General features: G+C 44.6%; 8 protein-coding genes across 11 annotated transcripts; 5 read left to right on the top strand and 3 right to left on the bottom strand.

Annotated features, from left to right (window-relative positions):
- The first annotated feature begins 4346 nt into the window (after window positions 1-4346).
- Cd79b (CD79b molecule) lies at window positions 4347-7836 on the top strand. 2 transcript variants are annotated; one of them, XM_051179373.1, is made up of 6 exons: window positions 4347-4526; window positions 5171-5221; window positions 6235-6543; window positions 6735-6853; window positions 7130-7171; window positions 7275-7836. In XM_051179373.1, exons 1-6 carry the CDS (start codon window positions 4460-4462, stop codon window positions 7371-7373), a joined length of 687 nt encoding a protein of 228 aa, XP_051035330.1. In that variant the 5' UTR covers window positions 4347-4459; the 3' UTR covers window positions 7374-7836. The 2 variants fall into 2 exon arrangements, with proteins under 2 accessions (XP_051035330.1, XP_051035325.1); XM_051179368.1 differs by having other exon boundaries at window positions 6226-6543.
- Window positions 7837-17967: 10131 nt separating this feature from the next.
- Gh1 (growth hormone 1) lies at window positions 17968-19210 on the top strand. Its single transcript, XM_051179396.1, has 4 exons — window positions 17968-18124; window positions 18335-18451; window positions 18590-18751; window positions 18972-19210. The coding sequence occupies exons 1-4, from the start codon at window positions 18041-18043 to the stop codon at window positions 19170-19172; spliced, it is 564 nt and encodes a 187-aa protein (XP_051035353.1). The 5' UTR covers window positions 17968-18040; the 3' UTR covers window positions 19173-19210.
- A 5568-nt stretch (window positions 19211-24778) lies between these two features.
- Window positions 24779-30858, bottom strand: LOC127218410 (intercellular adhesion molecule 5). Its single transcript, XM_051179423.1, has 7 exons — window positions 30761-30858; window positions 28402-28668; window positions 27362-27682; window positions 26877-27155; window positions 26063-26332; window positions 25208-25450; window positions 24779-25005 (listed from the first exon to the last, which is right to left on the bottom strand). Exons 1-7 carry the CDS (start codon window positions 30807-30809, stop codon window positions 24794-24796), a joined length of 1641 nt encoding a protein of 546 aa, XP_051035380.1. The 5' UTR covers window positions 30810-30858; the 3' UTR covers window positions 24779-24793.
- A 10971-nt stretch (window positions 30859-41829) lies between these two features.
- On the top strand, window positions 41830-51705 carry Smarcd2 (SWI/SNF related, matrix associated, actin dependent regulator of chromatin, subfamily d, member 2). Of its 2 annotated transcripts, none has more exons than XM_051179309.1 (13): window positions 41830-42324; window positions 46805-47088; window positions 47238-47280; window positions 47412-47534; window positions 48386-48541; window positions 48942-49037; window positions 49163-49264; window positions 49540-49701; window positions 49865-49962; window positions 50097-50232; window positions 50367-50489; window positions 50624-50725; window positions 50796-51705. In XM_051179309.1, exons 1-13 carry the CDS (start codon window positions 42109-42111, stop codon window positions 50847-50849), a joined length of 1695 nt encoding a protein of 564 aa, XP_051035266.1. In that variant the 5' UTR covers window positions 41830-42108; the 3' UTR covers window positions 50850-51705. The 2 variants fall into 2 exon arrangements, with proteins under 2 accessions (XP_051035266.1, XP_051035276.1); XM_051179319.1 differs by having other exon boundaries at window positions 41832-42324; window positions 46904-47088.
- A 67-nt stretch (window positions 51706-51772) lies between these two features.
- Psmc5 (proteasome 26S subunit, ATPase 5) lies at window positions 51773-57900 on the bottom strand. The gene is made up of 12 exons (XM_051179346.1): window positions 57748-57900; window positions 57079-57150; window positions 54132-54201; window positions 53711-53808; window positions 53507-53563; window positions 53205-53435; window positions 52828-52954; window positions 52548-52738; window positions 52363-52461; window positions 52169-52279; window positions 51977-52063; window positions 51773-51874 (listed from the first exon to the last, which is right to left on the bottom strand). Exons 1-12 carry the CDS (start codon window positions 57799-57801, stop codon window positions 51821-51823), a joined length of 1251 nt encoding a protein of 416 aa, XP_051035303.1. The 5' UTR covers window positions 57802-57900; the 3' UTR covers window positions 51773-51820.
- Window positions 57901-58048: 148 nt separating this feature from the next.
- On the top strand, window positions 58049-64834 carry Ftsj3 (FtsJ RNA 2'-O-methyltransferase 3). Its single transcript, XM_051179223.1, has 21 exons — window positions 58049-58205; window positions 58289-58385; window positions 58537-58642; window positions 59118-59164; window positions 59267-59346; window positions 59896-59995; window positions 60076-60270; window positions 60348-60463; window positions 60557-60661; window positions 60742-60842; window positions 60969-61049; window positions 61134-61271; window positions 61363-61498; window positions 62382-62560; window positions 62702-62816; window positions 62887-63140; window positions 63270-63355; window positions 63444-63543; window positions 63642-63825; window positions 63898-63992; window positions 64072-64834. The coding sequence occupies exons 2-21, from the start codon at window positions 58319-58321 to the stop codon at window positions 64262-64264; spliced, it is 2478 nt and encodes an 825-aa protein (XP_051035180.1). The 5' UTR covers window positions 58049-58205; window positions 58289-58318; the 3' UTR covers window positions 64265-64834.
- Ddx42 (DEAD-box helicase 42) lies at window positions 64518-102256 on the bottom strand. Of its 2 annotated transcripts, XM_051179238.1 has the most exons (18): window positions 102035-102256; window positions 89703-89934; window positions 88635-88785; window positions 84649-84710; window positions 83434-83470; window positions 82544-82693; window positions 80817-80921; window positions 78835-78954; window positions 77673-77849; window positions 76345-76473; window positions 75554-75653; window positions 74982-75029; window positions 74174-74271; window positions 72134-72410; window positions 70980-71206; window positions 68045-68155; window positions 66956-67057; window positions 64518-66214 (listed from the first exon to the last, which is right to left on the bottom strand). In XM_051179238.1, the coding sequence occupies exons 2-18, from the start codon at window positions 89921-89923 to the stop codon at window positions 65540-65542; spliced, it is 2790 nt and encodes a 929-aa protein (XP_051035195.1). In that variant the 5' UTR covers window positions 89924-89934; window positions 102035-102256; the 3' UTR covers window positions 64518-65539. The 2 variants fall into 2 exon arrangements, with proteins under 2 accessions (XP_051035195.1, XP_051035191.1); XM_051179234.1 differs by lacking the exons at window positions 83434-83470; window positions 88635-88785; window positions 89703-89934; window positions 102035-102256 and having other exon boundaries at window positions 84649-84724.
- Window positions 102257-102904: 648 nt separating this feature from the next.
- Ccdc47 (coiled-coil domain containing 47) lies at window positions 102905-121567 on the top strand. Its single transcript, XM_051179326.1, has 13 exons — window positions 102905-103112; window positions 106210-106490; window positions 107509-107613; window positions 108328-108502; window positions 110266-110387; window positions 110604-110669; window positions 113595-113696; window positions 113922-114032; window positions 115462-115547; window positions 117241-117299; window positions 117531-117640; window positions 117832-117999; window positions 121045-121567. The coding sequence occupies exons 2-13, from the start codon at window positions 106227-106229 to the stop codon at window positions 121123-121125; spliced, it is 1449 nt and encodes a 482-aa protein (XP_051035283.1). The 5' UTR covers window positions 102905-103112; window positions 106210-106226; the 3' UTR covers window positions 121126-121567.
- Window positions 121568-123410: the final 1843 nt, after the last annotated feature.

Here is a 123410-nt window from a genome sequence, read left to right as displayed (position 1 = left end):
TAGCCCTGGCTGTCCTGGAACTCACTCTGTAGACCAGGCTGACCTCAAACTCACAGAAATCCACCTGCCTCTGCCTTCCGAGCGCTGGGATTAAAGGTGTGCACCACCACTGTCCAGTGGAAAGCCACTTTCTTTGGCTCTACTCACCAGGACCCGGCTCTGCCAGCTCTCAGAAACCAGAGACCAGGCTTGGAGGAGGAGGGAGCGAGGGTCCTGCTCAGGGCTCTCTGGATTCAGTCACCTGTGTGTGTACTGTACATCTGTGTGGCCGTGCACCTGCTTGTGAGCCTGAGTCCATGTGTTTGTACGCGATGTATGTATGTGAACCACTGTGTCTGTAGATATACAGGTGAATGTTTGTGTCCATGTGTGACAGAGAGGGAAAGAATGGATGTGGTGTCTTCTCTGCAGGTTTGTTCATCTCTGTAACCCTAAATGGCAGAGAGTGAGTTTTGCTGTGAGGGAGTAGATGAGGATGAGTCCCCTTGTGGCCTAAATTCCTTTTCTTTTTTCTTCTAGTTTCTAATAAACAGTTTGGGTAGAACTCAGGACGCAGCAAAACTTTCAAGAAAAAAAAAAAAAAGGCATGTGAGAACACACCTGTGTGTTCACATGCGCACACCTCGGCCCGTCTCCTCACTTGCCCTGCAGCCCTACACGCCTCACCCGAATGTCCCGAATGTCCCTCTGGCTCCCTCCTCTAAGCTTTGCCTCCCCCCCTCCGTTTCCTGTCCTCACACCCATGGTCTCATCCCCACTCCGTGTCCCCTTCCCGTGTGTCTGTCCTGTAGAGGGAGTTGAGGTCGCCTTCCTATGGTGACTGCTTGTCCCTTTAGAAGGCTCCCCCAGTGGGAGGCAGTAGTCCTCTGCTGAGAACCCGCCTACCATGCCTTTCCCACATGGGCCCAGCCTGGGTTGGCCCCCCAGAGCCTCGGGGACCTGTTAGGTCTGATGTTCTCCACCCACTTGAGAGTTGCTGTGGAGGAAGAGCCACCAACAGTCTGCACTGCTGCCCGCGGACCTCTCTGCCAAGTGAGCCCCGTTCCCACCTTGTCTAGGTGGGAACCAGCCCAAAGCCAGGCTGCCGGATAAGCGTCTTTGTACAGTTCTTACAATAAACCCCCGCCTGGTGCCTCTGGGATGTGGTCCCCCTCCTTCACTTCCATGCAGGCGGGGGCCGTGGGGGGGGGCAAGAAGAAGGGCAAGCCAGCAACGATGCCAAGCTGGGGTGATGCATGAGGCTCTGGGGGCCAGGACAGGGAGGGGAGCCCAGCCTCGCCCTCATGCTCCCTTCTCTTTTAATGGGTAGCCCCCTCCCCCGAGAAATAATAGGTATTGGGGCCCTGCGGCCCAAGCGGCTGTCCCTAGAGGCCCCTTTCACCTCTCTGTCCCCTCATCCAGGCCTCAAGGCACTTGGGGTGGTTGTGGTAGTCCCTCCTGCTCCGAGGGCTGTCTTCTGAGGACTGTCCCTGTTCCCCACTAGAACCCAGGGCCACATGGACTGTTTCTCACAAAGCAAGCTCAGCCATTGTGCCCAGGGGGTGGGGTGTCATTTTACACAGAAGGGTATTTTCTATAGCAATCCCTGGCCCTGAGCTCGGCTGTACCCTACTCCTCAGGGTTTCTGTGTCCCTTTCCAGTGCCTCCTCCCTGGGGAAGAGGTCTCTTCTCATTCATTTCTTCAGAACTTGTTTGGGTATCCCCAGCCCCAAGGACAGAAGGACTGCAGGGCGCCCCAGCCCATCTTTCATGGGTCTCTGGGCAGAAGAAGAAAAGGACACATCCCGGGTGGGGAGTGTACATAGCAGGGGCTTATGTCTCAAAATCGTCCCTTGCATCCCACCACTGGTGAAGTGCTTGCACAGAGCCAAGGATGCAGGCTAGCTTCGGTTGGGCGCGGCCACCTTGTGGAGAACAGGCTATTGGGATTGCTTCTATTCCATGCATCTGAGAAGCCTTGCTTTCCCAGAGGTTAGGGCTGGGTACTGTCTCTTTGGGTGCTGTTGGTAGATCAGGCTGGGAAACTACTTCATGAGCCGTGATCCATTTTATCTAGAGCCTTTGTGGTCCAGGGGCACCCACAGTGGCTGTCACAGTTGCCCAGGCACATTTCTAAGTGCTCCCAGGTGAGGGACTTTGATTAGCATGCCTGGGGGTGAACCTGAGTTCTCCTTCACCAGCCCGTCCTCCTGGTAACTGAGATCTACAGACTGGGGATACTGAGGCAAGAGTGGGAGAGGTTTGAGCTCTTCCTTCTTCGACACACTTCCTTCCTAGCCTCTCCAGTCCTGGAGTCCCTGATGGCTCATGTGTCTGAGCATCATGTTCCTCTCCATGTCTTGTTTTGACGCTGTCTTCCTGGAAGGGGGAGGAGAGAGGTTGCCAGATGTTGGGATGTGTAGCTAGGACAGTCCAGGCGGGGGTGGGTTACAAGGCCTCCTGTTCTGGGAAAGAATGGGCGTCACAAGCTTAATGATGTGGTCACTAGCAAGGGAACAACATGGCCCCAACTGTGACAAATAACCCTGCAGCGAAGGGGCCCCACTGCCTCCCTGCCTGGCATGAATGGGAATGAGGCCCAAAGGGCTCATCTGCATTCCTCCCACAGGGGATGCTGATGTCAAACACCCCTTGGAACCCTTTGCAGCATCAGAACCACCTCCCCAGCAATCACTGTCCCCTGCACAGCCCAGACCACATGTGTGACCCCTGAAACTGCACTTAACTTCTCAACTTGGAGGTTCACTAGCCCCAAAGCCAACCAAGGCTTCCAGCACTAGAGCCTCAGGGTCGAGTCTACTGACAGGAGGAATTCTGGACTTTGACCCAATGCCAGGGGAGGGCCCATGGTCCCCGTGCTGACCTTAGGTGACATTATTTTTCTAGTGCTGTGTCTTCTGTGTACTGAACATCTGACACCTTTGCAGAGAATTCTTTTTTTCTACTGGGAACATCTGGAAAGAATAAAAAACATGTGGGGCTGCCTAGAATGAGTTGTTTCTCAGATAAAAATTAAACCCTCTTACCCCCAATTTTCATAACCCAGAACCCAGGCCTACTATGCTGACCCTCACATTGTCAAGTGAGGTACAGGCTCAGGACAGAGGTAGGGATGCCCAGACACCCCCACCACACTTCCAACCCTGCTGTGGGAAGAAGCAGGTAGCTATTCTCCAAATGGGGGCCATAGCCAGCCACACAGGCTGCTTGCGGGCTGTGTGGACAGTGAGATATAAAGATTAGCATCCATCTGTCTTTCCTGAGATCAGGAGACAGAGAACAAAGATGGCTAGGAGGAGATACAGGACTCAAAGGGGGCGGGGCTGCTAAGCGTTGCAGAGACCCTGAGGAAGGACACAAAGCTAAGCTCAGATGAACCCCTGAATGCTGTGGTCCCTATGGTCATGCTAGTGGTCGAGGAATAGCCAAAGAGCCTACAGAAACAGAGGGCTCCACCATCTCAGCCTCATTCCCTGCTCAGGACCTCCAGAGCTACATCCAACATTCCAGTGACCTCAACATCCCACAGAATTCCCTGGAAAAGCCCCTTCAACTGAGATGATTAAGTGGTGGGTTTTCCCTAAGTGGTTTCTGCTTAAGTCCAGCCCCTTTGGCAACCCACAGCAAACTCCTATACAAGGAGAGGGGGGTCCTGTTGAGGTCCGAGGCTTTCTCGATCAGTCGGCATACTTTTGCACAGGGCCCTCTGTGGCTCTCTTTCCACAGTCAACTTTTGGCACGACTTCCTGTACTCCACGTTCTACTCTGGCTGGGCCTCTCCAGGAGCCTGGTGTGAGTCTGTCCCCCGCACTGTCCTTCCCCCTTGTACCTCTTCCTACAGGTTGTCCAAGGCAGAGGACCCTCAAGGTCAGATCCATTTAAGCAGCAGTTCTCAACCTGTGGGTCACAACCACTGGAAAATGCATTTCCAATACTACTGCTCAGTAGCAAAATTACAGTTATGCAGAAGCAACACAAAAAAATGTACGTTGGCGGTTCCTAAGGCCATCAGAAATATGTGTTTCTGATGGTCACAACCCACAGGTTGAGAACCACTGATATACAGAGGATTGCTATGTGTTTATTTAATTGCACCAAGTGCTGCCCTTCCAGAGCATGGCAACCTCAGCAGAGGCCAGCTGGCCCAGGGGATGACCCTCGAGTAGGGCAGAGAGAGAAAGAAACACTTTCCACTGTTTCTCAAAACCCCAGGCTGTGTTGTCCAGGCAGAGCCACCTTCAAGTCCCAGCAGGCCAGCTGATGAGGCCTCCCTCCCTGTGGGTCCCTAGAGGAATGGTGCCTCCCCTGGGTCTCAATTTGCATGGCAGGAAGGGGCCTGATGGGGAAGAGGCGGAGAGCAGACAGGCTGCAGCCCAGGCTGACATACAGTTGGTTACATGTTTCTCCCAAAAACCTCCTAAGTGGTGACGGGCCTGGACTCAGAGAAGGAGCAGTGACCATGGCCACCCTGGTGCCATCTTCCATGCCCTGCCGCTGGCTCTTGTTCCTGCTGCTGCTTTTCTCAGGTACGGTGCCTGCCAGCTGTGAGAATGGCCTATCGACTCATTCCGCCTCTCAGCTCAGTCTCCTGCTTGCTCAACCGCCTGCTTTTGCTCTCTGCTTCTTGTCTTTCTTCCTCTGACTGTCCTATGCCCAGCTTGTGGGTCTTAAAGGAAGGCTCAGGGCCTGAGGTCCCAGATGCTCTCCAGCCTGGAGAGTTTCAGGTCAAGCTGGATGCAAGGGGCTAATCTTGTTGGCAGCTATGACCTGGAAGAGCCAGGCCCGGGAGGAAGAGGGGACAGCGTGTGGCTCCCAGCTAGCTAAGCCCTGAGAGCTCGGCTGGCTGGTCCCCGTAAGATAGCATGTTCCAGGAATGGTCCTCTCTTTGAAAGCCTGGGCTAGCCCTCCCAGCTGTGGCTTTCTTCTCCTTATCTGCAGAAGCTCTGGGCCAACCTGAGGGTCGAAGGCAGAAGAGAGCTGGGAGCGAGGCTTCTAGCACCCACTTTACTTCTGCCTCTGTGGTCCAGGGACAGGGAGAGCTAGAGGGGCTTGAAGCTGTAGTCCTGGAAGGAGGAAGTGGCTCTGGGAATGTGGAGGGGGTAAGGGTGGGGCGATCAATTGAGGGTAGAGAGGCCTGACCTAGCCCTGCCCACTTCCTCCCACCCTCCAGGTGAGCCTGTACCAGCACTGGCAACCAGTGACCTGTCACAGAATTTCCAAGGTTAGTTGCCTCGCCCATCAGCTCATGGGTAAATGTATCTGTTCAACGCTAGCCACTGTGGTCCTGGATCTTTGCCTGGAGCTCCCCATCTGGAGCCCCATGTCTACACCTAAGGCCTCTCACCGAGGCTCCTTTATGGATAGCTGTCACCCCTCATCAAGGCTAGTATGCTCCAGTCCTGGCCACTGAGGGCCGGACCTGAGCCAGGGTTGGGGATCAGAGCGTGACAACTAGATGCGATCTCATAAGAACTCAGGCCTGGGTCTGTGTAGCTGAGACCCAACAAACCTCTCAGGCCTGAATGTGGAGAGGAGTGGGTCCCTAAGAAATGTGGAGGGTAAGGGAGGGGGGCCTCAGGTGACACCCTGGGGACAGTGGGAAGCCCTTGAGAATTTGGGGTTGGTGTAGGAAAGCCCAGAAGAAAGAGCTGAAGTAACCAAGAAGGCCAAGAGAGCTGTCCTACAGATGAGGTCTGGATCTAGCAGTTATAGTGGACATGGAAACAACGGGAAGCTTCCAGAAGACTTCTTAAGAAAAGACAAGTGAGAGCCAGGTAGTGGTGGCACACGCCTTTAAGCCCAGCATGCAGAAAGCAGGGGCAGGCGGATCTCTGGGAGTTCAAGACCAGCCTGGTCTACAAAACCTAGTTCCAAAACAGCCTCCAAAGCCACAGGGAAACCCTGCCGAGAGAGAGAGAGAGAGAGAGAGAGAGAGAGAGAGAGAGAGAGAGAGAGAGAGAAGGAAGGAAGGAAGGAAGGAAGGAAGGAAGGAAGGAAGGAAGGAAGAAAAAAGGAAAGACAAGTGGACAGAGGTTTGATCAGGAAGTCATGTGGAATAGTGGCTTAGTATGTGGCCTCTCACGTGGTCTATTTCCCCACACCTCCGTCTTCAGTCTATCTCATAAATATGACTCATGAGGCAGGCTAAACTGTGTTAGTGTCTTCCATAGTGGGCTAAGTTGGCAAACAGGAAGACACTAAGCCAGATTTTAAACCTTGCCTTAGTATCCACAGGAAGCTCTTGTTCCATGATCAATCAATACCCAAGGTACGTATCCAAAAAGCGGAACTCAGTGGTGAAGCTTCATTGCTACTCAGAATACCCTGGCATCGTGACCTGGTTCCGAAAGCAAGGGAACCAAGAGCTCCAGGAGCTGTTAGAAGAAGATGGACGTATCTCGAAGACCTCGAATGACTCTCTCTACACCCTCACCATCCAAAGCATCCAGTATGAGGACAATGGTATCTACTTCTGCAAGCAACAATGCAACACTGCCAACTTGGATACTGTCTTGAGCTGTGGCTCAGAACTTAAAGTCTTAGGTGTGTGCAAGATAGACTTGTGTCCATGTAGCCATCCACACCCGCGCCCCAGCCCAGCCTGCCTACAAGGGGAGGTGGCTATGGCCCTAGAATTCTGAGGGGAGCTGCTGGGCAGTAGGTCCTGAGGGTCCATAGGGTCACACTACACTTAATCTTCAGCTCCAGCCTTATGCTCTGTCTCCCTGCCCCAGGATTCAGCACCTTGGACCAACTGAAGCGGCGGAACACACTGAAGGATGGCATCATCATGATCCAGACCCTTTTAATCATTGTCTTCATCATTGTGCCCATCTTCTTGCTACTAGACAAGGTGCCCACAGGAGCTGGGGGGTCCCTGGGGATGCTAGGAGGTGGGCACGGGGCAGACAAGACATGGACAGGGTCTCCAGCTTCTCAGACTCTGCAGCTTTCTCTCTTGAGCAGGCCCCACCCCCTGTCCACTGGCTTACTGTTTATTTATTAGTTTGTTCTTGAAGACTCCTCCTTCCTCTCCCTCACCCAGACTCACACCCTTGGCCCATCAGGGGACAGGGATGGGGAACCCTAACACTATAAACTGAACCCCTCTCCCCTGTCCCTCCTGCAGGACGACGGCAAGGCAGGGATGGAGGAAGATCACACCTACGAGGTAAGGGACCATGTATCTTAGCAGCTCTGAGCTGCAGTGGACACACCCTCTTTTGGCATGGCCACAATGTGGTCCAGACCTGAGCTCCAATTCATCTTTCTAGGGCTTGAACATTGACCAGACAGCCACCTATGAAGACATAGTGACTCTTCGGACAGGGGAGGTAAAGTGGTCTGTCGGAGAACACCCAGGCCAGGAGTGAGGGCCGCCCTCATCCTGCCCAACTCCTGGGCCTCACTGCTTCCAAACTTCCTGGCTCACAGCCCAACCCTTCCTTCCTGGATCCCCAGTCAGCATCTGAAGCTGGACCACCAATGCCACATCTCTCTCCAGCCCTGCCTGGTCCCCAGCTCTTGCTGAAAGGCCTGGGGTAGAAGGACAATAAGGCAGTGACATGGAGTGGGGGGCTCTCTGGGGATAGACTAGACCCAAGGCTTCTAGAAGCACCATGCAGGATCTGTCCTCATGTCTGCGACAGGAAACAGAGACTTGTGGGGACCTGCAAATGGACTCAGAGCAGACTAGCTTCCTGGAGAGCCCAGGAAGGACCACGGTTCCTACTAGCACCAGAAGGGCCTGCGAGAAAGTCATTTCTCTCTCCCATCCCAGGGATCACCTAGCCCACAGCCCATCCTCCTGTGGAATAAACAATGTGTCTGACATGAGGCGTTCATGACATCCATCTCTAGAACTGGGTGGGTGGCGCAGTTCTGTGGCATCTGAGTGTGGTACCTATGGCCTTATAAAGCTGTGGGGGAAATGATTGTCCTGGCCTCACACTCTTCTCTCTGAAGGCCCAGCTGGGGCCCACAACCACACCCCTACCCTTGGAACAGTTGCTGGAGAAAGAGGATTCAACCCGCCCTTCTGCTGAACAGGGATAGCTTCATGCTAGTCTCCACTAAACCAGAGAGAGAGAGAGAGAGAGAGAGAGAGAGAGAGAGAGAGAGAGAGAGAGAGAGAATGAGACTTTAATCCCAGGATTCGGGAGGCAGAGGCAGGTGGATCTCTGTGAGTTCAAGGCCAGCCTGGTCTATAGAGTGCCAGGACAGCCAGGGCTACACAGAGAAACTCTGTCTTAAGAGAAAGATTGATTCCTAAATGGGATTTGAATAGTGAATGTTAGGGCTTTTGGTCAGGGTGATCCCAGTATCACAGAAAAAGAAAGCACCCTTACCTGTGTCCCATTGGGCTTTAAGGCCTTACAAATCAGGCCCTAACCTACGTAGCTGCTGTGAGTAATGGGGAGCTCTTAAATATCTGGGAAGCCTCGGGCAGAGAAGCTGTAAAAGCCAAGCCTCCCTGCCAGTCTCCACTATGGCGCTCAACTCTTGATGGACCCTTGGTGGATCCCATAACACATCCCTGCCAACTCTGCTGTGGGTTCAGGCAGGCAAATCTCTACCCTGGACAGCTGCCAGCATGTGGGAAAGACCAAAACAACAGCTCCCACAAGGACTCTGGGTGGGACAGATGGGTATGGCACTTGTGCCTGGGGTGGGGGGTGGGGGCGTTTCAGATCAGAGTCCCTGGCACAGAGTGACCCTGAACTCTGGGCCAGGCTGGTTGAGATGGGCCTTGTTGATCCTGCTGGGTCTGGGCTGCCAGAGGGAACCAACTTGTTTTGCTATCTGCCATCACTGAGCTGGAGCCCTTGCTTTCCTGCTGTTTTGCATACTAGGGCTAATTCTGTCCCCTACCTCCACCAGGGACCAGGCAGCTAGCCAGGGTAAGGAAGTCTTAACTACGCCTCTAAGAAGGATATCCCCCTGCTTGGGGCTTCCCTGGTTCAGGGAAGGCCTTGACTTTACTGAAAGACTACCCTATTTCAGAAGCAGGGGCTCCCTGGACCTTGAAATGTTTGTTGACAAAAACATCATTTGGGCAGGGGGGTACCCCCTTCAGCAGACAACCTCACAGGACAGTAACTTCCTTGGCTTTGATGGATGAGTCCTCCTTGGGGTGTTTTTCCGTTTCAGGAGCTCCCATGGTGTCAGTCTGTCTGTCTGGTGGGTCCCTGGATCCCTAGAGTTGAGACAGGTAGTGGAAAACTAGCTAGGTCATAATAGTGTGAGGACCATCTAAGACTTCAGTTGCTTTATCTGTAACCTGGGATTCACAAATCCCATCCAGCTCAAGCCATGATGACTCACACCTACCTGCGCTGAGGAAGGATGTTGGGATTACAAGCAAACCCTGTCATGTCAAGGTTTTGTACCTGAGTTCTTGGAATTGAACAAAAGTCTTCATGTTTATAAGGCCAGCACTTACCAAACAAGACATCTCCTCAGCCATTTTTTTTTTTTTTTTTTGAGACAAGATTTCATTATGTATTCTTGTCTGTCCTGGAACTCACTCCGTAGAACCAAACTGGCCTTGAACTCACAAGAGATCCGCCTGCCTCTGAGTCCTGAGTGCTAGAATTAAAGGTGTGTGCTACCAGTAGTTTTAATGTCACGTAAAATAATTTTGTTTACTTTTCTATTTATAAACGTGGGAACTTTGTATCGTTCTATATGAATTCTAAGACATGTTGAGTTTGTATAAGCCAGGAAACAGAACAGAATAGCCAAAAGCTATTCCAAAGCACAACAGATAAATATTAAACACCTTCTTGAGAATTCCCAAATTTGTGTGGAGGGCCCCTTCATCCAAATGGCTTAAGTCCTTTTTGAGAGGTGGTATTAGATTCCCTGGAACTGGAGTTACAGATGGTTGTGAGTCACCATATGGTTGTTGGGAATTGAACTCAGGACCTTTAGAGCGGCCAGTGCTCTTAACCACTGAGCCATCTCTCCAGTCCCTGTGTGGTTGAGGGGTAGGTAAATCTTAGTCCCATTACTCAAAGGGTCAGCAAAAGTGACCAAGGATCAGGACCAGGACTTGTGATCCAAAGATCCGTTCTGCCCACTGTTTCGCCACCGCCTCATTCATGGAGCAGGGGCAGCTATAAAACTGAAGGTAAGGAAGAAGGGCTAGGGGACAGAGCCCCAGACACCATCAGCTGTTTAAGGAGCTGTATAAAGTTTCACTCACCATTAGCTGGCTTTTTTTTTTTTTTTTTTTTTTTTTTTTTTTTTTGGTTTTGTTTTTTTGGTTTTGTTTTGTTTTGTTTTTTCTTCAAGACAAGGCTTCTCTGTATAGCCCTGGCTGTCCTGGCACTTGCTCTGTAGAGCCTCTGGCCTCAAACTCACAGTGATCCACCTGCCTCTGCCTCTCAAGTGCTGGGATTAAAGGCACAGGCCACCACAGCCCTGCTTGCACCACCACCCCACCCGCTGCCATTAGCTGTTTTGAAGACCTTTATAAAGCTAATTTATCACAAGGTCCGAAGCACTCCCTTCTTAACGTGGCCTGGACCAGATTCCGTATTGCAGACTGCGGCCGTGGTGGGTGGCCCTTGGTGGGCACATGCCCCATCGCCCACTGGGGGAATCCAGCCAGGCCCCTCGGGGCCCTTTTTAAACACAGAATGGTTCCTCCTCCGCTCTGCTTGACTTCCGGCCCTCTCAATGCAGGTGCTGCCTGGGCTGGGGCCATGTCACCCATGGCTCTGGGTGTTTTTCCAGCAAAATCAGACATGAGAGAAAAACAAGGTACAAGAAGCCACCCCCTGCTCGGGTAGGAACAGCAGGTAGTTCTCACCCTCTAGCTGCCACCTCTGTGTGGACAGGGCCTCAAAAGCCAGCCGGGGAACACTGGGATTCCCAGATTCTGTCTTCTCTTTTTAGTCCACTTCAGACTGGGGGCATTTCTGGATGTTTGCGGAGCCTTGGAGCTGCCCCACCCCCACTATGACCCCGCCGACATCTCCCAGTACTGTGTCATTACTGAAACATCGACCTTGAGCTGAAGGTGCCTTCCACAACCCAGAAGCCTTTCCTTGGAAACACAGCTGACTGGGAGGACAAAGATTAACAGGCATTAAGTTCTGAGCTGGATCAGAAAGCAGTTTGTTTAAAAAACATTTTGACTGATCCTAGTACGGTTGTTTTTTAAAAACAGCTTACCCCGGTGTGGTGCCCTACATCTGTAAGCCCCCGCCCCCTGCACTTGGAAAGCTGGGACAGGAGGACCAGCTTTCCAAGTGTGTGATTCTGAAGCCAACCAACCTGAGCTACAGAGTGAGTGAAACGCTGTCAAAACAAATAAACAAAAAAGCAAATTAAAATAAAAATACATTTTTAAAAAATGTCATCTTTCCATCTAACCCAGCTCTGTCTACACGGCAGGACGGAAAGCCAGACACCACTAGGGTCCAGATTCAGCAAGTGTGGGTCTGCTCATGGAGACTTCTTATCCGCACATGCACGTAGCCCTATCTACTTTTTCAGTTAAGGTTTTCATGTATATGTTGCTGTACAGTCATTTTAAAATAACGTAAAGTTGGGCACAGCGGCTCACAGCTGGACTCCCAACACTTGGGAGGCTGAGGCAAGAGTATCGCTGAAAGATCAAGGACAGTTGGACTATATCGTGAGACCCTGTCTCAAAAAAGCAACAACAAAAATCAAAAAAACCAAAACAACCCAGCAAAAAACAACAACAACAATAGAAAAGCGAAAGGGGTGTTTTAGTTTTAGTAAGGGGACGTCTAGACCTGACATGTCTACTTGCTATTTGTAGCTGGTTGGTCCTTTGAACCCCGGCTGGTTTCCTGACCATCCCCCCTTGGTTTTGTTTGCCCAAGCCTTTATTCCTATGAACAGGTAGGTCTGGGTGCTTGGTCAGTACTATACCAGTTTGCCCAATCCCTCCATGGCGTGGCTGGTTCTCCACCCAGTGAAGAGAAGAGATGGTGTTTTTTGTTCATAGAGGTATGCCCAGCTGGGACTGCCCGCACTTGCTGAATGCAGGCACCTACCTGCAATCCTAGCACTCAGGGACTGAGGCAGGAGGATAGAGAGTTTGGCCCAAGCTGGGCTACAGAGGAAGACCCTTGTCTCAGCAAGACAAGTATGGCAGGATGGGGAATGAATAAAAGAAAGGCAGGAATCCCACCTCAAAGATACAGTGAGGCAATGGTATAAGATAATCACAAATAGCCATAGGACAAGATGACAGGAGCGAGCAAGTTACTGAGGGCACTCAGGGAAAGCACCCAGACTTCTCTACTCTTCTGTGACTGTGTTTATGTATGTATTGTGCATGTGGGTGTGGGTGTGGGTACACAGGTATGTGTAAGTATACACGTACATATTTGTGTGTATGGTGTACCGAGAACAACTTTGGATAGTGTTATTCCTCAGACATCATCCACTTTCTTTTTTTTTTTTTTTTTTTATTTTCCAACAGGATCTCTGACTGGCCCGGAACTGGCTGAGTCAGCAAAGATGGCCGGCTCGCTGTCCCCATGTTCCCATGTACCCAAGAGTCTCTGTCTCCCCAGAACTAGGATTTCAAGGGTAATCCACTCACCTGACTTGTATTTTTTCAACACAGGTGTTGAGGACTCTAACCGAGGTCCTTGTGCTCGCAAGGCAAACACTTTACTGACTGAGGTTATCTCTCTACTCCAGTCTTTTCCAGTAAGTCTCTGTCTGGGTTCCTTAGGACGCCCAGTTATAGATATTCATGGATTATCCCCAGGCATCAACAATATGCCACTGACACACAGAGGTACCTGCACAGCCATCCCCCAGCCCTCTAAGCCCCTCCCTCTACTCAGAGCCTTCTGTTGCATCGTGGGGAAAACTCTAGGGTCCAAGAAGATACAGGAAGTGAAACCGCGAAGCACACTGAAACGTGCAATACAAATATGCAGGATGATATGATTTGGTTCAATAAGTCAGGCCACATCGGGTTGTTTTCTTGCTACGACTTTTCTTAGCCTCTGTGGATGCCCCCATTCAATTCCTTTGCATTCAATTCCTCCCACCCTCACTGAACATCTGTGTGGGGGCTTGCTATGTAATGAGGAAGGTCCTGTGCCATGTCATCCCTTAGGAACTGCAAGACGCAGGCAGTCTGTCTCTCAGTGTCCTTAGCTCTCAAATGAGACACACATGTCCTATGGTCTAGTACAATTCCTGGCACATGGTGGATCTTCAGAAACACACCTCCCCTGGAAAGGCCCTTGGGAATCCCCAAATAATATGCTCTCAGCTTTAGAGTCTAAACATTGTGACTCTATAATAGAGTTAGTGATCAGTAGTGCTAAGACCCATGTACTAGCTGGATTAGGGGAAGTTGTACACTTGGAAGCTCGGCACTCAGGAGGCTGAGACAGGAAGGCCATGAGTTCGAGGCCAGCCTGGGCTACACAGTGAGTTCCAGGGGAGCCTGAACAAGAATATATATGCATTCTTATGTACTATATGAATATATATTTATGTCATGTATATGTTTAAACCGGATATAAACAATTCAGAAGCCACATCAAATGTAGTAACCAACTCTGACCTCCAGAGGAGGGCAGAGCAAGAAGGGGGAAGGGTGTGCTTCAGATTGCCAGTGAGGAGTGTGCAGGCATACCCCTAATCCTGCTGAGGTCATCTACAACCAGGATGAGAACAGTGAGACCATTACCACCATAGACTTGAACCCTGGGAGCATAGGAGAGGCCACTTTAGGCTCAGGAGAAGATCAGTGGCTTTCTGTGGTACATACAGGAAAGCCCAGAGGCAGTCAAGTCTGGACGCACATAGGGCGTCCAAACAAAGACATCCATGGACTCCAAACTATAAGGGCTGTCCTTGGTGTATGTCTGTATCAGTTCATATCTGTGTATGAGTGTGTGCACCTGTGTGCAAATGTGTGCAGAAGCCAGAAGTCAACAGATGGTTTCTCAAGCAACTGTCTGCCCTGTTTTGTGTTGTGTGTGTGTGTGTGTGTGTGTGTGTGTGTGTGTGTGTGTGTACACATAGTTTGTGTGAACGTGGGGACCATATGAGGGTATTGGGTCCCCTGAAACTATAGTTACAAGCTCTTGTGAGCTGACCTATGTGGGTGCATGCTCTGAACTGCTGAGGAGTTCACCTTGTTTTTAGTAAAGGGAACCTTGGCCAGGCAGTGATGGCTCACATCTTTAATCCCAGCACTTGGCTGGCAGAGCTCCATGAGTTCAAGGCCACCCACGCCTACAGAGTGAGTTCCAGGAGATGCTCCAAAGCTACACAGAGAAACCCTGTCTCAAAAAACTAAAAACAAAAAGGAAAAAGAAAGAAAGAAGGTAAAGAAACCTTCTCTGAACCTCAGAGATCCAGCTAGAACAGCCCCAGGAAGCCTGCTCCTCTAGCACCCGGGTTATAGGTGTGCACCGCCATGCCCTGCCTTATAAAGGCCGGCTGCTGGGGATCTGGGCTCAGGTCCTCACACTTGTGAATGCTTTACTGACCAAACCATCTCTCTGGTGCTAACACAGGTATTTCTTTTGTTTGTTTGTTTGTTTGTTTGTTTTGAGGCAGGTGTCTCTGTGTGGTTTTGGCTGTCCTATAGACCAGGCTGTCCTTGAACTCATAGAGATTAAAATGGATATTTCTTAGAGATGTCATCTTGAACTTCTGGAGGTTGGAATCAGAGATTCTGGTCACAGTCTCTCCCCCATGAGCCCTGCAGAGGCCATTGTTTGGCAGTCTCTGACCCTGAAGGATTCTGTGGTCTCAGTGGTAAGACTGGGCAACTTTCCAGAAGAATTGAACAAACACTGTGTTAGGGCGAAGCTTAGCTTCAGAAGCAGTGAATTCTTGTGTTGGTCTCTGTCACCAAAGGTCCTAAAGTGGTCCAGACTAGAGAAAAGATCACCAACCCCTATGACCTCAGATTTGTCTTCAGCTTATCCTCCTGGGCCTAGAGCTTACCATACTAACGTTCTATAAAGATGTATATCCCCAGGAGTTCCCAAAGTCCCCTGGGCAACTCAAGTTCTGAGGTGGCAAGAGAAGATGTCAATTACCCCTCTTCCAGGAGATACTGGGGGAGGATAGCAGTGGAGACAGAAGGCTTGAGGACCATCCTCCACTATTCATCTAGCTCCTCCTCTTTGGGAGAGTTGGAAGGAGGAGAGAAAATTGTGTTCTTCCTTTCTCTGTGGTACCTTCTTTCTTAGAGCCTGTATCTGCAGTCATCCCCTGCAGCCTTCCCTCCCCAGACCTGCCTGGAACAGTCCCTAAGGTCCTAGCAGCAGCCCCCTCCCCTGCCAGAGTGATGAATCAGGGAGATGTTAAGGGACTGTATCTTATGGTCCTCAAGGAGGAGAAGTGTAGAGGCCCCAGCATTCACACTGTAGACCTCAGGGACATGATTTTCCTTTTTTTTTTTTTTTTTTTTTTTCCTTTCTTTCTTTTCTTTTTCTTTTTTCAAGACAGGGTCTCTCTGTGCAGCCTTAGCTGGCCTGGAACTCTGTAGACCAGGCTGGTTTCAAACTTACAGAGATCCACCTATCTCTGCCCCCGAGTGCTGAGATTAAAGGTGTGTGCCACCGCCTGGTTCCTAGGGACTCAGTTTTTTAATGATATCACAAGCAACTACTTCTAGAGGTTTGCTTGCTTATGTGTTTTCCTGCTGGATCAAACGTTAAACATCCTGAGATCCAAAGGTAGGAGATTTAGGCACTGGAGTGCTGGGAACTCGATCCTGATGAGGTCCACATGCTGACACAGTCCAGCCCTCTTCAGCCCTGGCTTTGTCCTGGTGTAAGCTTCCCCATATGCACCCCACGCTTCTGGGAAATTTTCACCCGGGGAATTGACAGGGAAAACAAAGGCAGCCTTGCGTTTAGGGGTGAGACCCAGCACTCAGAAGGATTCAGAAGCTAAAATACCTGGGTGATCTCACACAGGTGCTAGGAATAAAGGAGCTTGGAACGTGGGAACTGCAAGGCCGAGGAACTGCTGTGTCCATCCTCAGAACCAACCGGCTCTTGAAGTGGGTCTTTCAGACCCTCAAACTCAGTCCCTCCCTCTGAAATGAAAAAATGGGTTTGATGGTTACACCACATTCCCAAGACTTTGGCGGGACCAAATGGGAGAAAGTCCTTTGCCTCCTGATAAGCTCTTGACAGAGCTAAGGAGCGGGTTGCTACAGTGAATGGGTTGGTTTCTTTCAGAGTGCAGACCCAGACTGCCAGCGCTGCCAGAAGGCTCAAAACCAGCAAGGGCTTTCTGAACTTTGAGGTGCCCCGAGGCTTCAGGGCTGCAAGGGAAGAACTTGAAGTCCACGTCTGTTTGCAAGAGCTTTGCTTCTTGGCTTACAGCTCCATGGCAGGTCCAAGGAGCAGGGGCAAGACCTCAAGTTTGGGTCCTTTGCATCACAGACCTAAGGGGCACCTTAGAGTTGGTGGGAGGGCAATGTGCTGTGTGCGGTCGGTACCCTCTAGTGGTCAGTGTTAGCACTATACCCAACTGCCGCCCTCCACCAGCCTGTGTCTGATCCGGGAAGAGGTCCCCACCTTTCCCAACACACACATTCTCTCTCCGTCCCTCCCTCCCTGCCTCTCTCTCTCTCCCTCTTTCTCATTTGTTGTTGTTTTTGAGACAGGTTTTCTCTGTGTAGCCCTGGCTGCCCTAGAATTGCTCTGTAGACCAGGCTGGAACTCAGAGATGTGCCTTCATCTGCCTCCAGAGTGCTGGGATTAAAGGCATGTGCCACTGCCTCTCTTTTTGTTTTGAAAGGTTATTTTTACTTTTATTGGTGTGCATATGTGTGAGTCTATGCCACACGTATGTGAGTGCTCATGGAGGCCGGAAGATGGCGCCAGATTCCCTGGAGCTGGAGTTGCAGGTGGTTATGGCACACCTGACTTGGGTGCTGGGAACCAAATGCAGGTCCTCTGGTAGAACATCAAGCCCTCTTAACATACAAACCATCTCTATAAATCCAGCACATGTGTTTTTTTTGTTGTGGATTTAGGGAACCATGCACTCAAGAAGAAAAGAACACAGCACTCGGGAGGCAGAGGCAGGTGGATCTCTGTGAGTTCAAGGCCAGCCTGGTCTACAAGAGCCAGTTCCAGGACAGGCTCCAAGACTGCCCCCCCAAAAAAAGGCCCAGGAGGTAAAGACACCTGCAGCCAAGCCTCCTGAGTACCAGAGTTCAATCCCTGGGACCCACATGATGGAAAGACAGAATCAATTTCAGTTATCTTCTGATACCTACACACACACACGCACGCACACACACACACACACACACACACACACACACACACGAACGCAATTTAAAAAGAAACATCGATGGGGACAATGCTTCCTTGGAAGGGCTCTGTTACCCTGCATCCCAGTGAACAACACACCAGCGCCCTGCCAGAGTACCCTGGCCCTGGACTCCACATATTTTCCACAAGACGCATTGGGTGGTCTCTGTAGCTGAGATCTTGCATAACCAATGCTCACAAACCCGGCAAAGGCGGCAATGGGAAGATAAGACCGGGGACATGACCGCAGGAGAGGAGTGGGAACACGGTGAGCGGGAGGGACCGCTAAATTATCCATCAGAACAAGCTGTGAGGTGGCCCCTGACCCATGAATAAATGTATAGGAAAAAGGCAGGGGCTTTGGAGTTGGGGAAAACAGGTAGGGTATAAAAAGGCCATGCACTGGACTGAGATCAGGATCCTAGAGACCAGATCCTAAACTGCTCAGGGTCTTGTGGACAGATCCCTTCATGGCAATGGCTGCAGGTAAGCATCCTTGAATTCTGCTGGGTGTGGTGTGGACCAAAGGGCCCTGAAGATGGATTTGAGGCTTCTAAAGTGAGTGCTCCCAACTTCTGCCCATGTTGGGAGCACTCTGGGTCTCTGAGGGGAGTGGGAGAGACTGGCCATCGCTCTCAGTCTTTCTGCCCTCCTGCCTAGCCTCTCGGACCTCCTGGCTCCTGACCTGCACCCTGCTCTGCCTGCTCTGGCCTCGGGAGGCTGCTGCTTTCCCTGCCATGCCCTTGTCCAGTCTGTTTGCCAATGCTGTGCTCCGAGCCCAACATCTGCACCAGCTGGCTGCTGACACCTACAAAGAGTTTGTAAGTTCCTCAGAGATGGGCACCTACCTGATTATGGAAGCAGAGAGGGGCAAACCCCTGCTCCCAGACAGTGGGGAGTCATAGGAGGAAGCTGGAGGGTCAGGGTCCTCAGCCAATGCTGACAAGATGAACCATAACGGAGTGGGTCCTCTGTAAGGTAGTGATGACGGCGAGCTACAAGCTCAACCTCAGTGACTGCTCTTCCTCCAGGAGCGTGCCTACATCCCTGAGGGACAGCGCTACTCCATCCAGAATGCCCAGGCTGCTTTCTGCTTCTCAGAGACCATCCCAGCCCCCACAGGCAAGGAGGAGGCCCAACAGAGAACCGTGAGTGGTTTTGTCTGCACAGATCCCCTCTTCCCCACGAATAACCCTAACTGCACCCCCGGCCAGGGATCCCCTTCTCCCGTGGAGTCCCAGGAAGAGGTCACTGGGCAATGCGCTTCCCCTACCCTTTCTTCTCAGGACATGGAATTACTTCACTTCTCGCTGCTGCTCATCCAGTCGTGGCTGGGACCCGTGCAGTTCCTCAGTAGGATCTTCACCAACAGCCTGATGTTCGGAACCTCAGACCGTGTCTATGAGAAGCTGAAGGACCTGGAAGAGGGCATCCAGGCTCTTATGCAGGTGAGGATGGCCTGGGGTGGGCCGCACTGTCCTTTGCCTCTGCCTGGAACCTAGCTGGGGGCTCACTGCTGTACTCAGTTTACCCACCAGGCCTTGACCCTTGAGAAGACATCTTACTCATTTCCCCTTATGAAGTTTCTAGGTCTTTCTCTAGGTCCTGGAGTTGGGAAGGGCACAGCTCCCAAGACTCCTCTGCCTCTCTTCTTCCTTCCCACTGCAGGAGCTGGAAGATGGCAGCCCTCGTGTTGGGCAGATCCTCAAGCAAACCTATGACAAGTTTGACACCAACATGCGCAGTGATGACGCTCTGCTCAAAAACTACGGGTTGCTCTCCTGCTTTAAGAAGGACCTGCACAAGGCTGAGACCTACCTGAGGGTCATGAAGTGCCGTCGCTTTGTGGAAAGCAGCTGTGCCTTCTAGCAGCATACTACAGCGTCTCTGCTGTACTCTCCAAGTGCCTGCCTTTACCCTGGCGACTGCCCATCCCTATGCTTCATCCTAATAAAATTAAGATGCATCATATTGCTTGGCTACATGTACTTCTATTGTGGGAGGGAGGGATGGTGTCAAAGAGTCCTAGAAGCCAACCTGCCCGTGGGCTGCTGGAAGAGCAGTCCTGACTGTCCCTAGGCCGAATAGAGTCAATACATCACTTTCCCTATTACGTGGTGAGCCTGCTCCCACTCCACAGTCAAAATCCCAGCTCTCTGGATGGGCACAAGCCGACAAGGTCGTTGGTCACCCCCATGAAGTACTCAGAAGTATTCCCCTTTCCTCTGGCCAGAATCAGGAATTCCGAACAGCCCCTAAGATTAGGAGGGAATGGAAATGAGACAGAGGTACACAAGGAAAGCATCTGCAAGAGAGAAAACTTGAGTGAAGTCACAGAACAACTGTCAATCTGAATCAATCTGAAGACAGGTTTTCATTTGCATCTACTACCCATGCAAAATGGAGGCGATTCAAAAACGAGTTTACGCACTGGGCACGTGGCACCCAACTGTAATCCGGACATTTAAGAGGCTGAGGTAGTAGGTTTGCTGTGAGTCTGAAGCCAGTCTGGTCTACACATCGAGATACAGACTAGCTCAGTCCATATAGCAAGGCTTTGTCTTAAACAAAAACAAAAGAAATGGGCTTGGAACAACCGGAACCAGCAGGTCTGAATTCTGAATTGGGTAAGGGGATGAAAGAGAGATTCTAAGAGGAAGGTTGTCTTAGTGATTCCAGTGGGTACCAGGTAGGACTGAGGTAGGGTGGTGTTTGGATTGCAAGCATGAGGACCTGAGTTCAATTTCCAAAATCTACATTAGAAAACAAAAACAACAAACCTGAGTGCATGCGATTATCAACTCCAGTACCCAGGAGGCAGAAACTGTGAATTCCAGGCCAGTGAGAGCCCCTGTCTCAAAAAGCAAGGTCTACGGTGCCTCAGGAATGGCAGCTGAAATTGTCCTCTTGTCTATATAAACTCGCATATACATTTGTACTGTACTCACAAACACACACACACACACACACACACACACACACACACACACACACACACACACAATAGGTCCCAGATAGAAAAACAGATGATGTAAGCTCGCTGAGTGGGTAAGTCACAATAGGCACCAGGCTTCCTCGTGAGGGAGGGCTGCATCATGGGGGAGTAGGACCTGTGCCACATGGAGAACTGAGGGCCTAGCTAAATGTGGGCTCCTCTGACCTTGTCACTATTTGCCATGGGGAAATAGGTCTCTAGAACCCTCTGAGGTAGGGACATCCAGACTATATGTGAAATGGAATTCTCAAACACTGGAAGCGAATACAGATGGAAAACTATCCTGGAACGCGAGTCCGCTGTGACCCTCAGACCCTCCAACCACAGTTCTGTCATTCCAAGCTTTTTTTTTCCCTTCTTCTTCTAACTATGCCACCAATGTCCCTTAGGTAGATAACTGGTCTTGTTGGTGTCAAACTCAGGTGGCAGCTGGATTCAGATTCAGAACAGTGGACAACATTGTACCTTGGCTTCTCTGAGCTGAAAACCCCCAAACAACTTATTCAATCAAACTATTCTGATTGAAGCAGGGATGTGTCAGTTAATGAACACAGAGTAACAATTGCAAAGCATGCAATGCATTTTTGAGAAGGATGGTGAGGAGTTAGTCAAGGACACACAGGGACAGGGGTAGATAAGTGCCTGGACTTTCATCCATAAGCTGTTACCCACTAAGAGTAGCGTGTGTGTCTTTCCCCTGGTCTCCTAGCCTTCAGTAACATAAGGTTATGTCTTCTCTAGTCCTCCTACTCTGACCCCTGGGAACAGCCTGGCCAGGTGCACCATAAAAACCAGGAGGTAGATTTGGGGCCAGCCTGGTCTACAGAGCCAATTCCAGGACAGCCAGGGCTACATAGAGAAACCTTGTCTTGAAAAACTGAAAAAAGAAAAACAAAACAAAACAAAAAGCCAGGATGAGCTTTCTGACCAGAAGGACCACAGGCGCTAGAGGTGACCCTGAGTTGAAATGGCTGTCATTCTAGGGTGTAAGATAGTGAGTTTGAGGCCAGCCTGGGCTACATAGGAAGACTTTCTCCAGAAAATACACACATATTTTTAAAAATATGGTAAGATACCGGGTTAAGGAAAGTAATTAAGGCCTTTCGATTTGTACTGGCAGGTGGATTCTCATTCCTAAAGCATGAAGCTGTTTAGCATGGTCATAATCTTTCCATACCTTCCTTGGCTTGTCCTGCAGGGTTAATACAAGTGCTACAATTTCTTTCATTGATCACCATGCAACCACCTCCTCCCCACATGTCCACTTGGCTAAGAGCTCACTCAGGACAAGGCAGGATCGAATACACCTTTAGTCAAGAGTCAGGGGACAGTTTTCAGCCGCTGGGTGTTCTGTCTCCATTCTGTTGCTGTGATAAACCTCTGACAGAAAAGTAGCTCAGGGGAGGAAAGGGATTCTTTGGGCACATAGGTCTCAGTGCATTATTGGGGAAAGTCAGGGCCGGAGCTCAAGCAAAGACCCCATGGCAGAACGCTGCATGCTGGCTTGCTCTCGGGCTTGTGTTTAGCTAGTTTTCTTATGCAGGCTAGAATCACCTACCCGGGGAATGGCACCACCCATGGTGGGCTGGGCCTCCCTGCATTAATAAATAGTCAAATAATATCCCCCACCTCCCAAGACACACCCACAGGCCAACCTAACTGGGAAATCCCTCAGTTGTGACTCTGCTCAGGTGACCTAAAGCTGATTCAAGTTAACGGTTAAATTGTTTTTGTAAAGATTTGTTATATGAAGAGTGTTCTGTCTACATCAGACCTTATTATAGATAGTTGTGAGCCACTATGTAGTTGCTGGGAATTGAACTCAGGACCTCTGGAAGAGCAGGCAATGCTCTTAACCTTTGAGGCATCTCTCCAGCTCCAAGTTAAATTAATTGGGATACTGTACATGTATAGCCTTCCCAGGGATCCCCTGGTCTCAAGCCTGAGGTTTTGTAAAGGACTGGAGTTCTAGCAGGATTTTTTTAACCTTTGTTTTGATGGAATAGTGTCAACATTGGTTGGTGTTTTTTGGTTGTTTGGTTTGTTGGTTTGGTTTGAGGTTTTTTGGGGGGAGGGGAGTTAAAGACAGGGTTTCTCTGTAGCTTTGGAGTGGGGCCTGTACTGGAACTCACTCTGTAGACCAGGCTGCCCTCAAATTCACAGAGATCCGCCTGCCTCTGCCTCCCGAGTGCTGGGATTAAAGGTGTGCGCCACCACTGCCCTGCTTAGTGTCAATATTGTTAACAATTACCTTTTTGGGTTTTCAACGATAGGCTTTTGCACCAGGTGTGATGGCATACCCCTTTAATGCCAGTACTCAGGAGGCAGAGACAGGTACATCTTTGTGTATTCAAGACCAGCCTGGTCTACGTAGCACGTTCCAGGCCAGCCAGGGTTACATGTCTAAGAAACAAAAACAAAAAGCTTAACTCTGAAAGAGAGACAAGGGCACTAACCTATGAGAAATATGACCATGGAAAGCTAGGCATGATCATTTGAGATCTGTGGAAGCTAAGCCACAGGGCCATCTGCTAACAGTGGCACCATGTGGCAGGGAGAAGTCACAGCAGGCGAAACCTCTAGCTCAGCTTGCTGGGACTCTTGGTTTGTGTGCCTTAGGGTTTACTGGGTGGCCTTTACCATGTGACCGGCGCTGATGATGTAGCTGAGACATGAACACAGCTGCGGTCCCTGGATTGGGATGTCCTGTGTCTGTCTTTGACCTGCTTCCTAATGTTCTTCCCCTTTGCTCACCTTGAGAAGATAAAAGTGTATGAGACTCACATGGTAGAGAGTGAGAGCCACCAAACCCAGTGTGGAAACTGGCATTGAGACTTGGGGAATCCTTCACTGGTCCTGAGTTAGACCTCCTCTGGACATACAAAACACCTCTTCTGGTCACAGGAACTAATGTGCCTTCAGTTGGATATGGATCCCCCAAAGGCCCATGTCTTAAGGACCCCCGGACCTTTGGCTGTTGGGAGCCATGCAACAAGATGGGGCCTGGTGAAAGGCTCTGAGGGGATTCTCCCTTTGATTCCACGATGAAGTACCTGCCTCGATACAGGCCAAAGGTCATGAGTCATGTGACCACAGGTGGAACACTTCTATAGTGGGAATCATTCTTTCTTGTAGGTTGGCATACCTGATATCTGTCACGGTGACAGAAAGTGAGCACATCCTTCAGACTGTAAGTTTGTAGAGGGCAGGGACAGCACTTTACCACCGTGCCTCTGTGGCTTTGTGTGGTGAAACCAAAGGGTTATTTTTACAGCAAGTCATCAACCCTAGATTCGGGGTTGTCCAGGAAGGAGGGGAGACACCCTTGGTGTGTGATGCTGCATCATTTTGAGCATGCTTTAGTTGTGCGAGCGGGAAAACCAGGCCGCTGACTAGTGCTAAGACAGTGTTTGCCCTAGACTGGCCACTGGTGTGGAAGCTCTCCTTAAAGTTCTGAAATGCAACCATTTGGCTTAACAAAAACTTTCAATTATGACACAAAGGCAGAATAAACAGATATCACAAAATCCATTTTATTTTATCACAGCTAATACTCGGTAAACGGTTCATGGCAGCTCTGCAGGAGTGGCCTAGCTTGATGCCTCAAGCTCTCACCAAGGTGGGCACACTCCTTCCAAAGGGCAGTGGGGGAAGCTGAACTGCGGAAGCATGTGGTGAACACTGTCACAGAGGACTGGGGGTGTGTGACAGAACTGAGACACATCTGCATGTTAAGCACGCATTCTGCCGTGGAGTTGCGTACCTCTGTCCCACGGGACTTGTTCGCAGAAGATGAAAACAGGCAATTCTTTGTGGAGATGGAGAGCAGATGTGGGACCCACTCAGCCTTTTGCAAGAAGGAATTCAGAGTGGGACACCTTGGCCTATTAGACCAATTTCAAGGAAGTATTCTACCGTCTAGTTTAAAGCCTGCCCCGCAAAAGTTAGGGAGTGACAATATATACTTGTAATCCCAGCACTCAGGAGGCTGAGGCTGGAGGGTCACAAGTCTGAGGCCGTCTTGTGCTGCAGGGTAAGCCCTAGGTGTTTTGTTTTGCTATAAACTAGCTAAGCTACTTCTCTGACTCTTGTCCCTGAACTACACATGCAGTTGGTCATCAGGAGCTCCTGAGCCATGGACTCCAGGGTATCTCTGATGATCGTCCTCATCCGCTGTTTGAGGAGTAGGCAGTGGGAATGAGGGGCAGGGCAAGGCCTTCTGTGTGTTCCATCGAGTGGGCAGCAGTAGGGAGTGAGAGGCTCTATCGCTGGTCAGAACAGTCAGACTGAATTTCTAGAAACTGGAATAAACTCAAAAGAGGAAGGTGAACCCCGGATGAACTAGTTAGTGCAAGTCCTGAAACCCTGTTTGAGGGGACAAAAGACGACAGGCGGATGCAGTCCCACATTCTACACTTCCTCCTTCCTCGGTCTACTCTTTCCTCCTCGTAAAGCGCTGGTAGCTGGTCTCACTCTAGCAAAGAGCCATTTCTGGTCAGCAGCGATGTGAGTTGCACTCTTCTGCTTGTATGTCAGCAAACTGGCTTTCCTCGTCTCTGTGCTGCTCTCTCTGCCTGGGGGCCCGTTTCCTCCTGTTCCTTTTGCAGGGCTGGTAGTTCAGATACAGTGCTATGGTGATCACCGCCATGCCAAGGGTGGAGATGATGATGATGAAGATGGTGGAGGAGGTGATCCCTTCATGCAGTCCTGAGTAGGCACAGAAGACAGAGCTGGGGAGGTGGGCTAAGGTCAAGAAATCATGACACCATGACACCAAACCCACTTCTCAGACACGTCCTCCAGCCCAGGAGCATCTCGTCTCCCTCCACACTTGTGAGAATCCCAAATCTGGGCACACACACGGGGGCGGGGCGCTTCCTGCCCCGAGCCTGGCAGCTGGTGCAGATACCTTGGACAATGACAGCAATGTCTTTGCTGGCAGAGCCTAGCTGGTTAGTGGCTGTGCAGCAGTAGGTTCCAGTGTGGTTCTGGGTGGCCTTCTGCAGAACATCAAGGTCGACGATCATCCCATTCCGCATACACACCAGAGATGGGGCAGGGTTTCCCTCTGGGATGCACACAAGCATCTGATTCATCCCTTCTACCCATATCTGGTTGCCAGGGCAGCTGGATTCCTCAAACCGAGGCTTGTCTGCAAAAGAGTCCCCAAAGTTCTATGCCCTGTTCCCCTTTCACTCCCATTCAGAGTCCTTCCCTTCCTTAGCTCAAATGGTGCTTCCTCAACCCAAGGAAAATACAATCAGCTCCCTGTTGGAACAAAGCCCACCCTCCTCCCTTCCCTGTTCAATGATTATGAGATGCAGCCCAGGACATATTTATGGACTCAAGCTAAGCAATAACACGGTTCCATTGGTGGGGCTCAGGGATTCTCAATGGGCAAGGAGTGAACCCAGAAATAAGAATTTTCGCATTTTCTAAAACTCAAATTGTGATTTGGAATTTCTGGAGCTTCCTCTCCTTAGCATCAGCCTCAGCTGGCTCCTTTTACGTGATGCCTCCCAGGTACTGGCCCTCCTCAGCTAACGGTGTCTGACCACCAGAACCACTTGCCTTTCTGGGCGCATTCCCCATCTTGTTCCCACTCACTTCCTGAGGGCAAATACTGGCTTGGGCATGTTCCTTTTATTTTCCTCTCTGGATTTTTCAAAAAAGAAATGCACTGCCCCTTTACTATCAAAGCTACTAGCCAAGAGGGGAAACTAAGTGCCCTCGCCTTATCAAGGGCTGTCAGGCCTCTACTCACATAACACATGAAGCTGGATCTCAGTAGTTTTGAGCAGCTGCTGGCCTTGCACCTCCAGAGATGCCTCACAGGAGAACTTACGGCCATCATCTTCCTCCCTGGCAGTAAACAGAAGCCAGGCAGGCTCCCCAGGAGCAGAGAGGTTTGGGGATCCCTGAAGCCGAAGAGTAGGGCTAGGTGATGTTAACACATGACCTGAGCAGGTCACATTAACATCTGTCCCTGCCAGAGGGTAAGCATCCTCTACCTCCAGGATTGGTGGAGGGAAACCTACAAAGAAAGGAAAAAGAACAGTGGACACATTTCCAAAACTAGAAATGCCAACAGGTGGCTGCTCCTGTCCTTTTGTTGGAGGTCTCCCTTGGGTAAATGACAATGACAGAGGACAGACTTTGGATAGCATTAACACTTTTGAAAGGCTGAAGAGGGGGAGCAACAAGATGGTTTGAGGACTGAGAGCTCCCTTCCAACAATACAGCATGCCCACATTTGGCTGTCTCTCCTGCAAGGACAGTAAGATGTCTTCTCATCATACAGGGTTCTTACTCAGCTCAAATGCTTATTCTACAATGAAGCATCTGCAAATGCCCAATAAGCAAGATAGGTTAGGAAAGTGAGGACAGAAGCCACATAACGCCAGTCACAATGCAGATCCCTAACCCACCTCTGTCAGAGAAAGATGAAAGCTAACATTCACGTAAGAAGACACCCGGCAAAGGTTAGCAGGATCAATATCTACAGCCAAATCCACGGCACATTACTGTGCAAACTCTCCTTAGCAGAGACCCAAATGAGGGGAGAGGCGGTCACATACTGTAGACATGCACTGGTCTCCTGACTCTCTGCTCCATAGGACCCAGAGATACAAGGCAGGTCAGCTCCTGGTCACCGGTCTCCATGGCCCGAATAGTGGCGCTGGCCCATGCTGCATCTCCCTTCCAGGAGGAGAAGGGGCTCAGCTCCTGGTCTTCCAGGAACATTCGGAAGACAGCATCCTGGGCAGGAAACACCCTAGCCACCTCACAGCTCATGGTCTCTGCCACCCCAACCTCCAGGAGTGAAGACACCCCAATCTGGGGACTCTGAGAGAACTCTGCCAAGTAATTGGGAAAAGCGGAAGAAAGAGGGAAAGCTGTAAGTCATGTGTCACATAGGACACCATGGAAGGGACGGGGGGGGGGGGCTGATGGTGAATTAGAGGTGGGGTTCGGCCACCCTCACCTCCTAAACCTGTGGGAACAGGGTCCCCAAAGGGCAAAACAGGTGCTGGATTCTCCTCATGCCTGGACTCTGACTCACCAAAGATCCGGAGTTCCTTGGTGACTGAGTTGCCCTGAAACAGCCCCCCACCTTGTGGGCTCAGGTCCAGTTCCGCATGGCAGGAGAAATTGCACCTGTCATTTTCCCGTTGGGCTCTGACATTGACAGCGACCTCAGCTCTTTGGGATGCCACAGATAAACTCGTGAAGTCCTTTCTGTGTAGTTCTTGGTTACCCTGGAGAAGGGTAAGGGTGAGGCTCTCCAGGGGTGCCACACTAGGCACGTGACACTTCACTGTGAAAGCTTCATCCATGGCCACCCACTCGGGCTGTAAGTCCAGGATCACCTGCTCTGGTGGCTCTTGAAGACAAAAAACAAGCCTCGGTGAGGGCCGCTCACCTTCAGAAAGAAATGACAATCCGGAAGGCGACCGCTACACTTATGGTTTCATTCGACAGGCCAGCCTGACGTTCTCTGTCCACTGAAGGTGACCATGGCCAGGAATTGTGACAGCTAAGAGGAAGTCCCTCGCATTGAATTTTCTTCCCATTTTATCTCTTATCAGTGATGTTTTAGAAGCATGAGAAGCTTGGCAGGGTGTGTGTGTGTGTGTGTGTGTGTGTGTGCGCGTGCCTTCCACTCACTCCTATCTTTGCAATGCAAGATGGCTCCCGGTAGGGCCTGGTTTACTAGTCCCAACACCCCACAAGGTGTTGGGAATGGCCTGCACCACAGGCTTCTCTAACTACCCAGCTTAAAAGACTGGTTATCCTGAGAGCTGGCAACTAGTATGCTGGCATTAAGTTTACACTTGCCTGGTCACTCGGAAACTGGCATTTTTAGCGTCTGTTGCCCACATTTTCTGTGTATTCTCAGGTATACCACATGGGTAATGGTGGAAACTTAGAAGCCAACCTCTTCAAAGGAAGAGAATCCTGACAGTATGCCTGACTCTCCACTTAGGGGTCAGGGTAGGGGGTGCAGTTCTCTCCCCTAAGTAAAATCCCTGTCTAATTCTTCCCTAAATAGGATGCCTTCTGTTTCCTACTCCTCTCTTCTGGGCCCTCCACCCTACTCACGGTACATGGTGATATAGAGCGCCGTGTCCTTCTGGACCCCTGAGCAAGAGAAGAAGCACTGTAGGACCGAATTCTCTGTGACGTCCTCCAGGAGAAACTTCTTCCACTGAGGCCCTCTGTCCAGCTGTGTTTTCTTGAAGAAAGTCTCAATTCCACTGGGCCCAGGGTCTGGGCAGGTGGTGCTGCAGTTGATAGTTAGAGACTGTCCAAACTTCACCAGGGCTGGATTTGGCCAAACAGACACTTCAAATAGCTCTTCTGTGGTCCCTGAAATGAAGCACAAAAGCCAAAAACTGGTGAGTACCAGGAGATCCAACGTGAACTGAATCTGCTCTCCCCATCAGATCTAGGCTGGAGAAGAGGAGACCTGTTCAGGGATCTGAAGGATAAATAAACCCTTTAATCAACAAGTGAGAGCCTTGATCCCAACCACTTCTCCTACTGCTCTGTCCTGGGGTCTAGATTTTACCACAGGATCTAAGGAGGTGCTAAAAGTCAAGCCCCGGCCTTGGCAGTTCTCTGGGCTCAGGCAGTAAACACCTAGTGCGTCTTTGTTCTTCTGCAAAGCAGTATTTCTCTCAAATACTTAAGGGCTGCCTTCACCAGAATCGCCTGGAATGACTGTAAAACTGCAGAGCCTGTGGACTCCAGGTCAAACAGAGAGACTACCCACTAATGAAGGCGGGACCTGGAAATATGCCTGAGAACAAAACAAGCCTCATGGGACCCTTCTATACACTCAACCATGAGCACTCAAGACCTCAGGGAAGCCCCCTTGCTCACTTATCTCCCACAGAATTTTCTACCTCTTTTCAGAGATTACACCAGTTTGCTTTGTGATGGTGTGAAAAGGAATGTTTTCAATATTTGCAAGTTTAGTCTATGTATTATGGTTTGGACCCCCCTCCCCCTCCATACACACACACTGGGCTTCTCTGTGTAGCTTTGGAAGCTGTCATGGAACTTGTTCTGTAGACCAGGCTGGCCTCAAACTCAGAATAATCCACCTACATCTGCCTCCCAAATGATGGGATTAAAGGTGTGTGCCACCACTGCCCAGCTATGGATTGGACCTTTTTTTTTTTTTTTTTTTTAAAGATTTACTATGTATAGTGTTTCTGCCTGCATGTACACCTGCATGCCAGAAGAGGGCACCAAGTCTCATTACAGATGGTTGTAAACCACCATGTGGTTACTGAGAATTGAACTCAGGACCTTTGAAAAAGTAGCCATCTCTGCAGCCCCTATGGATTGGATCTTAAATGTCCCCAGAAGCCCATATGCTAGAAGCTTGTTGTCAGCTGGTGGCACTATGGAAGGCCGTAGGACCTTTAGAAGGTCAGGCCTAGTGGAGATGGTCCTGCATGTATGTCTATGCACCAAGAGCATGTGTGGTGCTTGTGGAGGTCAGGGGAGGATGCCGGGTCCCCTGGAGCAGTCAGAATGGTTGTGAATAGCCACATGGGTCTGGAGGACCAAGTCTAGGGCTCTGCCAGAGCAACCATGCTCTTAACTACTGAGCCATCTCTCCAGCCCCAAGAAAAACATTGTTGTTGTTTCCTGAAAATCTGTCATTTAGGAAAATATTTTTGAGAAGATAAAGGAGGAGCTAAGGATGTAGCTTACCTGGTCCACTGCTTGGCTAACATGCACAAAGCCTTGAATTCGATCCCCAGTATAAAACTGTATAAAACTGGGCTGGAGAGATGGCTCAGGAGTTAAGAGCAAGAGCACTGGCTGTTCTTCCAAAGGTCTTGAGTTCAATACCCAACACCCACATGGTGGCTCACAACCATCTGCAATTCCAGGCCTAGAGACCCGAGGCCCTCCTCTGTGGGCACTGCATGAGCATGGTGCACAGACATACAGGCGGGCAGAACATCCATACACATAAAATCAATATTTAAAAAAACTGTATAAAACTGTCATAATGGCATATGCCTGTAAAGAGGATCAGAAGTTCAAGATCACCCTTGGGCACACGGGGAGTTTGAGGTCAGCCTGAGGTACGGACCTTGTCTCTAAATAAAATTTTCAACTTGAAAAACAAAATGACGGCGGCAATAATATCACGGTGGTCATCACATGCACTGCTCCTCACCTACAGTCGGGCATGAACGTAGGTGCTCAGCTCACTCTCAGGCAGTGTAGAGTGGGACCACCCACAGTGGGTGGCTCTCCTCACTCCAATTAACCTAACCAAGATAATCCCCCACGGGCATGCGCAGAGGCCCATCTCTAGGGCGATCCTAGATCCAACGAGTTGACAAGATTAACCATCACCCCATTGCCCTCTGCATGATCACCCATGTGTGTCCCACCACGCAGGGGCTAAAGACACTTTTCTGGGTAGCCTCACCTGGACAAGCGATCAAGGCCAGCAGGGTCCAGATAGCAAGCAGAAGCATTTTTATTCTTGGGAGAAAGACCAAAAGCTGGGGAAAAGAAAGGAAAGAAGTTGCCAGGCGGTGGTGATGCTCACCTTTAATCCCAGCACTCAGGAGGCAGAGGCAGGTGGGATCTCTGAAAGTTCGAGACCAGCCTGGTCTACTGAGCGAGTTCCAGGACAGGCTCCAAAGCTACAGAAAAGCCCTATTTTGGAAAAAAGAAAAGAAAAGAAAAAAGTTTTTCATTACATTTTCATAAAAAACTTAATGGGTGTGAGTGTTTTTCCTGCCTGTGTGCCTGTGCACCACCTGTATCCCTGGTGCTGGAGGAGGTCAGAGGAGGCATTGGATCCCCTGAAATAGGAGTTGTAGGTGGTTGTGAGCCACCACGTAGGTTCTGGAGTCAAACCCAGGGCTTCTGCAAGAGCAACCAGTGCTCTTAACATTAGAGCCTCTCTCTGGTCTGGAGAATAATTTTATAAATAAAAATGTATAAAAGGAAGCCATTCTCTATAGTGTCTGCTACAGTCAGAACCTGAGGTGGAAGCAGGAGGAGCCAAAGTTCAAGGTTACCCTCCTTGAAGAATCAGACGCCAGCCTGGACTACTTCATCTCAAAAAAGAAAAAGACTGGAGAGGCCAGCCTGGTCTTCAGAACAAGTTCCAGGCCAGCCAGGACCTAGACCCTGTCTCAAAAACCTAAACCAACCAACCAACCAAAACAAAACACATTTAGCTGGGCAGTGGTGATGCACAACTTTAATCCCAGCACTCGGGAGGCAGGGGCAGGTGGATCTCTGTGAGTTTGAGGCCAGCCTGATCTACAAAGCTGTCCTGGAGTGAGACCCTGTCTCGAGAAACAACAACAAAAAGATAAGAGCTTTATTCAAGTTTAGTAGATAAGAACAATACAAAAAGATATCTTTGCTAAGTGGGTCCAAGGGAGTGAGTGCCTCAGTGGCAGAGTGCTTGATTACCATACACAAGGCCCTGGGTTCAAACTCTCACATGGGAGGAGGTAGACATTATAAATGTTTTGTTAACTTTACCTAAGATGTAGAAAATATTGGTTGGGGATATGGAGGACCTAAGTTCAAAACCCTAGCAGCCAAATGAAAAGCTGGACGTGGCTATGAAAGCCTGTAACCCCAGCACTGAAAAAGTTCAAGACAGGATGGCTGGGGCTGGCTGTTCAGCAGCAGGTTCAGTGGGAGGTGCTGTCTCAAAGGAATGGATGCGCCTCAGTCCAACTAGTTGGTTTTTCTTGTAGTTGCTACTAGGTTGCATCTGTGCCTCAAGTCGGCACAAGAAAACAGGGAGAAAGTAAGGGTTGTTTTTGGTCACACACACACACACACACACACACACACACACACACACACACACACATCCCTACACTTGTGTCTCTGTCTGTCTGTCTGTTTTCCTTCCTTCCTTTTTTTCTTTTCCTTTTCCTTTTTGAGACAGGATCTTGCTCTATAGTCCAGGCCAGCCTGGAGCTATTTATCCCAGGCTGGTCTTGAACTCAGTACTCAAACGCTGAATTTGTGCCACTATACCAGGTTCCCAGAGACAGTTTGTTCCATGCTACTTCATGCCCTCCTCTGACTTGCCTGCCACACCCACAGCTCTAATCCTTCTCTGTTGCTACCAGCACACCTTTTAATTCTGTTCAAATGTGTTTATTGTGTAAATTACATGCTAATGAAAAGGGCTTGAGCGGTTTCCTGCCCCCCTTTGGCTTTTTTCCCCCCTTTTGAGACAAAGTCTTATGTAGCCCCAGGCTGACCTTGACCTTGCTAAGTAGCTGTGGATAACTTAGAATTCCTGATTCTCCTGCCTCGCCTCCTTAATGCTGGGATCACAGGAGTGCACACTCTAGGAGACTGGCTGAAGCAGCCGACCTGACACAGATGTGCTATGTGCAGCTTCAGCGACATCGTATGCTTCTGACTGAGGGCCTCACCTCCCACTTATAATCAAGGGTTTCTTGATCAGCCCTCAGCACCCACAAACAGTCTATGATACTGTTTTCCTTTCCTATAGTATGCATTGCTGCTAACGCATTTATGCTGGACAGGCCCTGTAGCCCCTGATTTTATTTGTTCTCAGTTAACTTAAAAAAAAAAATCACTAATTTCAAAGATCACACATCTTAGCAGTGCAGAGTTAGTCTCCTAGTAGCTCTACTATAGATTCCAATTCTGACAGGTGTGTTGGGATCGGTTTCCCAGGTTGGGTTTTTAACATCCTGAAGACTGCTTCTACTGCAAACACTCTTTACTCCAGCCTCAGATAGGGTGACTGGAAAGCATGAAAAGACTCTTCAGACTGCTACTCAGTGTTGCATGCAGGCATGTGGGACCATTTGAAAATATTTTGGTCCAAAATTATAATGCAGGGTTAGTTTGATCTATCCTCCTTTAAAGTCACCTACAGCTTCAGTGACTAGAATGAATCATCAGATCATGAAGCTAGCAAAACAGAGCAGCATGGCCTACCCCCGAGTCTTTACCTCCGAAGACAACCAGCAGCAGCAGCCGCGCCCAACCTCTTTCTCTCCCTTCATCTCTAATCCCTCACTCCTTAGAACCGAGAAGCTGATTTTGTGCAGTTTCCAGCTCTTCCATCTTTGACCACTAAATAAAGATCTCTCTTGACACTGGCTTGGGGGTTGGGATGGGATGGTGGTATGCCAGGAACACTTTTTCCAAGTTTCCTAGCCTGTGTCTCTTTTCCTGGGGCTGTGAGCACAATTGAAGGCAAGGGCCCTTTGTTTTATCCACTGATCGGTCCCAAGAGACCAGGATGATTACAGTAGTCGATTAGCAATTACCAAATGCCGAACCAAAGGAAATATAAACTAATACTAGTGGCCGCAAGCACTTGGGTGGGGGACAAAAGGCTGGTACAGAGGTTGGTTCCCTTTAGCTGGGAAAGGGGCGTGCACACAACTGGGCCTGAAGGCATGTAAAGACAGATATTGTTTAAAACACTTAAAAATATGTGGGAAACAAAAACTTCCAGGTGTGGCCGGCGTTGGTGGTGCATGCCTTTAATCCCCAAGCACTCGGGAGGCCGAGGCAGGAGGCTCTCTAGGAGTTCAAGGCTAGCCTGGTCTACAGAGCTAGTTCCAGGACAGGCTCCAAAGCTACGGAAAAACTCTGTCTCGGAAAAAACAAAAAACCTTCCAGGTGTGTTAGCGGGCTCCCCCACCAGCCGATGCTTTACTGGATTTCACAGGCAGAAACCGACAAGAACCCAAGCAAACCAAATAGAACCCAAATCCTCACTGAGTCGGAGCGGTCCGCTTGTCTCTCTGGCCTCACTGTCCGCTGCTCGATGCTCGGGAACCGCCGCGCTCGAAACCGTCGCGCGCTCCGACCGTTGGGTCCGCGCACCTGGCGGGGGCGCTCTGCGCCAGTGCTGTGCCGAGGATTCCCCTGATCTGCCCGGAAACTCGTGACGCTCACTCAGACTCTCAACCGGGTTGGTTGAGAGGAGAAGCGGGAACAAATACCTTAAAAGAGAATAGGCCCCAGAAACCCGGTTCAAGCACTTGCGATAGATAAATCCTGGCCCCACTGCCAGTGGCTCCACAGACCAAGTCACACCACTGTCACCTACATTCAGAGGGCCTAGTTTGGTCCTGTGCAGGTCCCCCGTTTTCAGTCCACAGACAGTGAGCTCCCACTAGCTCAGGTCAGCGGCTTCTGTGGGTATCCTCAAACCAGCCTTGCTCTTGATTACTCCTCCCTCTCTTCAGCTGGATTCCGGGAGGTCAGCCTAGGGCTTAGCTGTGGATCTGCATCCCTTGGCTACAGGGGAGTTGGAGGCCCTCCTGTGTTATATGAGACCTCACTGATCGAAAGTTAACTGTTTCTAGATAAAAAGAAATGATGGTTGTGAAGAAAAGCTCTTTTAAAATAAATTTATTTTTATTTAGGTGTATAGGTGTGTGCAACCCACGCGTATACAGGTGCCTTTGGAGGCCAGACGAGGGCACCAGATCCCCTGGAGCGGGAGCATGGTTATTTGTAAACCACCTCATGCGAAATGGAGGTCCTATGGAAGAACGTGCACTTTTAATTTTATTTTGGCTTTTCAAGACAGCGTATAGCCCTAGACATCTTGGACCACACTGGCCTGAAACTCAGAGATTTGCCTGTCTCAGCTTCCCAAGTGCTGGGATTGAAGGCTTGGGCCACCACTGGCCGCCAATGTGCATTCTTAACTATGAGCCATTCCTCTAGCCCCAAGACAGGATCTTTAAACAAAACCAAAGACTGTCTTTCTCCTATGGCTTGAAAGCAGAAGGTGGGTAGCTCTGGTCTTGCTTTGAGTGATCTGCCTCCTGAATTCTGTCCTTGTTGTTTACCTCAAAATCCCGAGCTACCCAGCTGCTGCCCGGTCTCCCTCTTCTGGGTGATGTGTGCCAGATAGTAATTCAGTGCGGCTTTGCCAAGATTCAGAAAGTCCCACGGCCCTAGAGAGTGTGCGGTTGTTACTATTTGAAACTGGAATAGCCCAGTCTAACCTCAAACTCCCAATGTTCCCAATGTTTCAGAAACTGACCTTGAAGGAATTCTCTTGCCTCTACCTTCCAAGTGTTGGGATTACAGGCAAACATCACCATGCCTGGCTCCCTCCTCTACCCCATTCCTACATCCTTCCCTCCACTTACAAGATGGCCTGAGTGCTCTGAATGGCATGGAAGACAGATAGAAACAGCCATGATGGCAGCTGGGGGTTGGGGATAAGAAGTCACTGGCTGGAGTGACTGACTTTCTGGGGCCTCTGATACACAGAAGGAAAATTTCAGAGGCAGTGACATTTGAGTTACCCTGAAAGATAAACTGATGCTTGCATGATAGTTAGAAAAGTGCAAGAATGTATTTAATGAATAGAATCGGGTACTAGTTTTGTACTGCATATGGTTCAGGGGGACACAGCAGGTGTAAGGCGAGAGGCTACAATTTCTACTGAATTGAATTACAAAAGGAAACCACGGCTATGAGATGAGGTGTGTTCAGGGAAGGTGAGCCTAGCATGGCCTGAGAGAATACTTGGGCTGTTGGTAGAAAATAAAGCTAGCTACCTGGGAACCATGCCATACCAAGTCATTTAGTCAGGCTCTTCCATAAGGTAGTGACTTTTAGACAATCTGGAGCTGTGGGCCCTTAACAGGAGACCCTGCAGTCATGGAGGGAAAGGTGGGAAGTGCCCCAGTCTATCTCAAACTCACCCCAAAGTTCCTGAGACATTTCTGAGAAACCCAGACAAAGACTTTTTTTTTTTTTTTTTTTTTTTTTTTTTTTTTGAGACAGAGTTTCTTTGGCTGTTCTATAAGTCTGCAGAGAGGTTAGCCTTGAACTCATGGAGCTCCTCCTGCCTCTGCCTCTAAGTGCTGGGATTAAAGGCATGCACCACCATCGCCCAGCTACTTTGAAGTCCCCCGCTGAAGATAAGTGAGGGCACTTGGATTAGTGGAAGTACTCTGATTTGATGTCTTGGGGAAAAACATGCCAGGAAGAATTGGGTATGATGGTCAATGCAGGGAAACCAGTTAGATGGGAAGGGAAACATGCTCAGAATCCAAGAAAGATTTGGTAAAATACAGAGCTCAGGAACTGAGAATGAGAGTGGACGATGAGAGCAAGTGGCAATACTCTTCCTGTGTGCTCAGCTATTTCCTTAGCCATCACTAGCCTGCAGAGCAAAGACATGCCTGGCGACTCACTGTCACCAAGACAGACACAGTTGAGGGGTGGTCAAATATAATGACAGTGAAACCCTGATTTTGAACAAGTGGATTTAAGTGACTTTTTGAACATCTATTGGGAGCTGGAGATAAGGGTCTGAAGCTTTGAGGAGAGCTGGGGGTTGGAGGTAGAGATTTAGGGTCACTGAAAGGGTGGAGGAAAGAGAGCTAAAGATAGAAATCCAGACAGCAAGGACATTTAGGGCCAGAATGGGGTCAAGAGTAAGTCAGAGATGTCACTAGAGGGCCCTCCATTGTTGCTCCCCTGTAGTAACTAACAGTCTGTTTGTTCATTACCCCAGTAGCTGTGGGTGCAGATTTCCCCACCTGTGGAGGATCCCACAAGTGACCAGGAATGAACCTCAATGATGCCCAGTTTGTACCTGGTATGGGAGAATAAGACGCTGACCTCAGAGATTGTGTGCTGTGAACTGGCTGTAGCCATGAAGCTCATCACTTCCTTTTCCCTCTGCTTTTAGGCTTTATTTATTTATTTTTGAACACCTTTAGATGTACAGAAATGAAGAGCAGCGAGTTCCATCTCTCCCAGTTTTCCAGTTATTAGCATCTTCTATTAGTGTTGACTAATTGTTACAATGAATTAAGCAGTATCCATGCATTGTTATTAAGGTTATAGTTTACACTGAAGTTGTCTGTGGATTTAAATTTTATGTGTATGAATGTTTCATCTGCATGTATATAAGTATACCATAGAAGAGTGTCAGAGCTTTTGGGACTGGAGTTATAAATGATTGTGAGCCACCATGTGGATGCCGGGAATCCGCCTTGAGTCCTCCAGAAGAACAGCCAGTGCTTTTAATCACTAAGTCATCTCTCCAGCCATTACTTTTTATGTTTGAATCCTTGGTTCTGAAAATGACTGTTTGAGAAGAAATAGGAGGTGTGACACTGGAGTGGGCTTTGAGGGTTAAAAAGACCAAACCATTCCCAGTATGCCTTTCTACCTCCTCCTTTTAGATCAAATGTGAGCTCTAAGCTGTTCCTGCCACCATGCCTTTTCCCCACCATCATGGACTTAACCTTCTGAAATCATAAGGCAAATTCAATGTTTTCTTTTATAAATTGCATTGGTCATCACATTTTGTCACAGCAATAGAAAAATAATTATTACAAATAGAAAGTGGCCTTAATTTCTGGACTATTTCTCCAGCCCTACCGCAGCATCCTTTTTAATGGCTAGTTAACAGTGTTTAATGTGTATTATCTGATTCTCTATTGCCAAACACTGATGCTGTTACATGATATAAAGACAGCAATAGTATGATATCAGCAATCCTTGGCTCCACACAATAGCAAGTCAACCTTTGCTGACCTGGCAGGAGATTCACTTGCCCATATGCTTATGCTTCGCTTTCCCGCTCTTTGAGCAAAGCAAAGCACCGTCTCCCCCTTTTTAGACAGGATCTTATGTACACTATGTAGCCAATAATAAAATCAAACTTCCACTCCTGCCTTTACCTCCCAAGTGCTGAGATTAAAGCACGAACTGTCACACCCAGTTTTATGTGGTGCTGGGGATGGAACCCAGTGCACCCTAGACAAGTCCTCTGCCAGCTGAGTTATCTCTTCCGCCCAGAGCAAAGAAGCCAAACAGAAATGATGCTGTAGCTTAGAAACCAGAAGAAAACATCTGGCAGTCACTCTGACAGAAGAACCACAGCAAAGCTGTAAACACTGCAAGTCATTTTTTCCTCCCCAAGGAGCCTTTCCAGACTCTGCAAGCCTCTCTTTGCCAGCTCTTTGTCACTGCAGCCCCAGAAGCAAATGAAATCAGTGAAGTTTCTTGTGGGATGTCAGGCCAGGAGGCTGAGCTCCTAGAACTCAAGTCCACGGCTTCGCCTCAGTGTCTGCTCCTTCTGTGGGCAATCTCTTCACTCTGCCTGGTTTGCCTGTTAGACTGTGATCACAGAAGTGCTTTTTCATTTTACACTCCATGATTCTCATCCTGTACTGCTTCATACCCTCTACTCACAAGTCTTTATTAATCTCTTTCATCCATTAAAGATTTCTGTTTCTCTATAGTGTCTTGTGGCTAGTTATTTACTTATCTATCTACCTACCTACCAGGCTGGCCTTGAACTCATAGCAATCCACCTGCTTCTGCTTCCTGAGTGCTGGGATTAAAGGAGGCATAGGCCACCTCTCTTCAGCCATTTTTACATTTTTTTTTTTTTTTTTTTTTTTTTTTTTTGAGACAGGGTTTCTCTGTATTACTTTGGAGCCTGTCCTGGAACTTGCTCTGTAGACCAGGCTGGCCTTGAACTCACAGAGATCTGCCTGCCTCTGCTTCCTGAGTGCTGGGATTAAAGGTGTGCACCACCAACGCCCAGCTTACATTTACATTTTTTAAATTTAAAATTTTGTAAACATGTATTTCTGCACACAAATGCAGTGTCTGAACAAGGCCCAAAGAGGGCCTTAGAATTGAAGTTACTGGAGTTGCAGTTAGTTCTGAGGTACCTCATGTGGTTGGTACAAGCTAGTCTTTCTGCTCCTCTAAATATCAGTGCCCTGGGTCTTCCTCCACCACAGCATCCATGTGGGAGGTGCATGCTGCAGCTGCCTGGATGCTCTGGCTGAAACTGGTTAGAATGGATCCGGCAGTGCCACCATCTCAGGAAATACTTTCCACTATAATCTGACTGTCCATACTGCTTTTTCTGAAATCCTGCTCTATGGGAAATCCCAAAGTGTCAAAGTGTCTTGTTTTTTTTTTTTTTTTTTTTTTTTTTTTTTTTGTGGGGTTCAAGAGGGCACCATTAGGCCCACCAAACAGGTAAGTAAGGACCCACAGGGCCCATGCTGGAACTTGTCCCTTTAAATGTATTGTTATTTTCGGTTTTTCAAGACAGGGATTCTCTGTGTAGTCCTGGAGCTCCTTCCAGGCATAGGCCACCAGTCCTCAGCTACTTTTTTTTTATTTATTTTGGTTTTTTGAGACAGGGTTTCTCTTTTTAACAGTTCTGGCTGTCCTGGAATTTGCTTGGTAGACCAGCCTGGCCTCAAACTCACAGAGGTCCACCTGCTTCTGCCTCCCAAGTGCTGGGACTAAAGGCATTCAACACCACTGCCTGCTGGTACTGCATGTCTTTATCTTTTTTCTTTGGTTGTGAGCCTAGCCTTTAATGGCTGAGCCATCTTTCCAGCCCCTGTTATTTTTAAGCAATGTCTTGCTGTAGAGCTCAGTCTGGCCTGGGACTTATAACTCTAAGCTGCCTCTTTCCCACAGAGATAGTTTTCTACTGAGGGTGCTTCTGGTGGTTTACATTTAAAGACAGTTCTGGAACAAAGGGCAAGTTGGCAGGGACCCTTTGGAATAACTTCCCAGAGGAGCCTGATTCTCCACACACCTCATTCTTCTTGGACAGCTACTGCAATTACAAAAGGGCAGAAATGGACACTAGTTTTCTACCTTGTAGGCATGGGAGGGACCATGATTCACTGATTAATAATTTTAGTCTGTTCCCAGACAGCCAGCCTTTGGGGAGAAAGGAGAGAGTGTCTCAGATGGCCAAGAGGCAGCACTTGGAGATGATCTCTGCCAGTTAAAGAGTCCAGCTTGGTCTACATTGGGAGTTCTGGGTCAGCCAAGGCTATTAAAAAAAAAAAAAAAAAAAGAGGTTCAGAGTAAAACTAACTTACGCTGGGCACTGGTGGCACACGACTTTGATACCAGCACTTGGGAGGCAGAGGCAGGAGGATCTCTGTGAGTTTGAGTACAGCCTGGTCTACAGGGCTAGTTCCTCCAAAGCAATACAGAGAAACCCTGTCTTAAAAGACAAAAACAAAAAACCCCAACTTACTAAAATGACAGAAGACAGCCATGAATAGGAGCTGCTAGTATAAACAAGGCAGCCATCAGTTGGTTGGGAACAAAAACAACCAGGACACCATTAAAAGTGCTGGCTTGCTGCTCCTGCAGATTGGGGTTTGGTTCCCAGCATCCACAAAGTGGCTCACAACCATCTGTAACTCCAGTTGCAGGGGCTCTAAAGTCCTCTACAGGGGCCAGGACAGCAGGTGGCACACATACACCCTGCAAACACTCTCACACATGCAGTAACAATTCTGTAAAAGGACCTTGATAGAGTCTTGGCCCTCATTGAATCACAAATCACATTTTCACAGGAAAGTTCGGATGTTGACGTTTATTTTGACATAGGGTCTCCTGCAACTCTAGTCTCAACTGCTGATGCAGTCGAGGACCCTGAATGGGCCCTCCTGCCTATCCTTCATGTCTAACGGGATTACAAGCAACATGATGCAGTCTGGGGTTCAAGCCCAGGGCTTAGTCCAGGCTTGGCAAGTACTCTAAACCTGAGCTACATTCCCCTATCCAAACCTGAGGACTTTTCAGTGCTCATTAAAGTTACACAGCACTGATTCTGTGCTGTGGGGAGAAGATCCCACATGAGCTGAGGGTAGGAGGTCCACAGCATAGCCGGAGCCAGTGGTTTCCGAAAAGGACAGCAACTTTTCAAAACTAAGTCCTATATGAACTGGGGAAAACTTACTTCACTACCTGGGGTTCTCTCAGCATGTAAAATTCCTTCCCCTAAAGTAATTTTCTGTGACGCACTTGGTAGGCAGAGGCAAGGAGGCTTCTGGGCGTTATCGGCCAGTCTGGTCTACCAAGAGAGTTGGACAGCCAGGGCTGTTACTCAGTCTCGAAAAAACAAAACAAACCAAAACAACAATTCTGCACTGGGCCGCCAAGTCAAACTTTTACCCAGCTGGGTCACGAATGTCCCTGGCAGCGTTGAGCAACCAATACAGGTTCCTTGGGGTGGGTGGGTGTGGGGTGCTGGTGACGGAAGGTGAACGCCCCATCCCATCCGCCTCCATCTCACGCGCTGGGAAGGCTCTTGAAAAGTTAATGGTGGCTGCTCCGCCGCACGTCGCTTGTTTTTTAAGGCTGAAAATGCAGACTTGACAGAGATGTTTTTGGAGGCGCACACCCGGTATCTCGCGGAGGGAGTCGCACTGACGGAGCACGCAGCGGACACCGAACCGTCGTGGACCTACGCGTGTGACCTTTGAACTCTGCCCCCCCTTCTCAGCGCTTCCGCGTGCAGCTTCCGCTCCCGCTCCTCCGGGAAAAGGCGGTCCCAAAGGGCGGGGCTCTGAGGCCGTCAGTTATGGGCGGTGCCTGTTCGAGGCGGGTCTCGCGAGGGGCGGGATTTGAAGACATTCTCGATTGGGCTGCTGGGAGGGGGCGGGGCCTGTCGCAGGCCTTGGGTTGGGCGGGGCTGGGAGTTCGTAACCGCCTCCGGGTAACTGGACGCTGGCGGTCAAATCTCCGGAGGCCGGGAGAGGCCGGCGGGCTTGCGGCACATCCCGGATCTGGACTATCCACGGCAGGAGCGGAGTCAGTGGGGCTCCTAAAGCTGGTCTGTGGAGAACTTGCGAACTTGGAATAGAAAATCCCGGAACCCGGCAATAAAATCGTAAAGTCCCGGATCGCGGAACGTAGCTCGCGGAGCGGACTCAACACAGAGCCCGGAGGCCGGATCGCTGCACCGCGGGACGGGACCGAGCGATGTCGGGCCGCGGCGCGGGCGGGTTCCCGTTGCCCCCGCTGAGCCCCGGCGGCGGCGCCGTTGCCGCGGCACTTGGTGCACCGCCTCCGCCCGCGGGACCCGGAATGCTGCCCAACCCGGGGCTCAGAGGCCCGGGGCCTTCTGGAGGCATGGGGGTCCCGGGTGCCGCCGCCTTCCGACCCATGGGCCCTGCGGGCCCCGCGGCGCAGTACCAGGTGAGGAAGGGTGGCGGGCGCCGCCGCGAGGGCTCCTGGTGGGTCTCCCCGGGGCCTCAGGTGAGGGCGGGAGGAGTCCCTGGACAGGCGGCTCAGGGGACACTGCTGGAGGAACTGCCGGGAGCTGGTGGCGCGCCAGGCCAGGGTCCCTAGGTTAGGGGCAGTGTCGGGGAAGGGGTGAGCGAGGCTCTGCGGTGGAGGGCTTGAGCAGTTAGAGTCCCGCGGCTTCGTGCCTCACGGCTTCTGAGTACCTGAGAGACGTAGGCTTCGTGGGATCTGGAGAATTGTGTGCAATCGGGCTGAAAAGTCTAAGGCAGGTCTCGGGGTCGGGGGCGACACGAGATGTGAGAGAAGTTTGGAAGAGGGTCGTTACTGAGAAAACAGGTTATGTTTTCATTAGCCTCGGTCCCACTCTGTCTTGGCTCCCCCCCCCCCCTTTTTTTTTCTTTCTAGTTGGGAACTGGCAGATCGTTAGTGTGTCTGAGATGGCTCCCAGCTGCCTGTTGAGGGGGAAGGAAGCCTGGCTTCCTACGACATGGGGGACTAAGGGGAGGGGGCCCAGATGACTCCAGGTTAGATTAGAGGCAGCGGCGGCCAGGTCTGAAGAAGGCCCAGTTCCAGTAACAGACTATTCTAGATATGATATGGTCTGTCACGGGCTTTCCTCTTGGTGACAGTGTCCAGTAGTTAAATTTGGAGGAGCAGAGAGGCTTTGTGGAATCCTGCTAGTCTGAGGCTGCAGGAGTCTGCAGCGGCATTGGCCGCTTTAGAGGGTACTGCCCTGACCCTTCTAGCTGGGAAAAAAAGCAGTCAGTCTCAGGTTGCAGCTTCAAAGGTCATTGAGGAAGGGGAGACTCTGTGTTCAGTGCATTGTGAACTCAGCTTGACCCTGCATGTGGGGATCCTTCCCTAATGCTCTGGTCTAAGTTGCTCCAGGATGTTTGAGAATTTTTACATTTTGCTTTTGCAGTTTGGTGCTGAGCATGGAACCCAGGCAAGGCTTTGCACATGACAGACAATTGCTTTATCAATGAGCTGCACCACTTTCCCAGAGTGCCTGGGGATTGTGTCCATCCTTTTCCCACATCCTTGTCACTTTTGTTATTTGTGTTTTGATACAGGGTCTCATGTAGCCCAGGCTGGGCGTGTAGCTAAAAAAGCTGGCCTCGAACTCCTCCTGCCTATCAGGTGCTGGGATTACAGCCATGCACGGCCACACCCAACCCCTTGTTACTTTTACTTACTATCCAGGTTCTTGACAAGACCTTATGTATCTAAACTTATGAGCCACAGCTTCATCATTATAATGTCTGAAGGTGTGCACTATAGCTTACTCTGTCCTCTGCTGGTGTCTCTAGCCTCAGAAATAGATCCTCATGGAGTGTGCATATTCTGCCAGGAATCAGATTTGTAAGGAGGTACCTGACTGGGGGTGGGGGTGGGGATAGTGAGCCCCAGCCCCCAACTTTTCATTTCTCCTATCTCAAAAGAAAATGAACAGTTTGGGTGTGAACAAAGATAGACTTGGCCCCAAGGATACTAGCTGGAGTTTATCTTTTCCATGTTGCTTTCTTTGGAGATTCATGGGCCTATGTATCACTGATGAGTCCCTACATCAGTTATTTTAGCCCTTGGACCTGGTTGCTTAGAACTGATCTGGAAGCTTCCTATAGTACTGGGGAGTTCTGTCTGTTTGGCTTTTTTTCTTTCTTCTTCCTTCTTTTCTTTCTTTTTTCTTTCTTTGTCTTTCTATGTAGTTCTGGCTATCCCATAACTTACTATGTAGTACTATTTAGACCAGTTTCCTTGGCATGCAGCTGATAGAAAATCTGCCCTTGGGAAAGCCCCTGTGATGATAGGAAGATGGATTCCTCCTTAATTGTGTAGAGTGTGGCCTTGGGCCTACGTTGAGGCCAAACTGGCCAGCTGAATAGCTGTGGCTACTTGGTGCGAGCAAGAAGATGGCCTTGAGTCTGAGCATCCATACCAACCAGGTTGACATCACCATCTTCTTTTTTCCTATTTTTTCCTCTTCCTCTTTCTCTGGGGAAGGACAGAGGAAAGGGTGGTGGTAAGGAGAACCCAGTTAACACTGGTTGACTTTGGAGGAGATCCTGCTTGCTTTTTTTCATGTCCAGGTGTCCAACTTCCAAAAGGGCTTGGGGTCTGAGGACAAAGGGGTCCCAACTCCTGGTTAAAGCTCTTGGGGGTGAGTAGGAAGAGCAAGGACTTGCATGCTGAAGCTGGGCATATTGAGGAGCTTGCTGAAATAAAATGGCCAGCTGCCTACCTCTGGAGGGTTATTCTGGCTTGGGAGTACAGTCAGCTGAAGGGCTTAACATCACAATAAAAAACAAAACAAAAAACCTACTGTGCGTTATTGCTGAGTTCACTCAGCTCAGAGTTTATAATACTTTCTGTTCGTAGGATCCGGGTATGTTCTCCAAATGAGGCTCTTAGGCTCAGGCAGCCATAGGAGGACCAGAGCTACAGGCTTTAGGTCAGAGCAGAGCATGCTTACTTGAGCCCTAGATTCCTACCCAGAGATGGCAGAGTCAGGCCTAGCCTTCTGCCATTGTCTCCTTGGTGGCTACAGAATCAAGCCTAGAATGTGGGGTGTTTGGCCAAGTAGTCGAAGTTAATGCATTCTGGGGTCCAGGGGACTGAACCAGCCCATTTACCCCTGTGGTGGGGCAAGCAGGCAGAGGCTAATAATCTGTGGCTGTGACTTTGTTTTCTAACCCTGAGTTTTTAAGTAGGAGGAGCTACTGGCTCTTCAAAGCCCAGGTGTGGAGCTTGGCAAGGGGGGACTGGGACTTGAGTTGTGAGCAGCCTTCCCCTGAGGCCCTGGCTGAGCTGGGGGCCTGCTGCCTGAGCCCCAGAAGTCTGGAGCAGATGTCTGGGTGGGGCCTATTCTAGGCCTGCCTGAGCTTTCTTGTCTTGGGATTTCCCGGAGGGCTCAGCAGCAGTAGTACAGGCTTTATGAACTTCAGTGAAGAGTTTGGGGAGATGGGAGCACCCCAGCTTATATCTGCAATTACCCTAGGAAAACCTTAAGTCTTGGATGATGATGGAGAGTCTTACAGCTATGGTCACCCTGAGTCGTTGTCTGCCTTTCCCCTTCCCCCCCTTAATTTCTGTCTCTGTCTTATTAGAGCAGAGACACAGGCTGCTTTTGCCTTTCAACAGCTTTGATGAATTTCTTCCTGATGAGGAGAGACTTGTGGCAGGGCTCCTGAGGTCCCAGGGTCTCCCACTTTTAACCCCTCAATTGCCACATGCTTCCCTGTCACCCTGCTCCTATGCACTTCCCCTTGTCTCCAGGTCATGTTTCTTTCCCTCCCTCTTTGCTACTGGTCATGAATCTGACCTTCTGGACCTTCTGTGGTTGGGAACATGGGTTTAGTGCTGGATAAAGACACTGCAGAGACTCATCTCCAGGATGCTGGGGGCGGGGGTCCTTGTGAATCTCCACCCAGGCTGGCCTGGTTGTCTGGTTATACTGATTGATTGCATAACCTGGGCCCTGGGGCCAGCCCTGTGAAGCTGCCAGGGACAGTGTGTGCAAGGCAGAGCTGCCAAACAGGCCTTTCAGGCAGCAGCCATGTGAATGGAGTTGGGAGGTAGAGGGCTCCCAGAAATGTTGGGAGAACAGGACCTTGGATGAGAAAACAAGCTACTTCTGTCGCCCATTTGTTGCTTTGACCCTTATGGTAATCCTTGCATCCCAGGACGTCCTTACCCTGCAGCTCGGGATGGCTAGGGTTAAGCTGAACCAGCAGTAGCCTCGCTGCCAGGTGGTGCCTAGACCATGGGTAGAATCCAGATGTCTGCCGCTCTCATTCCCACAGGCTACCCAAGAGCCATAACTTCCCTTTTGGGGGTCCTTTGACATAGAGGTAGGGACATGGCAGCAGGGAAAAGGGTGGGGAAGCAGAGTCATGGTAGAGGCCATATGGTGGCCAGATGCTGTCTGTACTCTCCCGAGGCCATCTCCACAAGTTGTGACATGGCCAGGCCGTCCTATTGTACTTGCTCACCTGGGGTGCTGCTGCCTAGTGGCTTGCCATCCCACCGACTGCCTTTCTTCCCAGTCGTGGACCAGGCATGCCCCCTCAGACTGTTTCTATCCCCCTGTACTCCCCTGGGTTGCTATGCATCGCCCCTGATGACCCAAGCAATGTTTTTCCTTTAGGGTGGGGAAAGGAAGAGGGAGTATACAGTGGGCCATCCAAAGACTATAAAAACCTCAAAGCTGGCTCACCCCAGGGTGCAAGACATAGCGTATTGAAACTGGAAAGGTGGTGATAAGTCCTAAAAATCCCCCAGGCCCGTCTGCAAGTGGTGCTCCCCCCCCCCCACCCGTAGGCTCTGGCTGCCTCATTTGTTGGCACGGCTGCCAGGGCGGTTGCAGGGGCGGGGCAGGTGTGGTTTACACGCTGGGCTCAGGCGCCTGTTCCCCTTTGTTCCTGGTCTCCAGCAGGTCTCCCTGTGTGCGAGAGAGATGGAGGGTATGGGCTATGGACCTCGTAGGGCTTTGCCACTGACCTGTGCACCTCCACTGTTCCACTTTACCCAGCGACCTGGCATGTCACCAGGAAGCAGGATGCCCATGGCTGGCTTGCAGGTGGGACCTCCAGCTGGCTCCCCATTTGGCACAGCTGCTCCGCTTAGACCTGGCATGCCACCTACCATGATGGATCCATTCCGAAAACGCCTGCTTGTGCCTCAGGCCCAGCCCCCGATGCCTGCCCAGCGCAGAGGGTAAGACTTTTCATGCCTTGCCTAGCTCATCTCTGGCGTTGTTTCCCTCTACCTTGACCCAAAGGATACTCTTGGCAATTTGGGAGAGGGTTTTGAAGATGGGGTGTTTGGACTGTTAACCTCTTAACTGGTTTCTGTTTTCCTACTAGGCTAAAGAGGAGGAAGATGGCAGATAAGGTTCTACCTCAGCGAGTGAGTGTTAGGAAGCCTGCGCAGCTCTGGCTGGCCAGGATGGAGGCCATCTTCCCCGGTCCTGCAATGGGGAAGGGAGGGTAGCGGAACTAGAGCTGGTGAAGCAAGCCATGGCATTTCTCAATCTGCAGATCCGGGAGCTTGTCCCAGAGTCTCAGGCATACATGGATCTCTTAGCTTTTGAGAGGAAGCTGGACCAGACCATTGCTCGCAAGCGGATGGAGATCCAAGAGGCTATCAAAAAGCCTCTGACGGTATACGCTACCCTGAGTCTTCCCAAAACTGTTTTTCTTCCCTGGTCTTGTTCAGAGATGAGCAGGACTATCTGCCTAGGCTAGAGCAGTACTCACAGCAGGGAGTAGTCTACTAGTAGAGTACAACTCAATTTAGCATGTTTTGAAATGTTATCTTCCTGTGTGTGGCCACTAACTCAGTCCTCATTTGCCTTCTGAACACTCTTGAGATCACAAGCATTTACCATGCTCAGCCTACTGTGTTTTAAATAAATATAGACTACTAGCAGTAATGAAGTACTTACTGTAGTAGCAAAAGTATTATATAAACATTGTTTCAACTATGTATGTATGCATGCATGTCTGTCTAGGTATGTATATATGTATGTGGCTCCTGATGACTCAGAATGTAAATCTCACTCTTTATGGTCTGAGAGCTACCAGAGAGTAGACTGAGTAGTTAACCTTTTCACACCCCATCCTTAAAGAAGCTTTCTTTTCTTTCCTTCTTTGTTCTTTAATTATCTAGAGCAGTCCCCTGAATGGTAGAGACTTTCTAGGAGACTAAGGTATTGAAGGACTATAGTGGGTGTTTAAATGGGGGTGGGGGTTTAGAACCTACAACCTCACATATGCTAACCTCGTATATTACTGTATCATTAAGCCATGCCCTTGGCTCCAGAGGCTTCTGATTTGCCTGGTATCATGTTGTATGTAGTTGTGGTGTTGGCATTGTCAGTAATCCACCAGTGTGCCCCTCCCAAGGGGGCCAGCACCACCACTACCAACTTCCAAGGGTTATTACTTCTAAGGAGATATGGTAGGCTTCCAAAACTCCTGTCCATCTCAAGCTCACTGTTCTTCCTCTTCAGCAAAAGCGAAAACTTCGGATCTATATTTCCAATACATTCAGCCCTAGCAAGACAGATGGTGATAATGTAGGAACTACAGGGACCCCTGGGGGAACCCCAGCAGCAGACAAGGTGGCTTCCTGGGAGCTTCGAGTGGAGGGAAAACTTCTGGATGATGTGAGTTGGGGAAAAGAGCTATTGGGGGGGGGGGAGGTGTGTATGAATTTAGACTGTGGACAGACATGCGCACTCAGTCCTAGCATTGGGAAAGGGTGAGGTTAGAGTTGGTGGTGGGTTGTTGTTTCTATGCTGGGGATCAAACCATGGACCTCACACACTAGGCAAGTGCTCCACCGGAGCTTGAGGATCAATGAACATCTGTAGTTATTACAGCTTTCCTGTAGATGGCAGTAGGGTGTCTTAGATTTACTCACTCACTGGTTGGCAGAAGGGTTAATGGCAACTTCAAATGCTACTTCAGGGCCCAAGACGGCCTTGAGTTCCAGGACTGAGTCGTTTCTTGTCTTGATCAATGAATTCAGTAGCACACCCATCTTACAGCTCTTTCCATTCCCAGCCTAGCAAACAGAAGAGGAAGTTTTCATCTTTCTTTAAGAGCCTTGTCATTGAGCTGGACAAGGAGCTGTATGGGCCTGACAACCATCTGGTGGAGGTGAGAATGGTCCTAGAGCCTGGGAGGGACAAGCTGCCAGGGGACACAGAGCATGAACTCAGTGTGCTGGTTGAGTGCTGCATCAATCTGTTAGTGATAGATAAACTCTGCTCCCCTCCTGACAGTGGCATCGGATGCCCACCACCCAAGAAACAGATGGCTTTCAGGTGAAACGTCCAGGGGATCTCAATGTCAAGTGCACCCTCCTGCTCATGTTGGATCATCAGGTGACAGATGCCCAGGGTCACATGTGGGGCCACAGGGACTCATTCGGGGAAGGGAAGTGTCTAATCTTTTCACGGGTGTTGCCTAAGACCATGGGAAAACACAGATACTTACATCAGGGTTTGTAACAGTTGCAAAGTTCACAGCAATGAAAATAATTTTATGGCAGGAACTGTATTAGAGTTGCAGCATTAGGAAGGTTGAGGGCCACTGCTCTGACTCCCTCCTGTTCTGTCTCTGCACAAGAGCCTTTCTTTACTCCCCTGTCCATTCCCAGCCCCCTCAGTATAAACTGGACCCCCGACTGGCGAGGTTGCTGGGAGTGCACACACAGACGAGGGCTGCCATCATGCAGGCACTGTGGCTTTACATCAAACACAACCAGCTGCAGGATGGGCATGAGCGGGAGTACATCAACTGCAATCGCTACTTCCGCCAGGTCAGCTGGGACTACCTTCTTGTTCTCTCAGCCCCTGGCTCACTTGCTTTGGAACCCTAGTGGGCAAGTACTTAGTCAGCCTTTTGACTGCCTCTATTGGCCCTGGAGTAGGCTCCTCCCTCCGTGCCCTCAGGCATCACCATGCTTTGGGTGCTCTTTCCAGATCTTCAGTTGTGGCCGACTCCGTTTCTCCGAGATCCCCATGAAGCTGGCTGGATTGTTGCAGCATCCAGACCCCATTGTTATCAATCATGTTATTAGGTAAACAGAAGGAAGAGACATGGGACGGGGCTCTTTGAAAACAGAATTCATCCCGAAACTTTACTCATAGAACAGGCTTGGTGATTGGGATGCACAGAACCATGTTTCTACTTCCTGTCCTTTGCTGCCTGCAGTGTGGATCCTAATGACCAGAAGAAGACAGCCTGCTACGACATTGATGTGGAGGTAGATGACCCACTGAAGGCCCAGATGAGCAACTTTCTGGCCTCTACCACCAACCAGCAGGAGATTGCCTCTCTTGACGTCAAGGTGAGTCCTTTGTCTCCACAGCCACTGAGGCCAGAGCCAGGGTGAGCAGCTCTGTCATTTATTTCCACACGGCACACTATCCTAAGAACAGACTCCCAGGCTGGAGTACACATGACACTTGCACCCTTCTCCAGATCCACGAGACTATCGAGTCCATCAACCAGCTGAAGACCCAGAGGGATTTCATGCTTAGCTTTAGCACTGACCCCCAGGACTTTATCCAGGAATGGCTCCGTTCCCAACGCCGAGACCTCAAGGTACAGTCCTCTTTCTTTTGAAGGTGGTCTCACCTAACACTGGGCGACTTCTACCCCAAGCACTCTCCTGGTCCCAGGGCCAGACTGGCTCAGGGGTGGGAATTGTGCCACACCTCAGCCCTTGCCCTCTACAGATCATCACGGATGTGATTGGGAATCCTGAGGAGGAGAGGCGAGCTGCTTTCTACCACCAGCCCTGGGCTCAGGAAGCAGTCGGGAGGCACATCTTTGCCAAGGTGAGGCTCCACCGCTTTGGCCTCCTTTGCTTGACAAGCTGAAGCCTGAGCCATGCTTTCTCTTCTGCAGGTACAGCAGCGAAGGCAGGAACTGGAACAGGTGCTGGGAATTCGCCTGACTTAACTCCTCAGGGATCGCTTCTTTCCTTCCCAGCCCCAGGACCTGGCAAGAGGCTTGGTTTTGGCTGGGGCTGCAGACATGTAGGATGGAGTGAGGTGTGCCTCCTGTCACCCTCTATTCCCCAGCTAGTTTCATAAATGTAGTGTTAGGATTCCTTATTGCTTGGTCCCCAAAGCCTTATTACTTACCTTTTAGCATTGGCTTTAATCGTGTTCTAAGATGCCGCCTCAGCCCCCCGCAGGCAGGCCCACGGACTGCTGGAGGTTGTGCTTTAATTTTGTAACAGACATTTCTGAACCAAAGGCTGCTGGGTTTGCATGTTTACAGGCTCCACCCTAGGGCCAGTGTCAGCTGGTTTTGGGGAGCTGGGCAAGGAAGAGGGGGCCCAGCCTGGACTCTTCCTGGCCTTTCTCAACCAAAGTTCTTTGCCATTCCTACAAGCCCAGCCTTGCCGCTGGTTTGTCCTTTTCTTTGGGTATTTGCACTATTTGGGGAGCAGGTTTTCTATGTGGGAGCCACTTTTTTTGTACAGAGGTAACTGGGGTTTTTCAGGGAGCCCTACTTGGTGCCTCCCTTCCTTATTTTCTTTTCTTGATCTATGCAAGCGGCTGCAGCCGCCATCATCTCCTGGGATGCCATGGGGCTGCCCACCCCCAGCTGCTTGGGCAGGGGGAGATGGAATTTCCCAGAGGGAGGGAATGTGCCAGTTCTCTAACCCAGCTAAAGTAGGGGCACCTGCGTGCTGGAGGGGAAGGGCTGTTGTTACCTTCTGCAGTTGGTTTTAAGGAGGGTGGGCCTAAGGCTTGGCAAATGCCACTTCTGACAAACTTGGAAAATTCCAAATAAATCCTTTTGTTTATTGGTGGTGCCCAGACCTGGTCATTGAACAGTACAGTCACTTATTAACATACTGGAGTTGTAGAGAGTTTATCGCACAGATCTTTATTTGAGGGATCCATACAAAGGACATACCCTCACTTCCATAGCTTCTTGATGGACATATTTTTCTCACTGTCCTTTTGCATGACCTGGAGAGGGAGGGAGAACAGAGGGAACACACACGTGTGAGGGAAGTTATGAACTGTGTAAACACAACTTAGCCCATGGTCCAGAGCCACCACAGCATATACCTTGGCTACTGCCATCTCAAAGTCCTCCTGAGTAACGTGGACACGCCGTTCCCGCAGGGCATACATGCCAGCCTCTGTGCACACACCCTAAGCAGGAGAGAGAAGCTGAGGTCCTGCTGCTGGGCCCCCTTAGCACTGAGTTGGCTCTTAAGGCATCCTGCTACTGCCCAGCTCCCCCAAGTACCCAGTTACCTTCACTTCAGCCCCCGAGGCTCCTGGCATCAACTCAGCAATTTTCCTCAGGTTGATTCCCCTGGTCAAGTTCATTTTCCGAGAGTGGATTTTCAAAATGTCCAGCCGGGCCTAGGGATAAAAGAAGAAAGCCCTAAGCCCTGCACGGCATCTCCACATAGCCAGAGCTCCTCCAGGCACCATCCACCACAGACCTCCTCATTGGGAGGTGGGAATTCAATTTTTCTGTCGATCCTCCCGGGACGCAGCAGGGCGGAGTCCAGGATATCAATCCTATTAGTAGCCATGATAACCTGGGAAAAGAAGGTAGAATCAGGCGAACACCTCTCAGGCCCGCGTGCCACCCCACACCTTTACCCGGCTTGTTGGAAAGTCTCACCTTGATGTTCTTGGTGGCCTCAAAGCCGTCCAGCTGGTTGAGCAGTTCCAGCATTGTGCGCTGCACTTCACTGTCCCCTCCAGATCCCCCCTCCAACCTTGAGGAGCCGATGGAGTCAATCTCATCCATGAAGATGATAGATGGAGCATGTTCTCGTGCCATGACAAACAGCTCCCTCACCATCCTAGCCCCTATTCAAAGGCCAGTCTGGCATTAGGAACTAACGTGCATCCCACACTCTCCCCTTCCACTCAGCTCCCACATTCTTAGCCATAGTTACCTTCCCCGATAAACTTCTGTACCAGTTCAGAGCCAGAGACACGAATAAAGGTACAGTCTGTATGATGAGCCACAGCCCGGGCCAACAATGTCTTCCCAGTGCCTGGGGGTCCATACAAGAGCACTCCCTGAGGGTGGGGAGGGAGGGGAAACGACATCACACTCGGGGGAAAAAGCTAACCCCTTTCACTTATGGAGCATGCACCAAGTGAAGGCTTTGTAAAAGGTGAAGACCAGTGTCCTTTCTAAACTGCATTCCAACTAGCACAATGCTCTGGAAATCTCTCCTGTTGCTGCTCTTCAATGGGAGGGCAGCCCAGCTCTGGATCTGGTCTGGGGAGGACAGACAGCCGCCTCCCAGGAAAGTCTGATGTGTACCTTTGGCTGTGCAATGCCCAGCGCTTCAAAGAGCTCAGGGTGCTTCACAGGCAGCTCAATCACTTCCTTGATCTCTTTGATCTGTTTGTCCAGCCCACCTATCATCTCATAAGTCGAGTCCGGCACCTTTTCCACCATCATTAGTGACACCAGAGGGTCTACCTTATTAGGTAGGATCTTATGCAGAGTGTAGCTGTCATTCCTTAGAGCAACTCGGCAATTGGGCGTTACCTGGATGAAGGGGGGGTGGTGTCAGGATACAGTGGTGCTGCTCCCCCACCCACATTGCTGGCTACACTTACATCATTGATGTCAATGTTCTTGTCCACATCAACAACGAATTTGCCCTCAGGATGGACCTGAAGAAATAAGGGCTCATGATTGTCTTCACCAGTCAGCACATCACCCCTAACCAGGGACACCACAGGGAGTTCTATAACATGACACAAGGCTGCACACAAACTGGGAATGCAATGAGCTGATCCTTGGGGTTATGTTGCTTTTACCTTGACCAACACCTTTTTCTTATCCATGGCGCGTACTACTTCTCCAACATAGGAGCCCTGTTCCTGCAGCAGCTGCAGCTCCTCCCGCAATAAGCGAACTAAATAGAAAAAACCAAAACTAAAGTAAACAAAAGCAACCATAAAAACCTACCAATCACCCTACTCCTCTTTAAGTATTCCTTGGTACTCAATTCAATATGCATACACTTTTAACATTTGGAAGGAAGGAACTTACATCATGAAAAGGGTTTACAGTGGATCTTGGAAAGAGGGATGCATGGGGAACAGCTACATAATGAACAGGGTAAAGCATCACTTTAGGCTGAGAGGAGATGGTGAGCACTGCAGAAGATGGAAGGCTGGGAACATCCAGACTTTGCCTCAACCAACACATTACACTTTCCATCATCTCCCTTCTCACCTTTTGCATTTAGCTCATTCCTTTGTGCCTGCAGTCTTCGGAGATTCTGGCTCTTATCATTTACAATCAGCTGTGGAGAACAAGACACACATCCCATTACTCAAAGGTGGTAAATGACCTGTAGGAAACCGGGACTTGGCTGAGATGCTTACACACAGGTTTGAACTGCTGTTTCAGAACTCCAGCAGTATCTGAAGGCCCTGTCCTGACTGCTTACAGTCCCTAAGGAGCCTGGGCCAGACACCACAGAAGGCAAAGGTAACAGGATCTAATGCAGAAAAACTATAGCTTCTCATGGAATGGCTTCTGGAGGAGAGGAACGTGGTATGGTAGGAAGATTCTCAGGTGAGATGCCTGAGTTCCAGCTCAACTGCAGTCAGTTAAAAGTTAGTTCCTAACTCCAAGTCTTCATATGTGTGTATGTAATGGGAAAGGGGAGATCTTTGGAAAGGGAAAAAGATAAATATAGAAGGGATGAAGGTAAAACAGGGCATCTGAAAAAGTTAAGGAATCATTATATAAAATAATATATAAGTCTGTATATACTGATACACATATAGTTTAAATGAAATTTTCCCATCTGGGGTGACAATGCTCCACTCAAGGGCTATAGACTAGCTACTAAACAGGTATGAGTACCCACCTTTTGAACTGTTGGTCAGGGTCATCTAAGAGACTCTCAAAACAGTGCAGGTGACTGCTCTTGCCCTTGGTTGCCACACCAGAGGTGAAAGATAAGTCACTATTGCTAAAGACACCATGCATGCACTTTAAATACAGGACTTGGTATGTGAGTTGGATCAGACAGGAAAGCCCTTTCCCTGAGGATTAGCTTTCATGGTACCAAAGGGGACCATGCAAGCGTCCAAAGGAGGAAGCAACTAACAGCCTTACTATGGTGCCTATGAACTACAATAGTGGCATGCATACCATGGGGCATCCAACGGCTCCTGTTTAACAGGAGGGAAAACATGTCTGGTACTGGAAATCTAGCCAACTACCCTGGGCTATCGAAGTCATACATCTTGAAAAGACCACACTCACCATTTTACTAGAACAGCATAGTCCATAACTACATTTGACTATCTTATACCTATAGCTAAATGTAGTTCGTACCCCTTACCAAAGAAACTTCTCTTGGCAACAAATGGAGGCAATTATAAAAACCACAATTGCTCAAAATCTAAACAAGAGACGGTGTGGTGTATGAGGGATTGGAAGGAAGGTGGTGTGTGCGTGCACACGTATGTGTGATCTAATCAGGATTTCAAAAACTAAAATTAGGAAAATGAGTTAAAAAGGTAGGCATAGCTGGGCATGGTGGCACACGCCTTTAATCCCAGCACTGGGGAGGCACAGGCAGGCAGATCTCTGAGTTTGAGGCCAGCCTGGTGGACAGATTGAGTTTCAGGGCAGCCAGGGCTACATAGAGAAACCCTGTTTTGAAAAACAACAACAACCAAATGATAGGCATGGTGGCGCAGACCTGTAATCCCAACACTAAGGAGGCCCAGGCTGGAAGCTAAGGAGGCCCAGGCCAGTCTGGGCTACATAATGGGATCCTGTTTTAATAAATCAGTTAAACAGCCAGGTGGTGGTGGTACATACCTTTGCTCCCAGCATTTGGGAGGCAGAGGTAGGTGAATCTGTGAGTTTAAGGCCAGCCTGGTCTACAGAGCTACTTCCAAGACAATCAGGGCTTTATAGAGAAACCCTATTTTGAAAACCCAAAAAGAAAGAAAAACAAAACAAAACAAACAAACAAACAAACAAAAAAACCCAAAACAAAAAAACCAGAAAACAAAAGATTTGTCTTTAAACTGCACACAGGCAACAGTATCCATTATCCTGCTTTATTTCAGATCCAAGAGTAATGAAATCACACACAGAAGCATTAAAAAATGGTAAACCAAACTGAGTGTAGTGGCTCATGTCAGACGCAAAAGAATCCTTGAGTGAGTCTAGCCTGATCTACAGAGGGAGTTCTGGGTCAGCTGGGGGTACACACTGAGACACTGCCTAAAAAAGAAAGGGCAAACCAAACAGAACTGCTCTAAGTACACCTGAGGTTCTGAAATTATCTCCGTGGCTGCTCAAATGCATTCTCATTCCACTTACACCTTTGGCTTACTGTGGTTTTGTTTTCCAGGTAAGAGTTTATGTAATTGAATCTGATTTCAAATTCAAAATACTACTCCTGCCTCAGCATTACTGGTATGCTTCCTGCGCCCCACTCGGTGATACTTTTTTTTTTTTTTAATTAAAATTTGACTTTTGGGGCTAGAGAGGTAGTTGAGTGGTTTAAAGTACTGGCTGTTCTTCCATAGAAGCCGACTCTGATTCCCAGCACCCACATGTTGGTTCACAACCTTCTGTAACTCCAGTTCTAGGGGATCCCATACCCTCTCTTGGCTTCCACAGGCATCAGGTGCGTGTGAGGCACACAGACATAGATGCAGGCAAAACACCCACACACATAAAGTGATAACCTTAAAAAGCAAGCAAGCAAACAGTAACTAAATACTAAATCAAAGAACTGGGCATTTAGGGCAGGAGATTATTAATATACTTTACACTGCTTGTTAATTTCTAACTGCAAAGAAGGGGCTGAAGAGATTGCTCAGCAGTTAATAGGGCTTACTGCTTTTACAGAGGGCCTGGGTTTAGTTCTCAGCTCTCACAACCACCTGTAACTCAAGTTCTAGGGACTCCATTGCCCTCTTCTGGCCTCCACAGGCACTTGCACACATTTGGTTCACATAAACTTACACAGGCACGTATACACACACATACATAATAAATTAAAAACAGAACAAACACACCAAACCTACAAGGGAACAACACAGGCAAAGAACTCTTCACTGCACTCCCAGTGGAATAAGGACTTGTAATTTCTGTGGCCAACACTTCTCATCTTCGTCTAGCTCCCTCTGGTGTTTGTACTCACCTGGAGTTCTTCAATCTTAGACAGATAATACTGGCGGAGTCCACTGCCTGCCTTCCCCTCTTCCAGTTCCATCTGAAGACAAGTGTAACTGTTAAACAAGTGCCTACACTATTAAGGGATTAAGCCAAACTAGTTCCAGGGCACGCACCACACGGTTTAAGAAACAAGGCCAGAAAAATCCCATCCCCTTTCCTCAGATCTGGATGGGTGGTCTGTGTGTTCAGACTTCGGAGGCTTAGTTCTTGGTTCTCACCCTTCCCTTTTGAATCCACTAAAAAAGGATGCAATTACTACCCACCTCCGAAGACTTTTAGGAGGATCAAGGGACCATAAATCCAGGGAGCACTTTTCTCTACGACAAGAGCTATACAAACCCAAGGTTTAACTACTAACAGACAAAGCCAAAACGGAGGACCCGAGTCCAGGTCCATCCAATCCCAGGCCATTCCTGCTCGCCTAGCTCCTTATTCAATTCCTTCCCACCCCTGTCCTGCTCAACCCGGGCGGCGCTGACACAGCAGATCCAGTCCCAGGCAGGGTCCAGTCAGGCGTGGTCTACCCACCCTTGATCCACTCGACCCCCTTGCTCTTGGCCACCTCTCACTACAGATTGTAAGCACTCCGCACTCAGCTCGCGTGGCCGCCTTGCCGCCGCCGCCGCAGCCTTACCTGCTCTGGCCCATCAAGCGCCATCTTCCCTCTTTCCGCAGGGACCGCCGGCATCCAAGTCACCCTATGGCGCAGGCGCGGAGGCCGAAGCCTGCGACCTGGAACCTGGCAGAGAAGACTTCCGGGTCAGTGGGCGGGGTGTGTGGCAAGACAATAACAGCGGCTCTAATGGCAGAGGAGCTACAGGACGTCAGTAGCTTTGGGAGGCAGTGAAGAGACACAGAACGTCTGGTTGTTGTTTCCTGGAGTCTATGTCAGTAGTGCTTGAGCGCGGCCTTCCCAGGCTCCTCTTTTAATTTGTAAGACCCGCGGACAGAGACCTTTTGGCCACACTCCAAATGGCTGAAAACCTAAAGCCGGGAACGCAAGCGGAAGCGGAAGTGTGATTGCTGCCTACATGTGCTACTTCCGGTGTTGAAAACCCTGTGGAGCTCGGTGCCGTCTCGTCTCGGTGCTCGGTAAGTGGTTTCTTCGTCCCCTGAGAAATCGAAGCAGAACTCAGTGTTCGGGGAAATGGTCTCAACTCTTTATTTCTCCCCAGAGTGAGTGATAGATAATACCCCATCCCACCATGGGCAAGAAAGGCAAAGTAGGCAAGAGCCGGCGGGACAAGTTCTATCACTTAGCCAAGGAGACTGGTGAGTGGGTTCTAAGTGCCTGAACGACGTGTATCAGTCAGTCCGCGTTTGCTAACAGTTCCTTTTCAGGGGGTGATGGGGCCGTGGGAGTCCTGATGGTAAAGACTTCCGTAGACGCTATTGTTTTATATACTAATTTCCTACGGTCCAGGTTATCGTTCTCGCTCCGCCTTCAAACTGATCCAGCTCAATCGCCGCTTTCAGTTCCTGCAGAAAGCCCGGGCCTTGCTGGACCTCTGTGCTGCGCCTGGAGGATGGTAATATTTGGCAGGAGCTGCTCTTAGTGGCACCTTCCTGCCCTGATTGGTTTAGAGTTGCTTTGGGGGTGGAAATCGGATCCCTACCCATCCTCCTTACAGTAATTACATAACTCATATTAAGTATTTTATAGCACGTTCCTCTCAAATTTTGGAAGTCAGTTTCTTTTTTTCCAGGACTGTGGCTGAACCCAAGGACTTCCTCATGTTAGACAGGCGCATTGCCTGAGTTATATCCCCAATCTGCTTTATTATTTCTTGGGACAGGGACGGCCTTAAACTTTTGATCTTACTGCTTTGCCCTCCTTTGAGCTGGGAATGGAGGCTTGTTCTGGAATTCAAGAAGTTTGCTTTTTGATTGTAGAGAATGTATGAATAAAGACGTTTGGCCAACTACATGTAATAGGTATTCCTAAAAGGGGTGAGACATCACATTGCCAAAGGGAAAGATATTTTAACCTGTTGGTTTTCACAGGCTGCAGGTGGCTGCCAAGTTTATGCCTGTATCCAGTCTTATTGTGGGTGAGTGACTCTCCTGGGCATTTGAGGGGGAGGGTGTGTGAAGTACTAACTTTGTTCTGCATCTCCCTCCACTCCATAATACACTGACCTAACTTCTTCCAGGAGTGGACCTGGTTCCAATCAAGCCTCTTCCCAATGTTGTGACTCTCCAGGAAGATATCACAACAGAGCGCTGTAGGCAGGTAATAAGAATTTCTCCTTCCTGCCCCAGTATGTGCTGACATCATTGTCTCCTAAGAGTGAAACACTTCCCAATTTACCATGGTTTTTAAGCATATGCCCCCAAAAGACCTATGACAATCCTAGTGTACATCTTTACTTGGAATCAAGGTTTTCTTTTTTCCTTGAGACAGGGTCTTGCTGTGTACTTCAAGCTAGCTTATAACTATGTAGCGCAGACTGACGTGGAACAAGGATGGCCTTGATCTTGCAGTCTTTCTGCCTTTGCCTATTAAGTAAACTGGGATTACAGGCATGTGCCACTGTGCCTGGTAGAGATAGTGCTGTGAATTAGTTAGAAAAACAAGAGAATTTCAGTAAAGCTCTTTCCCAGTGAACTTACTCTAAATTTGGTGAAGACAGAAGTGTTGTTTCTTGTATCCCTAGTACCTGGCACAGGATGCTGCCAATGGTGGGCACTAAGTGAATGACCAGACAGAATACTGAACCTGGTGCTCTTTTCTTAGCCCTTCCTTTGTTTTTGTTGCTCTAAACCGTTTACTTTTTACTAGGCCCTGAGGAAGGAGTTGAAGACATGGAAAGTTGATGTCGTACTCAATGATGGGGCTCCTAATGTTGGGGCTAGTTGGGTCCACGATGCTTACTCGCAAGGTACAGGGAATGTGGGGCTTGGTGATGAGGGTAGAGGTGGCATGCCCAGAGGCTGCAGATTCTTACTGTCTGTCCTACAGCTAACCTGACACTGATGGCGCTGCGCTTGGCTTGTGATTTTTTGGCCCGTGGTGGTTGTTTCATCACAAAAGTCTTCCGTTCCCGTGATTACCAGCCCCTGCTGTGGATCTTCCAGCAGCTGTTCCATCGTGTCCAGGCCACGAAGCCCCAAGCCTCTCGCCATGAATCTGCAGAAATCTTTGTAGTCTGCCAAGGTGGGACATCACTACTTCTTCCTCTTGACAGCCTTCTAGTTATGAGAGCATACCTGTGATCTGTCTTGTCATTTTAGGGTTTCTGGCTCCTGATAAGGTTGACAGCAAATTCTTTGACCCTAAGTTTGCCTTTAAGGAGGTTGAAGTTCAGGCTAAAACTGTTACTGAGTTGGTGACAAAGAAGAAGCCAAAGGTGCTTTTGTTGTTTTGAGAAATGGGTCCTGAAACTGGGAAAGCTTGACATCCAAGAAGGGACTGTCTAACTGTTTTTATTCCCCTTCCTAAGGCTGAAGGCTATGCTGAGGGTGACCTTACTCTTTATCACCGAACCTCAGTCACTGACTTTTTGCGAGCTGCCAATCCCGTTGACTTCCTCTCCAAGGCCAGCGAAGTGAGTTCCCAGATTGAGGGTATAAAGGAGTCCCAGAAACATGTCCAGAAAGAAATTTCATTCCTTTTCCCCACAAATAGATCTCAATAGATGATGAAGAGTTGGCACAGCATCCAGCTACAACTGAGGATATAAGAGTATGCTGTCAGGACATCAAAGTACTGGGGCGCAAGGAACTTAGGTACACAGGTGTAGGGGCCAGGGTACATATACATGATGTTGGACTCTGGGAACTTCTGTTTGTGGCAAAAGCCTAAAACCTGTGTGGATTCAAGTGTGGGCTTCAAGAAGAGTGTTTCTTGGGTAGGTCTCTACTGAATTGGAGAACAAAACTTCGGCGGTATGTGGCCAAGAAGCTCAAAGAGCAAGCAAAGGCGCTGGACATCAGGTGTGGAGGGGTAACCAGGGCTGGGTGTGGTAGGGTGTTGGACCAAGTGTCTGAGAAAATAGATTGTTTGAATTGGTGTGCCAGCCTCAGCTCAGAAGAAGAAGGTGAGGAGGATGAATCAATAGCTGAGACAAAGCAGGCTGAGGAGGAGGAAGAGGAGGAGGAGCAGCTAAACCGGACCTTGGCAGAGATGAAAGCTCAAGAAGTGGCAGAACTAAAGAGGTGAGGGGCCTGAGGAAGAATATATGGAGATGGTAAAAGGCCCAGAATTTTTGGAGCCAGGTAGATTAAACCCCTCAAACTATCTGTTCAGGAAGAAAAAGAAATTGCTTCGAGAGCAGAGGAAGCAGCGGGAGCGTGTAGAACTGAAGATGGATCTGCCTGGGGTTTCCATTGCGGACGAGGGGGAGACAGGCATGTTCTCCCTGCGTACCATCCGGGGTCAGCAGGTAAGAGACAGCTGGAGATGTAAGGGAGTCAGTTGATTGGTTTGAGAGCCTAGAGGTGGAGGGGCATTGGATTAAATGTACTGAAAGATAATGGCATTTGGTTGTTGTATTCAGTAATAAAATTAATAAGGGAAATAGTAGAGAAAAAATGAGGGTACCCTGCGACTCAAATGCTAAAAAGAAACATGCCTAATATGAGATGAGGAAGATTTGTATTAGATCAAGAGTTCTATTCACAGTAGATGAAGCTGTAAAGCCTGAGTTACCAACAAAGACTGGATTCCTCCATAGGGCACAATCATCTTCACCTCACTGTGTCAGTGATCACCTTGCATTGGGCTGTTGGACGATGCTTCTGTCAAATACTGAAGAACATGTCTTTCATAGTTAAAGCAATGTGCCATGCAAAATGAGCTTTTGTAGTAAACTAGCCTAGTCACCTTTATAACACAGGAGGCAAGAACAAGCACTTGAGTTATGTAACTACAATCATGTACATTTCCTTAGTTTGATTTGTTAAATCATTTTCTTAAGTATGATCCCCAGGATTTTGTGATAATACTCAAATAGCAGCTGTGTCCACCTTGAGTAGGTTTTTAGTACTTGAAAGCAATCAGTTTTGTTTGATTCATGCTATCTGGTGCTTTTTTACTTAGGATCAAATTGTAGAGATCTGAATTAAGGTATTTCAAGTGGCTTCTGGGTTATTTTTAAACTAGTCAGTATGTAGCCCTGGACCTAGATTCAGACATTTAGGCTGGCTATTTTCCTATGTCACAGCTGCTGTGTAGGCCTTAAGGTTTGTGAATGTTCTTTCTTACTGATGTTGCTGAGGATGCATTGTTGCCTTTAAGTACTTCAGTGTATTCATGTTGGACTTCAGTTGCTAGATAAAGTAACACAAGGAGACATGAATGCTGCAGACACATTCCTGTCTGATCTGCCAGAGGATGACATCTATGTGTCGGATGCTGAGGATGATGATACTTCTCTGGAAAGTGACCTGGATCCAGAAGACCTGGCCGGAGTCAGGACACATTCCACTGTGAACGACAGGAAGTGGTAAGGGCTGTGTGTGAAAGGAAGTGCTGTCACTTTCAGCTTGATTCCCAAGACAGAATTGTGTGGGCATAGACAGCAAGGCCTCTGGGTGTTGGTGTGTGTTTGTCACTTGAGTTTCACCTCTTTCTTTTGGGTCTACAGCTTGCGGTTTGCTCAAGCAGATGACACTATAGAGGAGGGAGAGAATCCATTGCTGGTGCCCCTGGAAGAGAAGGCAGTGCTGCAGGAAGAGCAAGCCAACCTGTGGTTCTCCAAGGTAGAGCCAGGGGGACTGGTGGGGCACAGGCATCCCTGGGAGAAGGGTTGCTGAGGTTTTGCCATCACAGGACGGCTTCAGTGGACTTGAGGACGATGCTGATGAGGCCCTGGAGATCAGTCAGGCACAGCTGCTGCACAAGAGTCGTCGGAAGGAGCCATCTCCACCACCTTCTAGTCCGAAGACTGAAAAGAAACCTCCCCTGTGCCAGAATGAGGTCCCTAAGGAGACAGAGGCTGTGTCAGGGACAAAAGCTGTTACTGACCCTGGAGGGGAGGACAAGGTCAGCAGCTCAGACAGTGACAGTAGTGAAGATGAAGAAAGGTGAGGGGGCACACTGATGGGTTTCTGTGTCATTTCGATAGGTGGTTTTAAATGGAGAGTAAGGTAGAGGCAAGGTGGATTTTCACCATGGAGGGGGGAGAATAAACACCGCTGTGCCTTCTTCCACAGTTGGAAAGCATCCCGTGGTACCAAGCGAAGCCGTGGTTCTAAGGCAGATGATGATGGGTTTGAGGTAGTGCCTATTGAGGACCCAGGTAAGTATGTACACAGCAGTGGAGAGAGAAACCAGAGCAAGTTTCAGTGATGAGAATCAGGCTTTGACTTTTGTCTTTCCCTTTCCAGTTAAACATCGAATTCTGGATCCTGAAGGCCTTGCTCTAGGTGCTGTTATCGCCTCTTCCAAAAAGGCAAAGAGAGACCTTATAGATAACTCATTTAACAGGTAAGGGCCAGAACATCCTGAAGTTCCATCGGCTAGGGGAAGGTTTTTTTCCTTAGGAAGTAACAGGCGATTGCTGGCCTGGTATCCTCTCTACTCAGGTACGCATTTAATGAAGATGAAGGGGAGCTTCCAGAGTGGTTTGTGCAGGAAGAGAAGCAGCACCGGATACGCCAGCTGCCCATTGACAAAAAAGAAGTGGAACATTACCGAAAACGCTGGCGGGAAATAAACGCACGGCCCATCAAGAAAGTAGCTGAGGCCAAGGCCAGAAAGAAACGGAGGGTAAGTAGCTGAGGTTGCCTGAGGTTAGGAGTTGCTGGGTAAAGACGTCATCTAACTGAGGCTCCCTCCCAGATGCTGAAGAAGCTGGAGCAGACCAAAAAGAAGGCAGAAGCTGTGGTGAACACTGTGGATATCTCAGAACGAGAAAAGGTGGCACAACTGCGAAGGTAATTTGGCAAAGGACAGAGACAGACAGCAGGTAAGAGTTCTGGAGAGCAGACCATAACCTGTGTCTTTCTTTTACAGTCTCTACAAGAAGGCTGGACTTGGCAAGGAGAAACGCCAGGTCACCTATGTTGTAGCCAAAAAAGGTGTAGGCCGTAAGGTCCGGCGGCCAGCAGGAGTCAAAGGTCAGTTCAAGGTAGTGGACTCAAGGATGAAGAAGGACCAGAGAGCACAACAACGGAAGGAACAGAAGAAAAAGCACAAGCGGAAGTGAGCAGACTGAAGACTAGAAAGATAGTTCACCAGTGGCTTTGGCACCTGCTGTTGCCCACAGGGTTAGGGGGAGCTGTCATGTATCTACAGTCCACAATGGATGCCTCTTACATGAAGAACTCGGGATGGAAATAAATCTTTTTTTTAAGCCATAAGGGAAAATTCGGCGTTAATGGCCTTTGTATAGATTATTAAACATTAGTCCTCTCCCGCCCTTTTCCATTATTTGAATAAAATGAAGATAATAGAAGAGATAACTTTTCTGATAGTTTAATAAGCAAGCACTTCCCCACATTTCACATCATGGGCTGTACTGTTCCAAGCCATAATTTAATATGTAGCAACTATTGTATGGTAGAAACGACAGCCCTCAGGTCCCAGTAGTAAAACATTTACTAACGAGCAAGCAGAGAGGAATGCACATCTTAAAGAAACCTTCACAAAAATCACAAAATTCAAAGTTTGTATATTTCGTTTCCTTTTATAAACAAGATAGAACAAAATCATCAGAATCATTTCAGAAGACTTTTCTACTATTGGGGCAAGTTAAAAAAAAAAAAAAAAGATAGAAGACACTGTCAAAGCTGGGGTTGGTTTTCAATGGTAAATTTAGCAGTGCCCCAGGCCTGGATGATACTGGAATTCTTCAGTCCTAGTTGGCTAAGATCTCCAAGCCTGAGTTTGGAAGGGTACCCTTCCTCCACATCTCAGGGTTAGAAACAAAGCTTTCTGGGGAACCTGACTATCAGGTACCTCCCCTGCAAATGCCTGAAAGCACCACACTGCTTCCCAAGCAGCCCTAACAGATAGAAGGTTGGGTTTACAGAAGCCAACTCAAACAAAAAAAAACACACACACACAAAAACAAAACACCCAAAGATAACAGGACTGCCTGGCCACAGCTAAGAAAAAAAGTCCAATTTATAGATGTTTATAAGGTGACCTTTTAGTATAAAATATAAGCTATTATAAACCTAGAGTGAGTTTTGTGCCCTATAAGACCCTTTCTCCCTAAGTATCTTCCACTTACCCTCATAACTCACCCAGAACAAACAAAAGCTTCCCAGCTCTGCTTTCCAGGACCAATGTAGGTTCCCAAGAAAACAGCTGAATGAACACCAGATGAAGGTACAATGTCTCCATGCTCCAGTTTTCCACCAAGGGCAGGGGGTCTGTACATCTTGGACCCCAACCCAGCCCTGAGACACCTAGTTACCAAAACCTTTCTAAAAATAAAATTAAAGACAACGGATTCACACTGATTTTCACATACCCTCTAACTGTCCCATCGACTTTTCTTACGTTTGGGTGGCTCTGGGACAGCAAAACCATCAGGTGTCTTATCTGACTTGCTGTCCACTTTGTCTATCTTGTTGCTGTCCACCTTGGGGTCCATCCTGTTTTCACGATTAAAGCCTTCTTTCCTGCTTTCTCCATTCCTACCATCATTTGCACCCCGGCTTTCTCCATGTCTGCCAGCACTTCCTCCATGCCTGTTCTCTCCATGTCGGTGGCCATCAGTATGACGGCTGCTGCTTTCTGGGTAACGGTATCCATCTCCATGTCGACCACCATCTCCATGTCGATTGCCACTATCACCATGACTGTGGCGGCCACCACCCCTGTTCTCAGTGTATCTCTCTCTCTTCCCATTGCCACCTCCAATCCCTTCACGGATGTTACTCCCTGAAGCTGTGTTATTGATTCCTTGGGTTCCAACAGAAGGGTAGGTCACCGGAGCACTGCTGATATTCCCAGAAGTGCTGAAGCCTGGAATGTTCTTGGCAGCACTGCTGATGGGGCTGTCTGGGCTAGTATGGCCCTGCTGTGTTGAATTCGTTGGAACAGAATTTAAGCTTCCTGCACTAGTCCATCCACTTGCCCCAGCAGAAGAAGTTCCAGCCTTCTGGTTACTTAAACTGGCTGCAACAAAGTGACTCTTGTACTGGGACTGAAAGAGAGAGAGACATCAGGAGTAAGTGCAACAACAAACTTGAGGAGACAGCTAGGTTTGACAATAATAAAGTATTTAAAAACTACTTGCATATCCAGGCAGGATACTGTTAAATTTCTATGTGAAGGAAGGTCTCCGACTCTGCCAGGATTTACTGTTAAAAGCCTTTTAAAAAAACATTTATTTTTATGCATTGTAAGTGTATATTTGTCTGTGTATATTTATTTCCCCCCATCCAAAACAGGTTTTCTAGGTGTAGTCTGAGCTTTCCTGGTGCTTGCTCTCAAACTTGAGACCCACCTGCTTTTGCTTCTTGTGGGCTTGAATTAAAGGCATGTGTGCATACCATTAACATTAGTCCCAGCACTTGGGAGGCAGAGGCAGGGGGATATCTGTGAGTTTGAGGCCAGCCTGGTCTTCAGAGATTCCAGGACAGGCTCCAAAGCAATACAGAGAAACCCTGTCTTGAAGAAAAGAAAAACAAAAAACAAACAACCCCCCCCCACCAAACAAAAACAGGCACGTGTCACCACTGCTTGGCTTGTATACACATATTTATGTGTGCCACATGCATGTCTGGTGCCTGTTCAGGCCAGAAGAAGTGTCAGTGGAACAGAAATAAAGATGGCTCTAAGCTGCCATGTGGATGCTGAGAAATCCAGATGCTCTGTGCTCTTAACCACTGAACCACTTCTCCAGCCCTGTTGAAAGCTTTTGAAATGAAGTCTTATTTCAGACCTGAAAAGCTGCTTTCATTGCTGTGAGCCTATCTCCCATGGCTCCTGTGGAGGGCTTGTAGGCTTCATAATTGCTCATTACATTGTTGTTATTTCCTCGGTCCTAAAAAAAAAAAAAACAAAAACAAAAACATAATCATGAGGATGAGAAGTGGATAGAAAAGCAATAGCCACAGACAGGCTTATTACATTCAAACTCTGGGTCCAGGGCTGCAGCAGGTGCTGGGTATTTTAAAACAGCTGGGCGTTGGTGGCATACACCTTAGTCCCAGCACTTGGGAGGCAGAGGCCAGCCTGGTCTCCAAAGCAAGTTCCAGGACAGGCTCCAAAGCCACAGGGAAACCCTGTCTTGAAAACCAAAAAAAAGTTACTTCCTTTGTGAGGAAAGGTATTATAAGGAAGAGGGATTTAAAAATGCTTGTGTCTCTCAAACCAGTAAATTTATTTCTGGAAACCAACTCCAATGATCAGAATGCTATTAAATTATACCGACAGTATGATTGAATATTACATTAACATTCTATTAAGTACAAATGCTAACGATGAAAAGGCCAGTAATATAATACAATCTGGCTTCACAGGACCTGAAGTAACACCAATAAAGATATGAATCAATTTCAACACTTGGCTGGTTACAACTTTAAATTTCATTAGATGCAATCACTTACATTGGTTAAGACTGAAATAGTATTTAGAGTGGCCCTGGCAGATACAAAGTGCTCAATAATTATCAGCAACCATTATTACTTCTACAATCAACATTTCTGTAATATGGGGAATACTGTTTATCAATGATGCCAAGTCAACACTAATGCGCCATGAATGTATACTGGCAGAAATTCAAATGTATACTGGAATTCCAATTTGAGATTCACAAAAGCAAGAATAATGCTGAGCAAATAAGCCAGGCAAACATACATGCTTCTTCCACAGCAAGTTTCATGATAAGAAAAAGCATTTCAAGGACTCATATCAGTTGATTATTAAATACACATGCCCTGGGAGACAAGGTTTTGGAAGGTACATCAAAATATCACTGTCCTTTAAGATATAGGACCTATCTCAGAGTATTGCTGTAGTATGAACTCACCGAATTCTCAGAGCCTAGCCCAGGCCGCTCTCTATAGCCTAAGCCTCCTCCACCAATGTTCAGCTTTTTGCCTTTCCCTCCCTTGAAGCGGGATTTCCGAAACCAGGCATTCTGCAATGAACACAATTCAAGGTTAAGTCCACAAAGGGAGAAAGGACCAAAGAAAAGAGGACTAGGTCAAAAAAGAAAACAAAACCTCCAAACCACAAAACCAGAACAAAGCAAACAGATGAGGTAGGTAAGAACTTTCCTGCTTTGGCCTTGGTGAATTTCTGAACCTTCTGCGACCACTTCTATGCACTAGGATCTCAAGCATCTGCCACCATGTACAGTTGAATCTAAGGTTTCCAGGCAAATACTGTACCAATGAGCCACATTTTGGTAGCTCAATGCAGCAAATTTATCAGGTTGCTTAGACACTTAGCTAAGGTTTCCTTTACTGCTCTTTCTTTCAGAGCCTCCAGGAAAGTGGCTAAGTAAACCTAAAATGTAACAAAGTTACTCTGGCTATTTCTAACCTTAAGAGAGGAAAATGAACTAATATTTTATTAAAAAAAAAAAAAAAAAAAAAAAAAAGCTGGGTAGTGGTGGTGCATGCTTTTAATCCCAGCACGTGAAGACAGAGGCAGGCAGATCCCTGAGTTCAAGGCCAGCCTAGTCTGCGGAGTTCCAAGAAAGCCAGAGTACACAGAGAAACCCTGCCTTGAAAAACAGAAAACAAAAACCAAATTATTTATTTTTATTAGTGTGTGTGAGAGTTTATATTTAACAAGTGCATGGACGTGTCTACAGAGGCCAGAGGGCACTGAATCCCTGAGATGGAAGTTACAAGTGTTGTGAAACACTTGGTGTGGATACTGGGAACTGAACCAGGGTCTTCCGAAAGAGTAGTAAGTATTCTTAACTATGGGAGCAATCTCTCTAGTCCTACCTTTCATTTCTTTCTTTCTTTCTTTCTTTTTTTTAAAGATTTATTTATTTATGATATATGCAGTGTTCTTCTGCCTGCATGTGTGCCTACAGGTCAGAAGAGGGGACCAGATTTCATTACAGGTGATTGTGAGCCACCATGTGGCTGCTGGGAATTGAACTCAGGACCTTTGGAAGAGCAGGCAGTGCTCTTAAGTGCTGAGCGATCTCTCTGGTCCTACCTTTCATTTCTTAACCCATCTATAAATACCAATGAACATAAGCTTACAAAGTTAGGAGCAAAAGCTTTATAAAGAATGAATACATTTGGAAATGAAGGAAAAAGGGCTAGTTGAAATGAGGATTATTGTAAGACTTTAGGGGCAGCTTATAACTGTCTGTGACTCCAAGATCTGACACACTCATACAGATATACATGCAGGCAAAACAGCAATGCACATAAAATAAAAATAAAGTTAAAAAAGAACTGACTTTAGGTTGGGTGGTGGTGGTGCACGCATTTAATTCCAGAACTTGGGAGGCAGAGGTAGGCGGATCTCTGTGAGTTTGAGGCCAGCCTAGTCTACAGAGAGTGCCAGGAGAGGCTCCAAAGCTACACAGAGAAACCCTGCCTCAAAAAAAGAACAACAATAACAAAAAGTAAAAATAAGTAAGTAAATAAATAAGAACAAGTTGTGGGATAGCCACAGTTGTTACACAGAAAACCATGTCTCAAAACAAAAAACTCACAAACCAAAACAAACAAAAAAAAAAAAACAAAAACAAAACAAAACAAAAAAAAAAAACCACAAACAACTTTAGCCAGGCACTTGGAAGGCATAGGCAGGTGGATGGATATGTCAGTTCAAAGCCTGGTGTACAAGGACAACCAGGGTCACAGAGTGAGACTTTGGCTCAAAACAACAAATAGGTAGAACACAAACATCAGTGTTAAAGCTTCATCTGAGAATTATATACTACTTGTATCCTTAGTTTTGCTCTCCATTGAGGAAATGGAAAAAAAGTGTTATCTCCCCCTCTCTTCGGCACTAAGGTTACAAACAAAGGCATTCCCAATAATCCAGCTATGCTACACACAGGTTAAAACAGTCAAGTGGGAGCTGGAGAGATGGCTCAGAGGTTAAGAGCCCTGATTGCTCTTCCAGGGTTCCTGAGTTCAATTCCCAGAAACCACATGTTGGCTCACAACCATCTATAGTGAGATCTGATGCCCCCTTCTGGCATGCAGGCACACATGCAGAACACTGTATGCATAATAATTAAATATTGAAACAAACAAACAAACAAACAAACAAACACCAAAAAACCCAACAACAACAAACCAGTCAAGTGGACTGGCCTTAGTCAAACAAGATCCTGAATTTAATCTCTAGCACCACATTAAAAACAAAAGTGAACTTTCTTGAATGCACTTGCAATTTGAGAACTGCATGGGATAAGTGATTCAGGTGTAATTTGACAGAGTATCAGGAAGTAGGCAATTATTATGGCCAGAGATATGAAATGTTAATATGTAAGAATACTTAAGGCCCATTTTAATAGAGGTAGAGGATATAATTCAGTAGAACACTTGCTTAGCATGTCCCAAAACAACAGGATTCAATCTCTAGTAGCAAAAACACACAAACAATATAAACATCATAAAACTGTTTCCTTAATAAACAACCTGACCATCTATTTTTAGCCCTCAAAAAAGACGACACTTGAGAGAATGGAACAGAGAGAATAGTGGGCATCTTCTGAGATTAAACTTATGCACAGAAGTGTTGTATGGAGTAAGGAAAAACAACAGATTTTAGCCCAAAGAAAGGACTAGCATTTTAACAGAAAGTGTAGAAAGAACATACACAGGAATCCGAATACGCCATGGTACCAGGTTTACACATTAACCACATTCCTTCCTGCCTACTTTATTTTCAAGCTCCTATGTATCTTCCTCACTTGCCTGATGAACTTTCTTACTCAGTTGTATAATCTCTGTCAATTTCAAGGGCCCAACCCTCACCTGCATTGCCAGGTCTAACAGTTCCTTGGAAACATGTTGGTTGGCTCCTTCCAGGTTCCGGACAAGGTCACCAGCAAAATTACTGTCCTTTGGGGTTAGTAAGGTATAGGCCACACCCTTTTCCCCAGCTCTTCCTGTTCGGCCAATCCTGTGAGTATGGGTATCAATGTCTCGTGCTACATCATAGTTAATGACTGTCTTAATTGAAGGAATGTCCAGACCACGGGCTGAAATAAACGAAATAAAAAGTATTCAGATTCTTCTACTTTTCAGCTATTTAAAAGAAAATCAAAGTAACCAGAAATGCTAGTTATAAGAACGTGTATTTCCTTATCCAGACAGGCTCATAGGTATGAAACCAAAAATAAAAAGTAGTTCAGTTCACTCTATTGGGAGTAATATGAATATGTATGTATGTAAAAATAGAGAAGATAATTTTACTGGAATCACATCCTAATCCCAATACTTGGAAGATGTAGACAAGAGTTCAATATAGCCTGGATGATACATAAGAACTTATCTCAAAAAAAAAAAAAAAAAAATTTATACAAGTTAGTCCTCTAGGGATTCAGTTTGTAGTGCATTTTCATTCAGTATCCACAAACTCTGTGTGTGTTGTTTATGCACATACATAACACAGCATTTGTAGAAGGCAAAGAAAACTTACAGGAGTCAGCTCATTGGCAAGTACCCAATGAACCTCCTTGTAGGTCCTAAGTTTTTGTTTTTGTTTCTGTGTAGTTCTGACTGTCTTGGAAGTTGCTCTGTAGACCAGGCTGGACTTGAACTCAAGAGAGATCCTCCAGCCTCTGACTCCCTAGTGCTGGGATTAAAGGTATGGGCCACCACTGCCCAGTTAAAATACTTGTTTTTAAGGGTAGCTGTAAACTCAGCAGAATGAAGCCAAAAGATGAACTAATGTAAGATAAGCACTGTAGTAGATATGAGGGTATGAATGTCTTCCCCCAAGCATTCTCTAGCTGCAAGGGTACTTTGACAAAAGAGAACACTAAATGAAAGTGGTCAGAGCTGTTGCTCCATATAGGATACAGTGGGTATTCCATCAGTCTGACCAGATACAACAGGTCTTGTAACAGGGTAGAGTGACATTCATATAATAAAGACTAAGGTTATGGTGAAATCCATACTCTTACCTGCAACGTCAGTGGCCACCAGGACAGGGATGTCTTTTTTCTTAAAATCTGAAATGACCTTGTTTCTTTCACTTTGGTCCATGTCCCCGTGAAGCAGACCAAGGTTATGACCCTCCTGCTTAAGGTTATTGGCTAGTTCTTCAGCATTGGCTTTTTTAGTAACAAACAGGAGGACACTCCCTGAAGAAGTAAACTCCACCAGACGCCGGGTAAGCCAGTTCCATTTACTAGGCCCAGAATGAAGTATCTCCACAATCTGTGTCACATCTTCATTTGCCTGAGAGGAAATAAAATAAGCAGCAACTGTGACAATGGTGCCACAGGGGGTTTCATAGTCTGGGTATTATATTTTCTATCTGCATGGGAATAGCCCTGGATAGTCCCTGATACCTTTGAGTTATTCTTTAGTATGTTAACTATAGCTTAAAACTTACTATTTTCTCAAAGCACATTGCCCACCAACTTCCCCTGGTATGTTTCACATCTAATTTGTAGGCCCCAAAAATCTGTAATGATTTTTATATGCCTATTCCTATCATTCCCAGAAGAGTAAACTGCCTTTTGTTGTTGTTGTTGTTTTTTTTTTTTTCAAGATAGGATTTCTCTGTAGCTTTGGAGCTGTCTTTGAACTCACAGAGATCTGCCTGCCTCTGCCTCCTGAGGGCTGGGATTAAAGGCGTACACCACCACCACCTGGCTGAGTAAACCAATTCTGGAAGGTCCTATCCACTCACTGCCACAAGCACAACTTATGTAAGCACATTAAGAAATGAGACCCTGACATATTAAGGTGCTTAGTATTCAAAAACTCTAACAATAATCATGAGAAGGAACAGACATAGCTGACTAATAATTATGTATTTCAGTAGAGAAGATCTTAGTTTCCAACACAAAGAAATGATAACCATTTAAGATGTAGGATGTACTAATCATACATTACATAAATATACTTAAATACCACTGTTTCCCATAAATAATTATAGTTATGTGTCAAAAAGCTATACTGTAATTTTTTTTTTTTTTTTTTTTTGGTCAGCTTGATACAAGCTAGTTATGAGTTATGAAGCTGGGTGTTGGTGGTGCACGCCTTTAATCCCAGCACTTAGGAGGAGGAGGCAGAGGCAGGTGGACCTCTGTGAGTTTGAGTCCAGCCTGGTCTACAGAGATAATTCCAGGACAGGCTCCAAAAGCAATACAGAGAAACCCTGTCTCGAAAAACAAACCAACCAACCAACCAAACAGACAAAAAAAACCAAGCTAGTTACGTGGGAAGAGGACCCTCAATTGAGAAAATTCCTATAGGCAAATTTATAGGGAATTTTCTTGACTGCTAATTGATTCATAGAGGGCCCAGCCGACTGGGGGCAGTGCCACCCCTGGGCATGTGGTCCTCTGTTACATAAGAAAATATGCTGGGGATGAGAGGTTTAGAGCAGTAGCTGCTCTTCTAGAGGACCATGGGTCAATTTCCAGCACCCACATGGCAGCTCGCAACTGTAACTTCAGTTCCAAGGAATAACACTCACACAGACAGGCAAAAACCAATGCACATTAAAAAAATAAAGAGAAGCAGGCTGAGAAAGCCATGCGCAGTGTTGTTCCGTGGCCTCAGCACTTGGGAGGCAGAGGCAACCAGATCTCTGAGTTCCAGGATAGCCAGGGCAGTTACACACAGGAACCCTGTCTTGAAAAAAATAAAAAAAGATTAACAAATATCATTCCCATATACCCATCATTCAGCTTCCATACAGTAACACTTTGCCACTCCCCTCAACTTGCTTATCTTAAAGCAAACCTAAATCATATTGCACCATACATAACGTTTTAATTTTTAACTCATTACTGAAGGGCCAGGTATGGTGGCGCCTGCCTTTCACACCAGTACTCAGGAGGCAGAATACTGATCTACAGGACTTGTTCCAGGGCATCTAGCACTACATAGAGAATCCCTGTCTCAAAACAACAACAAAATCAAGTAGGAATTAAACTCCATGTCCCTAAGAAAAATCCCAGGAGCCACCATGCCGTGTGTAATATTACCTCTCCAATGTCTCCCTGCACCACTCGAATAGGATCAATTAAGATGTCTCTGGCCAATTTTTCAATCTTTTTCCGAAAAGTTGCACTGAATAAGAGAGCTAAAAGATTAAAACAAAAAAAACAAAAACAAAAAAAGAACAAAGAAAAACAAGCATTTCTTACTGAATCCACTAATTAAGTTTCTGTAATGTACCTGATTCAACTAAATAAAAATGATTTTTTTTCTTTTATTTTTACTTCATTTTCAATCAAGAAAGCAGTTGTCAAAATGGTTCAGGAAAAGTCTCTGACTTCAAATCATCATCTAAACTGCAGCAAATTATTTTAGTTTTATTATCTATAAAAAGTGAGCAGTTTGCTGAGGCTGTGGCATAGATCTGTAGTCCTAGGATGAGGCAGGAATACTGCATGTTTATGGCCTGTTTAGGCTATAGACTGTTCAAGGACAGCCTAGTCAGCTTAGTAAAACTCTACCTAAAATATAAGGTTAAAAAAAAAGGGGGGGGGGACTGGAGATACATATATACATATATATATAAAACACAGAAACGTAAGAGTGCTTGCTTAACATGCAGGAAAACAGGTTTAGTACTGTAGAAAACAAGAAGTACAAGAGTTACATCTAGTGATCTTTAAGGTCTTTTTTTTTTTTTTTTAAAGCTCAAATGAATAGTCATTAACTCTCTCCTTTACAGTTATCATTAGTATATAAATAGTAGTTTTTACTTCCATAACTAAGTACTTATAAAAAAATAGGTGTTCATTTTGAACATAATATAGGTTTATTATAAAGCTGCTTCATACATACTCTGTCTGTCAGGACGGACATGACTTGCTATGGACCGAACCTGGTACTCTGAAAGAAACAGAACAGCAATCAATAAAATACTGTAATACAGTTAAAAGAGTTGTGAAAAGTCACTTTAGTGAAATCCACATGACAACTGTGAAGGATTAAAAAATCCCTGGAACTCCTAGACATCATTCAGTATGAAATTTCAAAAAAATTTCAGCTGCTGAACTGGGTACATAGCAGTTATTTAGAAATTCGCACAGTTGGTTAGCCAGAGACCAGGAAAAGGACTTTGGATGATTTAATATTCACCTTTAACCTTCAAAGGCCTGTGAGTAAAAATAAAGAACAGAGAAAACATTCCCTCTGTTATGAGCACTTGCAAATTTTCTCAACACAGTCAAGACTAGCACACTTCCCTTCTGAAAACACCTACAAATGGCTCATGGCTTGGTCTATCCCTTCTTTTGAAATCCAGAAATAGTTTTTAACTTCTATCATGATTTAAATACTGGTTAACTCCAGGAAGACACAGAATAAACTAACTTCAGGGCGGGTACACAAGAAACTGATAGTCAAAGGCATACCGAATCCCATATCAAACATCCGATCGGCTTCATCAAACACAAGGTAAGAGACTCTTTGAAGATTAGTAGCTTTTTTCTTCACATGATCAATCAGCCGACCCTGTTGAGAGTCACAAAATGAATACTAAGTATAAAGATTTACAAAGACATTTACAGCTACATTCCTGGAAAAAGTGTTCTTTGGTAGTAGACAGATATAGATACTGATCTGACAGCTTGTATGCAACAAACTCAGAAATAGAGACAATTTTTTTTTTTTTTAAAGAGAGGGTATTCATGAATGGCCTGGAGCTCACAAAGTCCACCTGCCTCTGCCTCTTAAGTCCTGGGACTAAAGGCATATGCCACCATACTGAGCAAGAATAGAATCCTAAAACGCAAGCTCCTCTTTTATATTAATTGCAGTTTAAAGTCTATGGATAAATGGGCTAGAACCATTCTTGTAATATATGCTTATGGATGAGCTTGAATGTTTAACCTACATCCTCTGGGCGATTCTCAACATTATTTGAGTATCTATTTTCTTCATATTCTTAATAGCCACAGATCCAGCTTTTAGGAGAGCCTATGAAAACCTGTTTCAAACAGGAAGGAACTTGGAGCTGATAATGCATGGGTCATGGATGTTTTAACTAGATTGCAGTTTAGTCAACTAATCACAATTAAACCAAAACAGCAGGAATTCACCAGTGTATTCCCAACCTAGCTTTACATTTTAGAGGGAATTCCCCTCAAAAGTAATCCTGTTTTCTATAGCAAGTGAGAACCCACTGAACACAAGATATACGTACTGGGGTGCACACAACAATCTCTGCTCCTTCCTGAAGGGCCTTGGCCTGCTCCCACATGCTCCCTCCTCCATATACTGCCACTGACCGAAGATTATATGCTTTCCCAAACCGCTTACATTCTGCGTGGATCTAAAAAGACATGAATAACATTTTAACAACAAGCTTTAACAAATACTTTTACTATTACTCAAAAGAGAGTTCTAAACAACGCATTGTGTTCTATTACAGAAAAATCAAAACCTAGCTGTGCCTAGTGGCACAGGCTTCTAATTCTAGGTACCTGGGAGGTTTAGGAGAAAAATAGCAAGTTCAAATGCAGTCTGGGTAATTTAGTGAGCTACTAACTAAAAATACAAAAACTAGAACAATACAAACAGAAGAGGTTGTGCATACAGTTTAATACTTGAGTAACACTTAAGGGCTATGTGCATGTGCAATTCTTATTATTGAACACATACCCACACTACCATCACCAACCAAAATCAACAAAATAAACAAACATAAAACAAAATAAAACAACATTCTTTGCTTAGTTTGTTTCTTTTTTCTTTTCTTTTTTCTTTTTCTTTTTTTTTTTTTTTTTTTTGTTTTTCAAGACAGGGTTCTATTTAACAGCCCTAGCTCTCCTGGAACTCATTCTGTAGACGGGGCTCCTGCCTCTACTTCTATGTGCTGCTTAAAGGCGTGGCTACTACACCCATCTTAATCCTAAAATAAAACTCTTATCTTGCTTTGAATCACTCACCCTCTTCTTGATATTATCAAGAAATTTTGAGAGTAAAATAAAAAATTACGCTATCCTTGTTATGGATAATATCTAACACTTTTCAAGACTTTTCAGGGAGCATAATAATGTGAATATACTTAATGTCAGCAAGTGAACTGTACACTTAAAATGGTTGAAGATGGCCAATTTTGTATGTAGTTTTAGCACATTTAAAACAGAAGCAGGGGAAGGTTGGGAAGGGGGCTCAGTGGGTTAAGCACTTGTAATGCAAGTGTGAGGACTGACATTCAGACTTCTAGAACCCACATAAAAGCTGGGTGAGCACGGTGCCCTACAATAACCCCAGAAGCATCTGGGAAATGGAGTCAGAACACTATAACAGTATAGCCAGACTAGCAGTAACCACCCAGCAAATGTGAAGATGAATCCAGAAAGACACCTAAAGTCAACCTCAGGCCTCTCTTGTGTGGCCCCACATGTATGTGCGTGCCAATGCACACACCTCAATGCAACAACAACTAGAAATTCATAGGTTATTCTACTCACTGAATCTTGCTAGCCCAAATGTGGAAAGGAAATTTTATACAAAGTGCATACATACCTGTTGACAAAGTTCCCTAGTAGGACACACAATCACAGCAATTGGTCCATCTCCTGGTTCCAATTCCTTCTGATCCATTATGTGAATCAACATAGGCCAAATAAAGGCTGCAGTTTTCCCACTGCCTGTTTTAGCAATACCAATCATGTCTCTACCACTTAATGCTACAGGTACACCCTAGACAAGGAGAAAAGAAAGGTTACAGATACTCTAAAATTTCAATTATAAAGTTAAGCTTAGGGAAATGACTACTGGTGACATTCATTTCAAACAGAACCAAAATATCCCGGAACGTACACACTAGCTGAATCCTGACATCCCCCATCAAATGGATTTAAAGTGAATAATATATTATCTTCATGTAGCTCAACCATCCCATCATTTATCAAAAAAAAAAAAACTACCATTTGTATCAATATATTTAAAAAAAACTTTTGTCTTTATAGAGAAACTATTAATTTTTTTGAATAGGCTGGAGAGATTACACAATGGTTAGGTTCACTGATGGCTTTTCCAGGGGGCCTGAGTTCAATACTGAGCACCCACATGATGGCCCATAGCTGTTTGTAACTCTAGTTCCAGGGCATCCAACTCTCTACCATTGCATCGACTGCATTAAGTGGTAAGCAGACATATAAGCAAAATATACATTATGTATAAAAAAATTAATTTCTTAATGTATTCCCTTAAAAAAGAATAGACCATTCATATACATAAATTTATTTATTAATTTTGGTAAAGAAATAAATAAACCCCACATTTGAATGGAAAACAGAGCTATTAGTTTCAGGAAAAAAAAAAAAATTTAAATTTCCAGGTCATATACAAAGGAATTCTAGCCATCAAAAACACCAAATATATCCATGGACAAATCTTTCTTGTATTTTTCTTCATACCCTATTTTCAAGGTATTTAGCAAGAGTAAAAGCACACTTTCCAGATGCTTAGTAACTTCTTACACCCAGGAAGAACTCTCATTTTTCTTTAATTTTATTAAGTTTTAGAACTTTATGTGCAGTTTAGCAGAGAGCATTTGCCTAGCATGTATGAAGCCCTGGGTTTGAACCCTAGTACTGTAACCACACACTCAACAGTGAGTTTTAAATAAAACTATAGATTTCTTACGGCTCTGCTTCATTTTCTCCCATTATATTTTACATACCTGACACTGTATTGGAGTTGGCTGAGTGTACTCAGACTTCCGAATCTGGTGCATAAGTTGTTCATCAAACCCAAAATGAGCGAAACTACTTCCTGGTCTAGGAGGCGCAGCACCAGAAACCTAGAGACAAAGACAATTGCAAGTATACCAGTACTTTCAATTACACAGAATTTGAAGTACAATAGTCACTCAGATCAAGAATTTTAGAGTATAAAAATGGAAAAGTGTGTAAGCAAAAGTAGATCCTCAAACATAATGAGGGTCTCATGAAAAAAATTCCTGACATAATTCAATCAAATGATTTTAAATGACTAAGTACCTAAAACAATCTTAATTTTCTCATAAGAGAGAAACAAATTGCTTAACTAACTGGAAAAGTCATTTACATTGGTTTTTGCCATTTTGAATAAACAGTAACGATAAGAAAAAAAATTAAGATTTTTGAAGTAAATTAAAATTACAAGTAAGATTAAAATCAAATCAATAGCCACTGGTTAGAAAGATGCAACCAACTGATGTCTCAAAAGTTAATGATAGTCTAGTGATAGTCTAGACACTATCAAGCTGTGTCCCAACTGGGCAAAGAATGGAGATTATTGATCCTTTTGGTCTACACAGTAGTAGTAACATTTCATTGCTTTTCTGATGGAGCTAGTGATTCCCAGTAAGGATTTTATTACTTAAGATTATTTATTCTTACAGTAAGCACAAATCAATAAAACCTTTGAAAAATGAAAAAAAAATTTGTTTTTCGAAACAGGGTTTTTCTGTAAACCTGTTCTCTGGAACTTGGTTCTGTAGCTCAGGCTTGCCTTTTCATCCTGAGTACTGGGATTGAAGGTGTTTGTCACCATCCCTACCTGGATACTACTAAAGATCTTTATTTGGGGGAGGGGCTACTAATAACTTCTTGGAAAAGAAGACAAATATATACTTGTGCTCACATGTACACACATACATGTAGCAACTAATAAGGCAGAAATAGACCACAGTTATTCACACTAGAATAAACTAACATTTTCTCTATTTGACTTTAATATGTAAAATATTCTAAATAATATAGTAAATGAGTAATTAAATTTTTTGTTGGACAATTTAAAGTATTGTAAAATTATATGTAGGTTTTTTTTAAAAGACAATCACTCATCCAAAAAAAAAAAAAAAAAAAAAAAAAAAACACACACACAAAAAAAACAAGATTTATATTATGTATATCCAGAGAATAAGGTCTGATCCCTCTGAGTTTAACAGGTGTGTTTGTTATGTGGAAATATCTAAACTTCAGTTTTCATAATTAAGCAACAACTGAGCCAATTCTCCAGGCCTCCTCATTTAGTCAATATTTTAAAAGGCGTTCACTAGGGGCTGGAAAGATGGCTCAGTGGTTAAGAGCACTGGCTACTCTTCCATCCAGAGGCCTTGAGTTCAATTCCCAACAACCACATGGTGGTTCATAACCATTTGTAATGAAATCTGGAACCCTCTTCTGGCCTGCAGACTGTATACATAATAAATAAATTTTAAAAAAATATTTAAAAAAAACCCTATATATTACTTAAAGCAAATGTACTGTCATTTCAAAATATTCTAACATTTCATGGTTGTTCACATCTATTATTAATCTACTAATCTACTTACTGTCTCTAAAGAACAGCTTTCTACCTTTCATTGTTTATCCACCTAGCACAGTACAAAGTTGACTACACAAAACAAAATATAGGGCTAGTGGAAACTCAACAGGTAAAGAAAGGCACTTTACCCACACCCACACACAGAGGTTTTTAAAAAGGGAAAATTTAAAACTGAAATAAACTTTATGAAATATCATCTACAGATCTAAAACAATCAAATCAGGACACACAAACCCCAGGGCTGTAATTGTTACTCTTACTAGCAAATAAACCCAGTGTTACTATCTAGATAAACAGAAATTCTAAACCCAAACCAACATTAATTTAAGAATGCTTGCTTATGATTCTTACCCGAAGGTTGAGTTTATGCCGCAGGTCTATTAACTGCTGTGGAGTGAGGTTGGTTATCTCTTCATGTTCATTGTAAAAATTTTTTTCAAATGGTGGATAGTCAATCTGCAGGTCCAATTACTCAAAGTTAGTCTAGAATTCAAGAGTCAATCCTGTAAGTTTGATTTTTAATGTATAATAATCTTTTACAAATATTCTAAAACAAAGGCACTTTTGCTAGAAAGTAAAATCATTTATTTTTGACACACACTCCTAAAAAGCACAGTCTGTATTTTTCCCAATTCCTACTTTCAAAACAGATACCAACCTACTTCCCAAAGACACCTCAAACTTTAAAAACATACAGAAGAATTACTGTAGCGCTAAAGGTCTCAGAGGAAACTTTTTTTTTCTTTTGAGTTTTTTGAGACAGGGTTTCTCTGTGTAACCCTAACCGTCCTGGAATTTGCCTTGTAGACCAGGCTGGTCTCAAGATAACAAGAGATCCACCTGCCTCTGCCTCCCAAGTGCTGGGATTACATGCTTCCAACAACACCACAGTAGAGGCAACATTTTTTAAAGCAATCATTCCACAAACAACATTTAGCTATGTTTAGGATTAAGTAGTTCATACAGGTCCTAGCATTTAAAGACATTTCCAGTATTTCCTTTAGAGACAACTTTGTCTTTAGGAGTTCTATTTTTTTTTTTTTTTTAAAAGCATACTGGATGGTGCAGAGGATCTAAGTTTAGGTTCCAGCATCCACTTTGGGCTGCTCATAACTGCTTTTAACTCCAACTCCACAGAGATTGGAGCCCCCTCTTCTGGCCTTCCTCCTTGGATACTGCACTCAAGTGCATATACCATCCCCACCATGTACTATATTGAAAACTACTATAAATATTTATTGTATGTATGTGACTGAGTTTATATCATATATGCAAATGGCTGAGAAAGAGGACATCGGATTCCTTAGAAGTGGAGTTATAAATGGCTGTGAGCTATAAGATGTTAAGTGTGGGTGCTATGAACCACACTCTGGAAGGACAGCAGCACTCAACCTGAGTCACTTCTCTAGTTGCAAAATAAAATCTTTAAAACCACAAAATTGCTCACATAACTTATTAAGAGTAATGACCAAGCCTATTTTGGTTGATTTGATTACTTTTTGAAGAATATCTTAATACATAGCAAAGGCTGGTCTTTATAGTGCTGGGATTAGAGGTATGCACCACAGTTGGTTTTAGAAAACACTGGGGATTAAACAGCAGGCAAGTACTCTACCTACTGGGTGAAATCTCCAGCCCCAAGCTTTCTTTTTAGAGTATGAACCTGTTTACAAAGCCCATTTGGGTTTTTTGTTTGTTTCTAGAGACAGGGTTTCATGGTGCAGCTTTGGCTGTCCTGGAACTCTCTTTGTATACCAGGTTGGCCTTGGACTCAACAAAGATCTGTCTGCCTCCGCCTTCTGAGTGCTGGGATTAAAGGCGTTATGCCACCATTACCCAGCACCTTTTCATTTTGAAACAGTCTCATTTAGTAACCAAAGCTGCAACTCACTATACAGCCTTGGTTGACCTCAAACTTTTGACTCTCCTCCTGCCTCTGCCTTGTAAGTATTGAGATTACAGTGAGCTAGTTTATAGGCTATGCATGCCTCACTGACTTTCTGATCCAATCACTTAGTAGAAATTAAGATTCCAAATTATGAAACTGTCAGTTTGAAACAAAGAAAGAAATCTAATACCTCTGAATGATCAATGGGAGGAAGAGGATCAATAATTTTTTTGGAAGGTGCAATCGGATTTCCATCACTATCATATTCCAGATTGTCCTCCTCCTCTTCCTGAACCACCCCAGCAGTTGGGTTTTCTGCCATGTATCGAAAATAAGCTTCCTGCAGGAAAGCACAAGAGCATAATCAAATCTAAGGACAATCAAACACACTTCTACCTTTGTAATCAGGGCACACAGTATATCATAAGATTGCACAGTATAAACAAATACCTATCACATAAGGATAGACTTTCACTAGCAGTGATTTCTTTTACAATAGCAGTACTCAGAATCAATGAGTAAGACAATTAGTGTTTCACAATGATTTGGCTTATTTAATAGAAGCCTTCCTGTTAGTGGGGACATCTCACTTCCCTGCCCAGAGCTAGAGAATACATGCTTTGGCTTTATACCACTTCAAATTGGAAGCTGACACTGACCAGAGAGGTCACAAACCTGTAAAGGTCTGAGTCTCACCATCTCACAACTAAACAATGGAAAAAGGAAATACTAATGGACAGTTACAAATCTATCTAAAACGTAGGGCTCTCAAACAACTACTACAAAGAGGCAAAGACAGCAACACACCCCACACCACACTACTGGTTTATCACAGTAAATTTAAAATTTGGATTAAAAAAAAAAAAAAACCACACTGAATAAAAGTTCGTATTTGTTTTGTTTTGTCAGTTCATCAAAAATTCTACCTTCAATATGGGGGAAAGCTGTGTGAATATCTTACTAACAGGTTACAGAGGTAGAAAAGGAGCACGTCATTCAGTGAAGGCAAGCTCTAACCTGTCCCCAGTATAGCCTTTGTGGGGTAAAAAATAAAGATAGAAATACTGCATAGGAACTCACTTGGTCATCTTCTTCTTCAATGTCATCTCGAATACCCCTGGAAAAACAAGCGGAGAAACAAACTTCCCTGCAAATGTTCCACATACCCAGCTCCATACTTACAGCAGATTAGTGTTGAATTCCAAACAGTTTAGGAACTCTCAACACTAACGAGAACAAAGAAGCAATAAGCATACTGTAAATGATCCAAAATAAATATGTGTGCCTTAATTCCATGAGCTAAACTTTCCCTCCTTTTTCAATGAGATGATGGGTACCCCTAGAAACATTAGTTTCTAACTGATGTAAGAAGTAAAAGCCTTTCTTCACGAAGACAAGTACCAAAGGACCCTAAGCTTTATCAATATATACAACAAACATAACATAGTTGTGTAAAGTGTTACATATTAAAAAAGAATAAAACCCTTTATTTAGTATACAATAGAAAGAATATCACAACTTCATTGTCCTGCAGCTTCTAGCTCTAGAATATCTGCTTTCAGTCAAAATCAGTTACTGTGGAGATGGAGAGAGAAAGGAAAACTGCATTCTCTCATGATTTCAGAGTCAAAACTAGTATTATTGCTTACTTCCCAGTGATCCCTTTCTACCTAACTAAGACAACCTGAGCACAACACTGCCAGCATAGGGCAGCTACAAGAGGAATGCTATCTATACACAGCAAGTACCAAAAGATGGCTGACTCGCCATTTGGCATAGAAACCAAACAAAGAGAGAAAAAGGCCCAAACATGTCTGGCAAAAAGGTTTTAGGAGTGTATTCAGCAAAGGAAAACTATTTCATTTCCAGAAAATAAAGCATTCAAGTTTAGGGTTTGGCTGCTGAAGAATAAGATAATTTCTTTAGATGAAATTAGGTTTTATTTGTTCCTAATTTTATATGGCATTATTATATACTCAAAACTAATTCTAAATACTGATTACACAGGCACTAGTCTATTTAATATTATTATGAGATGAAATCCAAAATTATGAACCCAAACTTTAGAAACTATGCTTCCTTTCCCTCACTATATTTCCCATTTCCTGAATAATTATTTAAAAACCAAACAGAATGCTTTTTTAGTTTTTACAAATGCAAAGACTCTGCTACCTTCTTATCTACAGAAACACTTAAGATAGAGATATCTCAAATAAAGATCTTTGTGTACTTTAATATTCTTTCCTTTATATTTTAGAATACATAATCTTTGTGAGAGTGAAGAAAACAACTTACTTTACATTTTTTCTTTCCTTGTCCTTTTCTTCAAGTCTCTTCATGTCTCTTGCTGCCTGATCCTAATGAAACAAAAGGCTATGTGGAATCATCATATCAATTTAAAACACTGAAAGAGAAATTTCATTATGAACAATTTATACACTGAAACATGCCCATAGCTTTCCTTACATGTTTTGTCTCTTATGCATTTTCATGTAATATTTCAGGAAGCTTTGACATTTTTCAAAGACAAATACCCAATGTCTTTTGCTATATATGGATTTAACAACTTTTTACCGTAGCACATATCATACATGTACATAAAAATGCATATACTTTTTTTTTTTTTTTTTAAATTTTTCCAGACAGGCTGTCTTTCTCTGTGTAGCTTTGTAGGCCAGGCTGGCCTCAAACTCAGAGATCCACCTGCCTCTGCCTCCCAAGTGCTAGGATTAAAGGCATGCATATTCATCGCCAGACTGCATATACATTTTTTAAAATGTTGAATTCACTACCAATAGTCTTTGGTAATTTTTTTAGAAAAGGAAATAACTGGCTACAGAATTTCTTAATTTTGAGCAAACCAGTCTTTCCCTAAGTCTAGCTTTGGGAGAGGGGTGTATATTGACTTCTTCCCCCCTCCTTTTTTTTCCCGGTCTTTCTATGTAGCCTAAGCTAGCCTCGCCTCCACCTAGTGATGCTCCTGCTTCAGCTTGTCTAGTGCTGCAAGTGCTGGAATCCTAGGCTATGTATGCTACTATACCTGACCCTATAGTGATCTTGCCTCCCAACATCTGGCAATTTCGTTTTCTCAATCAGAGGGTGAGGTAGGATAGATAAGAATAGTTATACAGGCTGGCAGAGGACAAGATGCTTCTAAACATTTTCCAACAATTCAGTCTTAAAGCCGGGCATAGTGGCATACATCTTTAATCCCAGCCCTTGGGAGACAAAGGTTGGTGGATGTCTGAGTTTTGAGGCCAATGTGGTCTACATATGAGTTCCAGGACAGCCAGTGCTACATAGAGACTGTCTCTCAAAGCAAAACAAAACCCCTATGATAAAAATTATCTGATCATAAATACAAATAAGATTAAAAAATGTGCTATTAAAAAATTCAGTAAAATAAAATCTTTAGGAGTGGAATTAAACTTGTATAGTTGTTATGTTTCCATGGGCAGTTTCAAAAATGACAATGACAAATCACTGCCAAAACTGATCTTTTGTTTTATATATTTAGAAATCAACACTAAAAGGATTTTTTCCCAAAGCCTTTCATCATAAAGTCCAAATATTTTCATCAAAGAGGAATTATTTTTAAAAGAAACATTACATAAAACTATTTTTTCAAGGGCTGAGTTGCTAGAGACAAGGCTACAGCTATAAACTGAACACAACACCAATGATGACATAACAATAGGAAGTAAATCACTACACTTGCAAAACACATTCTTTGTTTTTTTTTTATTTTCCAAGACAGAGATTCTCTGTGTAGCCAGGGATTGCCCTGGAACTCATTCTGTAGATCAAGCTGGCCTCAAACTCAGAGATCCACGTGCCTCTTCCTCCTGAATGCTGGGAATAGCAGCATGCATCACCAGGCCTAGGTTATTCTTTTTAAAAATTTATCATTATTTATATATTATGTGTACAAATGTTTTTGCCTTCATGTTTGTAAGTGTATATGCCGTTTGTGCCTGGTACACACAGAGGGCAGAATAGCATTTCAGATTTCCTAGATTTGGAGTTATACAGTTTAGAGCTGCATGTGGGTGCTAGTTTAAACCAGGTCCTCAGGTGCTCTTACCTACTGAGTCATCTTTCCAGCTCCAAATATTCCTTTAAGCTTATATAAATCTTTCTTTAGAATACTATATAAAAATAAACCATCAAATTCAAGTCCTAGAAAAGCTCATACATTGTAGAAGTTGGCATTTGACATTAGGAACTCGTATTAGACACCGACACTCTTCAAAACAACAACAAAACCAAGAGCTGATTTTTCTTATAATTCTTCTTTAGGATTGATTATCAAGAAATAATGGGGCTGGAGAGATGGCTCAGTGGTTAACAGTACTGGCTACTCTGCTCTTCCAGAGGTCCTGAATTCAACTCCAAGCAACCACATGGTGGTTTATAACCATCCATAATGGGATCCTACCATCTTCTGGTGTGTAGGCGTGCATGAAAACAAAGCATATATTCAAATACATAAACACATAAATATTTTTTTTAAAAAAAGGAAAGGATGAGTAAGATTTTCTGAGATATACACAACACTGTAAGAAATGTCCCCATCTCAAGAGCATGAGAAAAAAAAATTGCATATAAGTCATCTCAAACACTCAAATCTTCTGTTTTTAAAGTGAATTACTTAACTAACATATTTATTCAATACCTACTATGTTGCAAGACACATGCACTTCCTGAATAATTACAGAAAGTTTTGGTGTGTTCAATGGTTTCGTAATTTCTCAAAATACATAAATTAAAGCTAGTCATGTAGTTCACGGCTTTAAACCCAGAATTCAGGAGGCAGCGGCACAAGGATCACCATGAATTCAAAGCCAGTATGGTCTACATAAATGAGCTCCAGAGCAGCAAGGACTACATTAAAAAAAAAAAACAAAACTCTGTCTCAAAACAAACAAAAAAACCTCTATGTTAGAACTCAGAGATGGAAAGAATATAGGGAGTAGAGGTGAATTCTGGATCAGCTACCTACTAGAGATTTCTATTATTTAGACAAATTAAGTTGGTTTAAATCAAAAGTGAGAAATCCAAATACCTAACAGGTGACAAGCTAGCAATAAATGAATGAAGCCAGGATAAGAAAAATGTACACAATCCCATTTTATGAAATGAGCCGTCACAGTGCTAGGATGGAATTGTGGATGCTGCAGAACAGGTATCAAAAGTCTCACTCAGTTCCATGATTGATAAAAGATGAGCAAAGGAGGGCCAGGTGGTGGTGTTGTACCCTTTTAATCCCAGCACTTGGGAGGCAGAGGCAGGCAGGTCTCTGTGAGTTCAAGACTAGCTTGGTCTACAAGAGCTAATTCCAGAACAGGCTCCAAAGCTTCAAAGAGAAATCCTATCTCGAAAAAACAAAACAAACAACAAAAACAAACAAACAAACAAAAGACGGGCAAAGGATACACGGAGGATATGATTTACATATAAAATGTCTGTAAAACAGGCCTGTGTTGGGTTTAGTGCCAAGTTGGTGGCACTACAAAGCATGCTCTGCAAACCTTAGGTGGTGGGACCATTGAAGTTGTCTTTCTTCGGGTATGGTCAGAACGGCATTGCCTGACCATTTATACAGGAGTTAATTTCCTTATTCTACTTTGATATATTTGGAGTTTCCCATACAGGAAAGCAAAATGTCAGAGATGGGAAGAAAATGAGAAAATGCAAAACCAAGACACCTTAAGACATTTTAGAAAGGTAGTTGTGATTTCCATTTATAGAGACATTATAAATATTAATAATGCTGATAAACAGGAAAGAACAAAACTGCAGAACACAGAATTTCTAATTCTGCGTGCATAGTTCTTTAGGTTTAGCTTCCTTATGAAGAATGGATTTAATAAATGCTAGAGTACATAAACAGTAGTATTCCACTTAAGAATATACTAAGATTATTAAAACAAAATATAACATTTGAGTAAATATGTTTAAATGCTACAATTTTCTATTCCTGCCACTTACTGATTACCTCTGAAACAAAGCAAAAAAAACAAAAGCCAAAACAAAAAAATTATGAACATCTGTTAACTTTTTCTTTTTTTTGTTTTCGAGACAGGATTTCTCTGTGGTTTTGGAGGGTGTCCAGGAACTAGCTCTTGTAGACCAGGCTGGTCTTGAACTCACAGAGATCCGTCTGCCTTTGCCTCCCATGTGCTGGGATTAAAGGCGTACACCACTACCACACTACTGCCTGGCTTCTGTTAACTATTTCAATTTGCTCAATATTTTAATGAAATAGAGCTGATACTTGCCTCCACTTCAGCCATGAATGCCTCTAAGGGATCATCATCACTGTCAGAATCTGCAGGCTTGGAATGGAACTGCTGGCGGGTAGGTGAGTTTTCAGCAGGAATGTAAGGTAAATCCACATTACTGGAGTCTTCTTCTTCATCTTCAAAATACCTGAAAATTAAAACAAAGACTAGTAAAGTGACTAAATTAGAGACTGAAACTTCATATAACCCAAACTTTCATTGTGGTATATTATACTATTAAAGAGACTTCTCAGCTGGGTTTGAAGCAAGTCCACCAAACTCCACAGAAATTACGTGTTGTGGAATATTACTTTAAGGTGTTATATTTGTTTACGATATAGAACATTTGTTTTAACGATGCAAACAAAGATATGCTGCATTGTTTAACTGTGAAACTGTGTTACTTTGCCTGATGGTCTAATAAAGAGCTGAAAACAGCTAATAGTGAGGCAAGAGAAAGGTTAGGCAGGGCTCATAGAATAGCAGCAGAAATCTGAAAACGGGAGAAAGAAACAGAGGACAAGGAGAGGACATCCAGGACCAGCCACCCAACCAGCTGAGTAAGAGTGCAAGTAACATTACAGAAGAAAATGAAAAGCCCAGAGGCAAAAGGTAGCTGGGGATAATTTAAGAAAAGCTGGGCATGTATAAGTAATAAGCCTCTGTGTGTGGTTTATTAGAGTTGGGTGGTGCCCCCCCCACAAAGAGCAAAAAGCCAAGAGTAAAAAGTGTAAAAACCAAACAATAATAAGCATGTTTTAAGCTTCAGCTGACTCAAACACCAAAATTATGTGTTCACTGTGTTACCTAGAGATTAGAACACTAACCAGGAAGAAAACATCATTCATGGAACAATGATACAAGCAAACATACAAATACTGTATTCCTTAAAGTAAGCAAATTTGACAATAAAGTAAGGAATTCAGCAAGTATGGGGTTGGGAAAGGAAGAACCCCAATCCCGGAAGTTATTACTATTATTTGGGAAACAGTATTTCTTTGCTTCAATTTCTGCTGAAGGAATCAATAATTCACATCAGTTAAATTGCTGAGAATCATCACTTACGCATTTTCTTCATCAAAGTTGGCCCGTTTAGATCCAATCTTGTAAAAAGAAGGAAGCTGTGGTGGAGCAGACTTTCCAAATCCAGAAGAAGAGCTGGCTGCCCCAAAGGCACTGTGGGACTGCTGTGGCAGCTTGGCTTCCTCCTTTTTCCCAGCACTGATGGCAAAACCTCCAAAGCCAAATCCCCGCTTAGTTCCAGGGCCACCTTTATTCCAGTTCATGATGCCAAGGACTGATGTTAGGAACAAGACACACACATATTAACATTACTTTGTAAACAGCCTCATTAACCTTCATGTCATTTTCAATGTCTACCTACAAATTTAAATTTGGTGGGACTGCTTATTGACTTTGCTTCCTCCACTCCTCTCTTGTAATCTCTGCCTGTTGAGTGTCATAGATTAAAGGCGCGTGCCACCACACTTGGCTTTAATATTTATTCTTAAGAACATACATGGTACCATAAAATAGCTATAAAAAGAAAACATAAATAAACCAAGATTCACAATTGTAATGTTTAATATAACAAAGGCTAAAATGCCACTAAAAAGACTAATCTGGGCATCTGTTGTGGATATCTGTCATCTCAGCACTCAGGAGGCTAAGGTAGAAGGAAGGCTTGGGAGTTTTAGGCCAGTTTGAGCCACATGGCCAGTCCCAGAGACTAGTTTTAGCACACAGTAACACACTGCTTGGCTGAAAAAAGAAAAAGCTATCACAACCTAAAACTAGAAATGATTCCCCTGGTAATAAAACCCACAAGAATCAAAGAATTGAACTTCAAAGACAAGCTACTACCTACACATGTCTCTGAAGAAGAAACATCTTTAAAAAACCATACATTTCCAGGACAGCCTCCAAAGCCACAGAGAAACCCTGTCTCGGAAACAAAACAAAAAACCCATATATTTATTCAACGGTTGCCCATTAGAACCCCATTCAGCAAGAAACAAGCTGCTCTAAGTATTCTATGGTTAAGGATTACAATGGCTGGTGGTGGTGGTGTACACCTTTGATCCCAGCACTTGGGAGGCAGAGGCAGGCAGATCTCTGTGTGTATAAAGCCAGCCTAGTCTTAAAAAGTATACAATGAAAAGCCCTCGGTATTTTTTTTTTTTTTTTGTCTTGGCTCCAAAACCCTTTAAAAACAACATAATTTGCCCAAGTTTTTGAGGAAAACAAAAACAAGCAAATAAACCAGTCAGCAAAAAGGAACAGATGTTTAAACTACTGGGCATAGTGGCATTCGTCTTTAACCCCAGTACCCAGGAGGATGTAACAGGTGGATCTTTGTAAGTTCAAGAGCAGCTAGGTCAGGCAGCATTACATAGTAAGACTGTCTCAAAAAGCTCAACACATACACACACACACACACACACACACAGCAAAAATGCCACTACCGAAATTTCCTTTCCTAAATATAGCACTGTTATGTCTTCTATCAATTTCCATGCATGTGTGTACAGATACAAAAAATTTAAGAAAACTAGAAACAACATATTGTTACTAACTCTTTACCTGATATCTTATGTCAATCAATGGTAGTAAATATATCTACTGTTGGTTCATAATGTATCTTTGTAAATTCTCTTTCTTAGAATAATTTTTAAAATGTAACTGCTTAGCCAGAGAAGCACACATTCTAAGACTTTAAGAAATGATTTACTTACATTTATAGACATGTCTATTACACACTGAGTTACATGCGGGCACTAAAGTGGGTGGTGTGATTCTATTTATGTAAAAGCATATGTTATATACACATATTTAGAAGGCTATTAAAATGCCAACAGCAGTTTCCCCCCTGCTTTGTTGTTTACTATTAATAGGAAGTATCAAATATTTATAATAGGCTTTGCAGCCAATATGGAGTTGAACAAAATACTTTTTATGTTTAACATGTTTGAAGAGATAAGGAACAACAGACTCTGCATTTTCCTGGCACTATGTCCCTTATATATATCACCTTTAAGGTGTCTGAACTACCATGTAACATTTAGTTTAACTGGCTTGTGGACTATTTGAGATGTCTATTGTTAACCTTAAATCATGTTTACCTCCACAAAGGGATTGTTTTTCCTCAATTTTGGCCATTCCATCTTTCACAAATTTCTTTCTTCCTTTTTTTTTTTTTTTTTCTTTTTGTGTTCTTCTTTGTTTCTCTGAGTAACTCAGAGATCTATCTGCCTCTGACAACCACATGCTGGGATTAAGGTGTGAGTTATCACTACCCAGCTCCATAAATTTCAAGCAACATGTCAGCTCACAGTAATCCCAGCATTGGGAAAGCCAAGGTAGAAGTATCATGGCACAGTGAGTTCTATATGCGCCTAAGGTCAAATATTTCATAAGGGGGTTCCTTCAATTAGGAAGTCAAGGTAATTTTAGCAAGATGAAGTTTCATGTAAGAAATACAAGCAAGGAGCCAGTAGATGGTGGTGCACACCTTTAATCCCAGCATTTGAGGAGCATAGGTAGGCGGATCTCTGTGGACTTTGAGGCCAGCCTGGTCTACAAAATGAGTTCCAGGGCAGGCTCTAAAGCTACACAGAGAAACCCTGTCTTGAAAAAGCAAACCCCTGACTGCCCCTCCCCCAAAGAAATACAAGTAAGGGCCAGAGAGATGGCTCAGAGGTTTAGAGCACTGGCTGCTCTTTCAGAAGACCTAGTTCAATTCCCAGCATCTACACAGCATCTTAACTGTCTGTATCTCCAACTGCAGGAGACCTGACACCCCTGTAGACATATATGCAGGCAAAACATCAATAAATATAAAATAAAATTAAATACAAGCAAAGCAAAAATAAATGTTTATTTTATTTATTTATTTGAGATAGGGTCTGTTTACATAGCTCTGGCTGTCCTGGAACTATGTAAGCCAATTTGTCCTTGAACTTAAAGACATCCACCTGCCTCTGCCTTGAGTAATGGGGATTAAAGGTGTGTATGCCTGACTGATATTTTAAAAATTATTATCTTTATTGTCTGTGGTAATTTTGCATATATGTGATGGAAGATGTCATTCTGTAAATATGTTTCTCTTATTGGTTAATGAATAAAGCACTGTTGGCCAATAGGAAAGCAAGATAGGCGGGACTAGGAGACAAGGAGAAGAGAGGAAGTAGTAGGGAGGAGATCCAAAAGAGGACAGTAGAACGCCGGCCCCTCTCTGTTAAGATAAGACCACATGGAAGTACTTAGATTAATAGAAATGGGTTAATAATTAAGACAGAGCCAGGAGATAAGAAACAAGTAACTAGCCAACAGAATTATATCTAATACAGCGTCTCTGTGTGTTATTTGGGGCTGGCACAGCAGTAGGTTCAGACCAGCAGGGAAAAAAACTACTCATACATATATGCATACCTGTTGCCAGAAAAGCCAGTAGAAGGTGTCAAGATTTTCTGGAACTGGATGTATAAATGGTTGTGAGGTACCATGTGGATGCTGGAAATCAAATTCAAGTGTTCTGGAAGAACAAGCACTGCTCTTAACTACTGAGCCATCTCTCTAGCTAGTTCCAGTGTTAATACTTTTAAAGTAGTCTAATCAACAAGATGAAGTCTTGAGTAAATGTGTATTGTTGACATGAGCATGGCCATGTCAGTACCACAAAACTTCAGCCATGGAAATGGAAAGGCCTTCCTTCCCTCGTCATTTTTGGCAAGCTCCCCAAATAGTGTGAGCAGAAAGTATCAACCACAGCTCCATCCTAGATTACTGGTAATGAAGGCCTGAGACTGCCCTCCTGATGCAGAGATCCCCTGCAGAAATAAGTTAACTGCCAGCCTTATTTCAGCAGTGTATAATAAACCCACTGAGTTCCCAGCTGTTAGTACACCTCCATGGGAGTGCATGGCCCACCTGATCTCAGCTTTCCTGTTTGTGTGTCTGTCATTTCTTCATTCCCTGTTGCCCCACTCAGGTCAACCCCAAAACTATGGATGCTGTGGCAGTATATAGCATATATTCATGAGCCAATGAAATCAGAAACCAGGAAGAGGAAGGATGCTGAAAAGACTGAAAGCCTGCTGAGGAAGCAAGTGTATTTTGATTCTGAGCATCTGCTCAGTGGTAGGATAGAGCACATGCCTAATGTGCATGAGATCCTGGGTTCAATCTCAGTAATGCAAATCGAAACTAAATAAAACATAATGTCTTATAACAAAGGAAGTACACTAAGTTTGTTGGTGGTCAGAGAGGGATTCCTGAGTCGATTAGAAGTTAAAGGTTCAAAAGTTTTCCTGGAGATGACATTAAGTTTTGAAATCTGAAGTAGCATTAAATCATAGAAGCACAGAAGGAATATCATTTTAGAACACGTAGAGCATGTCTACAATGCCAGCATTCCAGAGGCCAGGCAGAAATAACCTTGAGACCAGCCAGCAAAGCCGATCTTAAAAGCAGAAAGAAGAAAATTTCAATTCAAATAACAGAAGTCCAAATTCATAGAGAACTTGGAAGAACTCAAGTGTTATCCCATTCGTGATTTATAATACTTAAAATAGAAAATATGCCAGCTTAGCTTACTTAGTATGCTAAGAACATAGGACAGAAATTATTTTTTTTCCCGCTAAAATGATCATTAATTCTAAACAAAATGGAACATGTTTCAGGTCAGTGTTTCAGAAAGACTGCATGAACCAGGCAGTGTGGCACGCACATTTAATCCTAGCACTTGGAAGGCAGAGGCAGGCACATCGATGAGTTCAAGGCCAGCCTGGTCTATAGAGTTCCAGAACAGCCAGGGCCACAAAGAGACCCTCTGGAAAAACCAAACAGAAAACGAAAAATGACTGCATGAAAAAACAGCAGAAAAAAAAAAGTTTGAAAACAATATATTTCATCATTGCATCTTCATATATATGTCATTATATTTTGATGGCTTTGGTACCAAATAAGAGAATCTTAAAGTAATTAAGGAAGTAGAAGAAAAGCAGTGGATGGGAACCGTTTATTTAGGTACCCACGAGAAATAATCAACAGGATAGCATGGTCAAAGAGTGATGAGAACAGCTTGGGAGGCTTTAAAGATTGGGTAAAGAATTGTAATATCGTTAATAAGACATGCAAAACTCAAGAGTAATGAACTTTGGAAAATAGGCAAGATTAGTTCCAAATCTGTGGGAAAGCAAAGGGGAGATGGCCAAAGGGAGTAACTGCAGAGCTAAGTATCTGATTAACAAATTTGTATTTGAGAATACTGATATAGATAAGGTAGTAGAAGGAAGGCACAGTGAGAAGAGGCAATATAAATCTAGGGTGTGTCAATATTTAGGAACGGGCAGAAGAAAAGATGCTTATACAGAGATCTGAGGAATGGAGAATATTAACAACGATAACAAGGGCAAGTTCATAATGCCTTAAGTTTTATTTCATCGTATAAACAAAAAAGATGAGCAGGGTGGTGGTGCACGCCTTTAATTCCAGCACTTGAGAGGCAGAGGCAGGAGGATCTCTGTGAGTTTGAGGCCTACCTGGTTTACAGAGTGAGTTCCAGCACAGCTAGGGCTACACAAATAAACCTTGTCTCAACCCCCCACAATAATAATAATAATAATTTGTATTTTCTAGCAGTTTGAAAAGCCACCCACCACTGGTTAACCAATTCAAAATGATAAGGATATTAAAAACTAACCATAGCACTGCCATTTGTGAGTTTGTTCAAAACGTAAGCACCCTCTCGTAGCATGTATGCACAAACATGCACATGTACACATACCTTTCCTTGGTTTATAATAATCAGTCTGCTACACTATTCTTCCCACCAAGCTAGAAGATGTGTACCAAATAGCTTTGAAACCTCACCCCTGCCTCCACAAGCACTTCTCAAGTTGATGACAGAAAAGATGATGAAACCATTCTGAAGCTTCAGAGCACATATGTATGGCTTCCTATACTCAGGCAAACTTCACAAAAAACAAACTTAACGACAAATCCAGTTTTAAAAATAGGTGTGTGGGGGGGGCGGCACTGGAGAGATGGCTCAGAGGTTAAGAGAACTGGCTGCTCTTCCAGAAGTCCTGAGTTCAATTCACAGCAACTACGTACATGATGGCTCACAACTATCTTTAATGAGATCTGGTGCCCTCTCTGGCAGGCAGGCATACATTCAGGCACAACACTGTATACATAATAATCTTTAAACAAACAAAAATAGGTAAAGGGAAGCCAGGCATAGGTGGCACGTGATTTTAATCCCAGCACTTGGAAGGCAGAGGCAGGTGGGTCTCTGTGAATTAGAGGCCAGCCTGGTCTACAGAGTGAGTTCCGGGATAGCCAGGGTAGCTATAGGAGAAACCTTGCTTCAAAAAATAAAAACAACAAGGTAAGGTGGATATTTGTGAGTTCCACGCCAACCTGGTCTATAGTGCAAGTTTCAGGACAGCCAAGGCTGTTACATAGAGAAACCCTATCTCAAACAGCAACAACAACAAAATTAACCCCTCCCCAGAGAGAGAGAGAAGGGGAAGAGAGAGAGAGAGAGAAAGGGAGGAAGACAGACTTCTCTAAACTGGTCAGTAAACCACATGAAAAGAAAAGCCAGGCAAGGTGGAGCACATGGGCATTGTTGATGGGAGATGTCATTCTGTATATGTTTCTCATACTAGTTAATAAATAAAGCATTGTTGGCCAATAGGAAAGGAAGATAGGAGGAACTAGGAGACAAGGAGGAAATAGGAAGTAGGGAGGAGGAGTCAAGATGGAGAGTCTGGAGAGAGCTGGACGCCAGCCGCCTCCCCGGTAAGAGAAGGCCATGTGAAAATACATAGATCAGCAGAAATGGGTTAATAATTAAGGCAGAGCTAGCCGATAAGAAACAAGTAACCGGGCCAACAGCATTGTATCAAATACAGAGTCTCTGTGTATTATTTGGGGCGGGCGCGGCGGCAGGACAAGACCGGCAGCAGCAGGCGGAAAAACCCATACTCGTTACACATTGTCAATACTCAAGAGGCTGAAGTACGAAAATCTCAAGTACAAGACCAGTTTATGATACACAGCAAAGATACTATCTCAAAACTCCCTATATGAAAGAATCATAAATCAAAACCAACCACACGATTTTATATCAATTAGGATGGCAACTATTAAAAACCAGTGGGCTATTTCACAATGCCTTAAACAAACAAATCCCTCAGAAAACAGCTTTTTAAGATATCCTTAGCTAGGTGTTGTGGCCCATGGGATCTCTTGAGTTCTAGGCTAGTTAAGAGTACATAGAGATCTTGTCTCGACCCACCCATCGATCTCCTGGAGAAAAAAAAAAATCCTTGAAAGCAAAGAAACCCCTTGCTCTTGCCAAAGCAAAACTTTAAAGGCCAAAGCAATACTGAAAGATGCTTAAAGCCACAAAATAAGTAAAATTGATCAGTACATCATCTACCTTCTGGTTGCCCCCCAAGACAATACCAGTCCAGAAGCAACATAAGTACCCTTAGAAAAGTGCTCAAGGGAAACAAGCTTAGTCATTATGCTATCAATCCCCTACAAAGCTGTCATGAGGAATACAGAGGACAATCTGTTGTATTCACTGTGGAACATTAAGGCTGAAAGGCAACTCTACCACACCCTCAACAGGTCTGATCAAGAAAGGCATATTCAGGTTATTACACTGTCAACAAAAGTTGAATCATTTAAAAGTCTAGGGATTGAGGATAGAACTCTCTGGTAGAGTGAACGTTAGCAGAGATGTAGGGAAATGAACCTTTGCATATTGCTGGTAGAATGTAAAATAGTTTAGTAACTGACATTAAGTGGTTTTCTTCAAAAAGATCTAGAAAGGCCAACAAGATAGCCCAGTGGCTGGCTAAGAGTACTTGCCGAATCTGAAGATCTGAGTCCAATCCTTGAGATCTACACAGTGAAAAGAGAACCAACTCCTCCAAATTGTCTTCTGAACACAATAAATACACATATTTTTAAATTTTACTTTTAGCTTCATATAAATGTATGCCACCACAACAAACAACAAATCTATGCCAGGATTAGGGAGGAAAATCAACTGAACATTTATTTTAGTTAGAATTCTGTCAATAAATGTTTTTGTTTTTTGTTAATTACAAGATAGAGCCGGGCACTGGTGGTACACGCCTTTAATCCCAGCACTCGGGAGGCAGAGACAGGTGGATCTCTGTGAGTTCTATACCAGCCTGGTCTAAAAGAACTAATTGCAGGACAGCTTCCAAAACCACAGAGAAACCCTGTCTCAAAGAAAAAGAAAAAAAAAAAAAAAAAAAAAAAAAAAAAAAAAAAAAAAAAGATAGAATTGACATATAATTCAGCAATTCCACTTCAGGATATATATATATATATATATATATATATATATATATATATATATATATATATACCCACCCACCCCCCAAAAAATGAAAGCAAATTTCACTCAAGTTCACAGCAACATTAATAGCAACAGGTTAAAGGTTGCAGCAGCTACCAAGTGTTCACTGACAGATGAATGGTTAAACAAAATGTTACACATATACATACAACAGAATATTATTTGGGAGGCAAAGGCAGATGGATCTTTGTGAGTTTGAGGCCAGCCTGGTCTATAAAGCAAGGTCCAGGACAGGCTCCAAAGCTACACAAAGAAACCTTGTCTTAGGGAGGGGTGGGTCATGATTCTAGGCAAGTGGTGTGGCACTTGTCTAGCATATGTGAGGCCCTAGATTCCATCCCAAGCACTGGGAGGAAAATCCTTTTAAAAACTAAAACGTTTGATTTGAAAGAATTAACCCATGTAGCAGAATCAACTCAAGCTAAACCTTAGTAACAGCATCCACTGCTTCATACCGACCACTGACCACCTTCTGATCTGTGCTTTGCCTTTCTTTCTATTTTTACCTCCACTATTGCACTCTGTAACAAGTCTGATACCATTGTATCAAACCCCCATACCACTATTAGAGTGGTCACTATAGCAAAATATATGGAGTGCTTATTTTGTGTCAGGCAAATTTTTTAGGCTCAGAGGATATAGTCATAGAATCAAAAATATCTTAGGGAATTCAATGTGGTTCCTGAGAGATGAAAAAATAAAACCATTCAATTTCAGACAGTAAAAATACTATGAAATGAAAGCAAGGGGGTTAAAAAGAAAGCTATTACAGACAAAAGTCAGAGGACGCATTGAGGGTAAATGCCATTTAACAGGGCAATAGTTCCCAAACTCTGTTTCAAAAATGTTGTACTGGAAAAATTATGTGATATACATCTAGAGGCTGTATCTACAACTAGCAAATATTCCATAATATACAACAAAGTGATTTTTATGTAGGAAAATATAAAATGAAGAATGAGACCAAACTGAAAACAAAATGAATTTTTACTTCCTTTGGCAGAATATCATTGTGTGTTAATACTATGTAACCAATGCACCTCTCTTTGGCTGATACTTAGGGAAAAAACCCTTTTTTGATCTTGGCCTCATACATTCCAAATAACAATTATGCTCCTGCCATTCCCTTCAATTTGGTGGCTTTCTACAGTTAGACTAGAACCAGGCATTACATCGTGGCAACGAATGACTTTAAACACTTAGGGCTTCTCCAAGGGGCTGTTCCTTTCCAAAGGAAATCAAGCAGTTTGGTGGAGATCTTGCCTCTACTCAGATTGCTACCCACTAAATCTGTTATTGACCTACCAAGGTCCTTTCTACTTATACAGCTCACTTAAAAACCAATTCTAGACTATCAACATAATTATGATTTCTCTAAAAAGTGACATTTCTGTCACACTCCTTTGGTCTTTAAACACCCGACACTTATTGTGTTATTTCTTAAACACTATACATTTGGAATATCTCTTAGGTTTTTTGAGAGCAAACACTCATTACTTAGGCTTAACATGCAAGCCTAAGGAGGAGCTACATCTTGAATGAGGAAGATAAGTGAAAATAATAAAGTCTTACTTGGTGTTTGGATACTAAAATGTGATGGTTTAATAAGAAATCGTAACAATTGTGAAGTAACACCAGCTGGCTATATTCAAAATCTAGTTGTGACACTAGTAACAGGACTCTCAAAGATGTTATTTAGCTCTCTGGGATCTAGATTTTCCATTTGCAAAATAATGAGAGTATAACATACCTTAAAACTTGAAGTAAAAAACTGAGTTAATGGGGAAAAATGTGGTGACCCATGCTATAAATTCAGCACTAAAGAGGCGGACAGGGAGGATCCTGTGAGTTAAAGACTGGGCTGTGTAGTGAGTTCTAGACCAACATGGTCTAAAGAGTGAGACTCTGTCCCAAATTCAATAAATAAAAAACAAAGTAATTTACACTTAATGAAGCAACATGGTAATATGGTGCTCAACATAAATCTACAGTCATGTTTACCTCTAGAAACCAATCTCTCCATTGGTAAACTGACAATATCAGATTCACATTTAAGTGTTAGACAGCATTCAAGATATCAAGACCACTGAGCAGAAAGTGGAATGAGTTTCATAACAGAGATACAATAACAGTTTGGTATCTACTTTACCTAATGATTTGTTTTGAGAACATCTTATACACTATTTAGCCAGTTCTTTTAATGGTTTAATGAGAAATTGTAACAGTAGTAAACAGCTATATTCTAATTTTGTCACCTTCTTTAATTTAATGAAAAGATATACAAAAAAAAAAATATCCCACCAATTTCATCACATTCCAAACCTAGAAAAATGTGTTGGGTGAAGAGTTATTTTAGAAGCACTCCTTTTCTATCAGTTTTAGTGAAACTAAGAACAACCTACAAGTATGAAACTGATAGAAACAATTTGAAGTGTATTCCCCCATGACTCAAATTATATTATCACAATCTAAAATTACAGTGAATGAATTGTATTATAAACGTTAAGTCAAAATGTATCACACCTCTGCTTGGGCAGCCCTTATTTCGTACAGTGAAGGTGTAACCTACAAAATAGTCTACAAGGCCCTGGTTGTTATGTTTTCCTCTCTTTTTTGCTGGCCTTATCTCCTATAATTCCCTCATTTGCTAAATGTTACAAACACACTGTTCCTTTAACAGGACCAGCTTTGTCCTCTTTTAAGGCCATGGGTAGACACCCTCACCATTTTCTAGCCTGCTTAAATATCATTAGTGTGCCTGAATGGGCTTCCCTGATCACTCTAGAGCAAACTGCAGTTCCTCACAAGCCTCTTTTGCAGGTACAGATTATTCTGTAACATACACTGCAACATAACTTTGTCTCTTATTCCTCATTAGAAAGTTTCATGAGGGGACAGGTGAAATGGTTGGTGGGTAAAAGTGCCTGACACCAAGCCTAATCTGAGTTCCATCCTCAAGGAAAAGGAAAAAACCCGACCCCCACAGGCTGACCTCTGACCTCTACAGGAGGGCACTTACGGTACACACACAAATAAATACGTGTAAAAATGTATTTAAAGAAAATTTCACGAGGACAGTGGTCAATGCAAGAGCGAACAGTCACAGAGAAAACAGTTATTTTTTTTAAAAAAATGCATCACATCAGGCCATGTAATTCTTCTAAGTAAAGCAAAATATTTTCACCCATAACAGGATTGGGCTCTACCAAGGTTTAAGCAAATTAAGACATAGTCCCTGCCATTCAGGAAGCATGTACGAGATAACAGAGAAATATCATTTGCAAAAAGAAGGAACAAAAACAAAAACCGTACGGAAGTCACAGGAAACGGAACGACAGCCTAAAGGAGTAGGGGCCAAGAGAGCAACGCTAAAATGACAGAAAAGATCACATGTGCCTCCAAACTCTTGACTAGTATAATTTTTTCCTTACATTTCTGGTACGTGCTTGCAATCCATATATATATTTGTTACTCACATCAGGTAGGCCGCAAAAAGTTTGTAACTATGGTGATGCTAATCATGACCTACTCAAGGTTTCACCAAGATCAATGACTTCTTTACAGCCTTCTATGTCAACTTCCGCTACCGAGAACCCCCCCCCTCCTCATTTGTGGGCCGGGAAGTTCAACAGCTATCTACCTGCAGGGATCCACATCCCCACACTGGCTCGCACGGCCCGCAGCCCAGCACCCTGAAAATCCCTTCCTGTAGCCCAGCAGGCACCGCCTCCGGAAAGCCGCCAAGTGGGCCCCGTTCAGACGCGCGAGAAGCGGAGCCGTGGGAAGGCAACGCAGCTCGGGAGGGCCTCCCTCGGGGCTCCAGACAGCGCACCTGTCTCTCCCCGGACCCCCGCAGCCGCCCGAGTCCCGAGGTTCCGCCGATTCTTTGTTAAGCAAGGCCGTGGTTCCTCCGCCCTCGCCAGGCCCCAGTTACCTCCCGTGCCCCCGGGGCTGGTGGTTCCGCGCCCGGAAAGTCCTTCACACAAACCTGCTGCTGCGGCTCCTGATGCAGCTGCGACTACAGTCGGCGCGAAAGAACCCCACGGCCCCGTGTACGCGCAGAGCCGAGCCGCGTCCAGCCGCGCTCCTCCTCCGCCCCCTTCGCCGCCGCCTCACGGCCCGTTGCTGACTAGAGGGGGAGGGGGAGGCGCATCGGACATGCGCGCTGAGGAGGGCGCGAGCCGAAGGGTGTGGCTTGGGGGCTACGGCTGCCGAAAGGCGCCAATTACGCCCGCCCTTCAGACCCCGGAACACATCATAGGCGCGTCACACACGCTCTGCACCCTGGGTTGGTGCCTCACGTTAGAGTAGATCTGGGCAGGCCGGTGGTGGCGCACGCCTCTAGTCCCGGCACTCGGGGCCAGAGGCAGGCGGATCTCTGAATTTAAGGCCAGCCTGGTCTACAGAGAGGGTTCCAGGACAGCCATGGCTGCACAGAGAAATCCTGTCCCCCCCCAAAAAAAAAACAAACAAAAAAATAGATCTGTGATGAAGAGAGCGGAAGTGACAAGGAACTGCCCAAAAAACCCGAGATAAAAGGGTGTTGGCCAGAAACCCTGTTTACGTAAGGCTGTCGACCCTCCCTGAGCTCCTGCCTCTCGTAAAAAATGACACGGGCAACATTTCCCCTCACGCCTCTGACCGCATGGTCCCGTAGAGTATGGCCACCTTTAGCTTCCGGAGCGCCCAGATCCAAGTGACGTCAACCTGACGGAACCCAACTGGAGAAACCCAGCCTCCGATAGCAGCGCACTTCCAGGCCCAGGGCCGGCGAGGGTTACGTAACTTTCCCAGCCGCCCAACCTCGCCTTACGCGGTCCTTAAGGCGGCGCCCCGCCCCCACGCCGCGCGCAGGCGCAGACCAGCCGTACGCATTCTACGTAACGGACGATGAAGCTACGTGAATTGTAGGGTGCTGTGACTGAGCTACCTGTCCTGGTCTGTGTCCCAGTGTCATCGCGGCCCTCAAAAATTTTTGCGACCTGAAGGAGAAGGCCAGACCCAGGCAGGCTGGGTGGAGGTGGTGGCCTCAGAAGCCCCGGGCCGGGTTGCAGCCTCGGGTACAGGTAGGTAGCGGGCCATGACATGCCAGTCGGTGTGGCCGAGCCAGGCCGAGCGGTGACTAAGTTGTGTGGCCGCAGAGCCTACTGTTTCTCATCTAACTAACCCTTTATGTCCGGCTGGTGGTGACATATATCAATCCCCGCAACTTATCTCTCCCGAATTAAAGAAAAAAAAATTAAACCTCTGTCCAACCTTTTCTGGTCCATTTTTTGTTGGACGTCAGGAGGGTTTGGGGTTATATTCGTGGTTTTGAGCAAATTCCAACTCAGCAGGACAAAAATCTGAGAAAATTTCTGGTGTGCAGCCAGAAGAATGGAGCATAGACACTAGGTTTCTCCATGGTGGTGGAGGCAGGACCGAGAGGTTTGACAGACGCGACCTCTAATAGAGTCGACCTTAGCTGAAGGTTTCCAACATACAACTTGTTTGGAATGTGTACATCATTTCTAGAAGTTTCGTCGTTCTCACTAATGCGGCGAAGACCTGAAAGGAAGAGCAATGATTGCTTCACTTACTCGTTTTTTAAGTTTGGAGTCAAGCAATTGAGCTTGCCAAAGATAAGAAGACAGGCATGTTAATGCTTGTGCATGGCCTGGATTCTTGTGTTTTCTGTCTCAGAAGTCCAATAGGCTGGGTGACCTGGCAGAAAGTTGTGCATTTGAGAAATGGGTTGACAGGTGCAGCTGACTCTTGTTAGAAGAGAAGCCAGTGGCAAATGTCTTGGATAATTTTAACTTAAATAACCTTGAGGGAGCCTGGTTGTATGAATTGCATTAGGGATATACGTGTGTTGCGAACATTCCGAGTATAGATTCAGCTTGAAATGACTCGAAAACTTTTGGGAGTCTATTAATGGAGCTGATAATGATAAGGAGTTTCTTATGCTTTGAAAGGGGTACCCTAAAGCACAGCTTTTTGATGTTTTGGGACAGTGTCTCACTCTTGCAAGCTGGCTTAAAACTCACATGTAAGGCAGGGCAGGCCGGTGGAACTCAGGGTAGTCCTTTAACGAGGTGCTGGGTTACAGAACTGAGCCAGTACACCCTGCTGCTCTTTTGTTTTTTTATTTTTTGAGACAGGGTTTCCCTGTAGCTTTGGAGCCTGTCCTGGAACTTGCTGGCCTCGAACTCACAGAGATCCACCTGTCTCTGCCTCCTGAGTGCTGGGATCAAAGTGTGCACCACCACTGCCTGGCTTTTTTTCCCTTTTTACAAAGGGCATCTGCCTGCCTCTGACTCCAGAGTACTGAGATTAAAGGCCTGTACCTCTTCCTACCAGCCCTGTCGAGCTTTTGAGACTGTGTCTCATGAAGCCTGGACAGACCAGGAACTCACTATGTAGAGAAGAATGCCTTGAACTTTGATTCCCCCTGCCTCAGGATCCCAAGAACTTAGACTATAGGAGTGTACCACCACACCCAACTTTATATGGTGCTAGTATCATCCCAAGTACTCTGCCATCTATAACTGAGTTACATACCCAGCCTCCCTTGTAACGTTTTAAAAATTACATTCATTCATTCATTTGGGTCAGAAAAGCAGGAGGTATACCACCGCGTGGACGTAGAGGTCAGAAGACAACATAGGAGACTTAGTTTTATCCTTCCACCATTTGGAGCCCAAGGGTAAAACTTGGTCTTTAGGCTTGTTGGCACGTGCCTTCATCCACTGAGCCATCTAATCATCAGCCCAGCCCTTTTGTAACAATTTTTAACAAAATATGGTTTGGTGTTAAACCCATAATTAGTCATCAATAGTAATATTCTCACACATATCTGTCCTTTAGGCTGAATGTCTATGGTTAAAAATAGTTGTTGGGTTTTTTTGTTTTTTTTTTTTTTTTCCAGATAACTAAAGATATAGGGCTGGTGTTTAGATGAAGGGGCAGAATTGATTTTGGTAGAAATGATTTTGTTGGTTGAATTTTTTTTACATTGTCTTCTGAAGTTTCATGTAAAATTAGTACTCTTTCTTTGGATGATCCCATTCTATCATTTATTAGTTACATTGATTGATATCTCCATTGCATCTTCGTTGTGTATTAAAGTATCCACACTTGTGATGATCATGAAGATGTTTGTCTAGGGCAAACACATACATACACACAGTTGATCTGTAGGTAAATGGCTTTCTTTTTTAGTGTTGAGGATGAAGCCAACAACCTTCTTCAGAAGAATGACTACAAGCACTATGCTGCCAAGCCTCATCTCAGTCCTGGTGATTTTTATTTATGGATTATTTTGTAACCATTTATATGTAAATGGTTGCATCTTATTACTCCTCTGAACTCCTTAGTTCTTTTAGAAAGGTTTTAATAGTCTCTCAAAAATACTTTTTTTTTGGGGGGGGAAGCTTATAGAATATATAATATAAACAGAGAGGATTTTGGAGAATCAAACTTAAAGAGATTAATAAGTCGTAGCTGGGTGGTGGTGGTGTACTCCTTTGATCCCATCACAGGGGAGACAGAGGCGGTAGATCTCTGTAAATTCAAGGCCAATCTGATCTACAAATCGAGTTCCAGGACAGCCAGGGCTGTCAACACCAAGAAACCCTGTCTCAAACATACAAAACCAATAATAATAATAACTTGTACATATATTTACAGATAACTGCTGACAGTATCTTGATAGGCACCAAACCTCTTGGCCTTACCTCACTGAGGAAGAGAAACTCAGGAGGCATTTATGAGGTTTTTGTTTGGTTCTTTAAGACAGGAGGTCTCCTTGTAACAGCCCAGGCTGTCCTTTAACTCTATCTGTAGATCAGGCTGGTCGTGAACTCGAAGAGATCCACCTGCCTCTCTGCCTCCAGAGTGCTGGGATTAAAGACATGCACCACTACCACCACCTCCCAGTGATTGTTATGTTTTTTTAATTAAGGGTCAACCTGTAGGTTGGTCTGGCCTTGAGCTCAGTATGTAGCCAAGGCTGGCCATGGACTTCTGATCCTCTTTCTGCCTCTCAAGTCCTGGGATTTGTACCAGCTAGGTATGTACCACCATACCTAGCTGGTTTGTAGATTACTAACAATTAGCAAAATATGTTAATCATGTATGTGGAATAGCAGTTCACTGAACACACACTCTCATCTTTCACAGCTTATTTTTAAGACGCAATGAAAGCCTTCTATGTTCTCTGTGCTGTGCTTTTGGTGTTCGGGAGTGTCTCTGAAGCCAAGTTTGATGATTTTGAGGATGAGGAAGACCTAGTAGAGTATGATGATAATGATTTCGCTGAGTTTGAGGATGTCATGGAAGATTCTGTTACGGAATCTCCTCAGCGAGTGATAACCACTGAAGATGATGAAGATGAGACCACTGTGGAGTTGGAAGGGCAGGATGAAAACCAAGAAGGAGATTTTGAAGATGCAGATACCCAGGTAGGGTTTTTGTTTAAGATTTATTTATTTATTTATTTATTTAGTTAGTTAGTTAGTTAGTTAGTTAGTTGGTTTTTGGAGACAGGGTTTCACTGTGTAGCACTGTTTGTCCCGAAACCCACTCTATAGATCAGGCTGGCCTCAAACTCAAAAAGATTCACCTGCCTCTGCCACTCTAGTGCTAAGATCAAAGGTGTACACCATCACTACCCAGCTAAGCTCTTCTAAATATCTTGTGGTGTGTTCCTACCTTGATAAGCATTGTATTTCTGTAGTTACTGTAGTAGATAAAATCTGAACTGAGGATAATGTATGAATGAGAATTTAGAACTTTGGGTTTAAAAGTGGCATCATTCTTTTGGTGTTTTGTCTCATTTTTGAAGTTTGTAACAATAGTATTCTTTCATGCTATATAGTATCTCATTTTGTTTATTTTTTGAGAAAAGGTCTTATGTGTTTTCTTTTTCTTCTTACCATATTTTACTATGTGTGCATGCTGAAGAATTAAATTAATAATCAGACTAACATATTCATCCCCCCCCCAAAGTTTTTTATGTGTAGTATGAAGTGGTGAGAAAACATGGACAAGGTTTTTTATTCTATTAGAAAAAAAAAGGTTTTTTGGGTTTTTTTGTTTTGTTTTGTTTTGTTTTTGAGGCAGTTCTTAGTGTATATTCCTGGCTGTCCTGGAACTTGCTATGTAGACAAGGTTGGCCTGAAAATCACTGAGATCCACTTGCGTCCCAAGTGCTGGGACAAAATGTACTTGTCACTGCACCTGGCTCTCTTATTGAATCTTAAATATGAACCGCATTATTAAATGTCATTACCACATATGTTCACTTTCTGGAACTTAACTTATACCTCAAAGTTTGGTATTTTGCTAAAAGTGTTTTGTGTCTCTGTGTTCTGTACTTGTTGCTTACTGGCTATGTTTTCCCATACAAATGTTACCCACAAAGTGAGACACAGCTGCTGGCGCATTTGTAGACGTGCCTGTATTTTGTTTTTATTGGAGGGAGATACTGAAAGTGAGCCATATGATGATGAAGAATTTGAGGGTTATGAAGACAAGCCAGATACCTCTTCTAGCAAAAATAAAGACCCAATAACCATCGTTGATGTAAGTATATAAGATTCTGAATTCCAAAGCAATAAATTATTAATACCATGACAAAAGGTGAGTGTTGGAATAATAGTGCAAGCCAAAGAAGAGCTTAACATGAACTCTGACAAACACCCATTGCTGTGAAGCAACTCCCATATTGTAGTCTAATCCTCCTAATGTCACTTAATTCAAGTAGTGTAAGGTGGGTGATATTGGAAACACTCTGGAAAGTGACTCTGTACAAATCAAGTGCCAGGACAGCTAGGGCTACAGAACCCTATCTTGGAACAAACAAACAAAAACCACCAAAACAAAATAAATAAAAAGCTGACCTAGAGGATCAAAATGGGCATATTTTTTGAAGTATAACTTTTTGTTGTTTAAAATATTTTATTTTATGTATAGGAGTGTCTTGTCTGCATTCATGTTAAGTGTATCATGTATGCCTGTTGTCCTTGGAGGCCAGAGAAAGTATCAGGTCCCCTGGAACTTAGAGATGGTTATAAGCTACCATATGGATACTGGGGACCAAACCTGTGTCCTCTGCAAGAGTAGCCAGTACTTCTAACCCATTGAGTCTTCTGTCTAGCCACTATGGTGTAAATTTTTTTTTAGTGACAGTAATATAAAGTGTTCATTGTCTTTGGGTTTTCTCATCTTTTTTCATCCATTATTTGGACTCCATGGTCAGTCTCAGCCAACATTAAATGGGACTTTTTCCTTCTTAAGGTTCCTGCACATCTCCAGAACAGCTGGGAGAGTTACTATCTAGAGATCCTGATGGTGACTGGTCTGCTTGCCTATATCATGAACTACATCATTGGGAAGAATAAGAATAGCCGACTTGCTCAGGCCTGGTTTAATTCTCATAGAGAGCTTTTGGAGAGCAATTTTACCTTAGTGGGTAAGTCACGTTGATATGAGTCCAGTGGCTGTCTGGAAACAGTCTGGTAAGAACAGTTAGTCCCCTCAGCAGAAATATTTAAATGGTTTCGCTGAGTGCTGACTACAATGCATTTGTTTTTTTCAAGTAATCTATTTTGTTGTATTTTATATATAAGTAAATTAAATATATATATATATAAGCTCTTATTTTTTTTTACTAGTCAACAATATAATTACTAGTCTAAAGACAAGATGTTAAATTTAGGTTGCAAAAAGAAACTTTGTCACTTTAGATAGTTTGATAAATAATTTTAGTTCAATATTTAATTTAGAACTGGGAAAATGCTTACAATTTAAATTTTAGGTACTTTGATTTTACTTCCAGAGATATACACGAGGTCTATAGAGTAGCTAGCTATGCAGTGTGGACTGTGAGGTTAAACTCCCTTAACCCTCACTTAGCACTTTATTTCTCCTTAGTAATACCTCCCTGATGCACATGTTAGTGTGTACTTTGCATGCATTGTTTTGGTTTTGGTTATTTTAATCAATTTGTTATTAATTTATTATTGGAGTTGTCAGGAATGCTTGTGACAGAGCATAAGCAGGGAAAACAACTTGTGTGAATCAGATCTCCTACCACATGTGGGTCCTGGATTCAGGCCATTAGGCTTGGTAGCCAGGGCCTTCACCAGCTGAGCCATCTTACTGGTCCATTATGTAGTCCTGAGCAGCCTCTGCCTCCCTAGTGCTGGAATTAAAGGCATGCACTACTAAATTAGGCCTCACGTTTATTTATTTATTTTTTTCCTGTCACACATTGGTTTTTAATTGCGTTTTGTTGCAACACTGTTAATTGGACATACTTTTTATTTTTGTTAGGAAGCCAATGTTACAGCTTAATCTAAGGGGCTAAATTGTAACCATATTATTAGAACTATCTACCTATTTACCAGTTGATGTTCTCTTCCCTGTTCCATAGCTTTTAGGGTGTTTTTTTGATCAGGGAACTTGGGGTGGGGATGGTGGGGAAGCATTCTTTAGCTTATTGCCTCCTCTTCTTCATGCCAGAGCCCATAACTTTTTTTATGGAGACAATAAAGAGTTGTAAAAGTAAAGAGGAGTCCCACCTCTACTACCCTGTGCAGCAACCCTGAGCACGCATCACACTTGGCCTAGCAGATGACAAGAGCCTGCCTGTATCCTTGACGCCACCATCCTGGTGCCTGCTGTGTACTGGTGGCAGTGGCAGATACCATTCTCTGAGCTCTGTGCATAAACTCACAAAGAAACACGAATATCGGATAGCAACACAAAATGGCAGAACATGGAAATCGGTACTTTTGAACAGGAAATTTTGGGAGTTTTTTACTGTAGTCTGCCCGAAGTTGGTATAAAATTGAAATAAAATAATGCTTTTGGTGATTTCTAATGTGTGGAAACTGCCACTGAACTCTACTCTGTCAGAAGTAATTGGAATTAATGAAGCTCATACAGAAAATCCAGACCTTATATTAAAAATCTTGTTATGAAGATGGCTGTCTGAGAGTTGACACTGAGCATGTCTTCAAGACTAGATGAATTAATGTGTGAAGAAGCAGATGGTAAAGTTATATACATCAAATCTATCGAGGCATGAAACTTTTAAAATGATACCGAAGTAAAAGACACAGTGCCGGTCCTTTAATCCCTTTCAAAGGAGATTCTGTGAGGTGGCAAAGCATTGCTGTCCTAAAGTGACCCAAAAGTTCAGTGAGTCAGATTCAGTGCTTTTACTCCTAGGGGATGATGGGACTAACAAAGAGGCCACAAGCACAGGAAAGTTGAATCAGGAGAACGAACACATCTATAACCTGTGGTGTTCGGGCCGAGTGTGCTGTGAAGGCATGCTTATCCAGCTGAGGGTAAGTAGGGAACGTCTGCTCCGAAATGTATCTTCCCTTAATTGTTTTTAGTGTGACTGCTAATATAAGTTTAGTGCTTCTGTCCTCCTGTGATTTAAAATGAAGCGTGAGTACTGTATTTCTAGGAGCTGGCAAATGAAGCATTTGAGACCCCTCCGAGGCCCTGCTGTAAGTGTAAGCTGGAAGGTATTGACCCATTTCTCTCATTTTTTTCAGTTCCTTAAGAGGCAAGACTTGCTTAATGTCCTGGCCCGGATGATGAGGCCAGTGAGTGATCAAGTGGTATGTATTCTTGCTGGTTTTCTTGGTATAAACTGAATTATTTTCTTAGCTATTCTGTTTCTGTCCGGGTTGTGTTGTGCTTTTCTATCTAAGCAGATCATCATCTTTTCTCAGTGTTTTACCGGTGGGAGGCCTCCACTTGCTTTTTGCAGGGAAGGAGATAATGTCCGTCACCATTGGTAGTGGCTGAGTTGTCCTTATTGGAGAGAACAGTTGCTCCTCTAGGATGCCCTGGTGTCCTAGAGGTACATGCATGCCAGAGTATACGTGTGGAGGTCAGAGACAGCTTTTGGGAGTTAGTTCTCTCCTGGGGTCCTGGGATCAAATTCAGGCCTTTAGGGTTGCATTGCAAGTAGCACAGTTTAAGCTGTTTTAGGGTATATTTAAAATATCAAATGATAAATTTTGGTTGAAAGAGCTCATATCAGAGTCTAGGTTATTGGGTATAATGTCTTTGATTTATTAATTAATATTAATCAGCAAGTTGTACCCTCTGTCTAAAGAGTTCCCTGTCTCTATCCCAAACAGATACCACAGACAGGATTGCTATTGTTTGTTTTTTTTCCTTCTGGATTCTGTAATTTCCTGTAAATACGAAAGAACAGAACTCTTTTTTTCTGTTTAAATATAGCTGCCTTTTACTAGGTCTTTCCTTATATTAGCTTCACCCCCTTTTTAAAAAAAAACATTTAAAATTTTTATGTGTGTGTGTGTGTTACCTGCATGTATGTCTATGTACTACATGTATGTCCAAGGAGGTCAGAAAAGGGTGTTGGTTACTAGAGTTATAGATGTTTATGAATTAACTACTATGTGGGTGCTGGGAACTGAACCTGTGTCCTCTGCAAGAGCAGCAAGTACTCCTAACCATTGAGTCATTTATTTCCAACCCCACATTTCCCTTCTTCCACATACTAAGAATTTGGCCTAACAATTAAGGAATACAATTGGTATATCTAGAACCATATTTTATTGTATCAGACTTCTTAGGCTTATAACATTGCCTGTTCCAATGCAGAATATTAAGAATTACTTACTGGTATAGGGATGTTTTCTAACAATGGCCAGTTCTTGGATTCTCTAGATTCCAGCTAGGACCCAACAGTTCAGTTCTGACACTGCCAGCAATTAGCTTCAGGTTCCATAGATTGAAGGGTTTAGGCCTCCCATTGCCCCTATTTCTGAGGAAATTTCAAATTCTAGGCCACCCAATCCATGTACACATTTGGCTGATCACCTATGAATTAAGGGTTTCCATCACCTTCTTCCAGATTTAATAATTTATTAGATGATTCACAGAATTCAAGAAAAACCTTTGTTTATATTTACTCACTTATTAAGGACATAACTCTCAGCCATAGCCAAAGAAAAAAAGAGGGATGCCCATCATGGTGTCGCACACCTTTACTTCCAGACGTGAGTCAGAGGCAGGTGGATCTCTGTGAGTTCCAAGCCAGCCTGATCTACATATTGAGCTCCAGTCTGGCTAGAGCTTCACAGTGAGACACTGTCAAAAAAGGGAAGGAGTTATGTAGAGATTCTTTACTTTCTCCAAGCATGCTACCCTTTTACCAAATTCATAAGTTCACAAATATGGAGGCTCTCTGAACAAATATGGTCAAGGGTTTCTGTAAAACAAAGCTCATACTCCTTCCCACAAGGTCCTTGAGTAGAGCTGAAAGTTTCAGCCCTCAGATTTGTTTTATCTTACAATCAGCCCCATTCCTGAAGCCTCATGGAGCCCTTACATTAGCACCAAATCAGATTGATTAAAAGGGGTTCCTGATAAATAATGAAGCATGCTGGAGGTTTTAGCTTGGTGCCAGGAACCTGAAGCAAAACCCAGATATAATTCTTATAGTTTTGATTGTAAGCCTAGCCTTTAACGTTGAGCCATCTCTGTACCCCCCCCCCCCAGATATAATCCTTATATCCACTGAGTCCTGATTACTGCTGGCTTTTACTTGATTACTCAGTATGAACCTATATTAGTGTTGTGTTTCTTTATAACGAATTGCCACAGTACTGAACAGCTTAAAAACAGTAGCATTTGGGACTCAAGAAATGGTTCAGCAATTGGGAGCAGTGGCTGCTTTTCTAGAGTATGTAGGCATGATTCCCAGGAGCAACACCCAGCCCATAACCACCTGTAACTCTAGTTCTAGGGTATCCAGGGCCCTCTTCCAGCCTCCAGGGATGCTGCACACACGTGGTGTACAGATATGCATGCAGGCAAACACCCATACACATAGGTTAGAAATAAATCTGTCGCTGTATAGACCAGGCTGGCCCCTAACTCACAAAGATCTGCCTGCTGGGATTGAAGGCATACATCCCCATGCCCAGCAAAATTTAAAAAAAAAAAAAAAAAAATTGAGACTCTGTTTCAAAAATAAAGGCAAAACAAATTAAAAAAAAAAAATCCAATACAATTTATTATCTCACAGTATCAGTGCATGAGTGGTCCAGTGTAGCTGGTGTGTTCTACTTAGATCTATAAGTCTGAAAACAGTGTAAGTCAGACTCACTGTGTTTCCTTCTTTACAGGCTCATTCAGATTTTTGTCAGAATTCAGTCTCTTGTATATTTTCTCCATACCTGCCAACTGGGAATTAACTCAGGTCCTGGAGGCATTACCCTCAGGTCCTTATAACCCATCCCTTGATGATCACATTTGCTCTAAAGATTTTCTTCTTCAGCTAGGGCCCAGTTATTTAATACCTTGCTAGATTATGTGTTGTACCCATGACAATGCCCCTTTTTGTTAATGTAAATCAACAGATTAGGAGTCTTCTGTCATTATATCCATGAATCTTGCTTAATGGGAGAATGTATATAGCAGAAGGCTGAACTCTTCAGGGTCATTTAGAAATCTACCCATCATAGAACCTAACAAGTAAGTCTTGTTTTCACTTCTTTTTAAAGCAAATAAAAGTAACCATGAATGATGAGGATATGGATACGTATGTGTTTGCTGTTGGCACTCGAAAAGCTTTGGTGCGACTTCAGAAAGAGATGCAGGATCTGGTATGTCACATTGCCTTGCTCTAATGTAAATGTATATAGATAGACACTGCCTCTTTATCACAAAGAGGTTCAGCTCTCCCGCACAGCACAGTTCTATCACTTGGATGTTAAGGACCACTTCAAAATTGGTAAGACTCGCCTAGGCTTTTAGAAAAATCTGTATAATAAAATACCATGTTTCATGGGTTTTTGTTTTTGTTTTTTTTTTTTTTTTTATTCTTCCAGAGTGAGTTTTGTAGTGATAAACCTAAGTCTGGAGCAAAATATGGACTGCCAGACTCTTTGGCCATCCTGTCAGAAATGGGAGAAGTTACAGAGGGGATGATGGATACGAAGGTAAATACAGTAGAAGACCATGTTCAGTCATGCACATCTGTAATGGCAGCTACTCTGGAGGTTGAGGCAAGCGGATCATGAGTTCCAGACCAGGCTGGGTGGTATAGCTAGAGACTGTCTCCAAAAGAATAAATAAATAAAAATCATATACTAAATTTTATCTTACTCTTTTTTGAAACAATAGGTAACTAATCTGTGACTATAGCTCATTCATGGTAAACATTTTCTGTGATACTTAGTTATCTAACTGATTTTGATCAATTGGGTAAACACAGCCATTGCTTGTTCTAGAAACAGTAACAAGGCAATGCCATTTTAATGAGGCACTGGCCCCTCTCATGTTGAGAGGGTAGTCTCCTTGAAGCTGAGACAGGTTCCCTACTTGTCAGACCTGAGTCGGTGATCTCTCACTAGCTTTGGGTCAGCTGATTCTTTGGGTTTCCCCATTATGGTCTTGACTCCTTTGTTCATAATATCGCTCCTGCCTCACTTCGATTATACTCCAGGAGCTTGGCCCACTGGTTAGTTGTCGATTTCTGCATCTGCTTCCATCTGTTTCTGGGGTTGTGGATTGTAGGCTGGTTATCTTTTGCTTTATGTACCAGTTTACACTCCCACCGGCAAAGAAAGAATGTTCCCCTTTCTGCAAATCTTCTCCAGCATAAGCTGTCATTGGTGTTTCTGATCTTAGTCATTCTGATCAATGTAAGATGGAATCTCAGAGTGGTTTTGATTTGCATTTCCCTGATGACTAAGGTTGTTGAGCATTTCCTTATGCGTCTTTCCACCATTTGAGATTGTTCTGTTGAGAATTCTCTTGTTTAGATCTGTACCTTTTTTTTTTTTTTTTTTTTTTTTTTTTTTAATTTATTTATTTATTTTTGGCTTTTCGAGACAGGGTTTCTCTGTATTGCTTTGGAGCCTGTCCTGGAACTAGCTCTTTAGACCAGGCTGGCCTCGAACTCAACAGAGATTCGCCTGCCTCTGCCTCCCAAGTGCTGAGATTAAAGGTGTGTACCACCAACGCTCAGCCTGTACTCCATTTTTTATTTGGTATTATTTGGTAGTTTGATTTCTAGTTTCTTGAGTTTTTTGTATATTTTTTAGAGATCAGCCCTCTGTCAGATGTGGGGTTAGTGAACATCTTTTCCCATTCTGTAGGGAGCTGTTTTATCTTGTTGACCGTGTTCTTCGCTTTATAGAAGCTTCTCAGATTTAGGAGGTCCCATTTATTAATTGTTGCTCTCAGTGTCTGTGGTACTGGTGAAAACCATGTCTTTAAGCTGAAAGTGAGGGCTGAGTTGATGACTCATTAGTTATTTTTTTTTCTTTTAAGAAAAAAGAATAACATTTTATAAAAGGATTAAAAGGTGAATATAAAAGCTTGGAATTGTACTAAACTGTAGTTAATAATTTTTGTTTTTTTCAGATGGTTCACTTTCTTACACACTATGCTGACAAGATTGAGTCTGTCCATTTTTCAGACCAGTTCTCTGGTCCAAAGATTATGCAAGAGTATGTATGAAATAAAAGTATTAAAGTTCATTTTCCTTATTGATTTTATGTTGGAATACCCCTGCAGTTTTCTTAGCAAGTGGGAAAGTAAAATTGGTAATGAATGCCCTCCTACTTAGTATATCATGAGAAGCAGCCACGGGCAGCCCTCCTGACCCAGCACATTGCAACACTGACCCAGTGGCGTTGAGAAGGGCGGGCTGGTACTAAGAAACTGCAGCTGGTACACCCTTTACCATTTCTAAATCTGTGATGTTTGGCTTTAAATATAAATCTATGTATTTTATATTTTACTGCCTTTTCTCATTTCACTTTTGAATAATGAGTGTTTTTAAATGACTTCAGTACCCATAGACTCTGGTTTTACAGCAGAATTGTTCAGGTGTACAGTATCGTAGAGGGTTTGGCTTGGATTTGTTCATTGAGTTTGCAGCCAGTCTCTGGAAAGCATAACTATGAATACTTTTGATAGAGAACAAGTTCTGACATGAATTATTAGTTACAGGCTACCCTCATAGGCTGTGGGGTTAAGTGCAACTAAAAGCCATTCTATACCACGTGTGGTGGCACAAGTCTCTGATCTAAGCTTTCAGAGCCAGGAACAGAAGGACTTGAGTTCTAGGCCCGCCTGGTTTATATAGTGAGTTCTCAGCCAGCCAGGAATACACATGAGACTCATTATCAACAACAGACATTCTGGGAGCTATGGATTCATTTCCCAATACTGGAATAAGAGTAGCAGCAACAAAAATATACTCTGGATTTACATAAGTCCTTGTGCTTAAGATGATGTTGCATCATCCTTGCCTTGTTAAACTTGGTTAACAATACCAGGGACAAAGTATTACATTATAGCTCTCATCAAGCCTTTTGTTGGAGGTGGAACAGAAGTCAGTTGTTTGACAGTAAAAATTTACAATGACAGAACAAAATTATAAACAGTACTTGCTCCAAATCCATGAGGTATTGTTGGTTGGATAACCCCCACCATACCAAATTCTCAGGATGCTGAGTTTCCTACACAAAGTGATATAGTATTTGCAGTAATATACATAGCCTTTTCCACAGGAAAGCATCTGTGGATTCTTGTAATACCTGATACAATGTAAATTCTATTAAGTAATTGTTAAACTGTATGCCTCAACTCTTGGAGAATAATGACCAAGAAAAAAGTGAAAGTTGGGAGTTGGAGAGATGACTTGTGGCTAAGGGTGTATTGCTTATGCAGAAGACCAGGAACCAGGGCTTGATTCCCAGCTCCCTCAGGAAGACTAAAAACCAGTTACAAGAGATTTGGCGCCCTTTGCTGGCCTCAGTGGGCACTGCATACATAACATACATGCAGGCAAAACACTCATACACATAAAATAAATAATAAATTCAGAAATTAAAAGCTGCAGAGAAACCTTGTCTTGGAAAAAAAAATTAAGCAAAAGTTTTAAAATATAGCCTCATATTTAAATATAGGCATATTTCTGGCTTCCTGGGTGAAAGGGAATATATCCTGCCCACTGTGAGATGTCATTGTAGGTTCCAGTGTAACACTGAGTGGCTAGAGGGCTCTCTGGTCGCCACTGACTTGGAGATATGGGGCTATTATTTCCGGGTATTTGCCCAATTGGGTCAGATGGATGGCTTGTATGCATGGAAAGTGCCTTTTTTACTTCTTTAACAGACTTCTCTTTTGTGACAGGGAGGGTCAGCCTTTGAAGCTGCCGGACACTAAGAGGACACTATTGTTTACATTTAATGGTGAGTATTCTGGGTCCCGTCTGCCTAGCTCTTAGCTTCATTGAAAATGTTTTCGAGACTGTTTTTCTTTCTGAAATAATAGCTTTAAAACTACTGCATTGCTAACCTCATTCCTGCTTGTTGATTTCTGGGCTCCTCTAAGGAGCTAGTTTGTTAGCATTAAGAAAGACTGCCAAACCAGAAATGTTAATGCTGCCATTAACTCAATAGGAAAATGGCTTTGTTTTCCAGTGCCTGGCTCAGGTAACACGTACCCAAAGGATATGGAGGCTTTGCTACCCCTGATGAACATGGTGATTTATTCTATTGACAAAGCCAAAAAGTTCCGACTCAACAGAGAAGTAAGACTCAAACCCTTTCTTACAAACAGGCACCTTTTACTGTTGGTTTTTCCCAGTGGGCAGCAGCTGGCAGTGACTGCAGCGACTGAGTCTTGGCTAGTTGATTTGAAGTGCAAAGGGGAGTAACTTACCAAAGAACGCTCAGCGGGGTGGCACTGGATTTCTTATGAAGACTTTGTTTCTTGGGGTAGGGTAAACAGAAAGCAGATAAGAACCGGGCACGAGTGGAAGAGAACTTCTTGAAGCTGACACATGTGCAGAGACAGGAGGCTGCACAGTCTAGGCGGGAGGAGAAGAAAAGAGCCGAGAAGGAGCGGATCATGAATGAGGAAGACCCTGAGAAACAGCGCAGGCTGGAGGTGAGGCACTCCCTGTTGCTCAGGCTGCTGGATTTGGCTCTGTATGGTGTTATCTTTTGAGATTATATCGTTTCCTCCTCCCCCTTTTCCTCTCTCCAAAACATCCCATGTACCTAAGTCCTTCCCCCCACCCCAGCTCTCTTTCAAATTCATGGCCTCTTTGTTGTTGTTACTGTTGTGTGTGTGTCTAAATATATAAACACAGCCTGTTCAGTGTGTATAATGTTGCTCGTTTGTATGTTTTCAGGGCTGAACATTTGGTGTTCAATAGCTAGTTGGTGTTCTCTTGCCTGGGGAAGCCTGTTTCTACTGCCCTCTGTTCTTTAGTTGCTTGTAGTTCTTTGTCTAAGGTTGAGGCTTTGTGAGAATTCCCCAAAACTATTGTTTTGTTTTTAATTATCCAGATGTGGGCTGGAGAGGTGGTTCAGAAGTTGAGATCACTGACAGCTCTTCCAAAGGACCCAGGTTCAATTCCCAGCTCACATGGCAGCTCACAACTGTCTGTAACTCCAGTTCCAGGGTATCCTGGCACCCTTACACAGATAGTCCTGCAGGCAAAATACCAATGCACATGAAAATAAATAAATCTTAATTATCCAGATTCCTATTTGTACCATACTGTCTACAACGATAATTCTATGTCGAATTGTACACAGGCTAAAAGTTTAATAAAAATTTTCAGCATTTGGGATATGTTGTCATTTGACAGCACTTTATTCCTCTTCCAAGCCATACTAAATTGAGTTTGTGCACCTGAAAAATGACTGAGTTACCCTCTTTCCCTAAAAGAGTCCCATTTCACATCAAACAGAAAAAATCAGGGACTTTAAAAGCAGCTGGTATGTACACTTTCTATTTTAAATAAATTTGTCATTAAAATTAGGGCTTGGCCTGGCTGAGGTGGTGCACACCTGTAATCCCAGCACTTGGGAGGCAGAGACAGGCAGATCCCTGTGAGTTCGAGGAAATGATCCAGAACTGGCTCCAACTACAGAGAAACCCTGTCTCAGGGAAAAAATAAAAAGAATCATTAATATGTAGTGTCTTCACTTTTTCTGTGAAGAAAGAAGGGCGTTCTCTTTTTCTATTGTTTGGGACTCAGTGACTGAAAGGAAAGGGGGCCCAGAACTTAACCTGAGTGAGCTGCTAAGTTTCTTACAAGAAGAAGAAAATGAAAAAGAATGTTTTTGTTTTTTTGTTTTTTTTTTGTTTTGTTTTTTGTTTTTAGGACAACCAGTTTATAGTACTGTCCTGGGGAACCTTAAGAAAATCCAGTAAACATGGGGAAAAAAAACAAAAAAGGTTATAAAAAGAAAAAGGTTTATTTTTGGCTGTTCTGAAAGAGGTTTTTTATTTGTTTGTTTTTTATTTTGGTTTTTCTAACAGGATCTGTTTTTGCTTGTTTTTTTTTTTTTTTCTTTTAGATTTAGTTATTATGTATGAGTGCTGTCTGCGTGTATACCTACAGGCCAGAAGAAGGCACCAGATCCAATTACAGATGGTCATAAGCCACCATGTGGGTTGCTGGGAATTGAACTCAGGACCACTTGAAGAGCAACAAAGTACTCTTAACCTGAAGATTGATTTTGTTTTATGAGACAGGGTTTTTCTGTAGACCAGGTTGACCTCAAACTCACAAAGATTCTGGTGATTTTTTTTTTTTTTTTTTAAAGATGTATTTGTGTGTGGCTTTGTATCCATGTGTGTGTGTGTGTGAGAGAGAGAGAGAGAGTGAGTATATATGTTTGTATGTACATCATTTTCTGGTGCTAGTAGAGACCAGAAATGGGCATTGGAACCCCAGGAATTGGAGTTAGCATGGTATGAGCCACCATATAGGTGCTGGGAATCAAACCTGGATCCTGTGCAAGAGTAGCAAGTGCGCTTAACCCTGAGCCATCTCTCCAGCTTCTGGGTTTTTTTTTTTAATTAATCAATTTAGGGTGTTTTGTTTTGTTTTTGAGTCATGGTTTCTCTGTGTAGCCCTTGCTGTCCTGAACTCACTCTAGACCAGGCTGGCCTCAAACTCACAGAGATCTGCCTGCCTCTATTTCCCAAATGCTGTGATTTAAAGGCATCTGATGCCACTGCCTGGCCTGTTTGTTTTTAATAATGTGTGTTTGTGGGTATGTGCATAAGAGATGCCCAAAGAGGGTGCGGGATTCCATTGGAGCTTAGTTACAGGGTTATAGGTGTTTGTACATTACCTGGTGTTGGTGCTGGGAAACAAATTCAGATCCTCTGGAAGAGCAGCAAGTATTCTTAAATACTAAGTCATTTCTTTAGTCTTAATAGCTGGTCTTAATAGCAATTTGTAGGCTAGCAATGGCTAAATAGCCTTATCTTTTAAAAAGAGGGTGGGGCTAACTTAGTGAGACCTTGTCTCAAAGAAAAGAAACAGTGCAAAACCTTGACAGTGCAGTATTAAGTTTCTGTCTATATTAAGATTCAATTATCTTTGTTTTGTTTCTTGTAATTTTTATTTGCATATGAATTGGCAATGTTTTGTTTGTCTTTTGAAACCATGTCTCATAGCATAGATTGGCTTGGTAAGTTTGGCTTCCAAGTCTAATCCTCCTGCCTGAGTCTTCCAAATGCTTGGCTTGTGGTCATGTTTATATAAGTATCTTCAAGAGTGTTCTCTGTGCAGCAAGACCATGATTTTGAATAAAAGGCCCACACCTTTAATCCTAGCACTTGGGAGGCAGAAATAGGCAGATCTCTCAAGCCAGCCTGGTTTACACAGTGACTTCCAGGACAGGGGTCCTTTCTCGAACGTCCTCCCCCAATCCTCCAAAAGGCATTTTTAGTAATAATATGGGTGAGTAAAGGTGCCCATGCAGACCTGAAGCATCCAATCACTTGGAGCTGGAGTAACAGGCAGTTGTGAGCTGCCCGGCGGCATGTCCTTGGAACAGAGCTTGGGTGTTCTACAAGAGCAACAGCATGAGCTCTAACCACTAAGCAAGTTCTCCATCCTGGGTGTTTTTCTGTGTGTGCTTAGAGCTTAATTTGGATCTTTCTTTCCTCCTCCCTCTTTCACAGGAAGCTGCTTTGAGGAGAGAACAAAAGAAGTTGGAGAAGAAGCAAATGAAAATGAAACAAATCAAAGTGAAAGCCATGTAAAGTCACCCCAGAGGTCTCCGTCCATGTCACCTGTAAGCTCTGCGTCCACAGGAAACGGGAAAAGCACGAGCCGTTTCTCCCTTAAATTTCACATAGTCCCAGTGACTGAGAGTCCTTATTTCACCCTCTCCTCTTGGTTTGGAGTTCTACAGAGGTTGTAGATACATTGAAAGGGCTTTCAGTTATTTCCTTCCAGATAATCAAATTAGTTTGATTGTTTTATAAAAGAATGGTATATAAAGTATGTAGTTTTAAAATATTTTAAAATTATAACGTGAATCATCAGTGCTTTACTTTAGTGTTTAAAGAACAATCATGAAATTTCTAGATAGGTTGTTGCTTTTTGTTTAAACTGAGCAATTGGAATAACTGTGGAGACCAACTCTAAACCAAGATCCCAAGAGTTTCTATTGGAATTGCACAATAAACATTGCTTGTTTTTTTTTTTTTTTTTTTTTTTTTCCTGTGTCCACATTAGACTTGTGAAAAAGTGGAACTTAGAACCCGGTCTGTGCAGATGGATTTCAGAGACATAATATAATATAGTGAACATTTTGTATGTGGGTGGTGTTGATGACAGTATTACAGGAGGAAATCTATAGGTGTTAGGATACTGTAAGTTCTTGGAAGATTCTAGAGGTAGGTCATACAGGAGCAGTTTCTCCTTGCCTGATACTATGAGCTAATGACAGTGTGAGTGCTGAATGGGAAGTAGTTGTATGTTTATTTTTCCTGAGTAAGAAATGCATGAAAAGTGAGCTGCTTCTCCTAGCTCAGATCACTGCTCTGTGAGGTCACAGTGGTTTTCTTGGTTGCTGCAGCCTGTTGGGTCTTCATGGTGAAGCTGTTCTCTGTCTTATGCGTGCCCCTTTCTTCTCCCTCTGCTCCTATCTGCCCACACTTGAGGCCGGTATGTCCTTTCTTGAAAAAATAGCCATCGGTATGCATACGTATGCTTTTAAAAAGTGAGCTTTCTTAAGTGATTCAGAGTTTCATCTGCCTCAACGGCGGAAGCTTAGTGCTGAGAGTCCCCCTACCTGTATAAGCATTTGGCTTGTTGAGATCTCTGCATTTTATAAATGCTTCCTACTGAGAAAGCATTTTTTTAAGTCACTGTTTGTACCAGGTAATTTTTTCTGGGATGCGACAGAGTTGGTTTTTTTTGTTTTTTTTTTTGTTTTTTGTTTTTTTTTTTTGTTGTTGTTTTTGGGAGCCGGGTGGTGGGTTTTTGTTGATGCTTTTTGTGTTCTGAGGCAGTAACCATGAGTTGCAGTAAAAACAGTGTGTACTGATGCCTTGGGAATTACATGGAGTTTTCATGTGGTTTTGTCTAGGTTAATAGAAATGTGTGCACTAGGATATGCAGGTGTATGCTTTTTAACAGTTCACAAGTTTTAAGTTATTAACACGATGCCAGGCGTTGGTGGCGCACGCCTTTAATCCCAGCACTCGGGAGGCAGAGGCAGGTGGATCTCTGTGAGTTCGAGGCCAGCCTGGTCTACAACAGCTAGCTCCAGGACAGCCCCAAAAGCCACAGAGAAACCCTGTCTCAAAAATCCAAAAAAAAAAAAAAAAAAAAAAAAAGAAAGAAAGAAAGAAAAAGAAAAAAGGAAAGAAAGAAAAAAAAGAATAACACAAAATTGAATTACTTTAAGGCCATATGATTCTAGGCTTAACATTGTTTTACAAATCTTTAAATTTTAGAATCAAAATTTATGTGCTTAGTTATCTTTTGAGTAATATAAGCTTTCTTAAAGTCCCATACATTCGGACTGTGGCAGCTAATTTTGTAATTTAAGCATTCATATGAACTACCTATGACATATATTAAAAACTGATTGACCAAATCTAAGAGTGCCGCCTTGACTTTTTGGAGTTGTCCTATAAGAATATATAAACCCAAAGGAAAGTTGCTTATCATTAATAGCACTAAAATGGTTTTCCTTCCAAAGTGTTAACCCTGAATATTCCTTTAGTTCCCACTTACACTTTTGGATACTTTATATTCTAAAGCCCTGTGCATTGCTTCAGAAAGGGTCTCACTCACTGTGTAGCCCACTTTGGCCACAGTCAAGTTCATGATTCTCTTCCCTCAGCCTCCTGGGTGCTGGGTTTAATGTGTGTGCCGTACCCAGACCACCTTAGCCACACACATTATTAATGAGCTGTTATTAGTCAGCTTTCTCCCACTGTGACATAGGAGCTGAGATAAAGTTTCAAGAAGGAAAAGATTGTTTGGGATCACAGTTCAGCTCCTGAACTTTACCCTTGTGCCCAGGGGAGAC

The sequence above is a fragment of the Phodopus roborovskii genome, unplaced genomic scaffold (genome assembly GCF_943737965.1).
Source record: "Phodopus roborovskii unplaced genomic scaffold, PHOROB, whole genome shotgun sequence".
In the NCBI taxonomy this organism is placed as follows: domain Eukaryota; kingdom Metazoa; phylum Chordata; class Mammalia; order Rodentia; family Cricetidae; genus Phodopus; species Phodopus roborovskii.
This window is presented reverse-complemented; position numbering and strand designations above follow the sequence as displayed.

What these genes read in the sequence shown, in the direction of transcription:
- Cd79b (XM_051179368.1), top strand. Translation starts at nt 4,460, where the DNA reads ATGGCCACCCTGGTGCCATCTTCCATGCCCTGCCGCTGGCTCTTGTTC. An exon ending in CCTGTCACAGAATTTCCAAG is followed by an intron (nt 5,222 to 6,225) that starts GTTAGTTGCCTC and finishes ACCTTGCCTTAG; the next exon opens with TATCCACAGGAAGCTCTTGT. An exon ending in AGGAAGATCACACCTACGAG is followed by an intron (nt 7,172 to 7,274) that starts GTAAGGGACCAT and finishes TCATCTTTCTAG; the next exon opens with GGCTTGAACATTGACCAGAC.
- Gh1 (XM_051179396.1), top strand. Translation starts at nt 18,041, where the DNA reads ATGCCCTTGTCCAGTCTGTTTGCCAATGCTGTGCTCCGAGCCCAACAT. An exon ending in AGGAGGCCCAACAGAGAACC is followed by an intron (nt 18,452 to 18,589) that starts GTGAGTGGTTTT and finishes CTTTCTTCTCAG; the next exon opens with GACATGGAATTACTTCACTT. An exon ending in GCATCCAGGCTCTTATGCAG is followed by an intron (nt 18,752 to 18,971) that starts GTGAGGATGGCC and finishes TTCCCACTGCAG; the next exon opens with GAGCTGGAAGATGGCAGCCC.
- LOC127218410 (XM_051179423.1), bottom strand. Translation starts at nt 30,809, where the DNA reads ATGCTTCTGCTTGCTATCTGGACCCTGCTGGCCTTGATCGCTTGTCCA. An exon ending in GGCCTTGATCGCTTGTCCAG is followed by an intron (nt 28,669 to 30,760) that starts GTGAGGCTACCC and finishes GCTTCATTTCAG; the next exon opens with GGACCACAGAAGAGCTATTT. An exon ending in GATCCAGCTTCATGTGTTAT is followed by an intron (nt 25,451 to 26,062) that starts GTGAGTAGAGGC and finishes ACTCTTTTGCAG; the next exon opens with ACAAGCCTCGGTTTGAGGAA.
- Smarcd2 (XM_051179309.1), top strand. Translation starts at nt 42,109, where the DNA reads ATGTCGGGCCGCGGCGCGGGCGGGTTCCCGTTGCCCCCGCTGAGCCCC. An exon ending in CTATCAAAAAGCCTCTGACG is followed by an intron (nt 47,535 to 48,385) that starts GTATACGCTACC and finishes CTTCCTCTTCAG; the next exon opens with CAAAAGCGAAAACTTCGGAT. An exon ending in TGCTCATGTTGGATCATCAG is followed by an intron (nt 49,265 to 49,539) that starts GTGACAGATGCC and finishes GTCCATTCCCAG; the next exon opens with CCCCCTCAGTATAAACTGGA.
- Psmc5 (XM_051179346.1), bottom strand. Translation starts at nt 57,801, where the DNA reads ATGCCGGCGGTCCCTGCGGAAAGAGGGAAGATGGCGCTTGATGGGCCA. An exon ending in AGAACATTGACATCAATGAT is followed by an intron (nt 53,436 to 53,506) that starts GTAAGTGTAGCC and finishes CCCTTCATCCAG; the next exon opens with GTAACGCCCAATTGCCGAGT. An exon ending in TCCCACCTCCCAATGAGGAG is followed by an intron (nt 52,280 to 52,362) that starts GTCTGTGGTGGA and finishes TTTTATCCCTAG; the next exon opens with GCCCGGCTGGACATTTTGAA.
- Ftsj3 (XM_051179223.1), top strand. Translation starts at nt 58,319, where the DNA reads ATGGGCAAGAAAGGCAAAGTAGGCAAGAGCCGGCGGGACAAGTTCTAT. An exon ending in AATCTTTGTAGTCTGCCAAG is followed by an intron (nt 60,271 to 60,347) that starts GTGGGACATCAC and finishes TTGTCATTTTAG; the next exon opens with GGTTTCTGGCTCCTGATAAG. An exon ending in CTGGGGCGCAAGGAACTTAG is followed by an intron (nt 60,843 to 60,968) that starts GTACACAGGTGT and finishes TTTCTTGGGTAG; the next exon opens with GTCTCTACTGAATTGGAGAA.
- Ddx42 (XM_051179238.1), bottom strand. Translation starts at nt 89,923, where the DNA reads ATGAACTGGAATAAAGGTGGCCCTGGAACTAAGCGGGGATTTGGCTTT. An exon ending in CTAGGGAACTTTGTCAACAG is followed by an intron (nt 76,474 to 77,672) that starts GTATGTATGCAC and finishes ATGTCTTTTTAG; the next exon opens with ATCCACGCAGAATGTAAGCG. An exon ending in TGCAGGGAGACATTGGAGAG is followed by an intron (nt 72,411 to 74,173) that starts GTAATATTACAC and finishes ATTTCCTCTCAG; the next exon opens with GCAAATGAAGATGTGACACA.
- Ccdc47 (XM_051179326.1), top strand. Translation starts at nt 106,227, where the DNA reads ATGAAAGCCTTCTATGTTCTCTGTGCTGTGCTTTTGGTGTTCGGGAGT. An exon ending in TTGAAGATGCAGATACCCAG is followed by an intron (nt 106,491 to 107,508) that starts GTAGGGTTTTTG and finishes TTTTTATTGGAG; the next exon opens with GGAGATACTGAAAGTGAGCC. An exon ending in AGAAACAGCGCAGGCTGGAG is followed by an intron (nt 118,000 to 121,044) that starts GTGAGGCACTCC and finishes CCTCTTTCACAG; the next exon opens with GAAGCTGCTTTGAGGAGAGA.